General features: G+C 39.8%; 1 protein-coding gene across 3 annotated transcripts; it reads left to right on the top strand.

The window, feature by feature from the left end:
- The first annotated feature begins 36510 nt into the window (after positions 1 to 36510).
- On the top strand, positions 36511 to 126387 carry TNFRSF19 (TNF receptor superfamily member 19). 3 transcript variants are annotated; one of them, XM_025462706.3, is made up of 11 exons: positions 45484 to 45623; positions 55959 to 56213; positions 56800 to 56904; positions 58650 to 58760; positions 72090 to 72268; positions 81617 to 81702; positions 113530 to 113694; positions 114138 to 114263; positions 118461 to 118563; positions 119052 to 119451; positions 123476 to 126387. In XM_025462706.3, exons 3-11 carry the CDS (start codon positions 56836 to 56838, stop codon positions 123482 to 123484), a joined length of 1248 nt encoding a protein of 415 aa, XP_025318491.1. In that variant the 5' UTR covers positions 45484 to 45623; positions 55959 to 56213; positions 56800 to 56835; the 3' UTR covers positions 123485 to 126387. The 3 variants fall into 3 exon arrangements, with proteins under 3 accessions (XP_025318489.1, XP_025318491.1, XP_025318490.1); XM_025462704.3 differs by lacking the exons at positions 45484 to 45623; positions 55959 to 56213 and adding an exon at positions 36511 to 36986; XM_025462705.3 differs by lacking the exon at positions 55959 to 56213.
- The last annotated feature ends 17792 nt before the right edge of the window (positions 126388 to 144179 follow it).

The following is a 144179-nucleotide window of genomic DNA, read 5'->3' as shown; positions in this document are numbered from 1 at the left end:
GACATAATAAACATTCAATATATGTTAACTATTGTTATCAGCAAATCTTAGTAAGCTTTTCTGAAGTATTTTACTACCTCCTTATTTATTTTAAAATATCTTTTTAAGCATCTATTTTTGAAACACCTTGGCTTTCATATACTCCTGGCTTTTTGTCAAGTGCCAAGTGATTCATTCCTCCCATATCCCTGCCTTCCCAGCCTTCTGGGCTTCCTATCACTCTCTGCTTGCCTCCTGAGCACCCCCTCCTTCCTCTGTGAATCTTGTACCGGTCTTGTCACTGTGGAATGAGTTCACATTGCTTTCTCCAGTAGTACCCCTGATTTTGTGCGAAGGGCAAGAAGGTGTGTGTACATTTTAATAGTTTGTTTTAGGAAACAGATCTACTTCTTTGTTGTTTATCCTACTGCACAGCTCCAGGGGGCATTCACCCTATATCCTATATAACCCTGCAGAAGATGTCATCCTAAAGGACGTTTTTAGAACAAATAAGAAAAATGATTACCCAATGGCACTGAAAGTGGGATTCCTAGCCTCACTATGTTCACAAATCAATTTAAATAATAGAAAAGAGAACAGCAAGCTTCCTTCCAAAGAGTACAGAATAGGGAGAGGAAGGAGAGAGAATGCCCTTATAAGGAAGAAACCTGACAAGCACTACCTCAGCCAGGTGACCTAGGTCAACATCAACAACCACAAATCACGTTGATAGCACACACCCTTGATTATATAGCCTTGTATTTTAGATCCAACCTACACATCTACCTTTACTCCTTCTATTTTAACCTCATATATCAGCCAACATGAGTATAATTTTCTTAAGGTCAGGTTTTACTATGTTTATTCTCTGCACAGTCTTGTAAATAGGATATGCTTAATTCTTTGAGAAATTGACAGAAGGAAAGAGAGAAGAAAGGGAGAGAAATAACCTTTTGGAAAAATAAATGGATTTCTCAGAAGATACAATAGATAAAATTGAGGTCATAAAGTACATGTCAAGGAAAATTTCTACTTGAAGAAACATACAAAACAGACATGGTAATGAGGGAAAGTAGTGGTGTTTAATTTAATATTAAAAGATTTAGCAAATCAGTTGGACACATTGACTTTTAAATGCTCTACTTCAAGATATGCATACATTGTGAGTCCTAGTGCCAGTAAGTATTAAGCCAACTAGAACTCATCAGTGCAAGTAAAGCTTTATTTGGGGTTATCTGCAGAATGCTTTTCTATCGTATCCTTGGCTTATCTCTTTAAACAAACTCTGAAATACTCTAGAGTTTCATGGAGCTATTGCTATACACTCGATAATTATTCCATCACCTTTCTGCAAAGAATCCAACTTGTTCAGGTATCTCACAGAATGCTCTGGAAATGTGGGCTCCTCCCAGGCCCAGATGGTTAACCATGATCGCATAAGACATCATGGTAATCCTCTTCACCTTTGCCAGTGATGGTTTAAAGATAGGGAGGTTACTCAATTCTGTTCAACAATAGGAAAGAATTTTATGAGGGGGTTTATTGGAATGGGTTTATTTGCTCACTATGAAGAGTCGCATGGGTAGAAAGCCCCCTCCTTGGTTAAAGATTATCTGGTCTGTATGTGCTGCATGCAACTGGGTGTCCTTTGATGATGAAGCATCAGGCCAACAAATCCAACCACAGAGGAAAGATGGAGAGAATTTGAAAGCCCAAGAATACCACAGAGCTGCTAAATTAACCATTGAACTTCCTTATTTCTGTATTTCTTATTGTGTGAGAGGGAAATGAGGTTGTTGGTTGGTACTGTATTATTTGTAATTGAAATTGTCATGGGAAACCTGGGTGGCTCAGTGGTTGAGCGTCTGCCTTCAGCTCAAGGTGTGATCCTGGAGTCCTGGAACCAAGTCCCTTGTCAGGCTCCCTTCAGGGAGCCTGCTTCTTCAACTCTGCCTGTATTTCTGCCTCTCTCTTGGTGCCTCTCATGAATAAATAAATAAAATCTTTTTTTTTTTAAAGGAATTGTCTTAACTATCAGATACCCACTCATTGCCAATAACCTTGTTAGTCTCATAGGTGCCATTTTTTTTTTATCTCTACCAAGTAGAAAATTTATTTATTTTTATTTTTTTTAGAAAATTTATTTAAGCAGGGAAAATAATTACCACATATTTCTAGCTGTGATTATTTTTTCATAATTCAATGTTTCTGAAATCATGATACAATTTACAATCAATGCATGCATTTGATATGTAAAAGTTCTTTCTTTCCTTAAAATTATTATTGAATTGGTGGTGCAGATTACAACAGTTGTGTTTTAAACACTAACAAATCTGGTAACAGATCTTCAGCTTTATCCCAAAAGAGGGAAAGAATAGAGAAAACAGCTGAAGAACTTAGTTGGAATATGCTAAACTTGAAATAAAAGGTTTTAATCTAGAGTAGGATTAGGATATGCAGGGTCCTTACAATTATTTAATTTGATCCCCTTTATGGATCAAATTACACACACATACACACTCACACATGTTTATTCACCTGTAAATCTACATTAAAAAGTTGGCATAGAGCATAGAATCAGACTATAATACCAGAATTGTACAGCTAGAAGAGGCAAACAAGAACAAATTTAAGGCTATTTATGGTACAATAAGAGCATATATGTTAAATGATTTGATCTGATTTACACAGATCCATGTAGGAAGACAACCAATCTTTTTGCTTTCATTTTTTGCAAAAAGATCTTTCTAGTGATTTTTTAAAAAGATTTTATTTACATATTCCTGAGAGACACACAGAGAGAGGCAGAGACACAGGCAGAAGGAGAGCCCTCTGCCTCCTCCCGTGGGGAACCCAATGGGGGACTCAATCCCAGGACCCCGGGATCACAACCTGAGCCAAAGGCAGATGCTCAACCATTAAGCCACCCAGGTGCCCCACTAGTGATTTTTATAAAATAAGATATCTTATAATTTTTAAGTAAAATAATCATTGGGATGTATTTTTATTAATATAGTGCAGAGAAATCATGTTCTTTCAGGCCATTTACAATTATGAACTTTATGTAGGATATGACCTTTAGGATTCTGATACTAAAGGACGCACATAAAATAAGCCCTAAAATAGCAAGATAATATTATAAAATATATATTTTAATGACTTTGAAAATGAACACAAAGTACAAACTATTCTAGAAGATGATTATGATTGACTCAAAAATTGTGTAAACCTTAAACAAAACAAAGTCAAGCCAGTGGAGAAGAAACAAGAAAACAGGGAAACCATGACCAGAACACCAGGCTACCCTCAGATTATACTACAAACAGTTTCATTAAATTCAAGAAAAGATTGCCTCTTTAATCAACTGACTATATTTGAAATAAGAAGTGGAGAGCACATCAATTCATTTTGTGATGCTACTATAATCCTAAAAATAATCAGATATTAGCAGTGTCAAAAATAAAAATTGCAAGCCAATATCACTGGTTAACATGGATGTAAAAATTCTGAACATTAGCATATTGAACCCAACAATACAATGTTATATTTCTCCATTGCTTAAAACTGTTGTCTTTTTACATCAACTTTATGGAAGTATAAGTTCTATACTACATCATTTTCTACAATACTTTGAAGAACAGAAGTTTTTTAAATATTGTCCTCATAGTCTATTTTATTCTTAGTGTTTTGGTGATCTAACAAATGTTTGTTATCACAAAGTTACAAAAGATATTTCCCGTGTTTTCTTCTGAAAGTTTTACAGTTTTAAATTTATGTTTCAGTGTATGATCTATTTTGAGTTCATATAGTAAAGTAAGGGTCATTCAGAAGTGAAATCCATTTCACCATTTGCTGAAAAGATAATCCTTTCCCCATTGAATTGTCTTGGCACCTTTGTTGAAAATCAATTGACCATATATTTGTAGATCTATTTCTAGACTCTGTATTTGTCAATGTTAATTTTATGCATCAGCTTGACTGGGCTAAGGGATTTCCAGATAGCTGGTAAAACCTTATTTCTTGATGTGTCTGCAAAAGTGTTTCCAGAAGAGATAAGCAGCTTATTTGGAGACAAATTAGAGAAAAAAGGAAAAGGAAGGGTGAATTTATTCTCTTTGCTTGAACTGGACATCTCTCTTCTACCCTCTAATATCTGTGCTCCTGTTCTCCACCTTTGGGCTCAAAACTGAATCACACCACCAGCCTTCCTGTTCCTCAGCTTGCAAGTGGCAGGTCGTAGAACTTCTTGGCCTCTGTGATTATGTCAGCCAATTTCTATAATAGAGCTCTTTTTTATATATATCTGTACAAATCCTATTGGTCTGAACTCTGAATAATACAATATTCTGGAGAACTCTGAATAATGCAATATTCTATTCCACTGATTTCTACCTGTTCTTACATTAATTCCACACTGTTATAATTACTCTTTAATAAATCTTGAAAAAACAGGAAGGCAAGTTCTACAACTTTATCTCTTTGTGCTTAAAATTGTTTTGACTATTCTAAGTTATTCACATTTCTACAAAATTTTGGAATCAGCTTTTCAATTTCTATAAAAAAAAAAGCCTGCTGGGATTTTGATTGAACTTATATTAAATCTATAGATCAATTTCAAGAGAATCATCTTTAAAAAATGCTAGGAAGTTCTGACACAGGCTACAACATACATGACCTTCAAGGATATTATACTAAGTAAAATAAGCTAGTCACAAGAAGACAAATACTTATAGGAGGAATTTAGTCAAATTTATAGAAACAGAAAATAGAATGGTGGTTACTAGGAGCTGTGGGGGGAAGAGTATGAGGAATTATTAATGTATATGGAATTTCATTTTTGCAAGATGAAAAATGTTCTGGAGGCTGGTAGTACAACAATGTGAATATACTCAGCACTACTGAACTGTACACTTAAAAATGGTTAAGATGGTGAGTTACACCTGTACTTTAACCACAACTAAAACTTTAAAAACACATATATTGAGTCTTCAATCTATAAACACAATGTATCTATTTAGTTAGATATTCTTTCATTTCTCTCAATGAACAGATCTTACAATATTTTGTTAAATTTATCACTGGGTAATTTTATCACTTCACGTCTTTGATGCCATTGTAAAAGGTGTCATTTAAAGACAGTTTTACTACCTCCTTGACCATTTACATCCCTTCCTTCCTCCCTCCCTTTCTTTTTTCCTTGATTCCTTTTTTTTTCTTTTTTGGCAATGTGGAACTCAAGTGGGAAGAACACACATCCCTTTCTTCTTCCCTCGAGAGAAAATGTTCCATCTTTTTCCTTAAAATGTGTTGCTAACTCTGAGTTTTCACACTGAGGAAGTTACTTTTTATTCCTAGTTTGCTTAAATTATTTAATAATTGTGGATGTTGAATTTTTTCAAATACTTTTCCTTGCATGTTGAGATCCTGGTGGTTATGTATATTCTGTTAATATGGTGAAGTATTTTTGGTTAAATTTTTTTTTTTGGTTAATTTTTTAACGTTAAGCCAGTCTTATATTCCAAGGGCAAAACCCACTTGAACATGATGCATTGTCCTCTGTATATTTTGATGAGTTTGACGGACTAAAATTTTTTAAAGGTTTTATTTAAATTCCTGTTAGTTAACACAGAGTGATTGGCTCAAATTTTGATACGTAATTTTTTTGCCTCTATGTTCACAATACATAGATAAATATTTTTTCTTTCTTGTAATTTCTTTTTCTGGATTTGGTATCTGGTTAATGCCCACATCAAAAATAAGTTGAAAAGTGTTTTTATTTCTCTGTTTTTTCAAAGAATGATTAGAAGACTTGCTTAGAATTCACGAGTCTAAAACTACCAGGGTCTGGAAATTTCTTCACTTAGAAAGATTCCATCACACATTTAAATATATAGTAAATATCAACATGTTCATGTTTTCTATTTCTTCTTGAATCACATTGGTAATATGCTTTAATTAACATAAAGTTGTCATAATATCCTCTTATTATTCTTTAATATCTGTATGATCTATAGTGATGATCTGCTCTCATTCCAAATTGGTAATGTGCTTCTTTTCCTTTTTTTTTTTTAAGATTTTATTTTTTTTATTTGAGAGAGAGAGAGAGAACAAGCAGGGGAAGAGGCAGAGAAAGGAGAAGCAGACTCCCTAGCAAGCAGGGACCCTGACTTGAGGGCTCCATCCTAGGACTCCAGGATCACGACCTGAGCCAAAGGCAGATGTTTAACGAACTGAGACACCCAGGTGCCCCTGCCTCTTCTTTTCTTAGCCATTCTACTATACTTCTTTTCACTCTCCATCTCATTCTTTGAGCTACTGCTGTCATCTATTTGCTTCTACATTTATTATAAACTCCACAGTTAATTGTTATTACTACTTCTTTATTTTTTGTTTGCATATTTATTTTAATTTCAGTATAATTAATATACAATGTTATTTTCATTATTACTTCTTCAAACTGTTACGTTTACCTACACATTTACCATTTCTGTTGCTTATTTCTCCTTTTTAAGACCCGTGATCTTACTTCAAGTATGATTTTACTTCAACCTGAGGAATTTCTTTTAACATCACTTGTACAATAGTCCTATTGGGGGAAAAAAATCTTTCTAGATTTTGTTTTTATGAAAGTGAATATTTTGCCTTCATTTTTGAAGAGTATTTTCACTGGACATATACTTCCATACTCTCATTTTTTCTTTCAGAAATTTAAAGATGTCTTTCTGTTGTTTTCTGACTTCTGCTGGTTATGAGGAGAGATGTAGGACATTCTTAATCTTGTCCTTGTGAATATAATGTCTTTCCCCCTGCAGTGGTTACATATAAGATTTTTTCTGCATCATTGGTTTTTAGTAATTTGAGTATAATTTGCCTTGGTGTGTTTTGCTTTATGTTTTTTTCTGCTTGGAATTTATTGAGCTTCTTGGATCTATTGGTTTACAGTTTTTACCAAATTATTAAAAATATTAATTCCTATATTTCTTCAAAAATATTTTCTGCCTCTCCTCATTCAAATGACATGTTGAATCATTTGATATTTCCTCAAATGCCGCTAAAACAATGCTGTTTTGTTTAGTCTTTTTTTTTCTTTCTGTGCTTCAATTTGGATAGTTTGTAATGCTATATCTCAAGTTTTACTGATTTTTTTTCTTCTGCAGTGTTTAATCTGCTGTTAATCCCACTCAGTGAATTTTTCTTTTCAGGTATTATATTTTTCAACTCTACAAGTTGAAAAAAAATATATATATAACTTAATTTGATATCCTAAATATGTATAATATTATATTACTATATATTATATATAATTATATATACATCTTAAATTTCCCTCCTGATTATATACATGTCTTCCCTTAAATCCTGAATACAGTTTTAGGCTCTTCCAGGTCTAAAGCCAGGATGACAGTAGGTCTCACACTGTCTTTTCCCTTTCCTCAGGAATCACAGTCTTGTACACCTTGTGCTCCAATGTGTTTAAGTACTTGTTTCATTATCTTGTCCACTTTTCTAATTGTTATGGCAGAAGGGCAAGTCCAGTGACAATGATCACAACATGCCTGAAGTGGAAGTTATTTGTAAGCTTTTAACACACAATCTAACTTCATCCTTACCCCCCTGCCTCCTTTCATTCAGTTTCTCTCACTAGACTGTACGTTCTATCAGGTCAGGGACTTTGGTCTGCTTCCTTCCTGTTGTGCCTCCATTACCTAAAATATGCGATAAATCTTTGTTAAATCGTTGAACAATTATTTATTTTATCTGTAATTTAAAGTGCTTTAGCCGAGAAAGAGTGATAGTGTATTTGTTCCAGTGAATTCAAGTTTTGACAGGATACAATTTTTATAATCATGAGTCCATATTTACGGGTGTTTAGCCTGCACATGAGGCATTATTAATGAGCACAATGTGCGTGAAAAATGAGCTCTCATTGAGAAATTAAGTATAGCTAGAGAATGGGGATAGGTTAACATATTTCAGAGATATTCCTCACCCTTAAAGGACATAAGAATTTAATGAGCCTCTAGTCTGAACCCAGAGGGATGCTTTGTGGCTTAATCTTTAAACAAAAAACACTTGGAATTCAGCCATTTTCAGGGCAAATATCTTCTTGCTGACACCAACCATGGAATGTTGTCATGCATTTCACGCAAAGTGCTACTCAGACCACCCAAATGTACAGAGAGCTGGAATTCCATGTAGATAAGAGAACGGGGGGTATGAACAGTTTTATATCTACTTTCCAACCAATATTGGTTTAGTAAATGTTAGTATGTCTACAGAATTTTGTCTAAGATATGCTTTCACTTTACCTGGTAGGGAGATTGTGAGGCAGTAGCTAACCTTCTCTCACCTTAAACTTTTCACAGGTTACTGCTATTTGCCAAACAGTAACACTTATGCAGGACCAAATTTACTTAGATTAGTTTGTAATTGACCAAGTTGGGTTAATTCTCAAGAAAGCTAACTTAAGAAAATTCTATTACTGTGATTCATCTTAGTAATAGATAAAAGGAGGAAAATCTGACAATCATGTTAGAAGATACATCATAGTTCTGATGTACAATTTCAAGTAAATCCATAAATTTTTTAAAATTTAGCAAACAAGAGGTGCACCAGGGTGGCTCAGTCAGTTAAGCCACTGCCTTCGGCTCAGGTCATGATCTCAGGGTGCTGGGATCAAGCCCTGCATGGGGCTCCCTGCTCAGTGGGTAGCCTGCTTCTCCCTCTCTCTCTGTCCCTGCTCAGGTACTCGCTCACTCGCTTACTCTGTCTCTCAAATATATATATATAAAATCTTTAAAAAAATATTAGCAAACAAGAAATGGAAGAAAACTTCTTGAACTTGAAAAGTGTTGTACTCAAATCTAACATTAAATAGACCTATGGAACAAAATAAAAACCAAGGAACAGTTTATTTTATATATAATATGTATGCAGTACTCTAGAGGCAGCATTATGAGCTAGTGAGGAAAGTATGAACTGCTCAACGAATTGTGTTCCTTTTACTACCTCGGAGGAATTTGACCTTTGTTTTTTTCTGTGACAATCTAGAAGTCCTAGAAACCTTTGATAAAAAGTCTGAATTACTTTAATAGAAAGTGAAAATGACTAAATATCTAATCTCTTACTAATAATATTTCAAATATAATCTTATTGTGTGCAATTAGTTTTATTGCATATACTGGGACAATTACCTGTTCCCTGGTGGGGGAAGGATGCTTCATCTATTTGACTCCATACACAAAAATAAATTCCAAATGCATTTAAATATCTAAGTGTGAAAAGGAAAAGTTTGGAAACTAGGAGAAAAAATTATGGAATGTCTTCATGACCTTAGAATAGAGAAATATTACTTCAACAAGACAAAAAAGCAAATACCTGATAATTCATCAGAACAGATTAATGAATTTTATTATGTTAATATTATTTAACTTCAGCATAAAAAAGGTATCTTAGACAAAGATGAAAGGTGATCATTGCACCTACATCAGCCACAAATTAGTATCAAAATTTACATGTAACATTCAGCAATCTAATAAGTCAAAGACAAACCAAGGTGGAAATCGGACAACTATATGAATGTGTAGTTCAAAGAAGAAATACAATGGTTAACAAGCATATTAAAAGATTTTCAAACTCACTAGTAACAGAGAAATGAAGCTAGAAATAATAAAATATTTCATACTCATTAGCTAGCCAAAGTTTAAAACTAAGCATTGAGTGGGGCTTGTGGAGGAATGAGAACTCAGGGAGCGCACAGAATCAGAATAACCACTTGGGGAAGCAATTTGTCAACAGCTAGCGGATCCCTAAATGCTGTCTTCAGGTGTCTTTGTAAAGCCCTCACATATGTACACGTCGAAGGGTATGCAAGTACACTGGATGTTCATTGCAGCATTTTGTTTTAGTGAAGTGCTGGAAACAACCTAACTACTCATCATCAGGGCAGTGAACAAACATTAAATGTTAAGATCTGTGTGGCAGAGATGTTTGTCTCTTGTCCTTCCCTGAGGCTCGGCACCTAGAACAACACCTGGTTCTTAGTAGAAGCTTGACACATCCTTGAGACCTACATGAATAAATGAATTTTCACACCATATCACACAGCAGATAAAATAATCTACATGCATCGACACTGATGAATCTCAAAGAAAAATGACCTGGAAAAGAATTTGTGGAGTATAAATCTATAAATGTGTGTTGTCAAAACACACAGAACAATGTTATATGCTGTTGATGCAAATGTAGGCACTTAACACAAAATCAAAATCCAGCTGGAATTCAGCGGGTCCCACCCACATCGACACTAACTAGCAGGGCCAAACCATCACCAGCCCTGCACTGAAATTATTATGGCTTCCCCCTCTTAACTAGTCTCCCTGCCGTGCCCATGTTCCTGCCTGGAATCTATTCTCCAGACAATAGCCAGGATGGTTCTGTTAAACAATCATCAGGTCAATGCATTCCTCTGCTCAAAACGCTCAAATGGCTCCTGTCTCAAAAGCTCCTTATGGTGGGCTGCAAGGGAGCACCTCCTCGTCCCAGCCCCTGGCCCTCTAACCTCGTGCATTCTTCCAACCTACCCCAGCCTTGCCCCTTGAACAGAGGCTCCCTGGGCCTAGAATGTCTGCAGTCCTGATGTCTCGTGCTTTGCTCCTCTTCTTTCTTCAGATCTTCCTAAAATGTTACACTGTCACTGAGCAACCTTATCCAAAATTGAACACCCCTTCACCCCTCCCTGTTTTCTATTCCTGCTTTATCTTTTTCTTAGCACATCTTCTCACCTAATACACCATACATTTTACTTGTTTTTGCTCATTGTCTACCTCTACACTCTTTCAAACGTCAGCTCCAGGATTACAGGCACTTTTGTATGTTTGATTTGTGGCTAAATCTCCAGGAACTAGAACACTGCCTGCTGCAGAGTAGGCTCAGAATGAAACATAAAATCATTGTGGTCAGGATGCAGACTTCTTTCAGAATAGTGATAGACACTGGGGACTGAGGAATGTGTAGAATGTGGGGATGATTCCAAATATATTGTACTGTTTTATATTCTAATAAAAAAAGAAGCAAATATGGCAAATGCGAGCATCAAAAGAATTTAAGTAATGTATTTTTTGTCTATTTTTTATTTTTCATATTCTTACTTTAAATTGATGGATAATATCTATAGAATAAAGTACACTAACTTAACTGTACAAGTTTTTAAATTTTTAAAGAATTTTTTAGAGAGAGAGAGCATGTGAGTGGGCAGAGGGGCAAAGAGAGAGGAGAGAGAGAGAGAATTGCAAGCAGGTGCCACGCTCAGCATAGGGACAGACTGGGGACTCAGTCTCACCACCATGAGATCATGACCTAAGCTGAAACCAAGCGATGGAAGCTTGATGGACTGAGCCACCCAGATGCCCCAAGTGTACAACTTTTTATTTTTGTGCACATCCATGTGACCACCAGCTAAATTAATATCCCAAAAATATTTAGCACTCTGTAAACGTTGCTTGTGCTCCTTCCCAGTTTATACCACTCCTGCCCCAGATAATCACTATTCTGACTTCAATTATCAGTTACATTTTCCTGTTCTTGAAATTCATACAAATGGATTTACACAAATACACTCTTCTGTGTCTGGCTTCTTTTACTGAACTTAACGTCATTGAGATTTATCCACGTTGTTGCATGTACCAGTAGATCACTTTTTAAATATTATGGTATTCTACTGTACAAATATACACAATTTTTTCTCTAGCCTCCCATTGTGTGCATTTGATTTTTTTTCTCAGGTTTTGGCCATTGTACATAAAGCATCTATAAATTTCTCACACATATTTGTTTATAAACATATGCTTTTATTTCTTCTATGTGTATTTGAGAACTGGACTATCTTAATCTTAGGTTAGGTGCATGCTTAGATCTAGTAAAAATTGCCATAGTTTTCTAAAGCAGTTGTTCCATTAATGCGGGCACCAATCATATCTGAGTTTCAGTTGCTCCCATCCTCACCAACACTTGTTATTACCAGTCTTTTTAAATTGTAACCATTTTGGCGGGTGTGGGGCGGTATCTCATTTCAGATTCTAATTTGCATTTTCCTTACGAGCAATAATGTAAAACACCTTTATTCACTTGGCCATTTAGACTCTTTTGCGAGGCTCCCACTTTAAAAATCAGGTTGTTTGTCTTTGGTTATCATTTGCAACCGTTCACCTGTTCTGGAGAAGTTTTCTTCAGATACAAGTATTGTGAATCTATGGCTTGCTTTCATCTCCTTAATGGAGTTTATTGGTGAGGAGAAACGTAAAATCTTTATGAGACCCACCTTCATGCTTTTGGATATTTAAAATTGTGTGTAATTAAACATTTTTAGTTAAAAAAAGAGAAAAGAGGGTCTTTCCCCTTCCCTCGTGGTTAGATGCAACATATACCGTTGGAAGGAAACTTCTTTCCTTCCTTCTCTCCTTCCTTCCTTTTCCTCCTTCTTTCTTCTTTCCTTTTTATCTTCCCTTATTCCTTTGTCTTTTTGTCTTTTCTGCTTACCCTCTGTTCTCCATAGTTCTTAGTATTTTTTGGTTTATCTCTCTCTCTCTTTCCCTCTCTCTCTCTCTCTCTCTGTCTCTCCTTTATTGCTTCTTACTACTTTAAAAACAGGAACTGATTCCATTTGGAAGATGTTCCTTGTTCCAAGGATAGTGTAATGACATTGAAGGGTAAATAGGCTAGGATAGGAAGAAAACAAAATAGATCTCTAACTTCAAAACTTTCTCAAGTGTGAGTCTGTTAAAACTCCTATTGTTCATACCACCACAGCACTGGTCCCTTTGTAGTTTCCAGCAGGAACGTTTCTTTGAGAAATTTTCTGCATCTCAGACACAAACTTCAACAACTGCCTTAAGTAGCAATGTCTGCTTTGGAAAGCTAGTCATGAAGAATTCTGGATTCTCCGGCCTCTAACAGAAGGTTTCTATTTTACTTCTCAAGGTAACTCAAAGGGACTGGTTTTAATCTACAAAACTCTATTGTCTAGATCTCCTTAGAGATCTCTGTTTTCCCTTGCACACCTTTCATTGCTCGGCTGTGTTACTGCTCATGATGCAAAGATACAAATTTCAGGGAATGTGAGATTTGGTCTTGGAGAAGATAGTATTCTCTTAATAATCCTTTTATTAATTCACACTAGATTAAGCAAGCACAGTTCTGAATAACATGGAATCTGTCTTCTTCGGATAATAGAAAATAAAACTAGGTAGGATATTGAAATTTTCACAGGAAATTGAGGAATATCATAAAAAGTAAATAGCTTTGGAGAATAATGCTCAAGAACTTAGAGAGGAAAGAATAGAGATAACATATTACAAAATAAGGCAGAGCGTAGAAAAGATAATATGTGCTAATCCACCCATTGACAAAGTAACAGAATCGAGGAGATAACAGATAATTCCTAGCAGAAATTAGTCATGTATTTATTCAACCACTCTTTTTTTTTTTTTTGCCAACTGAGGTGCTAAGCATGGCTGCCAATTTACACAAGGCATTGATCCAGTCCCTAAAGGAGCCCTAAGGGCAGGCAGGAGTGGTCCTACGCCAAATTATGAGATCTACAACATAGCCTTTATCTTCAATTTTAAATCTCTTCTTTTTGCAAACTTCTCCCTGCCCCTTCCCCTTTCTGTGGTTAATTTTTTAATTTCACCAGAATTAAAAACATTCTAGGAAATATATATAGTTAGCATAGTTACAGCTTAGTGGGAACTGAAGTCAACATATCCTCTCACAGTGGAATTCGTATTTTAATGCTTATCTTTTTCAATTGAAATACTTGGCTGACTTCAGCAAAGTGAATCAGAGGAAGGTGGATCCAAATTCATCAGCAGAAAATGATAATAAAGAGCCCTTTCTGTAGTCCCACAGGTAAACCTATCACACATTTTATTATGGTAAGAAACTAAAGGTTAGCTTGTTTCACTGTAAGCTTGAAATAACTCTAGTTATAGTCAAAAAAGGAAATCTTGAGTTGGGTCAAATGCTTCAGGGATTTACATCATGGAACAGTAAAGGAATATTCTCTCTGCAATCTGCTTCTTCAAAGAAGACTGTAGTTGGACTGCTCAGAGCAATATTTGTTAACAGAAGTAAGTTGATATAGTTGAGAGGGTCCAGAGCAAGGCACCAAAATGATCAAAGGAGTGACTTGTGCATTAAGATCAAAAGACCTGGCGGTGTGTAGATTGGCCAAGTAACGGTGGAGAGGGGGTATCTCGGTACTTGATAAGCGTCTACAAATATTTAAAAGGTGTTAACACTAAAGAAGGCAAGTCCTTATTTTGCCTGCTTGGAGGTGAAACAGTAAAGGTAAAGCTAAGGAAAGAACAATGTACCTAGAATATCAGGAAATACCTCCAACAAATAACAATTGAGGTTTCTGCAAAGGTAGACTATGTCTAATTTCGGACTTAGATCCGCTATGTCCCTAGCAGAAACTGAGCCTGAATAACTTTCTTTGTGAATCATTATATTTCACTGTATTTCTTGTCTCTATTACCCATTATTTAATACTTACTAACTTATCTTCTGCCTGTTGCTCAAATTCTCTTAATGCAGCATCTTTGCAGTATCTTTGTTAACTATATGCAGCATCTTTGTTACACAGGAAATGCCTAGTTTAGAATGACAGAGTTTGAAGAGCCACAGCAAGCTTGAGGTAACCATTGTCATCAGAGAGGCTGAGTGACTTCTCCAAAATATACAAGCCTGATGACTCAAACAGGAGCTAAAACCAGGCCTTCACGCCAGTGGGACCTGATTCCCATCATATGGCATTTCATTTATCTTAAGATAATGTATATACACAATCCTATCTGACTCCATGTGACCATCTCAATTTAGTTTTTTCTTAAACCTATGATTAACAAATTTTAGGAATTTTTTTCCTCTGCCAGATTTCCAAATTCTCACATTTTTATTACTGCTTAGAAGAGATTCATTTAAAACTGCAAACTTGGGACACCTAGGTGGCTCAGCAGTTGAGCATCTGCCTTCGGTTCAGGGCGTGATCCCAGGATCCAGGATTGAGTCCCACATAGGGCTCCTTGCGGGGAGCCTGCTTATCCTTCTGCCTGTGTCTCTGTCTCTGTCTCTGTCTCTCTCTCTCTCTCTCTCTGTGTCTGTCTTAAATAAATAAAAATTAAAAAAATAAATAAAACTATAAACTAGGTTCATAAGCAGCGCTTATCCCTAATGGGAAAATGATCTCAGGGCAAACTGTCACTGAAGGTCAACCCACCTGTTGCCTTTGTCACAGCGAGATGCTTGAGCTGAGAGGGGAGGCCTTCTCCCTCACACACAAAATGAACAGTCCTTCTCACTGCAACATCTCTACCTAGGTCAAGCTTCACCCTTCACACTCAAGTTGGAAATTAAAAGACCTTGAGCGGTGAAGAGCCATGATAGCCTTCTTACCATAGTGGGGGACAAGCTTACCAAGTGAAAGTGGGGACTGTGTCATTTCTTTTTACCTAAAAACTTCAATAGTGTCAAGATGATTTTTTTGGGAAATAAGCCACATCATATGGTAATGACTGATGTTGCTCTCCTGGCGTCACTCTTCATTGACTGCCCGTTTGGTTCTTAGCTAGACTCAAGAGACATGAGACGAGTACAATGTGGGTCGTGCCTTCAAAGAGTTCCTGTCTGATGTGCAGAGTGGGAACAGAAACCACTTAGTCTTCCGTAGAAGACCATGGGAATTGCTATGGTGGAGACAGTAGGTGCTGGAATGGGTTATTTCAAGAGGGAGAGACAAGGGGCACCCATTCCTACTGACGTTAGGGAAAGCTTCCTGAAAAAGCAGTCAATTTTGGTTGTCAAGAAATCTTCTGTCCTACTTCTCTCTACACATACACAAATATATAATATTCATAAGGAGAGTTTTTAATGGGTTTATAACATAGACTGCTACGCAACTTGTTTTGAAAACAACCTCAACAAATATTATAGATGTCCTTCCATATATGCCCATATCATTTTTTCAAATAGTTAGCATGTTTACCCTTTATTTAACCATTTATTCAACCATCATTCTATTTTGGACAGTTGGGCTGTTTCTAATTTTCACTAACTACTAATGTAATCTGAATGACAGCCTCCTCTTCATTTCGGTCCCATAGAGTATATTCACTCCCTGGGGTGGGGATGGACCAGGGAGGGTATTCTTTAGCTTCTGGAGTTGAGGTCCCCTGCTAGCTGGCATTCCCGCCCCCCCCCACTCTACCACCCAGTGCACCACAGAAGGATGACTGCTGCTTTTCAGAAGGCTGTGGATGAGGGGCTGTGCTCTTTCAAAAAATCAATACAATCTCACAACTTTTTTAGATCAAATACGCATTGGCTTCCAAAAGCCCTATAAGTAACACTTCCCCTACGATATTTCAGCTTTGTGGGCAGGATAGGAAGAAGTTGAGGGAGGCAGTGGTCAGCAATTGCTCCTCTGTTCACCTCATTGCCTCTGTTGTTCCAACCAAGATGGGCAATGTGCCTCTGTTTAGTCCTTGAGAGGACTTTCCAGGTGCTTGTTCCCTGATTCCCAGTCCTCCTCAGTTCTGACATGAAGTCCTCCACCCACTGTCCCCATCCCTGACTCAAGAAAGTTGACTCCCACTGGAAGGTAACAGAGGGGGACTCAGCCAAACTTCAGTGGAGCTTCTATCTGTTAGGCTCTCATCTCCAGAAAGCTGGTCAAGCCGTTGTCCCCATGGACAGAGAATGGACAGAAATGGGCATCTCTTGATGTCTCTCCACAAGTAAAGCTGAGATTGATTAATCTCCTGCAGTACCTGAAGAAAACATAATTTACCATGAATATGTGAAGAATTTGTGATCAAGCCTATTTCTCCTATTACCTTGATTCTAACCCTATTCCTCACATAAAAAATGACCTTGGTCAAAGATGTATCAACCTCTCTCTACGCCTGATTACTTTTTATTTTTATTTTTTTTAACTTTTTTTTAAAAAGGTTTTATTCATTTATTTATTTAGAGTGAGCAAAGAGGGGGGAGAGAGAGAGGTAGAGAGAATCTCAAGCAGATTCCACGCTGAGTGTGAAGCCCAACATAGGGCTTGATCCCATGACCCAAGATCATGACCTGAGCTGAAATCAAGAGTCCAATGCTTAATGGACTTAGCCCCCCGGGTCCCTGTGGCCTGATTACTAGTTCTAATGCCTCCACATTAACCGAGGATGCCCCTGCATGAGCCATCATGGCCAATGGCACCATGAGCAATACTTTTTTTCTGGTCTCCAAGTTTCTCCACTGACAGCAGAGGTGCAACTATCATGTCATCAATTACACAAATAATGCAGGGATGCATACCTGTCTCAGTGATCCTTGCACACACGGGTGCATTTCCGGAACTAGAATGGATCAGTAAAGCCATATTGCCAAGTACAAATTAAAATCCTTCCATCAGGGTACTATGGTAAATATTCCTTTTCCTCTGCATCGTAATATTTTCCTCCTATGTAATAGACTATAAAAAAGGAAAATACTGATAAAATTCAAGGCGAAGCACAGTGAAAGTTGGAAAAACAGTTCATTTTCATATACTACTGGCAAAACTGTTAATTGGTACAACCTTTTTGAGAGTAATGTATCATTACCATAAAACCGTAAATGCATATCATTTGACTTAACAATCTTCTAAAAATCTTTCCTAAAGAAATATAAGCACATGCTGACCAAGATATTAACTATGGTATCATTTATAGTAACAAAATAATAGAAAATCATTTAATATCCACTAATAAGGGAATATTATGCTGGCATCCTGATATATTTAGTATACAAAAGTAAGTTTTAAAACAATACAGCAAGATACAGCAAGACCACCTTTTTGTTTAAAAAAATGTGTGTGGACACCTGAGTGGCTCAGTTGATTAAGCAGCTAACTCTTGGTTTCAGCTCATGTCGTGACCTCATGGGTGGTGATATCCAGCCCCACACTGGGCTCCATGCTGGAGAGTCTCTCTCTCCCTTCTGCCCCTTACCTCCACTCGTGCACAAGTGTGTGTATGTGTGCGCATGTGCACTCTCTCTCTCAAATAAAAAAAAATCCTTAAGATATTGTGTGTGTATGTGGTGTGTATGCATAGTGTGGAGTGTAGAGTTTATGTGTGGAGGGTGGTATGTGCGAGTGCATGGTGTTATGTGTATGTGACATACATATAGTGTGTGTGGTATATGACATATACACAATGTGTACAGTGTGTGTGTGTGCATGATGTATGTGTGTGGTGTATGAACAGTATACTGTGTTCATGCCTGCTGTGGTATGTAGAGTTTGGAGTAGGAGAGGTGTATGTGTAGTGTGTAAGTGTGTGTGCATGGTATGACGTGGATGTGGATGTGAGGCATATATGATATGTGTACATAGTGTGGTGTGTGTGTGTGTGTGTGTGTGGTATATGTGCAGCATATATGGTATGAGTGCATATGTGGGTGTCCACAGGAGACATGTGTGTGTTGGCCCCTGTATAATGGGATTAGATTGGAAATAAGGAGGGAAACAGCTCATTTCTACTGCACACATTTCAGTTTCCTTTGAGTTCTTCTTACAGACTCCTGTACCAATGGTCTAATCTCTGAGTCATGTTTCTCTTTTCATGCTAGACCTTTACAGAGGAAATGGTGCAATTTCTATTCAAATTCCAGCACAAACAACCTTTTTTTTTTTTTTTTTTTTTTTTTTTTTTTTTTTTTAGGAACCTCATCTGAGGACAGTGTCTTATTTTACAATCTTTTCCCCAGTGTCAGAGACATTCCCAATAAAGGGACTTATTGTCAGCGACATTTGTTTCATAACGCTTTGTGCGTAGATACAATTGTGGGATAAAGCAGAAGCAATGCATTTCCGGTATTAAATATCACACTGAAACAGTACTTAAGATACCAACTAGAAGGTTAAATAAATAGGAGAGAAGAACACCCTTGGCAGAAACCAGCGTGTTAGCTACCTTCTCTATTTGATATTTGCCAATAATGAAAAAGGCAGCCACACTAAAGGCAGCAATGGGAGTGTCCTCAAATCAAAAGAATATCTGCTAGAAGTATGTTCAATGAGCTGTTGACAGAGATTACTTTGGGGTCAGGACAAGACTTTTGCTTCTTGATTTAATTACCTAAAACTATATAATTTTTTAAAAGGACAAATCAGAATTATAGTTGATGAGTGGATTTCTTTACTTAGTTTTTCTTTAATTATTCTATTTTCTATAATTAATATATACTGTTTTTGTAATCAGAAAAAAATCCCAATACTTGAAATTTAACATTTTTCAGAGGTGGACACATAAGCCTCCTACTGGGGATTCCTGTGGCCCAAGAAGCTTAGGTTAATTTACAGAGGCTATTAACACTTAAGTTGGCAGGGCTCTCTACTTATGAAAACAAAAACAGCATTTTAGAAAAATATTTAATTAACAGAAAACAATAGTGAAATAGTGTGATCTTGTAAAAGAGTACAGCTTTAGAGTTATTCACTCTTGAGGTTGATTTTAGCCATGGGGTCTTGGAAAGTGACACAGCTCTTCTGATCCTTAGTCCCTTGGCCTTTGAACTGGGGGATCTGTTATGAATTTAGCCGAGTGCCAGGCTGAAGAGAGAGAGAGTTAACCAGGAGCTATTATTATCAATGCTGAAGAATGCATATGAAAACAGAGTTCCATCATATTCTCAACCTCTCAGAGACACCAAACAAGCTGTCAGATCATCATAGAGACATTTGAGGGAGGGCTGGACACTTTGTTGCCTCTAATTATAAAGCCTCTCCTGCCAAGTTCCATGTGCATGTAGCTCCAAAGTCCTTTACTTCTGGTCATTCTCCTGACTTTTTACCAGTTGGAATCTCTACCTTCTCCTGGCTGCGGTCCTCACTATTTATCCATGTCATGTGCAGTCCTGAAAGACCACACCTTTAGTCTTAGCACAAAAATTCTTGTTCCTTCCCAGAGGTTTCTGCCCCTCTCTGTAGGAGGCCCACATCCCACCAGGAGAGCAGAGTCACAAAATGCTACTCCCTCTCCAACCTCTGATATACACAGGCCACCTCTATTGTATTCCCAGTTATTCCTTCCTGTCTCCACGGAGACTCTTGCTCTCCACCATACCCTCAGCTTGGTACTTGTGAAGAACCAAATATCCTTCTCTGCTCTGGGGCACTCTGTCCCTCTGATAGTGGAAGACTCACTTACTATCGAGCTGTACCAGTATATGAAAGTCCTACCAATCATTGAAGTCTGGACACACTTCATTTATTGTTTTGAAAGAATATTATTTTTAATCTTATACATTCATCTAAAGGATGATGCATCCTTAACCTTGAACTCTAACATGAACAGAAATGAGGTATTCCCTTTAAAAACTATCATAATACATTAAACTTTTTGGTTATATAGGACTGAGAGGTCATAGTAGCAATTTCTAAAAATCAAAGTTGCCCATTTTCAAATGCTGTGAAACACATTGCAAGCCAAAATGTAAAATACCTTAAAAAAATGTAAAATACCTTTTGATTTCAAAACGAAAAATGTTTTTTTAAAAGGTTTTATTTATTTATTTATTCATGAGAGACACAGAGAGAGAGAGAAAGGCAGAGACACAAGCAGAGGGAGAAGCAGGCTCCATGCAGGGAGCCTGATGTGGGACTCGATCCCTGGGACTCCAGGATCACACCCTGGGCCAAAGGCAGGCGCTAAACTGCTGAGCAACCCAGGGATCCCTGAGTAATGCTTTTTAAAAGAGGAATATAGAGTGCCTTTCTCTTCCAAAGAGAAACAATTTTTACTCACCTGTTACAGTCAGAAATGACATGTCTTTTTTTCTAAGCTATGCTTTAAATAGTTAAGAATTAACATGTGTTCCATACTTACTCCCCAACAGTACTATTTTAATGTTAACAAGAACTAAGGAGCAGGGTACTCTTACTTTCCTCATCTTAGAGATAAGGAAAGAAGTTTGAAGTGACTTACTCATCTTCAGAAATTTATGTCAAAGTACTAGACCTCAAGCCAAGGCACCCTCATGTGAGAGACTATTTACCTAAGTTGAATGGTTCTAACCAGGACATTAAAAGGTAGAAATTTGGCTAGAACAGCTTCCTTTTCCAAACTCTTGTTTTTAAAGATTTTATTTATTTATTTATTTATTTATTTATTTATTTATTTATTTATTTATTTATTTATGGGAGACACACAGAAAGGTAGAGACATAGGCAGAGGGAGAAGCAGGCTCCCTGCAGGGAACCTGACACAGAACTTGACCCTGGGACCCCGGAATCATGCCTTGAGTCAAAGGTAGACACTCAACCACTGAGCCACCCAGGCATCCCTCCAAACTCTTTATATCTACTTCCAACAACATATGTATTTCTTACTTGCTTTCAATAATCTATGAAACTAGAAGATGAAAAAGAAAAACTAAATTTTGAGATTCATATAATCCATGGGCTTTGATCTTGAATAACATTAGAAAAGTACCATAATGTAGTTATTTCCCACAAATTATAAATAGCAACTGTGCCATTGTATATGCTTTATGAAAAGGTAATTTTATATCGACGGAAGAAATAATAGCCATTCTATACAAATTCTCCTATTAAATAGAAGATGAAGTAATTCATTCCGAGCTCATTTTATCAGACCAGCATTACCCTATACCTAAACCAAACAAAGACATTACAAGGAAAGAAAACTAGAGATCACTAACCATCATGAACACACATGCAAAAAAATCAACAAATCAAATCCAGCAATATTTTTAAAAACTCATGCATCACAATCAAATCCTTATAATACAAGATCAACCCAACATTCAAAAATCAATCAGTGTAATTCACTCTATAAACAAAATGAAGAAAACCATATAATCACATTAATAGATACAGAAAAAACATATCCTACGAATTATCATTTATGACTCATTTATAATAAAAACTCTCAGAACATTAGGAATAGAGAGGGCTTTCTTCAATTTGATAAAGAGCATCTACAAAAAACACTACAGCTACCATTATTCCTATTGGTGAAAACTGTATGCTTTTTCTTTGAGATAGGGAAAAAGGCAAAGGTATCCTCTCTTATCACTCAGACTCCACATCCTAATGGAAGTCCTCATTAGTGCAATAAGGCAAGAAAAATTAAGGCAAGACATACAAATTAGAGAAATAATAGAACAATCTCAACTTGCAAATAGCATTACTTAGGAAGAACATCCCAAAAAAGTTTAAATTAAAAAAAAAACTAAAGAAAAAAGCTACAGTAGTAAATACAGTGTAGTACTGACAAAATAATAGAGATATGGGTCAACAGAAGAGAATAGAGCTCAGAAATAGACTCATACAAAATATAATCAACCATTCTTTGGTGCTTTTTTGTTTGTTTGTTTGTTTTTTGTTTTCAAAGGTACAAAGGCAATTCAGTGGAGAAAAGATAGTCTTCAACAAATCATGCTGAAATAACTAGATGGTCAAAAGCAAAAAAAATTAACCTAAATCTGTACCTTATCACAAAATATTTAACAAAATATTTAACTCAAAACTGGTCACAGAGTTAAATGTAAAGTGTAAAGCTATAAAATTACTAAAAAAAAAATAAGAGAAAATCTGTGTAACCTTAGATTGGTCAAAGAGTTTTAAAGTAGGACATCAAAAGTATGATACTTTTTTTTTTTAATTGCTGCATTGGTCCTTATGTTTTTTTTTTAGACTTTATTTACTTATTCATGAGAGACATAGAGAAGAGAGGCAGAGACAGGCAGAAGGAGAAACAGGCTCCCTGTGGGGAGCGTGATGTGGGACTCAGTCCCAGGACCCTGGGATCATGACCTGAGCGGAAGGCAGATGCTCAACCACTGAGCCATCCAGGTGCCCCACATAGGTACTCATTAAATTTAAAATGTTTCCTTTGGAAAAGGCACTGATAAAGGAGTGAACGGATAAGCCGCAGACTGGGGGAAAATATTTTCTAATTATATTTTTGACAAAGAACTCTATAAACTGAACAATAAGAAAACAAAAGGTGATATGTAATGAATAAGTCATGAGGATGAAAGGTAAAGCATTGGGAGTATAATCAATGGTATTGTAACACCGTCATGTGGTGACAGATGGTAGCTACACTTGTGATGAGCATAGCACAACATAAAGACTTGCGGAATCACTATGTTGTACACTCAAAACTAATGTAACATTGTGTGTCAGTTACAATTCAATAAAAGAATATATAACGTGGGATCCCTGGGTGGCGCAGCGGTTTGGCGCCTGCCTTTGGCCCAGGGCGCGATCCTGGAGACCGGGATCGAATCCCATGTCGGGCTCCCGGTGCATGGAGCCTGCTTCTCCCTCTGCCTGTGTCTCTGCCTCTCTCTCTCTCTCTCTCTCTCTCTCTCTGTGTGACTATCATAAATAAATAAAAATTAAAAAATATATAATGAAATAGAATGCATAATATGCAAAAAATACAAATAACATTTAAAAAAGAAAACAAAACAAAATACTAACTTTAAAATGGGCAAAAGGTCTGAACAGACACTTTACAAAAAAAAATGAGTAACAGATAAATATAGAAAAGATACTCAGCATTATTAATCATTAAAGAATTTCAAGGTAAAACTAAAAGATACCACTGCATACTTATTAGTTTAGCTAAAATGTGTAAATGTGTAAATGGCAAATGCAAGTGAGATTATGGATCAACTAGAGCTCTAACATGTTATTGGAAGGAATACAAAATAGTACAACCATTTCAGAAAACAACTTGGATATTTCTTGTAAAACTAAACATATCTATCATATGACTCAGCAGTCCTGCACCTAGATATTTACTAAAGAGAAATGAAAATTTTGTTCAAGCAAGAACTTGTACATGTTTATATTTAACAACTTCATTCAAAATTACCAAAATTTGAATGTCAAACTGTAGTATATCCATTCAGTGGAATACTACTCAGCAATAAAAAAGAACAATCATTGATCCACACAACAACATAAATACATTTTGCTAGAGGATGCATTAAATGCAATTTGCTATAGTGGAAACAGACCAGACTACAAAGATAGCATATTGCATAATTCCATTTATGTGATACTGTAGAAAGGCCAAAAAAAAAAAAAGTGAGAGGAAAAGATTAGTGGTTTCTAGAGGTTGGTGAGTACAAGGGAAGAGTTGAATATAAAGGAGCAATACAAGGATATTTTGGGGGTGATAAAATTATTCTCTATGGAGCTGCAGTGGCGGATACATGGCTATTCATTTGCCAGAAACCTGTATACTGTAGAGTAAATTTCCTGAATAAATTCCATCATTTAGTTGATAGTATTGTATCAAGATTAATATTCTAATTTTGAGATGAAGAAGCTGGCTTCAGGATAAATGGGAACTCTCTGTACTATTTTTGCAATTCTGTAAATCTAAAATTATTCCAAAATAGCACTGTTGGGGCAGCCCTGGTGGCTCAGTGGTTTAGTGCCTCCTTCAGCTCAGGGCCTGATCCTGGAGACTCAGGATCGAGTCCCATGTCGGGCTCCCTGCATGGAGCCTGCTTCTCCCTCTGCCTATGTCTCTGCCTCTCTCTCTTTCTCTCTCTGTCTCATGAATAAATAAATAAAATCTTAAAAGAAAAACAAAACAAAACAAAAAAAACAAAATAGCACTGTTATAGAGATGCCTGGGTGGCTCAGTGGTTAAGCATCTCCCTTTGGCTCAGGTAGTGATCCTGGGGTCCTGGGATGAGTCCCGCATCAGGCTCCCTGCACAGAGCCTACTCCCTCTGCCTATGTCTCTCTCTCTCTGTGTCTCTCATGAATAAATAAAATCTTTAAAAATAACATAAAATAATCCCAAATAAAAAGGTTTTCAAAGATAATTTTATATTAAACTGGGTATGCTATGCTGAACAGGATCTCTCACATAATTAAACTCTCCCTTATTTTCTATTGAACATATTAGATAATCTGAAGATTAATCTGGAAATTTTGTTTTACCAATGGAGTACAAACTATATTCCTAAGTATGCTCTTAACATATTTCTATTGTTTGAAAATGAATCCTTCACCATCTACCACTTTATTTTGCAATTCTATTTAGCAGAGCTACTGTATTCTATTTTTCCCTCAAATTTTGTCTTTTTCTGATTTTACCAAGAATGATAACTGTTCTGTGTGTTTTATGTCCCCAGTTGTGTGGTAGATGCTCTTTCGATTTCACGAACAGTTGCGTCATTAAATTTTTGACTTTATTTTTTTATTTTTTTTCAAAAGATTTTATTTGTTTATTCATGAAAGACACACACACAGAGGAGGAGAGATATAGGCAGAAGAAGAAGGCTCCCTCTGGGGAACCCAATGCCAGACTTGATCCCAGGACCCTGGGATCACGCCCTGAGCTGAATGAAGGCAGACACTCAACCACTGAGCCACCCAGGCATCCCAAATATTTTGACTTTAGATCAGCATTTCTTAAAGTACACCTTAGGGCAGGCCTGTTTTCATCTAACATTGTACTTTCTGATGAAGCCAAAATATCACTCTTTTCCTTTCTCTCTCTCTCTCTCTCTCGTTCTCTTTTGCGGTGTTATTCTGAAGAAATTTCTTAGTGTGTCTTTCCCCAGTTTCTCATTGTTCCATTTGCATTTTTGTTAGTGTGGTCAAGCTCCTGGGAATCAAGATTCATAATTAGTCTGGTGTATTAATCAGCATAAATTCTGAACAGGCAGAAAATGAAATGGAAATCAGTTAATTAATTGGAAAATACAAGTTTGATAGCTGATCTGAAAACTAGCCAGAGCTCAGAGAAGTATTTGGACAGTAATATGTTATGGTGGATAAGAATGATATTGTAATCTCTTAAACTCTCAATCTCTTAAATTGAAGAACAGAAAGTAGCAAGGCTGCAATTGGGTAGTTGGAGGCAACTTCATTGTGAATGAAGTACCTTTTTGATCACTGATGGTGGGTGTGTCTGTATGTATCTGCTGAATTAATTTGTTTATTGCTGCTGTTGTTTTATTAGAACAGAACCACTCCATTGCAGATAGTTTTATCATATTCACCGTTGATGGGTCACTACTTTGGAGAAACTTGAATTTGACAGATTATTTAAATCACTAGCTATTCTATTGTCTTGTAGTTATGGATAAATATTTCTAATTTCCAATTTTATGTGAGGGACGTTTAAGAATTAAAACTGACAGTGCTATAGAACCCAATATAAAACAATGTAAGTCTTTGAAAATTCAATACTAGTATCAATGAAATTAATTTCATTGCTCTGATAACAGAGAATGCACCTCTTTAACTGACCTATAGTACAATGATATATTATTAAGGTCGCAAAGAAAATCACAAGAAATCAATAAAAGTGGAAACAACATAATTCATGTATCTAATCATACATTTCCAACATAAAGAGAATCAAAATAAGTATTAGCTACTTAGAGATGATGAAATTCATTTTTAAACCACAGATGGTTCAAAGAATAAACCCAAAACCAAAATTATGGAATTTTTTAAGTAATGTCTAACACCATTATGAGGCTTGAACTCATGACTCTGCAATCAAGAGCCACATGCTCTACCAACTGAATCAGCCAGGCCCCCAAAATATTTAGATGATAATGAGTACTATTAAACACTATAGAATTCAAAGGACTTCTGATTTTAGCTCCTACATGTAAAGAGATGAGAAATCATGACTCCTATCCTTATAACAAGAAAAAACTGAAAATCAGTGACTTTTCTAGATCCATCAGGGAACTGAAGTCACAGGGCAAACTGTAACCTTGAAATCTGGAGCGATGGGGAAATATAGAGAATTAAAATAGAGATCTGCTTACCTGAAGCAGAAGCCACAGGAGCCAGTTACAATCAGGAACACTTGAATAATAATTTTGATGAATTCTTAGAGCCTGAGTGTAGACTTGTGAGAAATTCTGGGCAGCCCAATCTTAGTGGAATCAGCACACTTTCTTAAATATTACCTCCAAAAACTCCATCATGTTCTTTCATTGATGATCAGAGAAAGAACCTTTGTATTTTGGTCAGAGGAAGGGGGAAGGGGACACCTTTTCCCAGAGGGATGTCTGGGTGGCTCAGCGGTTAAGCACCTGCCTTTGGCTCAGAGAGTGATTCTGGGTCCGAGGATTGAGTCCCATATCAGGCTCCCTGCATGGAGCCTGCTTCTCTCCCTGCCTATGTCTCTGCCTCTCTCTCTCATGAATAAATAAATAAATCTTTAAAATAAATAAATAAATTCCCAGAACATTTCCATAACAAAGCTTGCCCTCCAGAGGAAACTACTTTACCAGAGATTTATCTGGAGCAAGAGCAACAAGTCAACTTCAACCCCTCTGGAATTCCTGCCTTATATATATAAAGAATTTTTTTTTAAGGCTAAGAAATGTTTCTGAAGTCCACAACCCAGGAACTCAGGTCCACTAAAAAACTGAGATTTAATCAGAGGAGCATAGAAAGCTTTCCCTCCCCAACACTTTGCCACCACATCAAAAGGGCCTTGGTATTGACAGAATTTTAAGACACAGACTCTATTTAAGAAGAAGTTCTTAGGGAACTTAGGGAAAGCAATGGGAGAAAAACAAAACAAGGAAACTAGAAGAAACCAAAACCTCTGGCATCTGCAGCTACAGCAAACATTAAACGCAGCCTAGATCTGAGCCAGATTTACATAATTCTAACCTCACATAACATAAGAGATTAACCTCATACAAAAAGTCTAATTATCTCATATGGCATGTACAGGTCTCAACAACAAAAAAAAATGACAGGCATGCTAAAAGACAAGACAAAATCCAGTCTGAAGAGATAAAGCGAACATCCTAACGAGACTCATATATGATATAAATTTTAGAATTATCATATAGAGAATTTAAAACAGCTATGATTAACATAGTAAGGGCTCTGATTAAAAAAAAAAGTAGACTGTATGCAAGAACAAGTAGCTAATGTAAGCAGAGAGATCCAAATTCTAAGAAATAATAAAAGAGAAAAGCTAGAAATCAAAAACACTGTAACAGAAGTGAAGATTGTCTTTGGTGGTCCCATTGGTAAAATAGACACAGTGAAGTAAAGAATCAGTGAATTTGGAAAAAATATCAATAGAAACTTCCCAAACTAAAATGCAAAGAGAAAAAAAGAATTTTAAAAAGTCTATGGTCAATTACCAAAGGTGTAACATGCAAGTAATAGGAATGCCAATAGAAGAAGAAAGAGAGAAAGGAATACAAGAAATATTTAAAATGATAATAGCTTAGAATTCTCCAAAATTAATGACAAACATCAAACTATAGACCCAGGAAACTTTAGAGAACACCAACCAGAATAAACATCCAAACTTCTCCAGGGAAACACATCATATTTAAACTACAGAAAATCAAAGGCAAAAAGAAAATCTCAAAAGAAGGCTGAAGGGAAAGAAGAAAGAAGGGAAGAAAGAAAGGAGAAAAGAATTTGATCTATTTAAAAGTAAGGATAAAAATTATACCAGGAAAACAAAAAGAGAGTGGAGTGAAATATTTAAAGAGTGGAAAGAAATAAAAACCCTCACTAACTTAGAATTATGTATATGACAAAATTATCCTTCAAAAGGATATAAGAAATCCATTTTTGAAGAAGATATAAACTCTCTCAGACAAATAAAAACTCAAGGAATTTGTCACCCTGCAAGAAATGTTAAAAGAAGCTCTTCACAAAAAAGGAAAATTATATAGGTCAAAAACATAGATTTATAAAAAGAAAGACTGAGTAAATGAAAGTATAATAAAAAATTATTTTTCCTATTTCTTTTTGTTTAATAAATAACTGTTCTGAGCAATAATAGCAACAGTATGTTGGGTGATTGTGGTCTATGGATAAATGAAATAAATGACAACAATGTTATAAAAGATAGGAAAGAGGAATTGGGAATGCTGAGTTATAAGGTGCCTTATACTACGCATGAAACATTATAGTATTATATAAAAGTGGACCTAGATTTGTTGCAGTGGTTGTCATAGAGTTTGTGATATACTTTTACAAATAATAAACAGATTGAGAAGAAAGGAATTAAATTTTCTTTGTTCACAGATTACATGATCCCCAAGGAACTGACTAAAAAAAATTTAAAACTAATAAGTGATAACAGCAAGGTTGCAAGATATAGAGTTAATATATAAAGGTCAAATGCTTTCTTCTGTATGAGCATTGACAACTGAAATTTGAAATTATAAACACAATATCATTTATATTAATACCTACACCCCAAAAACCACCCTAAAATATTTAAGTATAAATCTTAAAATATACAAGATCTATATGAAGAAAACTACAAAATTCTGATGAAATAAGTGGAGAGCTGTCCCATGTTCTTGGGTAAGAAGGCTCACTATTACTAAGATGTCAATTTTTCCCACTATGATCTATAGATTCAATGAAATCTCGATTAAAATTCCACCAATTTATTTGGTGAATATCAGCAAACCATTTCTAAAGTTATATGGAAAGGCAAAAGACTGAGAATTGCCAACATAATACTGAAAAAGTCCGGGGACTGTTATTATCTGGATTCAAAATATACTATGAAGCGACAGTAATCAATATAATGTGATATTAGAAAAAGACAAGATGAAATGGATAGACAAAAGAGACAAAATGGAACAAACAAAAAGAGTCGAGAAATAAACCTACACATACATCAACATATCTTTGACAAAGGAACAAAAATAATTGAATGGAGAAAGGATAGGCTCTTCAACAAAAGGTGTTAGAACAACTGAACATTCATGTGCAAAATGAATCTAGACACAGACTTTATACCTTTCACAAAAATGAACTCAAAATGGGTCACAGACCTAAATGTAAAAAAACACAAAAGTACAAAATTTCCAGAGGGCAAAACAAGAAGTGACGATGGGTTTGGTGATGAGTTTTGGATATGATACTAAAAGCACAATCATGAAAGAAAAAATTGATCAGGTAAATTTTACTAAAACTAAAAATATCTGGTCTGCAAAGATATTGTTAAGAGAATAAAAAGGTAAGCCACAGACTGGGAGACTACTCACAAAACACATATCTGATATAGGATTTGTACTTAAAATATACAAAGAACTCTTAAAACTCAACAATAAAAAAATATGTTCCCCAATTTAAGATATGCAAAAGATGTGAATAGGCACCTTACCAGAGAAGATACATGGATAGGAAGTAAACATATGAAAAGATGTTCAACATCAAATGTCCTTAGGTAATTGCAAATTACAATGAAAGACCACTACACATAATGGCTAAAATCCAAAAACAAAAAAACAAACAAACAAAAAAACCTGACCATACCTTGACAAGGATGCACAGCAACCCAAAACCCTTATTCATTGTCAGTAAGAATGCAAAATGACACAGTAACTTTGGAAGACGGGCAATTTCTTAAAAATTGAACCATAGTTTCACCATGCGATCCAGCAACCACTCTCCTAGGCATTTATTTCCCGAAGTGAGTTGAAAATTGACACCCACATAAATACCTGCACAAAGATGTTTAGCAACGTTATTCACCATTGCCAAAACTTGGAAGATACCAAGATGTTCCTCCATATGTAAATAGATAAACAATGGCACAGCCAGAAAATGGAATATTATTCAGCAATAAAAAGAAATGAGCTTTGAAAAAGCTCATATTAAGCCATGAAAAGACAGGGAGGAACCTTAAATACATATTACCAAGTGCAAAAAGCCAATCTGAAAGGCTACTTACTATATGATTTCTACTGTATGAGAGTCTGAAAAAGAAAAAGCCACGGATATGTTCAGCAGTCCAGTGGATTCCAGGGGTTCAGGGCAGGGGGGATAAGTAGGTGGAGCACATAGGATTTTTAGGGCAGTGCAACTATTCTGTGTGAGGCTGTCCTGGCATATACAAGACATTATGCGTTTGTTCAAATCTATAGAATGGTACAGCACAAAGCGGGAACTATAGTGTAAACTGAGGACTTCAGCTAATGATATAAATATTGATTCATTAATTACAAATCACACTACTGCAAGATGTGAATAATAAGGATGCCTGGGTGGCTCAGCAGTTTAGTGTCTGCCTTCAGCTCAGGTCCTGATCCCAGGATCAGGGATCGAGTCCTGCATCGGGCTCCGAGTGAGGAGCCAGCTTCTCCCTCTGCCTATGTCTCTGCCTCTCTCTCTCTCTGTGTCTCATTAATAAATATTTTTTTAAAAGATGTGAATAATAGAGGGAACTTTGTATGAAGCATAGGGCTTATATGGGACATCTCTGTACTATTTTATTTTTCTGTTGGTCTAAAACTATTCCATAAAATGAAGTCTCTCTATATATATTAAAAAGTTAAGCACTGGCATCAGCAAATTGCAAACTAACACATTATGAGGCACCACTGAATTCCCTTTGGATGGGTAAAATTATAAAGACCGACAGTATCAAGTGTAGTCAAGGGTATAGAGCAAATGGGAATCTCCTACATCACTGGCAGGAATGTAAAATGATATAACCATTTGGGAAAACAAGTTGGCGGTTTCTTGTAATGTTAAATATATGCCATGTAACCCAGAATTTCTACTTCTAGGTATTTACCTAAGAGAAATAAAAAATATATACCCATTCAAAGACTTGCATACAAATGTTCATAAGCTTTATAAGTAATAGCCCAAATGTGTACTTTAATTCCTCTCTTTAATTACTTTCTGCAATATTCTGCTTCACTCAATAGTCCCCCTGAACTGACATTTTGAAGAGGAGAGAACTTTTTTTTTTCCCCCCACAGGAGAGGAAGCAGTCCAGCCAGAGCGGGGGGTGTCCACAGGAGCTGAGAGGGATTTTTAGGAAGCAGATTGGAGGCTTTCTGATGAGAATATAAGCCTTTTTTGAAATTTTGGGTGGGCTCTGTATTAGTTTCTTAGGGCTACTGTAATAAAGTACCTATTGTAGACTGAGGGGCTTAAACAACAGAAATTGACAGTCACAGCTCTGGAGGCAAGAAGTTTGAAATTAAGATGTTGGTTGGCAGGGCTAGTCCCTTCTGAAGGCTGTGAGGGAAAATCTGTTCAAGGCCTCTCTCCTTGGCTTGTAGATGGCCATCTTCTCTCTGGGTCTATTCGTCATCTTCCATCTGTGTGTCCCTGTGACCAAATTTAGGTCTTTTTGGGAAGAAACAAATCATAATGGATTATAGTCTACTCTAATGACCTCATTTTAAGTTGATTACTTCTATAAAGACCTACCTCCAAATGAGGTCACAATCTGAAGTACTAGGGGTTAGGATTCCAACATATGAATTCTGGGTTCACAACTCAACCCATTACAGGCTTGAAACATTCCTTTTTAAGGACCTGTAGAGGATAATCAGATAATGTAAGCATGGTCTCTGGCCTCTGAAGGACTTGAGGACATCTGGGTTACCTCGGACCCACATTAACTGGACCCAGGCCCTGTGTGATGTTTTGCCCTACTCTTTTGAAATATTAAGCCCAACTCAAATCTGGGTTTGATCTCCCAAATAAATGTTGGCGTCTCACTATTGTTCTCTAATTCTTACAGAGAAAGAAAATGAAACTTGGCTTTTCTGTTGAGAGTGTTTTCTGCTTGGTTCTCAATTTTTCTCCATCTTAAAAATTTTGGTAGAATACACATAACATTAATTTACTATCTTAACCATTTTTAAGTGTACACTTTAGTGGTACTAAATATATTTATATTTTTGTGCAGCCAGCACCACCAACTACTTCTTGATCTCTTTTCATCTTTGTGATCCTGAATATTTGTCCCCATTAAAAGACAACTTCTAATGACCCCTTTCCCCAAACTCCTGGTAACCAATACTCTTTGTTTTAATCTCTCACTTTCCCCCACACTCCAGGTTCTGGTAACTACCATTCTACCCTGTGTTACTAGGAGTTTGGTGAGGCTTTTTGTTTTTGTCTTTGTAGGGTTAAGATTCCACATATAAGTGAGATCATATAATATCTGTCTCTCTGTGTATGGCTTATTTCACTTATAGTATATCCTCCAGTTTCATCCACACTGTCAAAAATGCCAATATTTTCTTCTTTTTTAAAGGCTCGATAATATGCTATACTATAATATAATGGAATATGTATATTTCAGTAGGCTAATACTCCATTTTCTTTATCCAGTTATCTGTGGATGGACATTTAGCTTATTTCCCAAGCTTGGCTATAGTGAATAACGCTACAGTGAACATGCGAGCATGGAGCTGTTTACTCTTTGATTTCATTTCCTTTAGATACATACTCGAGTGGGATTGCTCGATCTGCTTTGCATAAGCTCATCTCAACAACATTGGGGAGGTAGATGCTGTCATCTTCTTGCAGTACAGGAAAATGAAGCTTTGTGTCTTACCCAGATTGTCCAAGCTGCTATTAAGTTCCAGATAAAAAAGACAGCCCTTCTGACTCCAGTACCCATGCTCTTCCCATAGCATTGAGCTACTTCACACATGTGAGCAAAGTATATAAATGGAACAAATTTTAAAGTTATTCCTCCCAGTTTATGTATATACAACTATGTTAGCCCATATAATCCAGGATGTATCTAAACAAAAAGTTGAGAAAAGAGGCATTAGAAAAAGAGTTCCAGGGAACTCCAAGAACCTTAAAACTTAATGGAAGAAAATGTATGTTACCTGAACCTGTATCTCACAGTTGTAGGAATGCATGCCATTCCCCCTGCGAGGTAGAGAACCAAAGGAGGCACGTTTCAGCTGTTGGAAAGAAGACAGCAGGCAGTGGCAACAGAGGGACACGGGAGGCGCCCTCTCAAGAATCTCAGGAAGCCCCGTCATTCTTTGATTTGACAAATGGAAGCTTCCTCAGTTTTAAGTGCAATGAAATGCAGCATCAGGCTCCTCACTGGGGATCAAATTGCTGTCCCAGCACCATTACACAGCCAGGTGGCGAAATGCAATTTGGCCAAGAGAGTAAAATAAGCCATTTATAGGTGATGTGGCACCAGGAGTCATCGATAAGATGTTGTAAGCCAGTGTTATTGAAACAGATCACTGAGCAGAGTGTAGTGACATACTTCCTATCACCATGGCATCAGACTTAATTTCACTAATCTAAGTTTCTTGGAGGGAGAGAGAAAAGCTTTGCAGTAGCTCCCCTTCATGGTGCCGTTCAGAAATAACAATGGTCCAGGCCACATCTCCACAATGAAGGGAGCTCCGTGGGCTGAAGCACAGCACTAATGAGCCCCGGGTCAAGAGGTCACTCCTCATTCGAGAAGGGCCTTTAGCCACACTCTGCTCCTGGCGACAGATGGGGCCCTAACCTCATTCCCCTTTCATCTCACACGTGGTGGGGGCGGGGGAGGGTTTTGGTCACAAGAGGACCAATTCATAGTCATTCTCAGTGAGTTAGTGAATAAACTCTTCCATTGGAGATGATGCTGCATTGAGAGACGTATTTTGAACAACAAATCTTGGTGAGATTCGTGTAAATCAAGGATCATTTGACTGGTTTTCATGGGAGTCCCTGCTGTAAGCTTCCAGGGAAACTGTAAGAATCCCTCACCTATTTTGGTGAGGGACTGTTGATGTCAAACTCTATCAAGACACTAGGATTACTTGCTGATGCAAAGACACTTACATAGCACTGAATTGTTATGACTTCATATGTCGGCACATGGGGAGACCTTACTCATGAGAGCAGGGTGATAGAATATGGATTTCATGCTAGTTGCAGGGCCGGATGACCTCCAGGAAGAAATGGGCATATGCCTACTTGGTAATATTTTGTACTGTTAAATATTCTCATTGTATTCCAAGAAGCCCTGGAAACGTCATACAGAGTCCAGGCATCACAGGATTTTTCCTGCTCCACTTTCAAGAAGTCATAAAGAATCACATCTGCACTTCAAATACTATCTGAGCTCTGTGCCTCTTTGAGAAATGATGCATGAGATCGAAAATTATAAAAGAAATGTTGAAAAGTAAATGTGACTATTTACACATTGCATATGCTGAGCTCATTAACTGTTCAAACCAGTATTTTGCTATTAAAATTTGTTTGGGATTCATAGAGCACGTTATAAACTACACTTTCAGGAAAATAATATTAGACAAAACAAATTAGGGAGGGAAGTTACATAAAGATGAAATTCTACTGTCTTCTCAGTTTTGCAAACATAATTTTAACTCTCCTTCCAGAAGTTGGCAAATCTCCATTATAAAATGGAAAATTTTCCTTCACTCTGTGAAAGAGTGGTCTCTAATTGAGAAATGCACCCTATCCTAGATTGTAATGAAAGTGAAATTTCTGGTTATCTGCTATTCCAATGAGTGCTAAAAATAAAATAATCTTATCGTATCTAATCTGCCAATGTTAAGGACCAGGTAAAAAAAAAAATCTAAATAATGTGCAACAGGTTTGATTTTAAATTATGGAGAATTAGACTAATGTAGTGATGCTTTATGAGTTACGAGTGCAAACTATGGATTTAGGAAAAACAGTCCTGAAGGTACATATGGCTTTGGGGTCAGCACAGGGCAAGTGCTTTCTCTACCTAACACTTTTTTTTGTGAATTTAAAAATGCTTAACAGGTGTTACTGAGTTATACCTATCAAAGGACTGCATATTGTTTTAAAACCTAGTTTTCAGAATCCCTGACGAAGACCAAGAGTAAGAGTTAAGTCTCTGGGGGATCCCTGGGTGGCGCAGCGGTTTGGCGCCTGCCTTTGGCCCGGGGCGCGGTCCTGGATATCCGGGATCGAATCCCACGTCAGGCTCCCGGTGCATGGAGCCTGCTTCTCCCTCTGCCTGTGTCTCTGCCTCTCTCTCTCACTGTGTGCCTATCATAAATAAATAAAAGTTAAAAAAAAAAAAAAAAGAGTTAAGTCTCTGTCCAAAGACTGCTCCACTTAAGTCTCTAGGACAGAGACTTAAGTGAAAGGGTGGCAGATATCAGCCACTGATGAATTGTTGGTTATCTGCTGAATAATTACCTTCATTGAAACACCACTGTTTAGTTGACAGTCAACTTCTAATAATTTAAGTTGCAAGGAAAAGACAGCTTACTTTAAGATCCTTAAAGAGATGTCACATTTAAAACAAAGACACATTTTCAAAACATTACCCCCTCCATGTGTCAGAGCCCCTGGGTGTTTTCCAGAATGGTCTTATATTGCCATTTAACTACTCTGAATATTTGACACCCAGTCTTTGTGAAAAAGTGTGATTCTTATCAACGAAAAGGCAATTAAATGCTGTCATTTGGAACCCAGATGGATCAGGGATCTTATCACTCTCCAGCAATCGCTGTCCTTTCCAACTGGGAAACAGATAACAGAAACTGCACTGCGTGAGGCACAATAGCCTAACGTGATTAGAAATCAGGCCGACTCTGGCTTCTCTGGAGCTGTACTCCCCCACAGGCTGAATTATAGCTCTCCTACCAGTCCCACGGCGCTGAATGATGTCATGGGATCTGCAGTTCAGCGAGATGAAAGGGATAAAGCAGAACCCGCTGGCACTAGGCAAAGCTTCCAACACACAATCCCCAACACAGCTTGGGAACCGAAAAAAGCTACAGATCCAGCCACTCAGCCCAAGCTTGGGGGAGCCACCGGTATTGCCTGGTTGCAGAGGGGAAGGGGAAAAAAAAAAAAAAAAAAGGAAAACAACGTGATCCATGTTAAACAAAAGAATTTGTGGACTAGGAGGCGGGAGGGTGACTACCTGCCGAAAGGGAACTTTCTGATATCCGTGCATATATATAAACTTAGTCGTGCCTTTCATGTTCTGCAACTGATCACCGATCAGATTACGGGCATTTCATCTCCCTGCTCGTCTGCCTTTGATCTGCATGGTTAATTTTATTTTCCTGGATTTGAAGTTTCGTCTGGGCTTGTGCTGACATACATTTTTGGGAAGGTAGAAGCATTTGGCATAGAAGTGCTGCCAAGGAGAAACTAAGTTGCCGAAAGGGTGAGTACTGGAAAGAGTTCAGCACGTTGCAGGTACAGCACTTTCTGTTTTGTGTAGCTTTCACTTGACTTTTCCTGTGTGTTCTAAGAAAAAGATGGCTTTAATCAATTAAAAGCAGGCATTTCTCTACTTGAATACTACATTATGTTATATGAATGTGTCCGAGCAAGGAGGATTCTCATTGCAAAAGGGTTTGCAATCTGTCATGCAAATTTTACTTGGAAGTGAGTTGTTCAAACAGGAAAAAACAGAACGCTAACTTTAGCATACAACCCGCCTTCAGAGCCTGAGATCTGTAAGCTGTAATTGCTCTAAGTATTTACAGGTTGCTTTATTTAGTAAACAGCCAGTGGAACTTTACTGGCTGCCAATGCTTTCCTTGTTTTCTTATATAAAAGAGTATAGTGCATCTCTGGCAATACTGTGCCTTTCATTTATTTATTCTCTCACCCCCAAGATGTAAACCTATCAAATACATTTCCTTGTGCAGTTTGCATCCTCAAGGGAATCACTGAAAAGGCATTCAAGTATGATTAAAGCCTTTTATGTGTAAAACTGAAGAATTTTAAAACAGGGAGGGTAAAGTTGTGCCAAGTTTGGTTAAAAAATTCTCTAGTGATTTTCAGTAACCTTTGGAAATAGCACAAGCCTTATTTACAGAAACATTCACGACATTAGTATTCCTAAATTAACATTTACTTTAAATTTATAGTGACAGCTGTTGTAAGTTAAAATTTGCCAGCTGTTTATGAAAACTGAGTAATCAATAGTTACTAGGCTGTATATAGTTTTTAGTCACATTTTCACTTTAGTTTACACTCAACTTGGCAAAGCCAAAATATATATCGTGGTGTCTAATTTGAAAGTTCAGTGGTTTGGGTTTTTTTTTTTTTTTTGTCAGTTCAATAATCTCACGCACACGCGCACGCGCACACACACACACACACAGAGAAATTTTTACACTGAAATGCAAGAATTTAAATACAGTGCAAAAGTAAGAGCTCCACATTCACATTAGTTCACTTTAGTTTCTAGTCCTAAGTTTATTTGGGTAGAATAATTATCATCACAATGGTCTGTTTTATGCTAGCTGAACCACAAAGAAATTATAAGTGATAAGACTAGTTATCCTTTAGTCTGAAATTCTGATGAAACAGGAAAGGTCTAATGAGCCTCATTTCGAATGTAATTAATTTTTCAGAGCCAATTAATTTAATCACTTTCTAAACTTTCCTCCAGATATTAGAAGGATGGTAATTAGCACTGTTTGCTTAATTTTAAAACTTTGGTAGCTGTTAAGTGGAGATTATTTAAAATCGTACAAGACGACTATATTTTAGAAATGTGTCAGTAAGAATTTAATCTGAAAGATGTAACTTGTTTTTAGTCATGCCAGGAGAGGCATTTAATTTTTTGTTCTACTGACAATGTGTAGCAAAGCATGTCCAAAATATCCTGGGGTATCTGTTTAGGTTGATTCTTATATTTGTTTGCTTAAAAAATCCTCTTTAAATCACAAAAGCAGTATTAATGTTCACATTCCAATAAAGAAAACTAAGCTTTTAAAGTAATGAGTGGAGAAGATGCCTGAAGAAATAACATGCTTAGGAACTTGATAATTTAGTTTAGCTTTGAGATTTATAAAAATGTTAAACCATTGTTTATTCTGCTACTAGGCTCATTTTAACAGCTACAAGTTCTCCTCGGCACAAAACAAAAGGGAGAATTAGCAATTATCTGATTAATTTAGGCTTTGTAGAAAACTAGCTTGGGCAAGTCAAGTCCTTGAAAATCCACTTCAGTGTCTGAATTAATTCAATTAATTGTTTACTTCTTGTGTCTTGGTTGAGAAATGAAGCAGATTGTGTTTGATTTTCAAAGAAAGGTGGCCCTTACCGAATGTACAGGTAGAGTCTCAAAAAGGCATTTCTTAATTAATTGCCACACAGTGATCTGGATGGTGACTTAAGAAGCTATACTCCATAATACTTCTATGAAGGAAACCCTTATGTCATATTTTTCAAAGCACTCTCCTATCTATTGCTTCAATGGCAGCTTTGTTACTGTAGAAGTTCCAAGTCTTCAAAAGACTTTTATTTCTGGTCCTGATTCTGTCACCGAGTCGCTATGCGACCTTAAGAGAGTCACTTCACTACTCAGTTTTCTCATGTGTGAAATGAGGGAGTCGACTCTATCATTGTGAAAGAAGCAGGGTGGAATTTTTAGAGCCATTTTACAGATGAGAAAACTGAGATTAGGGAAAGGTTGCCTTGACTACCCTAACCAAGGTCGCTTGGCTGGTTTTTCAAGTCCTAATCCAATGTTCTTTCTAGTTCACCATGCATAGTCTTGCATAGTCTGTTTTCTAACAACTGCACAACAGAACAAATGTACCATGTAGCTGAACAGAGAACAATGTTAGTTCAAAAGATAAAGATGGCTGCTTCCTATTGGAACACACACACACACACACACACACACACACACACACACACACATATTTTGTTTGTTTCCATGATAGATATGTCAATCAACTGGATTAGTCTGGTTGTCTTCCAGCTGTTCTCTTCACTTCTATATTTCTAAGCAGTCTAAACTCAATTATTGCTGCACATAATGTATCAGAAGGACTAAAATGGTTTATACCAAATATTAATGTATCAGCGCAATGTGGAGTTATACACGTTTGTGTGTGTCTGCCTGTGTATTTGTATCTATACAAGTGTGGCATTATATAGGCACATTTTTTGTGTTTTCAAGGAATTCATGTTATCTTAGAAGATGTCAGTGGGTCCCTGATAAGTTTAATAATTAATGAAAGGTTGTTATTCATCGAGGGAGATTCCCAGTGGGATTTTTATGAGATTTCACTTTATAAATTTCATATGATTCTCTCTTGAGATATGTTTCATACTACATTTGATTATGTTAAGAATCCTTGAATGTATTTCCATTAACTCTTTATGTTTCTTTTTTCCCTGAGGGGGGAAAAATGTTTCTTGTGAATAAATTTAATTTGTGGACTATAAATTTTGAACAGACAGTACTCTTAAAGCTAAATCGCTATCCCTCATGTCTTATCATCCTCATAAAGGTTTCATTTGAGGCTTTACAGATTATTATTCAGTAACAATCACTAATATTTATTAATTCACCAATTATTAATTCACTTATACTTATTGAATACTTGTATGTCAGGCACTCTCACAATGGTTTTTAAAAGACTATCTAATTTAAATTTACAATCACTGTCATCTGCATCATACAGATGAGGAAAGTGATTCTCAGAGAGGTTAAAAAACATACGTAAGATCACAAGGCTAATTAAGTGGCAGCTCTAGAATGTATCTGATTTCAAATCTTGGGTTCTTTTGTTCTAGGGCTAGGTAGTCAATTCTTTCCATTACAAGAATTACATAGAGCCCAACTTAACTGTTAGCAAACATTACAAACAAAATCTTGGCCAAAAAAAGCGTTCTGTACTTTTTCTTTCTTTTGATATATTTTATGAGAACTATTAGAAATTTTTGATAGAGTTTTCCATCAGTTAGCTATAAAGGAGTTTAAGACATAAAGCATTCTTCTTCTGCTTTGCAACTAGACAGAGATCAATAATTGGCCATTGGCTTGGTCAGATTTTCTTCTCTATGATGGCAGAGCCAGTCCAAGGAACCCTGGAAAAATTAATAATTTGGTGCCCTTTGAAAGAATGATTCTTTATAATTTTGTCAGCCCAATTTACAAAAACGGGCAATGAAAAAGGGGGCAGAAGGAAGCTACCTGATGGCTGTGCTTAATTTCCCCTCTATGTCACAAGCTTTGGCCTGTGGAGTTGTTTCTCAAACCCCTCCTCTTGCTGGAATGACAACTCAGAAGGTACCAAGTCTCCCATCCTTAGATGGAGAGGTGTTAAACCACTATCCAGGGTGAGTTCAATTTACTCTTTGCTGAAAAGGGGGAGGAGGAGGGAGAGATAAGGCTTTCCACTGACCTTATCAAGCCATTCCCTCCAGCATCAAGAACTCTCTGCAAGAGGAGTTCTGACAAGAACAGCTTTCTCCATGTTAAGCCACATGCAGAGGAGTCTGCCTTTAGATTTAGAGGAGTCAAGGGCTCATTTCTTCTCTCATTAGACATGTGAAGTCTAGCTAATGGGGGTGTCATGAATTCACAAAGATCAGTGCAGGTGCTACAACTTATAACAACTTTGCTCTATAAATGTCATGAGTTTGACATTACATAAACTAAATAACTTCCTTGGCCTTTCATGTATATTGGTCTATGCACTAATGGTATGGTGAAGATTATATTAAGATTCAGGGAGACTAGATTTTGATTCCAGCTTTATTATTAACTTGGTGTGTGACCTTGAGCAAGTCACTCAATGTCTGGCCCCAATCATACACTGATAGTCTAGAATTGGCTGCAATGGGTGTTGGGGTTTACTTAAATAGCTGTATCTTGGTTATTTTCTCCCTTATTTTCTTAAATGTATTTGACAAACTTGATTAATATTTGAGATCCTCATTCCCATTTATTAATTCACTCAACAAATTTTAATGAATACCTGCTATGCACCAGGCATTGTGGATTGACAGACAAAATTCAATACTCTCATATAGCATGCATTCTGTTATATTTTCCCAGAGAATAGAGATTTACACTAGAAATTATTAGAAAGCCAACCAATTTTTCTTAAATTTTGCTTCTAGTGAGCTGACTTATCACTGAAACTATTTTTTTTTCACAAGGGCCAATGTCCCACGTTTATTTACATATGAAGTGTTTATTTGTTTTTTATTTTTTATTTTTTTAAATTTTTATTTATTTATGATAGTCACACACACACACACACACAGAGAGAGAGAGAGAGAGAGAGAGAGAGGCGGAGACACAGGCAGAGGGAGAAGCAGGATCCATGCACCGGGAGCCCGACGTGGGATTCGATCCCGGGTCTCCAGGATCGTGCCCTGGGCCAAAGGCAGGCGCCAAACCGCTGCGCCACCCAGGGATCGCCACATATGAAGTGTTTAATACATGAAACTATTTTAAAAAGAAGTCCTATTACTTCATTAGTTCAATTTGCAGGGGGAAACATCCTAAACAAATGCACTTTGCATCAGCCTAGATATTGCTAAAACTAGCTTCAAGGAAACCAACCCTTAATATAATCTTAAAAACAGCAACTCTATGAAGATCCTCATGGCAATTTGGCCTTTCCTGTAAAAACTTCAATATATTAATGATATTCAGTGTTTGGAAGGGAGAAAAAAAATGCTTGCAGCTCTAAGCATCAGCCTCATTCTCAGTGAGCCTAGGAATCACATAATTCTTTTTGTACTTCCACTGACACTCAGTTGTGTGTCTGGGTTCTCATTCAGATACTGGAAGAGAGTATCTGAATGAGTGTGGTAAAGTGGGGAGTATTTATTTAACTTAACTGGCCTGTTCTTTAGAGAATAAGATGCATATACTAGCCAGAGTGCTGAGGTTCAATGCTATTTGTCCCCACTGTCAAGTATCATTTCAATGATCATTTATCTACTGACACTGGGCATTTGATGCCCTACAGAAGATGTCCTGCTACTAATAATGGCTGCCATTTAGTGAGCATTTACTATGAGTCAGACATGGTGCTAAGTGCTTTAAATACCTTATTTTATAATAACCACAAATGAATCAACACATTTTATGGATGACAAAAATGGAAATTGAAGGAGGTGAAGTTCCTTTTCCAAGGGTATCCAACTAGTGAATGGCAAATTGTCATCCAAGACCAGATAATCCAGTGCCAAGGCCCATGAGTGTTAAAAATAATGTCTCTCTCCGTAGTCAACTAATAGGTTAACTGGGCAGATCAATCAAATACACATGAAATGATGCAAGAACTAATGGACTAAATAATGTCTTACTGCCTCTAAGTACAAAAGGAGGCCAGGAAATAAAAGAGCACTTGGCTGAAGTCAAAGAGGTAGTTCCTGAGCTGGCATATTAAATTCCACTGAGAAAACATTTATTGAACATTTGCTTGGGTGTTTGATATTATCAGAGATACAAGTTTGAACAAAATATATCCCTTCTCTGAAAGCATTTTTAACTCCTTAGGGAAGAAAGCTAAGTCATAGACACTTAGGACTCGAGGGAGATGTGGCAAGTACTATTATGGTAGTAAGAAGTTCACAAATCTTGGATAGACTCATAAGAGTTGTGGCTTTTAGGCTGGTTCTTAAATAGGAGTAAGGTAAGTAGGTAAGGAGCCAGAGCAGTAAGGGAAGTAGGTGAGTATAAAGAAGAAGCTCAGCAAAGGGAAGGGGAAATTCAGGGCACATTTGAGGCAAGGCATGCAGACCAGTTTGGCCAGAATATAAAGTGTATGGCATCTTTGAATGTTAATTTAAGGAGTATGAAAGCCATTTTTTACAATGAGGAACCTCTTGTAAATCTTTTAATTGGACAGTGCCGGTGATGGAAGCCCAGAGAAAGCAGGTCTGCTGGACAGACCAGCAAGGACAAAGATTGACCAGCTGTGGCAATATTCAGATGACAGGTAGGGAGGGCCTGTACCATGGTGGAGGGAGTGAGACCAAGAGAAAAAGATGAAGAAAGGGTGAGTGTAGTTAAATCTCACAAAGGAAGAAGCAATAATTCAGGTGAACAAAGACACTGAGTGCTCCGTACTCTAGACTCTGAGATAGTAAGAAAATAAGATGTGTCCTCAGGTGATTGAAGTCTAAGGTAGGAAGGGAGCTCAGACGAACAGATAACCTCAATATAATGACAAGCATGTTAACTGCAGTACATGCAGCAGTACTAGTAACAGCACGGATAGGCTAGGGAAACTCTTTTCTTCTTTCCCTATAAATATGGCAGACTGCTCTGCATGTGGCTTAACAAAGGAACAGGCAGGCTGGGCAGCCACCCATGATGCCAGGCAAGGCTGTCCAAGTACTAGGGACAGTTAGGATGGAGAAAGCTGTTCTTGTCAGAACTCCCCTTGCAGAGAGTGGTTGCTGCTGGAGGGAATGGTTTGATAAAGTCATTGGAAAGCCCCACCTACCGACCTCACCTCTCCCTCCTTCTCCCTTTTCATTAAAGGGCAAATTGTACTCACCACAGATGGTGGTGAACTTGCTTTCAATCTAAGGTTGAGAGACTTGCCTTGAGGTTTAAATAAGATAGTGCGTATTATTTGTAAATTCTTTACAGAGAAGTTGTTACTGGGGTTTATGTTCTGGCTGTGTTAGATTTGAAGTAGATATCCTTGAGATATGACGCTTGGGAATCATATTTTTTAATGTATGTTCACAAGAACCTGGTCTAGAACTATGGCTTCTCAAGACCAAAGATGCGCTATCGGAAATTAACTAGAGCAACTCATTCATTTATTTATTCAACAAATATTTATTGAGGGACTACAATGGGGTTTGGGGTGTAGTAAGGAAACATAGGCTGTGGTTCCACCCAAAGAGTCGTGCAGTTGTGTCAGGAAAACAAAACCAACACACGAGAAATGGATGCCTCTTTGTACTGGAGTCATGCACAGCATCTTGAGTTTGAAGGAACTTTTGCCTTTTATTTACTTATTGGACAGATGAAATAATAATTGCTTACATTTCTATAGCATTCTACTGCTGCAAAGGTCATATATATATATATATATATATATATATATATATATATATATATATGATTCTTTTACTCCTTCCAGCAAATTTGCAAACTGGGTACCGCTAGCTCCGTTTCATAGATGCACCAACTAAAGTTCCTGAGTTTCAGCACCTTACACAAAGCAATAGTAAAGGTATGGAGCCTGGGCACTGTGCTCCCCCACAGGCCAGCGGCTTTGAGTTTATCCAGCGACCCTATGGGTTGGATTGGGTTAGCGCCGGCGTGCAGGAGGTGGACACAGGCGGATACCAGGATTCACGGGGTAAAACTGACCACTAGAGGTTTCTGTCCGCGGGTGGGGGGAGCGCGCCTTGAGTGAGTATCTGCTGGAAAAACGCGTCAATGAATGAATGAGACGGTTACTGATGAGCGAGGTCATCACGATTTGGATCCACCTGGGCAAACGTGCCGCATCGTTTTCTGGGTACACAGGGAACGGGCAAAAGCAGGTGCTGGGGAGAGGGTGAGCCGGCAAAGAAAGGCGCAAAGATCTCGGGGAAAGTACGTCCAGGGTAGCAACGAAGGCTGTCTCCCGTCGCCGAAGGAGTTCCCCTAACAGACGAGCTCTTCTGGTGTCGGCGTCCCGGTCTCCCCAGGCCCTGCGCAGTCACCGGCTCCCGCAGCCGCAGGGGGCGCGCCTCCCGCGCGTCGGACCGGAGCGGGGAGAGCCCGACCCGCCGAGCCGAGGCTGCCCGGCGCGGGGGGCGGGGCCGGGCCCCGGGGGGCGGGGCTCCGGTGGACGGCACCCCTACTGGGTGGGGCTACGGGTGGGCGGGGCCCGGGAGGCGGCACCGTTGCCGGGCTACGGGAGGGCGCTGAGCGCGCGGCGCGGGGAGCGCTCGGCCAGCGCGGTGAGAGGACCCGGTCCCTGCTGCGCACCCGGTGCGCGCCCGCGGCTCGTTCCACGCGGCCTGGCCCTGCGGGGAGCACGGGGAGCGGGGGCGGCGGAGCCTCCCGGTGGCCGGGCAGGTAGGTGCCCCGCTCCTCCGGGGCTACGCGGCCGTGCCTCACCCGCACCCTGGGTGGACCCCGAGGAAGGGCAGCGCGGAGGAGGCGGCTGCCCAACGGGGAGGGTCGCTTGGAGAAGGCTGCTCCCGTGCAGGGGGGCGGGGTGGGGGCGAGCGGGCCGTGCGGGACCAAGCGCCCCCCGGCAGGGGTGACAGCGGGAGAGGAGGGCTGCCGAGGGAGGAGGCGCCCGAGATGGAGCCGAGGCTGGAGGGACGCGGGAGGATGAACGCCTCCGGCCTCAGTCGGCGATGGCAGTGATGGGACTTAGTCTTCCAGGCCAGGATCTTGTAAATAGAAAACCTGCGTGTGCAGTAGACGTTTGTGAGTGTGTAAATAAACCCGTGTGAGGCGTGCCGCCGGCCGGGAAGGGCGGCGCTGCGAGGTCGGTGGGTCCGGGCACCTCGCGGCCTCGGCGCCCCTGTGGACTCCCGCTCCCCGGGGCAGGCGTGCGCAGGCCCAGGCTGCCCACCCGCGGGAGCTGCGGGGGTGCGGGGTGCCGGGGTGCTGGGCTGCGGGGCTGCTGGGCTGGGGGGCTGCGGGGGCTGCGGGGGTGTGGGGGTGCGGGGGGGGTGCTGGGCTGCGGGGCGGCGGGGGGTGCGGGGGGGGTGGGGGTGCGGGGGTGCTGGGCTGTGGGGGTTTGGGGCTGTGGGGGTTTGGGGCTGCAGGGGTGCTGGGCTGCGGGGGTGCTGGGCTGGGGGGCTGCGGGGGATGCGGGGGTGTGGGGGTGCGGGGGGGTGCTGGGCTGCGGGGCGGCGGGGGGTGCGGGGGGGGGTGGGGGTGCGGGGGTGCTGGGCTGTGGGGGTTCGGGGCTGTGGGGGTGCGGGGCTGCAGGGGTGCTGGGCTGCGGGGGTTCTGGGCTGCGGGGCGGCGGGGGGTGCGGGGGTGCTGGACTGCGGGGGTGCTGGGCTGGGGGGATGCGGGGGATGAGGGGGTGTGGGGGTGCTGGGCTGCTGGGCTGCGGGGGTGCTGGGCTGTGGGGCTGCGGGGCTGCAGGGGTACTGGGCTGCGGGGGTGCTGGGCTGCGGGGCGGCGGGGGGTGCGGGGCTGTGGGGGTGCGGGGCTGCAGGGGTGCTGGGCTGCGGGGCTGCTGGGCTGCAGGGGTGTGGAGCGGCGGGGGGTGCCGGAGTGTGGGTTACGGGGGCGGGGCACGAAACTGCGGGGGTGCGGGGCTGCGGAGGTACCAGTGTGCGGGAGGTGCGGGGGTGTGGGGCAGAGAGCACTGGCAGGGCTCAGAGGTGGTCCGGAAACACAGCATTCTGAGGAAAAGAACACTTGGCAAATAAAAGCACTGTTAGTACAATGATGGGTAGAGCGTGGTAGGTTAGGGAGAAAGGTCAGTGTTCTCAGGACTGGTCCAGGTTCTGATGCCATTTCGTGGAATAGAAATTTACTAATACACTCTTGAAGGTGAAATTTGGAAGGCTTAAAATTCAAGGATGATCTCTTTGGATGGCAGCCAACTATTCATCAAATGTACATTTAAGAAATCCATGTCACCTTTTGCATTTTCATTAAAGGACTCAATCTGCAAACAGAACCATAAGCCTCGGTCAGTGTTGTTTAATTGAAAGAATTGAACTCAAAATATCAATGAAGGCTTACTTTTTACTCCACTGACAGTTATTCTTTACTAGAAGACAATTTCTTCACATAAACAGGAAACAGTTATTGTTAAGCATGACTTATGCAAACAGAAAATTTTAATATGCTGTTATTTCATGATCAGATACTTCTCTTCAAAAGGGAGGATTATATTGCATTAGTTCAGGATTTACTCAGTATGTTTTCTGTTGTGCAGTTTCTCCTTAGGCATTTGTGCCAATGCTACTTTCATGTAGTTTACGTATGTATACATATATATATATATTTTTATTTCAAGCACTGCTTATTCTCTAATTTGAAGATCAGTAACTTAAAGGGGGTGAGAATTGAGTCCGACTGTAGAAGAAAGTGTTTGACATTAATTATTATTCACAGAGATATGGGTACTTAAAAAGAATTTATCTTTGAGTGATATTTATCAAGTTGCTCTGAAAATAATGCAAAACATAGAAATGCAATTTCATTGTGAAAATATTACTTGACATCAATATGTAAAACATTATTGTGAGCTGTGTAAGTTATTTTTTAACCTATGAAAATGTCTTATACCATCTACTTTATTACTGAGGCCACACGACCTTATTGACTTGAGAATTTTTCCATGGTAAGTGTTAGTATTTTCTAGGATGTTGATGGAAGTTATCTGTCCCTTTGATGAGACTGTCTTTTAAATGAGCCCCAGGCTGCATCTTGAATTTGAAGTTAAGGACATGTGAAGACTTTTTACACACTTGAAATTGCAGTGTTAAAGTACCTTTCCTGTCTAGAAACTTGAAAAAAGGAACACAGCTAATATATAAGTAGCCATAAGAAGCTTTTCAAAAGAACAGAAAATGACTTTTTTTTAATTTCAGATAATCATGAGCTTTCATTTATACCTACCTGCCACACATACGAATGGAAAATGAATGGAGACATGTAACTGTCACATGCTGTCCTTATTATGTTAGTTTAATTTACTAGTTATAGCTCTAGTACATAACTCTAGGGCATGTTGGGGACTTTTGAAACATAAGTGAGGAAGCCTGCTAACACTCATGATGAGAATTTGATTCTCCTTTTTCACCTATTTAGATCTTTGAAGCTTAATCCAATCCCCTGTGACTACTTCCATCATTCAAAAAATTAACACAACACAAAAAAACTGCAGGCGTCTTGAACATCTGAAAAATAGCAAGTCCTTTTAAATCTGATGAGTCAGTATTTAAAGTCAAAGATTTAAAATTCGGAAAAAGGCTAACATGCCCTATCTGTGTTGACTACAGGTTGAATGAGAAGGCCCACCTTGGATAATGTACACTCCAAATAAATAGACAGCTGCTTATGTGATAAGAGAGCCAGGAACAGTTCAACAGTGAAGTACATTTGTCTCGTGGCAGCTGATTATTAAACGTTCATAGCCTCTTTAAAGTAACTTTCTAGATGAAGAAAAAGAACAGTAAAGCAGTATGAACGCAATTTCTTTTCATGATTTACAGGTTAAGCAGTGAGTTCATTCATCCTATTTTATCCGTCTAAAATGTTTACATTTAAAAGTAAGATGTTTAAACAGTATTGAGCTATCTTTTAGTCCACACATCACAGAATATGTACCTTTTAAACTGAAGTTTAAAACCTGGGTTTTAAAAAGGGAACAAGCACCCATCAGCAATTAGATAAAACAAAGGAACTTGTATATCTAAAGATTAAATATTATGTAGCCACTCTTCAGTAGGCATGGAAAGGGCTAATAAGAGGAAATCTAAAAGAATGGACACTACTTAGACTGGGAAAGAGGACTTCAGATGTTTCAAAGAGAAGTTTTGGAATTGATCCAGACTTCTAAAATAAAAATTTAAACAGCTGTGTTTTAGAAATGGTTATGCACAGTTCTCTTAAGATACACTGTGTCGGTATTGGAGGTCCCCATGGTCCTTGATGCTACAGTTGTTCTACTTGTATTTTGAGATAGAGAAATATTTATGAATTGGGTGGGGGGTGGTGCCTGGGTTCAATATGCTATATTTTGAGAATACTGACAGTGATTTTCTGAAGGAACACAAGGATGGTAGAGAACCCAAGGTTGATAGAATCTACAATCCAGAGAAACAAAAAGAATTAGTATCCAAAAACGCTATGCTAGGTTAAGTTCTTAAAAAAAAAAAAATTATTCTAGAAGCTTGACAGTGGCCCCTAATGTTTTTGAACTTTGAGGGAATTGAAGATATTGTGTTTGGCAACAGAACATTGTAAAGCTTGTAGAGTTTTTTAGCAGAAAATATTTCATGATTTGAAAAAGGGAAATCTTTCTCATTCTGCAGCCAACAACAATATGTATGTGCTTATTACTGCATGCCTTTGTGAGCTTCCTAGGCTACAAAAGAGGCTGCCAACTCTATGATGTAGGAAGAATGATTTTCAGAACATAATGAAATTGAAGGCTAAGATAGAGGAAGGCTAGAGGGCAGGGGTTATTGTCCTGTTTGGAAATGGCAGTACCCTAAATTTCTAACTAGCTTTTTATTCTCTCAGCATAGGGAATGGACATTATTTCTAAGCCATTTATGATTATGTTCCACCATTAAAATGTAAAAGACTATATGTATAGCACTGGCTTTATTTCAATGCTGATTTTATAAATTGTAAGCCTGCCAGTTTACTTTAATGTTGATTTTTTAAAAAAAATATTTCAGTTTATTGCATATTGGAAAAATGTATGAATTGACTGTAGCTTTATTACATAGTGGTAATACAGTTTTAGGAGATGAAAACTGTTACCTATTGCATGCACTGTATGTTGGACAATAAATCAAGTAACTTTAAAAGGTTGAAAAAGTGAAGAAATTAATTTATTCTGAAAAAGTATCCAGATTATTTGAATTATTCTGAAATTCATGTATTTTGGTCATTTATAAGATAAAAAATAAAATTATTCTCAGAAAGTTTACTGAATTAAGGGGCGCCTGGGTGGCTCAGTTAGTTAACCATCCAACTCTTGATTGCAGCTCAGGTCTTGATCTCAGAGTTGTGAGTTCAAGCCCCACATTGGACTCCATGCTGGGTATGGAGCCTATTTAAAAAAAAAAAAAAAAAAGAAGAAGGAAAGAAAGGTTACTGAATTGTTAAAAGTTGAAAAACAAATACTAGATTCTTATTTAGTGATCTTTGTTATATTATAGCACTATATTCAAGAACTGGGATTCTGGGGATCCCTGGGTGGGCAGTGGTTTAGCGCCTGCCTTTGGCCCAGGGCGCGATCCTGGAGACCTGGGATCAAATCCCACTGTCAGGCTCCCGGTGCATGGAGCCTGCTTCTCCCTCTGCCTGTGTCTCTGCCTCTTTCTCTCTCTCTCTCTCTCTCTCTCTGTGTGACTATCATAAAAAAAAAAAAAAGAACTGGGATTCTGAACTGAATTGTGTTCTACCAAAGGATTTTATGTTTCAATCTCAAGTTACAGTTGCACATATTTTCCGAATATAGCTTTAGCCCTTATAACAATCCTAAGAACTAAAATGTCATCCGTAATTAGTCAGTTTCTTCATTCACTCAACAAGTATTGGGCACATATTGTGAGTGAGTTATAATTCTAGAGCAAAATCACAGTTCTTGTCATGAAGTCCTCAAACCATAATTGGTTTGGTTGGTGCCGGAGTGAAGGGAGGGGGCTCAGTGTGGCAATAGGAGATGGTGGAGTATGGGGCACTAGAAACCATATGTTCTTCTGTGTAAAGGATGACTGATGCTCAGCTCTACCTCACGTTGCCTTGGTGTGGGACTAGGTGTTTTAATTTTTCGAAAAAAAAAAAAAAACAACTTTTTTTTATATCGAAAACTTACTTTAAAAAATTAAGGGTACAGTGAGTAAAGAAAATAGTGCTGCTGGCCAGATGCAACACATGGCCTGCAGAGAGGCAAGTGTCCAGGTAATTACACCGCGAGGTAGAGATGAACCCAGGGTGCAATGGAAACAGAAGAGAAGTGCCATGCGAGATTTAGGAAGATCCCAGAAGAACTCTGACAGATTGTGGTGCAGGTATGGTAGATATAGTCAGAGTACATATAGGAAGGCCCCATGGCGAAAGAGGCAGGTGGCGGTTGGGCAAACTGCAGGTTAAAACAACCAGGGTGGGTTTGGGAGCTAGTGGTGTGCCCAGCCAGTAGGAGATGGAGCCCAGAGCCACTCCTCCTTAGCGGGCTCCTGCAGAGGGCTGCCAGGACCCTGCCTCTCCGCCTGTTCACACACCAGCGCAGGGTTTCACCAGATGAACAAGGAGGTAGAAGGGGCGTGCGTTTCAGCACCTGTTGGATTTATCCCGGTTACCATTCATTCAAATGAGCGGGCTGAGCAGTTTGATTTGAGAAGCAGCCACCTTCTGTGCAGCTGAACAGAATGTTTGCAGCCCTGGGCTTCAGGCTCCTGTCTCTTCTTTTTTGCTTGCCTGGGCCTCCCCAGACTGCCACTCTGTTTGATACTGTAGAACAGCAGTTGTCAAAGCAGAAGTTCCAAACTCCTAGAAAACAGTGAATCAGGCATCCTTAGTCTTTTCCTTTATTGCCTAGCTAGAGGCAGTTTCTCCACACACATTTTGCAAAAATGGTTGCTAGATTGTTAATAGATGATATCTAGTCTGGATTTTTTTTGGCAAACTATGAAAACCTGTAATCCCGATAATTCATATGTCTCATACTTGATAAGTCATCTCCAAATAAACAGGACACTAATATAAAGGCATCTTTCTCCCTGGCTTGGGCCCTGAATGCTCAGAAGTTAAAAGCAATTTCAATAAATACCTTTTTATTGCCTTATTTTTATTTTAAATATTATTGCTTACATGCTTGTTATTTCATTAAATTTTCCTTCTTTTTATGAATGCCAAAGCATTTCACAAGGTTATTTCATTTTTCTCCAGGAAATGCAAGGTCACACTTACAACACTTCACCAGCCAAATTGTTTGCTTCTAAATACCCCTTTGCCGGGTTATACTCAAATGTGTTTAGGAGATACCACCACCGCTGCTAGGCTGTGAGCTCCCTGGAAGTGTACTTTTGTAGTTCCTGCCCCAACTTGATATTGCCTTCTTTCAAGCACCTAATAACTACTTAACCAAAATGTGTTGAATAAATGGATAAATCATGAAATGTCTTATTTTGTTATGTGGTTTTGGTTTTGTTGATCATTTGTGTTCACATCATCCTACTGTGCCACGGGCCATTGGATACTACAGTATAGGATGATAAAACACTAGGTCAGCCTGGTGGAATAGCTGAGCACCCCATTTTGGAGTTACTAGGCATGGATTTGGTTTGTTTTTCACCATTTCTATGATGTGTCCTTTGACCTGCAGTTTTCCTCTTACATTGGATAAAAGTAAATATCTACTCTTTGTAAGATTTTATTTATTTATTCATGACAGACATAGAAAGAGAGAAAGAGAGAGGCAGAGACACAGGCAGAGGGAGAAGCAGGCTCCACGCAGGGAGCCCAATGTGGGACTCGATCCTGGGTCTCCAGGATCACGCCCTGGGCCAAAGGCAGGCGCCAAACCGCTCCGCTACCCAGGGATCTCCAAATATCTACTCTTTTTAAAGTGTGGGAGTATGGAAACAACTATACTTTTTATAAAGTATAGTCACAGTACTCAACATATAAATGCTTAGTTCAGACTTTGAATTGATTCTTAGTCTTTGAACGTTTTCTGCGCACCTGTAGGTCCAGAGATCTAAACCGTCACCTTCCACTGGATTGTGACCATCTGAATAATGTCTCCCGTTGGTCTAACAAGTCACAGACATTGGACCATTGGGTCTTCAATATGAATGTCATTAACTACAACAATAACCATCGCCAATGCTTATGTAGCATTTATTATGTGCCACAAACAGTTTGTATCAATTCACCGTCCTGGCAGTGCTTTATGAGTGCTATTCAACACACTTATTCCTCACAGCAGTTTCAGGAGGCAGGTATTATCACTAGGCCCAATGCAGAGATGAGGACACTGAGGCTTAGGTTAAGTAACCTGGCCAAGGTCACACACTAGTGGGTGGCATTGCCTAGCAACTGCCCCAGGAACCAGATCCACCCCCGTCCTCTGCTAAGTATGTGAGGCACTGGGCTAGGTAGGCACTTGATATACATTATCTCAGGTAATCCTCACAACAGCCTGTGATACAGGTTCTATTTTTATCTCTACCAATGTGTAGTTTCAAAGTGACATTGCTAAGAAATGGGCCTAAAAACCCAGGTGCTCTAGTGCTCTAGTTAACACTTTTCCCTGATAGTTTCCCCTAAAAGCCAGGTTCTTAAAAAACCCATATTGGGTTTACATGCAGAAAAATGTTTGAACTTGGACTTTATATCATCCCATCTGCTGTCAGGACAATTGGGCAAGCTACCCAGTCCTAATTACTTCCCAGCCTCTTGGTATAGAAAAAGCCAGGCTAAGCGAGAAGTCACAAAAGAGAGAAGTGATATATTCCAATGGTGCATTTTGCCTTCTAGCTCCCAGTGTAAGAAATCTGTTAAAAAAAAAAAAACCTGCTCACATTTTTAAAAAGCAAATTAGGATTTTTAAAAAATCACCATATTATTCAATCATCAGACTTAATGCCTTGTAGATATAATGACATGGTAATAAGATATATCTGAGATAGAATGTTTATTCTTATTCATCACAGAAAAGTTAAGTCCATTACATGCAACCAAATCCCACTTGTTTTCCATAATATATTCTTCATTGTTTTGTGCTGCTTTATTCTCTTCATTAATTCAAACATTTACGTGCCCACATGTGCCAGGTACTATGCTAAATACTGGGAATACAAAGAGTAATGAGGTGTGGTACCCCTTTTAAAGAAACACACAGTCTGGTGCCTAAAACTGGCATACAGATAAGCATAATTGCTATGTCATATGATCGATACTGTGCATGAATGTAGAAAGACCTTTAGGGCCATAGGGAACAAATAAATCTCTTTAGTGTGCTTGGTCTTGGCCAGCATCTCAGCAGGGTGACAGCTGAGCAGGTTCTTGGAGGGATTTAGGGAGAAAGGCTCTCCTAGGTTACAGCCTGAGTGAGAGGGCAAGACCACGGGGTTTCAGAAGAAACGTGGGCATCAGGCTATGGCAGAGCCAGATGGATGGGAGAGCAGTGACTAGTGATGACACCGGTGGGCTAGTGGGTAAGATTGTAAATGGCCCAGGTGCCAGGCTAAGGAGTTTAAAGGGTAATTTGCAAAGATCAACCCATTCAAAGTATTTAATTTAGCGTGGTGTGTGTGTGTGTGTTTTGGGAGAATGATATAAGTTAGCACGTAGGATATAGTTCCATTCAGTTTTTTCTGCCCTATCATCTAAAAAAAAAAATTCTCCTTCTGATGCAGAAATCATTGTACTTTATTTAATTTTTTTCTTTAATTGTGTTTATGCGATTTTTAATCTCATCACTTATTTTATAGACTTTTCAAGTACTATATAATTTACCTTTTTGCCCCAAGAACATAGCACATATTTTTTTCATTATTAATGAAATACCCTAGAAAGAACTTTTAGAAAAAAGAGGGAAAAAATTTCACCCAGGATGCCACAATATGAACCTAACCACTGATAGCATTCTGACTTACTTATTTTTGTACATAAAACAGGTGTATCTTCTGAAGTCAAAATCGTGTTGCCATGACTTCCAACCCAAAGTGTGTGGGTTGGAAGATACTACAGTATCTGTGTGCCTGCCGCAGTAGTTAGTACAGAATCCTAGTGTATTGTTCCGATCAAACTAGTTGCTTGATTGTGGTATGCACTAACTGTCGATCTTTTTTTTTTTCTTGTATTTGGGTAAATGCTTTGATATTTATACCCTCTCTTCCATATTAGCTTAATCCAAGAGATTTTGTGTTTTCCTTTAAAAAATCAGCACATTTTAAAAAATTAGGACCATGTCAAGAAAGAGATAACCCAAAGCATACATTTTGGGGAATGTGATTTTATCTTCTCTTCCCAATTCTGCGTCTGCACAGGCAGGAAGCTGCATGGTTGGATAACTGCTGGGTCATTTTGACATATGCAAGGAGGAAAAAGAAGCTATGGCCAAAAGCTGGAAAAGCAAAAACCAAAACCAAAAAACTTTGAATTCAGTCAAAATGAATCATTCATTCAACAAACATTAAATTTCATTGCACTGATAATTGGAGCCACTCAGGTGGCTGGAGTAACTTTCTGGGCTGTCTGTCTCAGACAGACAGGGTTGTGTTCAGGCTCACCCCAGGCTGGCTGCTTGGCCAGCAGGGAGACAGCAGCCCGCCAGCCCTGCTTCCTTTGTTGTTAATTGCTATTGTTTTTCTTAAGGTTTTTGGTCCAGGGTTCTGGTTCTCTGCTCTGGTTTCTTTCTAAGTGGTCACATTGTTTGCTCTGGGTCTCTGTTAGTTTTGGAAGATTCAACTTTGAAGAGAAACTGAGCCCTTGTTTCTCTACCTAATAGATGGAACCACCAGCTGAGTCTTCCCTATTTTTTTTTTTTTAAGATAGATCTCTTCTCTGGACATTGTATGGGTCTGAAAAAAAGGCAGCCATGTCTGTTTCTACCTTTTAGGTCATTTACCATAAAGATGAGGTGGTTTGGCTTTATCTTTTATCGAAAAGGGAGTGCCTCCAATTTCATCACTTGTAAATGATTTTTAGATGTTCTTAAATAAATGCTCATTTTTCTGCTCATAGATTACTTTCACTGTACTGGTTGGAGGAAGTACTCACACATGCCAAACATGAGCTGTATCTGCTTCTTTGTGGAGCTGCAGGCCCAAGACCCAAGCCTTGCAGGGTATATGCCACTCAGGAGCACTGGAGCCAACCCACCTGGGTGTACATCTTGCTATGCCTCTCATTGGCCTTGAGCAAGGGACTCAGTCCTCTCTGAGCCTGTTTCCCCACATCTCTAAAATTGGATATCTACCTTCTAGAGTCCTTGTGAAGGTAAATGAATTAATATGGTGGAGATAGTGCCTGGCACATAGTGCTTAGCACATGTTCATTGTTACTTTATCACTATAATTGCCCTCTTGGCACCAACTAAACCCATCTACATGGTGGGTTTATATAGTCACTGTTGTAATATAACTCTGTTGGGTGGAGCTGTTGGAACTATAGAGACTTGGGTAGAAAATAAAGGCATGCATAGGGGCACCAGGCTGGATCAGTCAGGAGAGCATGCCACTCTTGACCTCTGGGTTGTGAGTTTGAACCCCACACTGGGAGTAGAGATTACTTTAAAAGGTAAGATCTGTAAAAAAAAGAAGAAAATAAAAGCATGTATAGCCTAGGAATTCAGAGCCAGTAGGAGTTTTGCATATAATGTATAGGGAGACAAAGCTTCCACTCCCCTAACCTAAATTCTTAAAAGCTTACCTATTGTTTGTCTGTGTATTTTTTTATAAAGTGATTTCCTTTAAAACATAAATAGTATTACCTAGTAGAAATGTTAATGGTAAACATTGTACAGTAAATACAGAACACCAGCAACCAATGTCATCCTGGTTAACTAGATCTTCTTGTCTTTTAGAAAACTCCTCCACAATAAATACACGTAATAAGAGCCATGGCTTTAAAAGTGCTCCTGGAACAAGAAAAAGCATTTCGCACCATTGTACTTTTACTGGCCTATTTGGTAAGTCAAGTCTTTCCTAAGAACGTGGTGAGAGAGTCATCTAAGTAGTACCAAAATGATCTTCAATTTCCAATCCCATCTTTTGCATTTTTCTTTCAAATTGTATTTTATCATGTTGCATTTCATTAGTAAGCATAGATTGCTGCCAAGACAAAAGTCTTGACATTTGTAGCAATTGTTGAAATTATTTTGTTTACATTTAGATGAAGTAATAAAATCACAGCATTACTCATAGCTCTAGGACAATGGTACTCTGTTGTGTGTATAGGCTTATGTCTCTATAACACACCCTAGACCCTAACAAGACCAGATTCTCTTTGGAGCCCATGATTTACACAGTTTGTGAAGAAATTAGAATTGACTCTTAAAAGAAGTGTGATTTTTATATAGTTATTTAAACCCTTCTTGGTTCCAAAAAGCATTAAAGACAGAGGGAGAATTTTAATGTTTGAATGCTTGACATGAAAGATCTATGAAGGTGTTCAAAAAAGTTGAAATTTATTTCATCTGGAGATAGGATCATCATCTGCAAATGTAAAACGAATTATTCATGCTGAAGACAGTACCTGAAGTCTTCTTGAAAGACAAAGTAAGAGTGGGGTCACTTTGGAGCCTGAGATTCAGGTAGAGGAAGGAAAATTTTCCTTCCTTCCAGCTGACGCTGTTACACATTTGAATGAATGGTCTAGGAGGGAGGTAGTGGGATTTGTTTCTCTCTCTCCCTCCCCCCGCCCTTTTTTTAAAGATTTTATTTATTTATTCATGAGAGACACACAGAGAGGCAGAAACATAAGCAGAGGGAGAAGCAGACTCCCTGTGGGGAGCCCAGTGCGACTCAATCCCAGGACTCCAGGATCAGGACGTGGGCCAAAGGCAGATGCTCAACCACTGAGCCACCTGGGTGTCCCTGGAATTTGTTTCTCAGAGTGATTACAGTTTCTTTGTGGCTGAATGAATCTCCACCTTGAATTCTCCCTCCTGCCTGCTTGAGAGGTTCAGACTTTGATTTTATTTAATTGGTTTGCAGGACATCATTATAGATACTCCTGCTTCAAGGAGGCCATAGTTTGTGCTGATTAATTACTCATCATTACAATCATCAAGAACAATTTCCTGTGCCTTTTTGTATAATCGCCATTCTGCAGAACAATGTCTGTTCACCCAGTGCTTCTTAGAAAAGAGGACATGTCCTAAGTCATTTTGTCCTTTTCTACCTTAGGCACTCAGAAAAGTATCAGAGGAAGATAGCCGTTGATCCAAAAAAAAAAAAAAAAAGAGAGAGAGAGAGAGAGAGAGACATACACACACACACACACACACACACACACACACACACACACACACACAGACCTCATTCAGGGAATACAGAGAAAAATCAGGCTTATTGACTTATTTGTTCCACTGACTTATTCAGAAAGTGATTTTGTGGGGCACCTGGGTGGCTCAGTGGGTTAAGCATCTGCCTTCAGTTCAGGTCATGATCTCAGGGTCCTGGGATCGAGCCCCAAATCAGGCTCGCTGCTCAGTGGGGAGTCTGCTTCTCCCTGTCTCTCAAATAAATGAAATATTTATTTAAAAAGTGATTTTTCTTCCTAAATTGAAAATTAAATTGGCCTCTGAATTCATGTTTACATTCAGTGATTGTGTAAATAATACTGATGATGTTGTTCCTTTCTTACCAAAAATATATGTATATAATTTTAAACTTACTTTAAAATAACATTTTGCAAAACTTTTTTTTTCAGGCATGTGAAGTGATTTGTGAAACAGGAGACTGTAGACAACAAGAATTCAGGGATCGATCTGGAAATTGTGTTCTCTGCAAGCAATGTGGGCCAGGCATGGAATTGTCTAAGGTAAATATTGGATGCATGGTGAGGTTGTAAATTTGTGCTTTTAAAATACATTCTTTTGGGCTAAACTCTTTTAGCTAGTTACTGGTGAAGATTTGGACACGATGACAGAATTTGGTTACTTGAGCCAAAATTGGGTAAATTGAGAGCCAATTGAGAATTGGGTGATTACCCAATTCTCTCTCCAATACCTTTGATTCATATATCTTACTGAGATAAAAGGAGTAGGTTCTGTCTGATAATTAGAATCTAATTGTTGTTTTGTGAAATTTGTGCTTATCGTATGTCAGCGAAAGAATAGAATTATTAAGGTGTATTTGAGTTAGTTAAAAAGAACCAAATACTCTACTGAAGATTTTGAAATAAAATCATAAGAGAAAATACTAACGCTACTTTCTTTCACTGGGTCTTCTTTTTCTTAAGATGAATTATTACCATTGCTAGTCACAAAGTAGCGCCTACAGTAACCATGCTCCATAGAGGCAGCGCCTTTGCAAACTAGCATTCTGTACATTCTTTTGACAATGCAGGTGCTATTATTAATCTCCCCATGTTGGATGTACGTTATTCCCAGGAGCATTTTAAATATATTCATCTACCCGCTACTTGTTAAGAAGCGGTATGTCCCAGGAGGGCATATTTCAAAGTCTTGGGTATTCTCAGACCTTTTTTGCTTTATTTTCTAACCTTTTGAAGATGTTACTAGTTGTAGATAATTGATATATCATTTTGTTCTAAATAAAGCATCAAAGTCTTCCTGCTAGAAAACGAACAAAAAGATTTTTCTTTTTACTTAAAGTGACTTTTAAAAGAGGAGTCCTTTGCCCCTACAGACTGCCATTATTTCAAGTGGAGTCTTGTCATTCATAGATTTTTGATCAATGATCCACAAACAGCAGGAAACAAAGCATTCTGCATTCTGCAAGTGATTCCTGGTGGATGGCTTTTCTCTGCTGGTTGTGTTCAATAAGTGGTGCCATTTAATATCCTGGGCTTTACATTTGGATTGAAACTGGCTGATCTTCGAACCGTGTGTTCCATTGACTTCACTGTGGCATCTAAACTGGTATTTTTTAGTCCTTATTGATTGTAGAGAGGTGCATTTTCAGATCTAGGTTTTGTGGTGTTGGGTGTAAGAGGAGCAGACCTGTAGATCTAGGATCAGTGAACAAAGTAGTAAAAAATGTGACAGTGCCCAACAGAAAAATAGATGATGAAGTTGCTACCTCTCAAAAGTTCTTCTTTTCCCAAATCTCTGTGAAAATCTGAGTGAAATGTCATAGATTCTGAAAGATGAGTAAATCATTTTCAGAAGTTGCTCCCTCTCCTTCATCCTTTGAATCTAGAGAGTATAGCCTCAGAATAATTTCTGGAGAATCAGACCAGGGATGAAGGTCCCTATGACCTCTAGTGGTTTTTTTGTTTGTTTGTTTGTTTGTTTTTTAGTATTTTTATCTAAGCTTTTTTTATTAAAAAATTTTAATTAAAAAATCTAACTTTTTATTGAAAAAGTAGGCTGACGGTCCTATCACCCCTAACATTTTTTTATTTAAAAAAATCCATCTTCTGAGATTATCTGATAAGAGTTTTTCTATTTTACAATTTTCCAAATTTTCCATGGATTTTCAGAAGAAATATTTTTCTCTAGGTAGTAATTTTCCCCAAATGTGGAAACAGGTGTCTATCCCTATGACACTGGATGCAACCAAAGAGAGTAGGAATTCTGAATAATTCTGCCTTTACTACTTGATTAGTATTTGTTTCAATATTTATTATCATTTTATTCATTAGAAAAAGGACAAATTGGGTGAGAAAGACTCAAAGGAAAGGTAATGATATCACTGAAAAATTAGGGTAAGACCCACTTGGATGCACGAATGTCACAAATACGTGTATCATGCTCCTACATACCCTGAGGTATCTACCTTGAGTTGGACATAGTACAGCCACAGAGTACCTTTACTAAAGAACATCAGTCAACTTCAGATAGTTCTTAGGTCAAAAAAAGTGCCACTTAAATCTTGTCATATAAAAGTTAATGGATTTCTGTGTGTGTGTATATGTGTGTGTTATAAATTATTTTGCCAAGTCTTTTATCTTGGTTTTAGCTCCTAGCAAATAAAATTAGCAACTTAGCCTTGCTCATGCCCTAACAGAGCAAAGGAATCAAACATATCAATGGAATATATATTCATACTATGTTTCCTAGTATGTATATATTATAGTATATATATTATAGTATATAAAATTATATATATAATACATTTATACATATAAATATATATATACATATGTACATATACATTATACATATAATATTATACATATCTTATACAGTATGTATATATCAAGACAGCTCGAGGTTTTTTCATAAGTGATTACTTTGGGGCTGGGAAGTTTCTAAACTGTCCATTCATAATTTTACAGTTTCTTCTTTCTAGGCTGCCTTAATTAACTCTTTAGCAAGAACATGTATCTTTCAGAGGAGAAAAATATTAAGTTCTGAGTATATTAAAATCAGATAAATCACTTAAATTAGCAAACCTTTTCAACTGGTTAACTCTGACATCCAAGTTTTACAAATCAAAGAAAAGTTTACATCTTTGGCTAATACTAAGCTTTTTTAAAAAAACATAATCTGATATTTATAAATAATTGAATTCCTTTTTCACTTATTATGCCAAACTTATAATTTGGAGGGCGGAATGCCTGTTCATTTGTAATAACTGAGTTCTGTAGTACTTACCTCTTTAACTGAGGCTTAAGATTCTGGTTACCTGTGGTGCTTGAAATTTTGAATGCACAATGAACAGTAAGTATTTTAAAGTCAGTTATTAAAAAGTAGAAAAGCTGAATCAAATTACTGATCACAACCAGTTTTCTTTATATTAAGGGGAAAAAAAAGAAGTGCATTTTCACCAGACATGAGAGCTTTCAGATAACCTTTATCCTAACATTATTAAATTGCTTGTTTCACTATAGTAAACATAACTTAAAACTTATGTCCATTTTCTAATATTGTGTCTCTCAACCCAAAATAACAAATGCTGGGTCATAGGGTTCTTTGAATTACAAATGTGTTATCTGTGTCTTAAAACTAAAGCCTGGAAATACTTTGGGTAAGCAGGTAGCGTTAAAATTTCCATCTGTGGTTTTATTACTCCTAATGATTATTTTCTTTGGAAGGCGTTCAATTCTAGTTTTTTCTGAAGGTGTCGGGGCTTACTTTCCCATTGTTAGGTCTCTGCCATTTAAAACATGTAGTGTAGGGTTTGGGGGAGGTTACCAGAATAGCATTCCTGGAGACAGTCTACACTTTGGCACACCTGTCCTAGGTGGTCAGTGGTCCATCTGACCTCTTTCACTTCCTTTCAGTTGTCAGATAGTAAGTCTGCACAGAAGCTCCAAGCTCAGTAATAACCATTGTTGCTTGTTTAGATTGAGACTTTTCCTTTTGTTGGCCACTTTTTAAGTGATTACTTATTTTAACCTTTTACCCTAGATACTTTCGGTTATGTGTGTCTAAGGGATGTCTCTTAGCAAATATGTACTACCTCTCAAATATGTCTTCAGCTGTTATTCTGTAATATATATCATGCAACCAGAATAGATACTAGCTAACGTTTGTTATAATGAGCCAGATTCTATGTGATATTTGTATATTAAGTTATAGAGGCCCTTTAATGTATGTCTTAAATAGGGGGTATAACTCCTTCTGTTTTATAGATGGGGAAACAGACATGGAGATGGTCAGTTGCTCTGTCCATTGCCACCATTAGAAGTGCTGGGAGAAAGTGGTGGGGCCACATGGTGGTAATGATTTCTTTTCTCATTTTGCATAGTGCCCATGTACAGTGCTGTCCGACAGAACTTTCTGTGATGGTGGAATGGTCTGTATCTGCGCTGGCCAATATAGGAGTTACTAGCCACTTGAAGTGTGTTATTGAACACTTGAAGGGTGGCTCGTGTCACTGAAGCACTAGATTTTAAATTTTAGCAAATGAAATTTTAAGTTTTGCCACATGAAATTGTGGCTGTTATATTGGACAGTGTAGCTCTCTAGAATGATGAAATTCCCTCTAGAAATTCTGGCTCAGGACCAACTTCTAAAAAAGAGATCCAAATCACGCTGACCTGATGCTTGTACATTCTAGGAGCTGCTTTCCTGGTCAGCCTTCTTCCTTTCTTTCCTTGTCTGAGCTACCCGTGGCCTGGGCACTGGTTTCTGAACATCCCTCTGCTTCTGCTCTCCCACCACACTCCTTTCGGCTGAGCCACGCGGGAGCCATTGCTGTGGCTTCTCACACCATGTGGCACCCTCTGTGTCCCCATCTGAGCTGTCTGATGGCAGTAGCTAGTAGCTCTTTGGGCTCTTTCCCTGAAAGCCCCCAGTATCCTATCTTCTCAGTCAGCTTCTTTTTGGTAACTCAGTAATGGGTAGTTTTCCTGTGTCTTTGGGAAAATGTAGGATAGGCCACTGAGCCATCTGGGGTCTGTTTTGAGGATTTTCTTCCATTGAGCCATAGCTGGTCTTTCTCTCTTCCACATCAGGGTTTAGGTTCAGAAAGTTTAAGAGAAAGATCATTGATAATGTATTTTTCCTATTTCCAAGACAAAAAGTACAAACTGTTGCTTACGTAGCTCCATGAGTGGTTACATGCTGGCATCTGGAGCCTTAAACAGCCAGCTTTTTGGCTCACAGAAATAAACAGCATTGCGATACGTGGGAGAGGATGACTTTTGTTTTCCCGAAGTGACCACATTAGCCTTTTAATTCTTACTGTCTAGAATCTGCCCAGCCACAGCCCCTCCTCCTCACCGAGTATTAATGCCAACAATGTGCTTTTAACATGATCACCTCCCAGCAGTAAACCAGGAAACTAGTTTTTGCATGAACCACTTGAAACAGTCTTCAAGTCTCTGGCACGGTTTTCAAAGTAAACTTTTCTAACCAATTATTGGGATGACTTTAATGTAAAAAATTAAGTCTTGTAAACAACAACACACTTTCCTCCACAAATATGCACATTTTTAAAGATGTCTACTTTTTTGGAAAGCTGTTTTTGTCCCCATGAAGAAAGTCACACATGCACACAAAAAGATTAATATGATTTGCAAGCATGAAAAAGATTCATTTATGCCATCTAATTACAGTGTTGCTCACTTTATTTATGTTTAATTATACCTAATCGAGCCCAGTGATGTTTGGCAGATATTAGCAAGCTCTAGCTTGTAATTTTTCTTTAAAAAACTCAACTACAGATTTTCATAAACTGGAACTTGTGGGGCCGGGGCGGGGGGAGAACCTAGGTCTTTGGTGGTGTTTTATTAAAGGAAATTTAAAAAGCTGATTTCTAAACACCAGCTACATAAATCTAATTTGTCATTTCCATTTGCGTGCGCTAGATTTTCTCCACAAATAACTTCTTCTCTGTCCAAATTTGAGCGTTTCAAGTTCAAAGAACCAAAGTTAATAACTTATTGGCTGTACAAATAAATAGTGCTTTAGACCCAAGGCCCCCAAATGTATTTCCTGGACAATTGATGGTCTGTGAGGATCTCCCCTGTGGTCTGAAACTGCTCCTACAACATGTAGGTAAGATCCGCTTGTGTTTTTGCTAAGTGCTGAATTTGCAGAGGGAGAAAAGAGAGAAGGGGATTTGAGGACTGTTTACTTTGAGTCATTTTGCCACTGGAAAGCCACCAAATGTGGCTTAAAAATATTGGGCAGAGTGTCAGAGCTACTGCTGCCGCCAGCTTGGGTGGAAGCGGCCCAGCTGGATGCAGCCCTCTCTTGCCTTGGAACCAAGATAAGGAGGGTTGCTCAAAGCTTCCACCCCCACCCCACAGTGACCATCACCCTCATCTTCCATCCCCTGGCCCACCTCCACCAGCCCCAGAGAATTATCTGGACTTACCAATTAGGACACTGCTGTGACCTTTATAGGGTTTGTTCCCTGGAATAAAGTAATGATACTAGTAATAAAACAACATCAGGAAACACTGCCTTCAATGATATTTGTTCCTCCATTCATTTAGTCAGCAAACATTTATGTGTTACTCACCAGCCTGGTATGTACTGTTAAAGAAAAAAATATCCAGTGGCACTTGTTAATAAGGACGGCAAGGCAAGCTTTGTTCGATAGGTATGGAGGGGGATCACAGCAATGGGATTTTCTAGTGGGGGAAAACCACTGGGCTCCATCCCAACACAACATGGGCTTATGGGAATTTATAGCCATGGAGCAGGGGTCGGTGAGTTGAAAGTTACTGAGGGCAAACATCAAGGGTAGGAGGGGTCCTGGCTGAAGCCAACCTAACAGCTCTTTGCTGAAGACAAGCCAAGGTGATTGGACTTCAAGTCCCTATGAGACTTCAAGTATAGGATGAGGAACCCCAGCCGATATTGAGAATGGGTAGTTCTGGGTAAGCTGACTTAGCAGAGGACTTGCTAAAGCTGGATAGCACAAGGACGTGCACAGGTGCGCCTGGAAGAAGGTTAAGGAGCCTGGCTAAAGTTTGGTCAATCAAAGAATCTTTATAAGTACCAGGTGCCCTGATAGGCTTTGGGGAAAGAGTGATGGAGGGTGGTGTTAAGTATAGAGGATTCGGGATCCCTGGGTGGTGCAGCGGTTTAGCGCCGGTCTTTGGCCCAGGGCGCGATCCTGGAGACCCGGGATCGAATCCCACATCGGGCTCCCGGTGCATGGAGCCTGCTTCTCCCTCTGCCTGTGTCTCTGCCTCTCTCTCTCTCTCTCTGTGACTATCATAAATAAATAAAAATTTAAAAAAAAAAAAAAAAAGTATAGAGGATTGTTCACTTATTGTAGGATTTTGGGAAATCACTAGGAATCCTATGGCAATGCTTTTTTTTTAATTGGGTTATTTTATTCATGTGTACATTTTCACACTTTGATGCTTATTAAAAGGCCTCTTCAGGGATTCAGGAAAGTTGTAAGTTTTCCTTTTAAGCTTTTAAGATACGAGGTCATAATTTCAAAAACAAATACTCTAGGATTGTTTGAAAGCCTAAATGCATCTCTGCCATTGGTATTCACGGCCAACCATGCTCCATAAAAATAAAACACATATGTCTAATTCTGAGGGCCAGGCCAATGGCTGACTAATGCCCCCACTCCCGCCCTGGTGTCCTCCCATGTATCCTCCCTCACCGAACACAAGTACAGTCCTTCCAAGGAAATGGTGAGAGGGCGAGCTGTAATGTAACCTGAAAAGTGTCAGAGAACCAGAGCCGGACAGAGGGGAAAGCAGCAAAAACAGATTTCACTCAGGAACTATTGCAACAGGGGGAGAGAGGCCTCAGGATAGAACTAGGCTCAATTCCAAATGCAACATGGACAAGTGGGGATTTCAGCCAAGGACCAGGGTGGGAGGCAGTGGATGGAAAAGTCCTAGGAGGAAACATCAGGGCAGGGGGCATTCTGGCAAAAGCAGACCTAACAGGATTCTTGCTGAAGGCAGGCAGGATGATCCGAGGATTGGAGGGCCAGGAGGAAATTTGAGCAGGAATTGAGGGTGAGCGGATAGGAGGGTGGAAGATTCTGGCTTAACCAACCTCACAGGATTCTTGGACAACTGACCTCTTGAGGACAAAGCCAAGGCTAGGGCCTCATAGAGAAAGTAGCTCACAGGAGCCTGTGAAGTTTGGTGAAAAGTACGGTAAACCTCACCACCAGCATGGCTAGCTTAGCCTCTTCTTTAAGTACTCTTTGTTTTATGTCACCAAAAATCCATTCCTTCCATTTCTTTTATTCTCAACAGTAGTATACTAGCCTGCTCTGGGAAATCATATGCCGAGGGAAATTGTGCCCTTTATATTTAAAAGTAATGGGGGAAGCCACAAAAGATTTTTTAACTGTTTTCATTAAATGTACCATTAGACAGTGTGATCAATGCCACAGTGCTTCAGCAGACCTCTGTGGTTACCCCTCCATCCTGCACTTGGGATGCAGTGATGACTAGCCTCCGGTAGAATGAACTCAACTATTAGCCACACAATGGTATGCTCTCCATCTGCTGGTAGGGAACACTCTCCAAGATGTATTGAGTACAGAAAACTGAAAAACTAGTTACAGAGCAGTGTGTTAAGATACACACACACACACACACACACACACACACACACAGGATGTTAGGATATTTCTGGGAGCTTTTTCCCAAACCAGATAACAGCTGTTTGCCTGTGTGGACAGAATAGGAAATAAAGAGACCAGAGATGTCAAAGAAGGCATACTGTTTGATTTGTTTATAAAGATCTTGTGTGTAGTAGTAGTTTTTCAGTATAAAGAGTGATAAAAAGAAAAGGGACCAGAAATAGTCTCTGGCCCCAGGGGGGTGGACACGAGTTTATAGAGGCACAATTTCAATGTGCGCTCAGCAGTACTATCCTGGGCAGGAGGCTGTGAGCCACAAGCACTTCAAGCTGTTTGGCCTTTTCTCTTTTTCTCTTGGTAGTTATTTATTGAACTTAATGGGGAAGATTTCAGGGCATTTCAACCACCTAGTTTTACTGAATGAAATAAAAACATCAAAGTAGACATTTATATTGGGGATAATTTAATGTTTATATGCTGTTTACTTTATAGCCTGGATTTCAAATAATTGCAGCATCTCTGTGTTTATATGGTGCTTTAGAAATATGGCAGTCAGCTCTAAAAGCAGTTGCTGCCATGGACACGGTGCTATCACTTAATTCCTTGGGAATATCTTCTCTGAATTTCTCGTTAAGTCAAGGTTTCTAGTTAATTTAACATCTAGAATGATCACTTCATAAATTTCTTAGACCATCATGAACTGCAAGCATTTTTTAAAATCTTAAAAATAATGAGGTTGGAATTTTGATACTATCTTTGGGAAAATGACAAATACTTTAGATAAAAGGTATTTTAAACTAAATTCCCCCAAATAGTTATCAGTCTCTATAAAAGTTCTCAGGAGACTACATGATTCACAATACATTTTTAATACATTTAGGTATTATTTTGTGATTATAATGGACACACAGCTTTTTTTTTGTTTGGTTAGATTTTATTTATTTATTCATGAGAACACACAGAGAGAGGCAGAGACATAGGCAGAGGGAGAAGCAGGCTCCCTGCAGGGAGCCCAGTGCAGCACTCGATCCCAGGACCCTGGGATCACCCCTTGAGCGAAACGCAGATGCTCACCCATTGAGCCACCCAGGCTTTGTTGTTTTTTTCTTTCTTTTTTTCAAGATTTTTTTTAAAGATTTTATTTATTTATTCATGAGAGACAGAAAGAGGGAGGTAGAAACACAGGCAGAAGGAGAAGCAGGCTCTATCAGGAAGCCCGATGTGGGACTCGATCCCGGGACCCCGGGATCACACCTTAAGCCAAAGGCAGATGCTCAACTGCTGCGCCACCCAGGCATCCCAAGGTTTTTATTTATTTGAGAGAGAAAGAGAGAGAGAGAGAGAGCACGAGGAGTGTGAGTGAAGTGGAGAAGCAGAGAGAGAGGGAGAAGCAAACTCTCCACTGAACAGGGAGCCCACCTAAGGACTTGATTCCAGGACCCTGAGATCATGACCTGAGATGAAAGCAGACACTTAACCAGCTGAGCCACCCAGGCGCCCCTGTTGTTTTTTCTATACATGATTTGATCCAATATAGAATGGACCCCCCAAAAAAAGTTCCATGGAATCCTCAGTCTATGAAGTATAGTGATATGTAAGTGACACACAATGATAATGTGGCAGAAACACACTAGTCAAAATGGTCTTCACGTATGTGCAATGCAAACTCTAGAATACAGTCAGGAATCAAAAAATAAGGACAAATATCTTCCCAACACTTAAATACTCATTATTTTTCAAAAGAGATGAGCCTACCAAAACACCTATTTGTCTTTCTTTCAAGTCTATGTCTGCTTGGATATTCATTTAGTTTCTCAGGAATGGAGAGAGGAAGAGAATTGTCAGAGACAGTGATAACCCAACAGGACGAGGAGTGAGAGTTGACTGCCTGGCAAGGATATTAAACTGCCTACATACACACAGGGGCTTCCTAGTTTCTTGTATTACAACACAACGCAATAGTTGATTCAAGCAGGTATGGCTAAATTATATTTTGTGTACCATTTTTAAAAGACAGATAACTGCAATTCATTATAGACATATTTTTATTCTCTAAAAATAATTCAGATATAAATTTATGTTTTTTTAAAAAAAGATTTTATTCATTTATTCATGAGACACACACACACAGAGAGAGAGAGAGAGAGGCAGAGACATAGGCAGAGGGAGAAGCAGGCTCCATACAGGGAGCCCGATGTGGGGGACTCGATCCTGCAACTCTGGTCTGGGATCATGTCCTAAGCCAAAGGCAGACACTCAACCACTGAGCCACCCAGGCGTCCCTATATTTATGTTTCAAGTAACCCAGAAAAAATTGGAGTCTGAGGATCCTTTTGTTTCCCAGTGAGGCTTTATTATACTTGAATTGGGAAAGTTGGTTTGTTGAGTTGTAGAGAATCTAGAAAGGTATCATTTACCTGGTGAATGCCCACTCTGTGCTTGATTTATAGTTTACTTTTTAAAAAAGATTTTATTTATTTATTCATGAGAGCACAGAGAGAGACAGAAACACAGGCAGAGGGAGAAGCAGGCTCCCTGTGGGGAGCCGGATGTGTGACTCGATCCTAGGACCCTGGGATCATGACCTGAGCCAAAGGCAGATGCACAACCACTGAGCCACCCAGGCGCCTCTAGTTCTCATTTCTCTTAACCTTTATTTTCCTTTCTGCTCTCTTCCTTTTTCCTTCCTTTCTTTGTTGTGTTGCAACTTGTATATGACACCCTTACAATCCAAGCTGGCTGTATCAAAGTATAATTTTGAAACTTTGCTCTTGTGTGAACCTTTGACATGGAGATACTGAGCCTGTGGGCAACAAGTCCCCATCCCCCTATTCAAATGGCACAGGCACCACACTTTGATCCTGGAAGATTGTAAGAAGAGGCTCCTGTCACACTGAAAGAGAGTCTTAGGATGCATTCGGCTGTCTCTGCAACTACTTAGCAAAAACACACTTCTGCCCCAGTGCAGAGCCACATCACCCATGTACAAAGCACCAAAAACAGCAGGGACCTCCCCGCAAAGACCTACTCCATGGACCTAGTCCATGCCCAAGCAGTTCTTCTTGAATATGTATCTTTGGTATTTTCCTGATTGCCGGAGTAAGAGATGCTGTTTGGCAAAATTTAAATTATCGCAGAATTATAAAAAATTCAAATCACCTCATAATTTCACTCCCCACCCCTTAGATAATACCTGCTAACAGTTTCAAAGAAATTCTAAATGTGGAGCACCTGGGTGGCTCTGTGGTTGAGCATCTGCCTTCAGCTCAGGTTGTGATCCTGGGGTCCTGGGATCGAGTCCCACATTGAGCTCCCCAAAGGGAGCCTACTTTCCCCTCTGTCTTTGTCTCTGCCTCTCTCTCTATGTGTGTCTCTCATGAATAAATAAATAAAACCTTTAAAAAAAATTCTAATTGTGAATAGTTCTTCAAATCAATTTTTTTCCTTCTGCTGTCTGTGCCTTGGATTAGAACATCGTCTAGTTGGAACACTCAGGATTCAGAAGGTTGTTGACCTTTTTTTGCTCCCCTACTCTTTGATGTGGATGTTTAGAGTATGCATTTGAAAGGCTGGCTGAATAACTGAAGTGAGGAAGGAGGGTATGGCTCCTCCATGATATGAATGAGTTAATTAGTAAAAACTCTAAATTGAAGTTCTATTACGAATCTCTTTTATTCAGAAGTTTGTTGGGTATGGGGAATGTTATCTTTTGTGTTGGTTTTGATTTAATTTTTGACAGTAAGTACTACTTAGTTGACTGTGCCTATAAATACAAATGAAAGGCTTTAAGTATATAAGTTTTATAGGCCAGTGGGAATTTTGAACTGGCAGGGATTTGCATCCTGCATCTGAGGTTTACAGGTGAGGAAATGAAGAGATTTTGTCAGAGTCCTTCCCTCTGCTACTGAGCTGTTTATGTGGGCTCGCTCAGCGTGCTCTCCAAGTGCAGAGATAAGTATCCTATGGATCCTACGGTGTCGAGGTATAGAATCCAATTGCAGAATGAAACAGTGTAGGTTCAAATCCTGGTTCTGACATTAGCAATGTCACCTTGGTTAAGGTATGGACCTTCTGGGAAGCTCCACACCCCCATTCATGAAATGGGAGTCATGATAACACTTTTCTCATTTGAAAGAAGTCTAAAGTAATGAGATAATGTGTATGAAGTTCCAGGCACAGAGTAAGCACCCAGTAAACATTAGTACTAATTATGAATATTTTTGTAAGCGATGGGATCATATTTCCAAACCATGAACACATATCTACACATTCTTATTTTAAAAAAATAAGATTTTATTTATTTGAGAGAGAGAGAGCAAGAGAGAGCACAAGCAGGGAGGGAGAGGGAGAAGCAGACTCCCCCTTGAGCAGGGAACTGTCATGGGGCTTGATTCCAAGACCCTGGGATCATGACCCCAGCCAAAGGCAGACGCTTAACCAACTGAGCCCCCCAGGTGCCCCTACATCATTCTTCTTATGGTTGCATTGTATTTACATTATACGATAGGCTCTGATTTATTTGGTTCTCAACCTTGTAGAAATGATCATAATGTGGGTCAAAGCACCATCCATTTTGCCCATCCATGGGAAGCAGTACTGTGTTTTGATGTTCAAATCTATCCGGAGACCTTTAGCATCACACAGCTTAATCCAAACAAGAATTGAGTGTTCTTTAAAGAACTACATCAGAATCTTTCTATTATCACGCAATAACACACGGCTAAACCTGTCAAGATGCTCTCTACTGGATAGATTTCTAGGCTTATCAGCTTAGGAAATTTCTTTTGCAGCTAGCCTCACTTCTAAAATATCACTGTTGAGATCCAAATACGTGTTTTCTGCCTTGCTAAGTAAGTAAGTGTCTGGATACTTCCCTGACTGTAGTTTCTGCACATGCCCAAGACTGGCTTAATTAGGAAAGAAGAAAGTGCCATAATTCTGCCATAAGCTAGCAATAATGCAGCAGTGGGGGTCCCTGAGAACCTTTATTATTCAAATGCTCGTGGCTTCTTGAATAAAGTGGATGACTAAGTATACTCATCGTAGTAAGAGAGATTATTAGCAGTGGGAGACACATTTGAACTTGCTGAAAGGGCTGCCTTTGTATCCAAGAAGGCCCTGCTTGGTGATTATAAGACCAGGTCTTCCTTTTATCCCCGCAGTCTTTTTCACGCTTGCCACGTCTGAATAGCGTTCTGGTGCCTGTTAATCCCTGCAGGAATGCGGCTTTGGCTACGGGGAGGATGCCCAGTGCATGACGTGCCGGCCTCAGAGGTTCAAGGAGGACTGGGGCTTTCAGAAATGCAAGCCGTGCCTGGAGTGCGCGGCCGTGAACCGCTTCCAGAAGGCCAACTGCTCCGTCACCAGCGATACCGTCTGCGGGGACTGCTTGCCAGGGTACGTTGGGTGATTCCTGTCCCCCGTAATCATAGGATGATGATTAAACAAACATTTCCCTTGTTCCCCCTGAAGGTGATCACACCCCAACAGGAACCTGCACACATCTGGCGAGCGGTCGGGACATCCTCTGTGCCCACCATGTGCTGCGCCACATGACACGGGCTGGTTATGAATAAAACGCATAAGTAACGCTAACACAGGATTAGTGTCACGAGAATCTAAAGAGCTTCCTGTAAATTGATGAAAAAGAAAATGTGGACAGATGGACGGAAGAGTGATTGGGCAATTCACAAAAGAGGCAACACGTGTGCCCTGTGATCCTATGTCCACGTTCATCCTCGTTAGTGATCAGAGAAATGCAAATCACAGCCATTCACTCATTTCCACGGATATTTGTGAAGCAGCGTGGAGACATTGCTTTAGGAGAAGTGAGGCGTTGCTGAGGTAGAGAGGCCAAGAACCCTACCCGTGTGGAGTTTAGATCTTAGTAAGGGTTTTCAAAAGAGCTAAACAGTAAATAATACATAAATTCTGCAGAAAGGTAGCAGAGGATGATTTCTGTAGAAGAAAGAGAACCTAGAGCAGGTAAGGTGGATTAGGCATGCCCCGAGGGCAAGCAAATGGCAGTGTTCAGGTGGGTGACCAGGGTAGGTGAGCTCTGAGCAAGACTTGGAGGAGTTGAGGCAGTTTGCTGAGTAGGTGTGGGGGGAGAAAAGCACTGTGGACACAGGAATGCAGACAGGTCCTAACATGGACATGACCCTGGAGTTCAGGTGCTCTAGCAGTCTAACATGGGAATCTGGGCTCTCAGGCACTGCAGAGGCAGGGCTCTAACTGGACTTAGCCAGAATACGCCCACAGATCAGGGTAGCTCTGACCAAATGGCACAGTGCTAGTTCTGGGGCTCATGTGTGTGTGTGTGTGTGTGTGTGTGTGTGTGTTAAGATTTTATTTATTTTTTTTAATTTTTATTTATTTATAATAGTCATACAGAGAGAGAGAGAGAGGCAGAGACATAGGCAGAGGGAGAAGCAGGCCCCATGCACCGGGTCTCCAGGATCGCGCCCTGCGCCAAAGGCAGGCGCTAAACTGCTGCACCACCCAGGGTTCCCAAGATTTTATTTATTTATCTGAGGGTGAGAGGGAGAGAGGGAGGGAGGGAGGGCATGAGTGGGGGCAGAGCATGGTACAGAGGGAGGAGGAGAAGCAGGCTCCTTGCTGAGCAGGGAGCCTGATACAGGGCTGGATACCAGGGCCCTAAGATCATGACCCAAGCTGAAGGCTGATGCTTAACCGAGTCACCTAGATGCCCCTCTGGGGCTCTTGTTGAGGGCAGAGGGGAAGACAGACCTGTGGGCCTGAAGGACAGAAACAGGACAAGAAATAATCTGATGGGCCAAGTGTGACCCTATGCAATGACTCAGCACCTGAACAGGTGCAAAATGTAGTGGTCTGACACCAAAAGCACAAGCAATAAAAGAAAATAGCTCTTAGACTTCACCAAAATTAAAATCTTTTGTGTTTCAAAGGATATCATCAAGAAAATGAAAAGACAACCCACAGAATTAGAGCTATTTATAAATCATATATGTGATAAGGGATTGTCTTATCTAGAATATATAAAGAACTCTTACATTTCAATAATGAAAAGACCAATAACCAATTAAAATATGGACAAAGGATTTGAATAGACACTTCTCCAAAGATACACAGATAGCCAACAAGCCCATGAAAAGATGTTCAGTGTCAATTTGCATCAGGGAAATGCAAATTAAAACCACATACTTCAAGCCAACTAGGATGGGTGTGACCAGAAAGACAATGACAAGGGTTGATAAGGACATGGAGTAACTGGAACCATCATCCACCATTGGTGGGATTGGAAAATGATGGAGCTACTTTGGAAAACAGTCTGGCAGTTCCTCAAAAAGTTAAAATAGAGTTACCATGTGACCCAGCAATCCCGCTTTTAGGTATTATAACCAAGAGAATTGGAAACCTGTCCACACAAAAACGAGTACATAAATGTTCAGAGCAGCATGATGTGTAATGGTCAAAAAGTGGGAACAACCCCGATATCCATCAACTGATAAATGGTTTAACAAAATGGAGTATATTCAAACGATGGAATATTATTTGATGATAAAAGGGGGTGAATTACTCATAACATGCAACAAAATGGATGAACCTAGAAAACATGCTCGAAAGAAACCAATGACAAAAGATGTATTCTATGATTTCATTTGTATGCAGTGTCCAGAATGGGCAGATCTAGAGAGTAGAAAGAATATGAGTGGTTACCTGGGGTCGGGGGGTTTGGGGAAGACTGAGGGGTGACTGCTTAAGGGTACAGAGTTTCTTTTTTTGGTGCGATGAAGATGTCTAAAATTGTTGGTTCTGATGGTTGCTCAGCTCTGTGAGTACACTAAAGGCCATTTAGTTGTACACTTTAAGTGGATGGATTGCAATATATGTGAATTAGATTTCAATCTGCTACTTAAAGAAAAAAAAAGGAATGGTCTATAATCTCAGGTGATGCTGATACCAGTGAATATTATTATCCAGGATTTTGACCTCAAGCAGACTAATCGAGGAACACGAACCGAGCATCTGACTCATCTCTGCTGTTCCTATTTTCTGCTTCTGACAAAAGCATGTCAGTGCCCACCTGCTCTCTTCATCTATGGGGCAGGGAGAAGAGGAGGTCCATGGGAGATTCAGGGGTGAGAGAGTGGGGAAGAGCATAGGACCAAGGGATTTAGTTTTTACAAAGAGGGAACCCACAGGGTTTGTGACTGGAGTGTGAGAGAGGGTGCGTTCTCCCCAGGACCTGGCACCAAAGTGCTTCCTCGTGCTTCATTGTCACCTGAGCCCACGGCTTCAGCTTCAACAGTGTTTGCTCATTCCTTAAGTAAATCCTTAGATGTGGGAAAGTCATATATAAGTGAATAGACATTTGAATGATGTTTCATAGTTTATTTATATGATTAGTTTAAAATTACATCCTTTCTAAGCCAGCATGAATGTATGTGGCAGGCAATAATTACATAGTGACTTTGACCCAGGCCTTCCAGAGTGTTTTAAGGTGCTCACCCACCCTCACTATATGTGTGTGAAGAAGGTAAAGAGTTGAAACCCATTTTATAGAGAGGAAAATTAAGGCAGAAAGAAAATAAGCCATTTGCCTATTGCTCCCAGAAAAAGGATGCCAAAGTCAGGCAGAGGGTGGGCATTTTCATTCATAGTGCTGCTTCTGCCTTCTGAAGCCTCAACCTCACCCAGATAAGAATCTTCTGCTGCCCATAGGCTTAGCCCCAACAGGACAGTAGCGGCTTTTTCCCCAGTAACAGTACAGTGTGGGAATAGTCTGTCCTCGGTGCCCTCAATTTGAGTGATTGAAGACAGACAGTCCCCTTGTTCCCAAATATGACTTAAGACTAGTTCCTTAATTTTTCTGACACCCATTCTTCTCACCTACAAATGATCATCTAATAATACCAACCTGCAAAATTGCTGGAATGATTGAGAATATAATGCATGCGAAGTACCAAGCAGAGTGCCTAATCCATAGTAAGCACTAAATACATATTTGACCTCGTCACCAATTAATGTTACTGGAAACCAGTGGAAGCTTCACATGACTTGTTCTATTTTGTTTTGTTTACAATGGGCCTCCAACCTCCCCTTCTGGCTCCCATGTTCCCACTCTTTCTCTGCTAAAGGGACCTGGGGCCTGGCCTGAAAGAATTAACCTGGCCCCTGATGGTTCTTTGCTGTTCCTAGCAACCACGATAGCTAACATGTATTGAGCATTTACTATGTGCTGAGCAGTTTATTTAATCATCAAAACCATTCCATAAACCAGGGGTAATACCAAATACCCTTTACAAGCAGTTGATCCTTGGAGGGGATAAATGACTCGCTCAAGGTCGCCCAGCTTGTCATTTCACTGCTGAGCCCCCATACCTAACCCCGTGTCTGGTTTCACAGGGAGATTCCCCTGGAGCCTCTGTGACCGGTGACTAACCAGGGGGCTGCCACTGCCCTTCCGTGCCCTACCCTCACTGCACCCGCACACCCCATCAGCCCCCTGGCTCCTGAAAGTTGCTAGCATTGCCTTCGTGAGCTTTCTCATCTTGGTGCTTGGTCCTCCTTTGCCCATTCTCAGAGTTCACTCCATGAACCACTACACTGAGCTTGGCTTTGACCCTAGTGGTTCATCTCTTCATTAGTATTTGTTCAGTTTCAACAAGGGGCCATTGCTGTGGATTGCTGAGGACATAAATAGTAGGCTCTCCATCAATACGAAACTGGTACAAATAAGAATATGGGAGGGAAGAGCATGCCCAGTATCTAACATGCACTGCAGAAAATTTAACCATGGCTTGACCGTAAGACACAGGACACAGTCCCTGCCTTCCAGACTGCATTAAGCGATATCATTATAAAACCAGAGTTGGACTATGGTGTGTCGTCTCCCTGCAGCAGTGCTCTCAGTGAATGAAGAGTTGATGGTCTACAAACAGGCTTTCTTAAAATAGCACTTTTCAAACATGGTGTCCATTAGGCAAACTGGTGTTATTTGGATCCAGTCCAATTAAAAATTCCTCTCCAATTTCAGTGTTGGAGAAAAATTAGAAACCATGTATTTATATGCTGCCTTTCACCAAACCGTGATTAGATAAAAGCCAGTATGATTTCCTTTTTCTTTATTGCATTAGCTATCTGAACGCCCAGAGTAAAATCTGAAGTTTGACTATAGAAGCTAGTTTAGCCAGACACCTGTGTATGTCCTGGGTCCCTTTTATTTTATTTTCTTAAAATTTGTATCCTTTCTCATATGGGCAAAAAGCAGAGTTGCAAATGTTTCTGTGGCTCCAAACCATGACAGTCTAAGCAAAAGAATGTAAAATAATTTTTCAAAATTCTTACATGTATTTATTCACTGAATATTATCAATTACATGTTAAAACTCTAGTTTCTGTATCTTCATCTTCAAATTGGAGGATAAAATGGAAAATTTTGTTAAAAATTATCTCCTGAAAAAATTAGATTAAATTAATTAAAATTTAAAAATTAAAAATTCAGTCAAAAAAAAAAAAAACTTAGATTCTGCAATCCAGCCATTGGCATAAAGAAGCTGGCAGAGCAGATTCTGAATGCTTTTGTCAAATCTCTGTGCAGAGCTGTGGATAGCTGCTCTCAGAGTAACATCCAAGCATCATTTCTCCTAGTGAGCAGTGTTTACACACACGGGAGCCTCATGAATCACTGTGCACACTCAACCTCAGTTCTAGTTAGTATTTCAAGCTGTTTATACTTCGTATCTAGTGTTATTCTAAACGTGATGTAATTTGCCCACCTTCTAGCCTCATTTCCAATGATGGCTCAAACCCATATTTTAATCAATATATTTTTGGGAAATATATTTCATTCAATTGTCAGGGAAAGCTCAGACCTCAAAACTTGCCACTAGATTTCCTTATTTTAAGAATGTTAAATGTCTGTGTTTGTTTCCCAAGGAGTATGTATTTCTCTGTGAATTGTTGATCTAGAAAATGTTGGATAACATTTTTATTTCACTTGTTGTTCTGAATATTTATTTATGTAGAATGAGTATGTATAAAATGATTTGAGACTGTGTCAACGTTCAGTTACTTATATTTGTCAAATTTTCTGGCTGAAGGGATAAATAGTATTAGTTTGCATATATTAAAATGTTTAATAAGAAATTAATCTTTAATATCTTTAATAAGAAAGCTCTCATATAGCCTTATGGTTCTTTCTTACCTCATGTTAAAATTTTTTTATGTGTTTTTGTTGTAAAAAACACATAACATAAAATTTACCATCTTAACTCTTTTTAAGTATACAGTTCAGGAGTGTTAAGTACATTCACAATGCTGTAAGTGGCTCTCCAGAACATTTTCATCTTCCCAAACTGAAATTCTATATCCATTGAACAATAACTCACCTTTTCCTCCTCCCCTCAGCCCCTGGTAACCACCATTCTACTTTCTGTTTATATGAATTTGATTACATGCCTAATACAAATGGAACCATGTAATATTTGCCTTTTGTTACTGGTTTGTTTCATTTAACACATCCTCAAGGTTTATCCATGGTGTAGGGTGTGACAGGATATTTTTCCAAGGACCTTTGTGCTGCATTCACGTTCTGGCTATTGTGAATAGTGCTGCTAGGAACATGGATGTGCAAATATCCCTTACACGCCCTGCCTTCACTTCTTTTGGATACAGCCCAGGAGTGGAATTGCTGGATCATATAGTAGTTGTATTTTTAATTTTTTGAGGAACTGCTGTTCTCCCCAGCAGCTGCATCATTTTACAGTGGTTCCAATTTCTCTTCATATCCTCCCCAACACTTATTATTTTCCGATTGTGTTGTTTTGGTTTGGTTTTTAGTAGCCATCCTAATGGGCATAAGGTGATACTTCATTGTGGTTTTCATTTGCATTTTCCTGATGATGAGTGAGGTTGACTGTCAGGCATCTTTTCATGTGCTTATTGGCCATTTATATATCATCTTTGGAAAAATATCTATTCAAGTCCTTTGTCCATTTTCTAATCAGGTTATTTGATTTTTGTTGTTGAGTTATAGGTATTCTTTATATATTCTAGATATTAACTCCTTGTCAGACATATGGTTTGCAAATATTTTCTCCCCTACCATAGGTTTTTCACTCTGTTGATTGTATCCTGCTTTTAAAATCCTGAAAAAAATTATTATTTTATTATCAGTTAATACTTTTTTGATGTGACTTAACTTGTTTTAACTACTTTATTGAGGTATAATTGACATGTCAAAAGCTGTACATATTTACTTGATGAGTTTAGGGATAAGTATATATTGGTTTTATCCTTACTGCATAAAATTTTTAAGTTTCATGTAGTCCAATGTGTCTATTTTTCCTTTTGTTGTGTGTTTCACATATGCCTTTAGATTGCCTTTTATTGTCATATCCAAGAAATCATTGCCAAATTCAACATCATGAAGTTTTTCGCATTTTCTTTTAGAAATTTTATAGTTTTGGGGTCTTATGTTTAGGTCTTTAATTCATTTTGAGTTAGCTTTTTTGTATGGTGTTAGATAAGGTTCCAACTTCATTCTTTTGCATGTGGATATCCATTGTTTCCAGGACCATTTTTTAAGGAGACTGTCCCATCCCCAGTAAGTGGTCTTGGTACTCTTGTTGTATTTCAACAACAAGATCATTTGACCATATATGTGAGAGTTTATTTTTGGGCTCTCTATTTCATTCCATTGTTCTCCGTGTCTCTCTTTATGCCAGTATTGATTATTATAGCTATCACTGATTATTATACTGTTTTGTATGCTGTACACTTTATTGATACTGCATACTATATTGATTTTATAGCTTTGTGATATGTTTCAGTATCAGGAAGTGTGAAAAATGAAGACTAAGCAAATACTGAGTGTATCTGGGCATTTTAAATAATTTACCTAATTTTAAACACAAATTTTGCTTCAACCATAAATCATACAGATTTGCTACCACAATATCCAATTTCACAAAATAATTGCATCTATCTTGCCCTCTATAGACTTGGTTTATTCTCCATATCATTATTTTGTCATAGAAAGATGTATTTTCAAATATATTTAGAAATAATCACTGTTAAGTTAGGTATATAATATCTTACAATTTTTTTTTCAATACAAATATATGTATGTAAGTTATATTAGCTGCTTTGGTAAAAAATCTAAAAGGATATATAACAAAGTATGTGCTTGTACAAAACAAAATTATATTATTCACCTTTCCTTTTTTTAACTTATTGATATTCTGAGTTAGAAAAAATGTATAGGAGATCTACATCATTGTTTCTTTAAAGGCCACTTTGTATTCCATTGCCTTGGGACTACCATGGTTAGTCATATCTACTGTTGTATATTGAAATTGTGCCTAACTGGGTTTTTTCCTTCTATACACAATACTATGATGGCATTGTTATACATACAGCTTCACTCACTTGATTGTTTCTTTAGGATAAATTTCAAAAAAATGAAATTACTGATTAAAGGATATATAAACTATTTTATTGAGTTCTGATGGCATATTGCTACACTGCCCTTCTACAAGTAGCAATTTATAATGCCACTGGTACATAGGCATGTGCTTATTTTGTCAATACTCACACCAACACTTTCCAAGTTTTCTAAGTAAAAATGGAATATTGTCATTGCAACTTTCATTTACTTGATTAAATTAATGAAGTTAAACATTTCAATGTTAAATTTTTAAAAATTTAATCACATTGTGTTTCTAGTTTTAAGTTTTAAAATTCTGAAATATTCTTCTTTTGGGAATTAATGTTCTTTGCCTATCTTTCAACTGCAATATTCACCTTTACCAGTATGGTTTTTTAGGTTTCTATTACAGACTGGAATCAGATAATACTATGATTAGAACCATTTTTCATTTTTCTTTTGCCTGTTGACTATGTTGATGATGCTTTATTTATTTTTTGCTCTTTGGATGTCTTTAATATTTTGTATATGTGTATGTATGGGTCTGTGTGTATGCATGTGTGTATGTATGGGTGTGCATGGGTGTGTATGGGGGAGGTATGGGTGTCTAGGGGTGTGGTAAAAGCTGTCAATCTCTTTCATTCTGGCTCCTGGGTTTCTTGTCATGCCTAGAAAGGTAATCCTCATATGAAGGCTGTATAAGTATCTCCCGATTTTTTTCCATTGCTTTTATAGTTTGCTTGGCTTTTTTTGGTCTCTGAATTTCAAGTGTTTAAAAACTGGCCCTTGATTTACAAGGAATTTTGTCATTTAAACTACACAGAAATGCCAAAGACCACTGATTTCCTAATCCCTCACTAGCACCAGCACCTCAGTATAGTGGGGCTGAGAAGAATTTACAAAGTTATGTTTAGTGGAATTGATATTTCTTAAATGGTCACTGCATCTAAGGGTGTGTTTGTGGGGATTCCTGGGTGGCTCAGCAGTTTAGAGCCTGCCTTCCGCCCAGGGTGTGATCCTGGAGTCCCAGGATCGAGTCCCACATCAGGCTTCCTGCATGGAGCCTGCTTCTCCCTCTGCCTGTATCTCTGCCTCTCTCTCTCTCTCTCTCTCTCTGTGTCACTCATGAATGAATGAATAAAATCTTTAAAAAAAAATAAGGGTGTGTCTGTCTGAGAGAGTGTTGTATGTAAGCCTTTTTGTTGCTTTTTTTGAAAAAAGTAAAACTGATAATGGAGATGACTGATAATTTCTGAACATCGTGAATCTCTTTGCTGCAACTTTGAGCTCAGAAGAAAGAGCTAATGAGAATTCTTTTCTTTTCTCCTCTAGGTTTTATAGGAAGACAAAACTTGTCGGTTTTCAAGACATGGAGTGTGTACCTTGTGGAGATCCTCCTCCTCCTTACGAGCCACACTGTGAGTCAACTCGATACAAACACAGCAGAAGGGCTCTCGGCCTTTTTTTTTTCTTAAAAAGATTTTGTTTATTCATGACAGACACACACAGAGAGAGAGAGAGAGAGGGGCAGAGACACAGGCAGAGGGAGAAGCAGATGCAGGGAGCCCAATGTGGGACTCCATCCCAGGGCTCCAGGATCACACCCCGGGAGGAAGGTGGCACCAAACCACTGGGCCACCGGGGCTGCCCTGTCGGCCTTTTTAAGAAACTTTCCTGCAGTTAGCAAATGGGGCAAAATCTCTCTCCACTGTGGGGCTTAGAGTGTGCATTCTTTTGTCAAGCTTCCAGCAGGATATAAAGCCCTTTTGTTGTGTGCCTCAGTCAGCAAACTGTGTCCCTTGATTTGAATCTCAGAGCAAGATACAGACACTTTGCTGCTGCTTGTTTCATTCAAACTTCTATCTTGGGTTCTAGGTTTCTAACTGCAATTAAGTAGGTGATCCAATCCTAAGGCATACTGTCTTTGCCTCGGGCTCATGAATTTCGATGTTTTCCCATCTTTTAGGCCCCAGTACTGTCCTATGGTGGCTTCCCTACCTTTCCAGAGACTTTCGTCACAATGAATCATCTGCCCTAATTAATGTATTTAAATTAAATATTGGCTCATTTCATTCACTCCTTCGTTTTTCTCCTTTAACACATAAATAGGAAGAGAAAAGCCATTGCATGGTGGGAATACAGCTAAATGAGAAATTTTGCCTTTTCTTCTCTGTATTAACAGTAATCTTCTTGATTGTATTGTTTCCTTCAATATAAAAGGTATTTGTGACAGGGCTAGCGATTTGTGTTGATTTTGAATAGGAAGGAGAGTGGATCCTCACTTTTCTTATTCCTAAATACACATGTGGCCAGTGGAAGTTTACAGGTGATGGGCCAGGAAAGAAGGCAGCAGGTGGGCTCCCCCAGGGTGCTCAGGGCTTGTCTTTGCTAAGCAGGATGATCGTACAGAAGCACCAGCGAAGCCTGGGTAGGGGGGTGGGGGAAGGTGCTCCATTCCATGCATGGGTTGCTTATGCCTTTCTGGGGAGCATGGGTAATACTCTGAGGTCCTCTTGATTCTTTCTGTGACAGGAGCCCTCTTTGAACTAACTGAAAGTCATTGCATTATTGATAAGACCACACAGTACTTGTGTTTCCAAGAATGTCCCGGAATTTGCTGTCCATATTATTCTTTCCTTTACCAAAATACATTATTTCTTATTCTTCATTTGATATAGTATAGTAGAAAGGCCAGAAAAAAAAAGAAAGAAAGAAGGAAAGAAAGAAAGAAAGAAAGAAAGAAAGAAAGAAAGAAAGAAAGAAAGAAAGAAAAAGGGATTCTTCCTAAGTTTTACAAAAATATGTGGTGACTCTTTTTTATAATATACAAATATTTGCCAAATAATTGTATGTATGTATGTATGTATGTATGTATTTATTTATTTATGAGAGACACAGAGAGAGAGAGAGGCAGAGACACAGGCAAAGGGAGAAGCAGGGAAGCAGACTCCTGCTGGGAGCCCAATGTGGGACTTGATCCCAGGACCCTGGGATTACGTTCTGAGCAGAAGGTAGTTGCTCAACCACTGAGCCACCCAGGCACCCCTAATTCATTGTATTTAACAAATGCAGTATCAAATGTTACTTATCAGTCCTAGGAGGTAAAAATACTGTTTTACTTAGTTTTCTCACTGTCCCATCATCAGCCTACATTTGTCAACGAGGACACCAGGTCCAGAAAGGTTCATACCTTTCCATTGTTGCCTGGGGAATGGTGAAGACACCATTCAGACCCAGGTCTGTCTAACGCCGAACATTCTGCTTTTGTCACCACACTCTATTGTCTCCCTGAGAAAAACCAAAGTATCTAATCTGTCCTCTGTTGGTTGATGTAATCTACTACACTTGACTTTTTGTTTGCTTTAATATTTGTCATTTAAACAAAAACTCTAAAAATCTAACCTAGAGGAGATCTTTATGCTACACAGCCTGTAAAAGGACATGTCCTCTTGCCAATTAAAATGGGGCAGTGACCTGGGCTTGCAATCATTTTGTCCAGAAGGCAAATTAAGATCATGCCCTTCATCCCAAACTACCATTAAGTGATTTAGTAAAGTAACTGCTATTGCCCAGTTTAGAGTTGGAAAGTACTAGGATTTTTTTTCTCTTTAATTTATTCGGTTTAAATTTAATATCATCTGGTCATAAGTCTGAGGCATTGGAATTTTTTGCCTTTAGGGATCTGGCTAAGCTCGGACATCATAAATTAGACTTTAAACATAGTTTTCACATTTAACTTCCAATGTCTTGTAGAGCCCTGAGTAAGTTACAGTTTGAAAAGAAAATTAACTAATTTAATTTATTATGTATAGATATATCCCACCATATATGAAATTCTTTAGAAAGCAAAGAAAAACAAATGATTTCTGTAAGTCAGAAATGCAACATGCAAGGTAATAGCCTTTCAAATCATGAAACAACAGTCTGGGATCTTTAGTGAGTGTTAATCCTTATCTCTGTAGAAGAGAGTTTGCTGCCTTTGGCACAGTTCTTGGGAATATGTCCAGGGCACAACTAATCTCCTCAAAAGAGATCTTGAAATCTTTTGGGGGAATTATGTAAGGCGCCTTATGTTTTCATTTCTTCTACCCAGAGTATTTCAACTCATCCACAAAGAACTACTTCTCCAGTAATTTTTCCCTGCTGAGGGGTTCCTATTTTATTTAGACTCAGCTGTAAGAAAGTGATGCCACTCAAGCTGGCTCAAGTAATGGGGTTTGTTTTAAGGATATACATAGTAGTGAGAGACTGGAACTTCACTCAACCTGGGCGCAGTCCTTCCTTGGGACCAAGGGCAGCCCTGGAGTCTGGGGGCTGTAGCCCCCCCACAACAGGAGGCTCCGAGTCCTGCCCTGGCTCTGGTCAGCACCACTGATGCTTCCTCAGTCTGCAGAGTTCTGTTTACATCTCCTCCTTTCCTTTCATGCTTCCAAGAAGTTGGTCCATACTTCCTCAGTCATGCTTTTCAGGGAGAGAATCTCATTGGCCAAGGAAAATACCACCGTCCTATAAGACAGAGTCTTTTTGATTTAACTGTTGAACAAATCTTTGGGTGCCTTCTGGGGGCCAAGCGCAGAGTGATGGACAAATAGATCCCGATTCTTTTCTTCGTGAGCTTATGGTATAGTAGGGGAGTTGTCAAATAACCACTCCAAATTAAACAGTATTTAGATACTACCCACATAGATGCAGAAGTGTGGTTGGCCAGTCCTGTCCCTGAAGGGATCTGCAGTGCTCTAAGAATGTATAATGGATCATGATGTAGGAACATTATGGAAGATTTTCCAGAACTGTGACTTTTGAGCTATGATCTAAAGGATAAGTCGGACGAAGATGAACCAGAAAAGGTGACTAAACAGAGGACCAGGGAAGTCGGAGGAAGCCAGGAGCGTATGTAGAACATCCTCCCTTGTGCAAGTCAAGTCAGTTGACACTGGAAATGTCCTTTGTACTTAACATCTTGGAAGTCATGACACTGACAAGCACCACCTCACTGAGTAATGGAAATGAAGCCAGATGATAATGAAATGACAAGCTAACGTAAGGGGAGGAATAGAGATGATTATGGACAACTGTCTAGAAGTTTACCTGTGAAGGTAACATGGGAATATGCAGGCAACGGAAGGATTTCATTTTGTTTTATTTCGTTTCTGAGGTGAGAGACACATATGCTTGTTTGCAGGTTGAGGGAGACGGTCCAGTTGAGAGAGGTTGACTATTTTATATGAGAGAACAGTAGAATGATCAGTCATGTAAGGTTTGCTGGAAAAGGATCTCGAAGCTCGTTTGTTGGGTTGGCCTTCTCTGGAAGGAGCAAGTGCTCCCTGCGGTAACCAGCGAAGGTGGGGAGTGGGGCAATGAACATGGACCTCTGCATTCCGTGACAGGGGATGAGGGGCTCGTGGATTTGGCTTCTATGTGTGTGAAGTCAGAAGCATTGTGTTCTGCCCAGTGAGGCATGAGCCAAGGAACTCAGAGGCTGCAAAGGCATAGGTGTTTGAGAGTCTCATTACACAGTGGGGGAGGGAAGTTGATTTGAGAAGATAGCGGGTTTCCTGGTAGCACCAGGAAGGTGTCCAGATGAAGTTTGTGGTCATAGCAAAGCACCATTTGCTCCTCAAATGACATCTGTAGGTACTTATGCTGTAGGAATGACTCAGGCCACCTCTGAGGCTGCCCCAAAACATATATAGATTGAGCCCTAAATGTGCAGCTTATAGCAAGCTACAAACAAGCCTTGATAATATCGCCTGTCTTAATAACACAAGAATAATTTTAAATGGATGTAAATAAATTTTCTTGTATTTATACAATACCTGAAATAACCCAAGGTAATGACTTACATGAGAACTGAAAACTTCCCACATTTCTGTCAACTCTCCAAGGGACCACATATCACATTTCCTATATCTAGTCATCCATCGATGGACGGAGTTATTCCCTGTCATGGCTATCCTAAATAATGCTGCAATGAACATGGAATGCAGATATCTTTTTGAGTTAATGCTTTCATTTTCTTCAGGTAAATACCCAGAAGTGGAATTGCTGAGCTGTATGGTAGTCTTTTTTTTTTTTTTTTTTTTTTAGGAGTCTCCATACTGTTTTCCATAATGGCTGTACCAATTTACATTCCCACCAGCAGTGCACAAGGGTTCCCTTTTCTCCATATCCTCACTAGCATTTGTTATTATCTTGTCTTGTTGATAGGAGCCATCCCAATAGGGGTGAAGTGATAGCTTATGGTGGTTTTGATTTGCATTTCCCTGATGATCAGTGATATTGAGCATCTTTTCATGTGCCTGTTGGCCATCTGTATGTCTTCTTTGGAAAAATGTCTATTCAGACCCTCTGCCCATTTTTTAATCAGATTTCTTTTTGCTATAGAGTTGTATGAGTTTTTATATATTTTGGATATTAACCCCTTATCAGATGTCTGATTCATAAATATCTTCTCTCATTCAGTAGGTTGCTTCTTCACTTTGTTGATGATTTCCTTTGCTCTGGAGAAGCTTTTTAGTTTGATGTAGTCCTACCTTTTTATTTTTGCTTTTGTTGCCATTGCTTCTGGTGTCAGATCCAAAAAATCATCACCAAGAACCAATGTCAAGGCGTTTACCACCTATTTTTTTCTGAGTTTTATGGTTTTAGGTCTTACATTCAAGCCTTTAATCCATTTTGAGTTAGCTTTTGTATGTGGTGTAAGAAAGTAACCCAGTTTCATTTTTCTGCATGTGACTGTCTAGTTTTCCCAACACCATTTATTGAAGAGACTGTCTTTTTCTCATTGTATATTTTTGGCTCCTGTGTCATAAATTAGTTGACCCTCTATATGTGGGTTTATTTCTGGGCTCTCTGTTCTGTTCCATTGATCTATGTGTCTGTTTTTATGCCAACACCATACTGTTTTAATTTCTAGGGTTTTGCAATATAGTTTGAAATTAGGAAGCATGATACCTCCAGCTTTCTTTTTCTTTTCTCAAGGTTTCTTTGGCCATTCAGGGGCTGTTGTGGTTCCATACAAATTGTAGGAAAGTTTGATCCATTTCTGTGGGGAAAAAAAAGCCATTAGAACTTTGATAGGGATTGCATTGAATCTATACATTGCTTTGGGTAGTATAGACACTTTAACAATGTTAATCCTTCCAATCCGTGAGCGTGGAATATTATCTCATGCAGATTTTGAGTAGAACTAAATGAAATCGTAACCAGAAACCTATCATCCCTAGAGTTAGCCTAGTAATGACTACCTGCCTGCTGGCCTGCTTTCTTCTAATGGTGACTGCATCTACCCTGCATCTCCTGCAGTGCTACCCCCACCCATGTATGCTCTTTAGAGGTTATGGAGCTTGGGACTTGTCCCACGTGGGCAGGATGTCATGATGCAGCCGGCTTTGATCTTTGTCTTGCTGTCCTTCACCCCCACCAATGAAAGGGCTCCCCAGAAAGCGGCTGCAGTGGAATTTTTGTGTTTGATTACTTGAATGGCTAGAGTACCAGGCTGAAGAAACCCTATTAGGCTGGTATCTTTCCTCCTCATCCCACGACCTAAGGCCTCAGGCCACATGCCCAACCAGCATGAGCTTGAAGCTTCCCTCCCCTCAAAATAAGGATGGATGTGTGACTGTAATTGATTAGTCCATTCATAACCTCTTTGTCAGGTCACCAATAGCATTAATTTGTGAGAATGGCTGGTTGGGCCTGGAGCACAGAGTTGATGAATGATATCACTGTAAATTGCAGATCAATAAAAGGCACCTTTACATAAAAATCCCTGCTCTGGGCTCTGTTCCTCATCACCTGATCTTCACTTCCTCAAAATGTGCACCCATTTAGAACATTAAGGGGAAATCAAGAAAAATCCACAAGAAATTTTAGAAGAACTATATCCTGCCCCAGGCCAGATAAGAAATGCAGATTTTGTATGATTTCTTTTAGCAATGTTTACTTAATTTGGAACAAATACTGTGGTTGGAACAAATGGTTTTGAAAAAAATTCAAAGCGGTTTTTCATCCAAGTATAGCTTTATTTAAGTGTGTTTAACCTAGATGTTTGCTTTGTTCTTGGGGGCTTTGTAAAACAAGCCATGTGATTCTGAAGAGATAAGTGACCAGATAAGTCTCTGTGTGGGGGAAAGACAAAAGCAGGAGCTGTGTGGGACTGGAACTATTTAGGAATTTGACATGGCTTAATGGTCTCAAAGAACAGCAGGTCTCTGTACCAATAAGTGATAAATGACATTAAAAAAAATGATTATTTTCCCAAGGAAACTTAAAATACCTTCTAAGTAACAGATAAAGTAACATCAAAATAAACTGTTAACTGAAATATTTGCTCATTAAAGATAATTTTTAAAGTTTAGTAGAAACAAAGAAAGGGACACTGCCAATAAGCAAAGCATTGCCCACATTAGAACTTAGAAGACAAAAGCCAGCATCTTGGTGGTTTTCTTTCATCCCTTTTCCATCTCTACCACTGATTTATGAACAATGGATGTAACTATGCTGTACATGCCACTTTGTGTCCTTTTCTACCTGAGGTATAGTTTTTTTTTCATACACTATTGAAGCATTAATTTTAATGATATTACAGATTAAAGTAGCACGTCGGTATTAGGGCTACAGTTGGGTTTGAAGACTGCTCTGTTACACACGTTGTTGTTGTTTGTATCACTGTCTATACCCCAGTGGATGGGTGCTCACAGTTTATGTGTCCAAAGGTATCAATACTCAATGTGCAGTTATTGCGAGGTTATTTCAAAGTAAGGGTGCCTGGTAAACACCTCTTTTAAAGAAAATACAACAAATTTAGAAGGAAATACATTGGGAGTCTTTTGAAATCGGTACCAGTATGAGTCTTCAGGTTTTCTCTAAAAGAGGAGGAAGAGGAGGCAGAGGGAGAGACCTTGCCTTTGGCAGATTACAAGTGGATTTCAGCTTTTGCCTGAATGTTTTAGTGACTGGTGAGATTCAAAACCCAGTTCCTGGCATTCACGCAGCACCCAGGAGCCTGCATCGTGGGGTACTTTACACACTTACTGAGTCTTATCAGAGGAAATGGCCATGTGAGGGGATGCAGAAGGGAAGCATATAATCCAGGAGAATTTGGCATTTGCTTTGGAAACGTGATGTGATTTTTATTCCATCTCTGGGTGTTTATTGTTTCTGCAGCAGAGCTCTTGTGATGATGAGTGTGCTAATACTTAGTGGCCGGACTTCTCAGGGTACCCCTGGGATCCTCTGCAGGTTGGACCACAAAGCAACGATGTGCTAATGAAGGGTGCCCTTGACTGAGGGCTTTCAGGTAGTCTGTGGTCCTCGGGCCGAGACTCCTCAGTGTCAGGCTAGGGGGACACTTGTCGTGTGTTAGGTGGATGGAACCTGGCTTTGGGGATTGTTGCAGAAACAGACAATAGTGCCACCACGAGCCCTGATTAAGTCGCTAATGCAGCAGAGAAGGGGAGCTTCTTGCAGAGGAGCCTTACAAGGTTAGCTCTTTCCCATGGAACAGAACTTACAGGGTAGGGGACAGGAAGCAATGAGACCAACCTACGCTCTCCCTTTCTTCTTGTCAATATGATGCGATCTCATTATCTTATTGGAAGACGATCTAAAATAGTGGTTAAAGGTTGCTTCTGCAGAAACGGAGGAGGCAGGTAGCAGCGGGTGTCCCTGTAGAACCGCAGCCCGATTGCTTTGCAGCTGTCCCGCCGAATCCGTTTATGTTTGGTCACAGGCACTGCTATGCCAAGCGAAGGAGCCACAGCGGAGGGAAGGGTGGAGGGAAGGAGGCAGCGGCAGAGATGGAGAAGGCAGGAAGCAGAAGGGCAGCCTGCAGCCAGCGGGAGGAATCCCAACACACGTAGAGCAGCCCCAGGAGCTCCAAAGCCACTGGGATTTTGTGCCAGTTAGTGTAGGGGAGAGACCCATGCTCCAGTGACTGAGCCCTGAGGGTGTGTCTGGAATAGCACGGGGCCCGGGACTCATCGTTCTCATTATTCTTTCTGGACCCCAAGAAAGGGGTGGGGAGACAGTCCAATGATGTTTGTTGAAACCTAATTTTTTAGAAAATGGAAAACCATTGTAATTGTTTTAGACTGGTTTCTATGGAAAACGATTAATCTTTTTTCAGCTTATTTGCCTACCGAGAGGTGAACAATGGTTATGTACAAAGAGGTTAAAAATGTGTTATGACAAACACCTCCTTTTCCAAGGATGTGGGAAAAAGAGCTGGGCAGTTTAAATGTGTTGACCTCTTCAGAGGAAGTGTGCTATAAATGCTACCACTTTGTATGATTATGTAGCTATTTCAAATATTTGTCTTAGCCCTGGTTTCGCTCAAGTTCTAGAAACCAGAACTTCCTAAAAAAAAAATGTTCCTTAAACTCACGTGCTCTACCTTCATCCTTTTGTCCCAATATGTTATTGATAAATGCATGTAAGCTGTTAACTTTGTTTCAAGTGAAAGAAAAGGAAAGTTTGGATGCCTTGACCGAGTCAGGTGACCGTGTCCCTTGAAGGTGGAGATGCTTTGGAGAAGTTGTTTGCCTGTGACGTCAGGGAGGCAGGAGTGTCCTGAGCCCGAGGCACGGCAGTGGCCCACGGTAGCTGTTGATGATTACCCCGTCAGCTATAAATCTGACTTCTCTGCCCTTTATCTTAAGTCTCTTTGAAATGTTGAAAGTCAGTGCGCCGGTGTAAATATTTACTCATGGAGAAACAGGCTGTGGTTTGTTAAAGGCCATCACTAAATTAAATGAATGCTAGATTAAGTACAGTTTATTTAAAAAATCTAAAATCCAACAGGCCTGTTTCACTAAGGTATGGACTTTTGCAAATGGAACAGTGATTAGCGTGCGTGTCCATTGAACGCGTAGCACATACATAAATGTGGAGAAAGCATTCTCACAGTTTCTGCCAAACCTCCCCTTCCCACGGCAGGACATTTATTCTCCCGAGGTACTATATGAGGGCTCACATTGTGCCAGGAGACCAGCATTTGGTCCCCTGTGGGCTCACATTCCAAAGGGACTGGAATATGTCACCTTTACCAATGGATTGAGATCTTTTTGCTTTTAAACAAGGGTGAACGCCTGGCCACTTCCCACATCAACTACTTAAGGGAGGGGATTTAATTTAAGGCACATAATTTTGAGGAGGAAGAAGAGAGCACCAAGAGAGTTTAAAATAGCAAATCTTGAATTCTGCACAGGACCAGACGTTTCATCTGCATTTCTCAGTCTGAGCTTGCAGTAATTCTCTACTGTGCCTTCATGTCACAGTCAGGCAGCACAGAAAAGAGGAGACAGGATTCGAACCCAGGTCGGCCTGGCAGCGCAGACATGCCAAGTTCAATACTCACCTCTCCAAGTGAACTCGGGAGGAGCTCTCTTATTCCTATAAAAGAGTTTTAAAATAATTTTAAGATTAAGGAAAAAATTTGAAACTATAAATGAAATGTAATTGAGTCCTCCTACTTGAAGAAATAGTGTAAAAAGAACATAAAAGTTAGCAAAGGTGGTAAAAAATAAAAATTGAAAGCTTGAAGTCCTATGTTAAACAGGAATTAGGTATTTGTATTTATTTATTTATTTTTATTTTATTTTATTTTATTTTATTTTATTTTATTTTATTTTTGGAATTAGGTATTTTTAAAAGATTTTATTTATTTATTCATGAGAGACACACAGAGAGAAGCAGAGACACAGGCAGAGGGAGAAGCAGGCTCCCTGCGAGGAGATCCATGCGGGACTCCATCTCAGGACCTCAGGATCACGACCTGAGCCAAAGGTAGAGGTGCTCAACCACTGAGCCACCCAGGGGCCTCAGGAATTAAGTTTTTAAGGATAATATCTGACTTTGGGGATTTAAAACATTATTTTAACTGCTTTTTAAAATTATTTTGATCATCTCAGAGATATTATTTTAAGTATTCATGAAAATTTTGTCTATATTATGAATCATTTAGCGATTTTCTTAAATATCCAAAAAATATCTTTTCCTGACACTATTATAATTACAATTATAATTAAAGGGAGGTTAGGCTTTTTTTAACTGCTGCAAAATATTTTTTTTAATTTATAGATATACAAATATCATACAAGAAGGTGTGCATAATTCAGTGAGTTTTGATGGATCTGTACACCTGTGTAATCATCTTCCCAATAAAGATGTAAAACACTGCTGTCATTTCTCTAAGAAAAAAAGTTCTGTTAAGTGATGACTTTGGAGTAACCTCAGAAGGGTTCACTTTATCTTACTTACTAGCTGTCATGAAGATGTGGTTTGAGCATTTTTTCATTCTCTCACATTTTAAAAAATGTATGCATATATATATATATATATATATTAGTCTTTTCTGAACACGTTCATTTTCTGTCATGAGACCCAAGAGCTACAGTATGAAATGTCGAATTTTGTCTTGAAAGGAGCAAAATCTTCAGTATCAAACTTAAAACTGTCATTGAAAATTAATCATGTCTAGAAAGCTTTATAGTGGTTACAGGAGGCATGCTTTTCTTTAAAATGAGAAAAATTCCTTTTTGGTATTAAGCTGATGTGTAATTGGTGTAATTCAGGAGATATGCCAGGGAGGACTTTCTGAGTGCCTGATGCTCATCTTGACACAGTGGAATGATCGTAAAGACACCTCTGTGATGTTGTCATTTATCTGTGGGTCAGTCTGTCCACACGGTTGACTGACAAATATATTGAAGGCCTTCTCTGAACACTGATGTGGGTGCTGGCCCACAGCCAAATACACGGATGAAATTCTCAGTCCTCAAGGAGTTGGCATTCGAATGCTCCAGAGCTGGGGTATTATTTAAAATAAAGTGGTCAGGGAAGACCTCAATAAAGTGATCCTAGGGCAGGGCCCTGGAGGAGGGAAGGGAGTGAGTTGGACACAGCATGTTGGGACAGAGCCAGCAACATGCTTAGCAGAGCTGGAATCCAGTGGGGATGGGGATGGACTTGGGGTGAGGGTGTAGACCACTGTAAGAGCTGGGAAGCCACTGTAAGGACCCTGGTCTGGCTATAGGAATGACATCGCCTGACTTAACTTTTAAAAAGTGTGTCTGGCTGCTGTTCAGAATAGACTTCAGAGGAGCAAGGGAAGAAGCAAGGGAACTAGTTAAACCCAGTATTTTTAACCGGTACAATAAATATAGGCACTTTGAGGAATAGGTTTCCTACCCTTTTCTCCAGATTTAATTATTAGTTTAATTAATTTAATTTAATCAGTTTAATGTAAATACATTTAATGAATTTAATTGTTAGTTACATTAATAATAGAATATTTGTTATATTTTGCTTGCTCTGTGTGATGCCAAAGAAAATTACAGAGGAATAGCATTTGATTGAGGTTTTTTGTTTTTTTTTCCTAAACTCCTGGAAGCCACAAAGTTGGAAGAGGCTAATTGAAGATTTTACATCAGTGCCATAAGATTTTAGTTCATCACAACTGTTTTATATTACTTTAGGGCCTAGGGACACAGATGAAGATCTGAACATTAAAATTGGGAGAGCTTCTCTCTAACTTCCAATACTAATTGGCACTGAAAGGACACTGTCACATAACACCCACTTTTGTCATCCCTGGACAAATGGAGACCAGTATCCACTTGATGTTTCTCACCCTTTAGCTCATGTAACCTTCACCGTGAAGAAGACATGATTTTGAGTCCTGGTCGTAGCACTAACTCTTAAACTAGTTATTTAACTTTTCTGGGACCCTGGTTTTTCATGTACCAAATGAGGATTCTAATACTTTTAAAAGAGGAAACAAAGCATTGGTTGAATTCCTGAATCTGCTTCATATTCTAAGTCTCCAAAAAAAACTAGACTCCTTCCAGCTTCACCCAGAGTTTTATTCTTTAACATAAATTATATCAACTGTAAAATTATAAAGAAATTAGTAGCAGTATCAATTCTGCCAGAGTAGGAGATAGAAAGAGACACAATCTACATTCAGATTTCCTTTTCAGTGTAGACCTAGCTATATGAAGCTGTGCATCAACATATATGCCTTTTCTTAGTTGGAAGTTAATGGGCAGAAATAATTTTAAGTTTCATTACCTTAGAATAATTTCACAGGAGATTACCTCTTCAAATACAGCAGTGAGGTAAATAAAAATTATCCACTTTACTAATAACAGGGAACCTAACAATTATAGGATGCAGTGTACTTAGGTGAAAGCATGCCTAGCTTGACCCTGCCCTTCTCCACTTGAGGCAAAATGAACAAGGTCATGCTTTTACAAGGACATGGCATCCAGGAGCCTAAATGGAGCCTGGCGCTCAAAGGGTTAAGCAGTCTGCGTGGGGAAGAGCCAGGGCAGGGGCCCAATTTCATATCTTTGTTCTAGTTCCCAGATGGCAACCCTGTCTCTTAGTCCCAATTGAAGCAAAACTATTTTTGAGCTTGTGTATCCTTCAGCACAGATGTTCAAGGCCATAATAACGTGTTTCTTTTATGGTGTCCTTTCTGTTTCTTGTGTAGAAGTTTCAAAGCTTCATTGTTTCATCGGTCAAATAAACACAGCAAGACCTTATAGGACTGTGGGATAATAAAAAGAAGAAAAACATCCTTGAAAGCAGGAAAAAATTGCTTCACTTTATCATACTTGCAGAGAAATACTAGAGACAATCTGCTGCCATTTTTGCGGCCTATAATTTTTTCAGTGTTAATTATGGCATTTATCATAATTAAAGTACCAAACAGTTAGGCTTATAATCTACCCAGCACTGAAGAGAAATTTAAAATAATGAGCTCGCTTTTGGCATAACAGACTTTCTCTGAATAGCACGTGGCAGTGAAAGTCTCTAGTCAACCCCATGGATCAAAATGTGGCCAGCAAGGGCCTGTTGTTCACCTCCCTGACGGGTCAGCTGCTCTCCTGTGATGTCTTCTCTGCTCCTCTTCTTTCTTTCTTTTTTTTTCCCCTCAAAGACATGCATGATAATATTTGTCCTATACAGTCCTAATGGGAAACAGACCTCTAGGCCAAGTGATCTTAGAGGCAAGATTAAGACTAGAAACAGAGTCTAGTGAAGTCATTTGCTAAGTCTCAGCTACTGTGATGTCAGCCTCCTGGAACAGACTTGCTACCTGGGATTTTCTCCCTTCCAGGGATGTTCTTCGTGTCGTGATGGGGCCTTGGGATCCCCTCTGGCCTCCAGCCCTTCAGATCACTCTCTTTCTGCCTCCCAAGCCTTCACAGATGCCTGTGTATCTGCTGCCAGCCTGGATCCCTCACCCACCACTCCAGCACCTCTCTTAGTAATACTCTTAACCCTTCGTCTGCTTAAACCCTATCACACTTGCTTTAGTCCTCTCACTGGGCTGCTGAGGGCCTGTATATCCCAGGTCCCTTTATTTGTTTATTTTTTTAAAGATTTTATTTATTTATTCATGAGAGACACAGAGAGAGAGGCAGAGACATAGGCAGAGGGAGAAGCAGGCTCCCTGTGGACAGCCGGATGCAGGACTCGATCCCAGGACCCTGGGATTCTGCCCTGAGCTGAAGGCAGATACTCAACCACTGAACCACCCAGGTGCTCCAGGTCCCTTTAATTTCATTGCTGCATTTCAAATAGTGCGTTCCATGACATATGTATCTTAAAGAGTAGAAGCTCTGTCTTCATCTGTAATTCTCTTTTGTCTTGTTGAGAAAAAATACAGCTGTTCAGTTCAATACCTTATAAACATAGTTAATTTTCATTTTCAGATAGAAGTATTCACATTTTGCACTAATAAGTAAAATCCAAAGCCAAGGAGAGCCTGGGTGGTGCAGTCAGTTGAGTGACTGCCTTCAGCTCAGGTCAAGATCTCAGGGTCCTGGGATGGAGTCCTGCATCGGGCTCCCTGCTCAGCAGGGAGTCTGCTTCCCCCTGCACATTCTTTCTTTCTCCCTCTCCCTCTCTCTCTCCCAAACAGATAAATAAAATCTTTAAAAAAAAAAAAGTCAAATTAAAAAAAGCAAAATCTTTGCCTCACTGTCACTAACAGAGTCAACAGTGATGGAATAAGCCCTCAGCCACATCCGTACCCTGGATTAATCTGTCTTCCCCTTCCCCTGTTGTCTCCGCAATGGTTCTGGGGAGCAAACCATGAAATATTATGGCTCTGAGTCCACACTTGGTCTTCATTGCTTAGGCAGCTCCCCAGCCAGTACTGTGTGGTCCAAACAAAACAGGCTCCCGTGGCCTACCAGTGGCCTGCACGCCCTGGCCTGGCAGGACGTAGGCCAATTAGGAAGCTGTGGTGTGCTGCTGAGGAGAAGATAAGTGAGAACCAGAATAGTGGCTGAAGGGAGGAAGAGGAGAAAGATCCAAGCATTTGGAAAGACAGTTTGCAAAGCAGTATACAGTGCCGATGTGGAAGAATAATCTAAAGTCACTATTTTTCTAGCAACGTAAATGCAAAGTACTTATTAGAGCAGTCAGAATGAATGATGACACTGGGGTTTTGGCTTAGGATCAAAACAAAACGATATTGGCACAATAACGCTTTGTATTTGGGTTGTTAAGTACCATCAACTTCCTTTGCAGTGTGAGTCGCCATCGACGCCAGTCTAGTACAGCAGCGTGGTGATGCCTGGAGCAGTGGAGGGGGACTGGGTGCTGCTGCCAGAGAGAAAGGAGCTGGGCTGCCCAAAAGGCAGATAAAACATGCACTCGGGTATTTAGTTGGAAGAGGTTTGCAATGGAGAATGGTGGTCTCAGCTGAAAGGGGAACCAAGCCTCTGTCCAGGTACAGACTCGGTGACATCTGTCTTAGTTTTTAAAACCAGTTTTTGTAAACACACAGGTTAGCAGTTCAGGTCAGAAAACGCACCAGGCTGTGTTGATGAGAATTAGAAATTGCCAATTCTCTACCTAATTTCATACCATCAGGTTATTGCCAGATAAATGCTGTTGCAGACTTCCTTAACACCTACAACGTACCCAACTTTGAGTGAGAATTTGACTCTCCAGGTAAAAATAAAAAGGTAAATCAAGAGTTAAGAGGCATAGGATAAAATATCACCAACATAGGATATCCCGTGGGCCAGTGGAAGGAGGCATCTGTCTTAACCCTTTTTAAAGATTTAATCTATGATTAAATGTGCATCTGTTTGCTTGTGAATGCTCTGCTGGGCCAGGCGGCCTTCCAGGCGTCTTCCTCCTTCCCATCTCATTTCTTTACTCAAGTGCGAGTACTTCTCTGGCATGCTGGCAATCCAAAATGTCCAAGTGTCCATCTGAGTGTCACCAGACTCTGTCACAGACAGAGTCAAATTACCTTGTCCAACTAATTGGTCTTTTTTTTCTGCTATAATTTTGCAGTAAGGGAAGACCATTTATATATTTGAAGTAGAGGGGTGCCTGGATGGCTCAATCGGTTAAGCGTCTGCCTTTGGCTCAGGTCATGATCCCGGGGTCCTGGGATAGAGACCTGCATTGGGCTCCCTGCTCTATGGGGAGTCTGCTTCTCCCTCTCCCTCTGCCCCTACCACTCCCCTTGCTTATGCTCAATCTCTGTCTAATAAATAAATAAAATCTTTAAAAAACAATTGGCGGTAGAACCAGACAAATGTACATAAAAATGAGAAAACAGAGATTTCTTCTTCTCTGTCCCTTCCTTTTAGACATCATTTCTATTTGTCCTTTTTTCCTTCACTACCCTCTTTTTGCAAGTAATTTAAATACATACTGTTGTTTTTGCTTAGTGCTTTTTTGTTTCTGTTTATCTGTCACTATGTAGTTCATAAGTCCAGGGCACGGTCTTAGTGCCCAAGGATCTAGGAAGAAATACAATTCATATAGTTTTAGTTCATTCTCTCTAAATAGCTATGCCAGTAATACTTAATATAAGCCTTTTGAAAAAATGCAGAAATCTTGTACAAAAATTGGACTTGGTTGTAGAACTATCGGCTTGCATCTCATCCATGTAGAATTCTCTACAGGGGTATTTAAGGAAGAGTAAGTGCAGGTCCTGTACCTTGTCTTCTGTATGCCTTGAGTGAGAACATTAACCACGGGAGTTGCTTTAAACTCCTGTGCCTGAGCTCTGTGTTGTCAGGGCTACCACTGCTACTGATAGATATTCGAAATTTTTCTTGGGGCGCCTGGCTGGCTCAGTTGGTTAAGTGTCTGCCTTCAGCTCAGGTCACAATCTCAGGGCCTGGGATCAAGCCCTGCATTGGGCTCGATAGGGAGCCTGATTCTCACTTTGCCTCTGCTGCTAGCCCTGCTTGTGCTATTTCTTTCTTTCTCTCTGTCAAATAAATAAATAAATAAATAAATAAATAAATAAATAAATAAAATCTTTTAAAAAATTTTTTAAAAATTTTATTTGCTTATCAAAGTCACAATATTCCTTGAAGTTTAGGTATTTTGTTAATTTTTTATTGTTATATAACATTGCTTAATATTACCAGGTTAGACCATATTGGTAGGACTCTTCGAGATACTTACATAAAAGCAGTGATAACTTTACTCTTACAAAAAAAAAAAACAAAAAAAAAAAAACAACTTTACTCTTACAAGAAATGCATCTAAACTTCTGGAAGGAACTATTTTGGCTTGTTTTTATTGTTAATTTTCCTTCTGAACTTGACAGTGCTTTAGGGATGTGTTATGAGGACACATGCATGAACAAGTAACTCATTCCATCAATTTATTCAACAGCCTGTCTACTATGCAGATGGTTTCAACTGGGTTAAAATTCCAGATTCTGACATAATAATAATTACAATACAGTGTCTGATTCTGAATAATAATGGGAAAAAAGCATGGCTAACACTTATAGAAATTATACTATATATGAGGTACGATGCCAACCCTTTAAGTAGGTTACTTCATTCAGTTCTCACAAAAATCCCTTCAGGTTGGTATTGTTATATCCTGATTTTACCAATAAAGAAACTGAAGCAAACAGTTGTATTTGCTGGTCATATGACTGCTAGTAAATTGCAAACTGGGGATTTGAACCCAGATCGTTTACTACACAGGTCTTAACCATTAGAATGTGCAGTGTTTTACAGTAACTTTTAAAGCCAGAAAAAGACAAAAAAGGAAGAAAGGATGAAGATATGCTGACACATATGGACCAGAAAGAGACTTCTGACTTAGTCCTTTTTAAAGATTTAATCTATGATCCTTCAGAATCAAAGTGCTTAAATTGGTCAACAAGCAGTGCTTCCAGTTCTAGCAGTACCTGCCAGCAGAGCCCCAGTAAAAACAGCAGGTCAGAACTTTGGAGTACTGGAGTGTTTGCTATTTTAGTTCTCACTTAGTAAATTCAGGTTCATGTAAACACAACTCAAATATGCTCTACATGTATGAGCTGTTTACTGCTAGAATCTGCTCAGTTATTATGTATATTAATTTATCTGGACAATCATTGGTACCATTTTTTGCTTCAGCAATGGGTCTAATTAAAAGCAACTATTCTATATAACTAAAATATTGATGCTGCATTCTTATCTTTAACCCCTTGATTCATAACTGTTCTTTCAGTACCAAAGTATTAACAATCACTTGCCTTATTTTACTCTCTGAAAGATGATTTTAAACCACTGACTTTAGTGAAGATTTTGCAAGAACAGAGATAAAGTTGTAAATAAGAACTGATAACTGATGGACCTGTTATTTAAGGAACTTTATACTCTTCTAATTACACACCTGTTCTATTCTAAAAAACTTGGCACAGTATTTTGATGAAAACTTTCCAGAAGGCAATAAAAGGCTTCGATATTCATATAACTGATGTTTTAATTGCAATATTTGAACCTTTCTTTCTATAATTCAATGGAATTACTGGAATCATTTTTAATAATCTAAGGGAGATTACTATTTAAATGACTTCTTAGAAGAATAATAGAATAAATGTAAATGTGAAGGACATTCCTTAGTGCTTTAAATTTAAGAATGAATATATTTTCCTCTTCCCTCCCCACTCCCCCAAGAAGGGCATTTCACATTTTCTTCATGGTTTCCTTCCAACGAACATGGTAACAGGCTGACAATGGCAATAAAACAGTGATGGGCAGGCAGCCCAGAGGAAAACAGAGATCAATCAAGTCAGAGCTGGCAGATGGAGAGAAGGCTCAAAGATCCTTCATGGGAGCTCTCAGGGTCACCCGCTCTGCACTGCCCTAAATAACAGAGTAGTATCCATCCCATAATGCCACAGAGAGCCTGTCAGTGCCATTGCAATATACTAGATTTCATATAGATGGATTTATTTTGGGTTCCAAAGATATCCTTTCGGCTTTCCCATTCTACTTTGCTTACATTCAGTGGCCCTTCATACAGCCTGGCCAGGTGGGAAATAAAGGTGTAAAAGTTTACTTCTCACGGGTGGGTTCTCTTTATGGTACAGCCATATTTGTTGGTCATCTGGGTTAGTATTCAGAGCAAGCTTGAGGCCACTTTGGGATTCTGCCTTGATTCACTTGCATTTATTTTTTTTTAAAGAGGGATAAAAATTTTTAATTGTTGAAATATATTGGTAAATTGAGTAATCTACATTGTAGTACTAAGTGGCTACACATGGTCATCCTCAAATTAAGAACTTTCCTAATACCCCACTAACCATCAATCACAAGTCCTTGAAAATACTATAGGATTAACTTGATGAGATGCTGTGATCACACAAAGGAGAATGGGAGAATCAATGACTGCAAAGGATTCACAAAAGAACTGGTGATTCGTACAGTGCCTAGGCGTGAGCTTCGGAGAAGGAATCCAGCTCACCAGTGCTGATGTATCAGCAGATGTTCTTACAACATGGCTCCGCAGTGGAAGAGGGCTTGCAGGGCTGTGCTTTTGTGGATGCTCTCTCAGTTCAAAAAAGAAAATCAATTAAAAAAAAAAAAACCATATAGGGCATGACCTTGGAAACTCAGCACTCAGAGCATGGTGAAAAATTGGCCTGACATGATGAACTTTTGGTTCTACATGCACACAACTGGCTGTCCTAGTTACAGGTGTTAGAATATACTCCAGCCAGTGTTCACTTGTCACAGATGCTGATGAACAGAGATCTCAAGCTAAAAAACATATATATATATATATTTGGGTGATGCTTCAAAAGTAAAGTCAGAATGGTTCCTTAGGAAAAAGATGCAAATCCTAGTCTGATTCTCCTATTATTCATTTGAGAAATGTTACTTTTTAAAATCAAATAATCTTGTGTAAGTAATGGGATCTTGCTTACATCATTATTTCTATTTATTATAAACTTCCACTGAGCTTTGCTCCTATAATTTTACTTGGTGACATCATATTTGAAAATCACATTTTGGTTTCATCTTTATTCAAAGTTTCTCATTCAACAGTCAATTTGTAAGTAGTTACAATGGGCAAGTTCACAGAAATAGAAACTGACAATCAAGCAGTACTTCCCTGTTCTCCTTCCATCTCCACCCCCTTGTAATGTCTGATCTGCTTTCTGACTCTGTCACTTTGCCTATTCTAGATGTTTCATATAAGGAATGATATTAATATTTGTCCTTTTGTGTCTGGCTTATTTCACTTAGCATAATGTTTTCAAGATTTGCTTATGTCACACCATGTATTGAATTTTCCCGTTTTTTTAAGGCTTAAAAACATCATTTTATGTATATGCCACATGTGTGTTATCCAGTCATTTGTTGATAGATGATTGGGTTGTTTCCACCCTTCAGCCATTGTGAATAATATTGCTATGAACACTGGCATAGAAGTATCTATTTGAGTCCTTGTTTTCTGTTCTTTTGAGTATGGACCTAGGAGTAAAAGTGCTGGGTGGTACTGTAATTCCATGTTTAACTTTTGGAGGACTTTTGCCAGACTGTATCCTCCAGTAGCTGTATCACTTACATTCCCACCAGTAATGTACGCCTCTGTACCAATCCTTATTTTCTGTTTTATCATCATCATCATCATCCTAGTAGGTGTGAGGTGGTATCTCATTGTGGTTTTTATTTGCATTTCCCTAATGACTAATGATGTTGACTATCTTTTCTTGTGTGTATTGGGCATTTGTATACCTTCTTTGGAGAAATGTTTATTTAAGTGCTTTGCCCATTTTGGATTGCTTGCTTTTTGTTGTTGGATTGTAGGAGTTCTTTATATATTCTGAGTATTAAACACTACTCAGATACATAGTTTGTAAATATTTTCTCACATTTCACGAGTTGTCAGCATCCTTGATGATGTCCTTAGAAGCACAAAGTTTTTGATTTTGATAAAACCCAATTTATCTGTTTTGCTTTTGTCGCCTGTGCTTTTGGTATATATTTAAGGAACTATTGCCAAATCCAAGGTCATGAAGATTTTTTCCTCTATGTTTTCCCCTAGGAATTTTATAGCTTTTACTTTTAAATTTAGGTCTTTGGTTCATGTATTAATCTTTTAATACATGAGATAGGATCCAACTTCATTCTTTTGCATGTGGATATCCAGTTTTCCCACCACCATTTGTTGAAGAGACTGTTCTTTCTCCCATTGAACAGTTTTGGTACTCTTGTCAAAAATCAGTTGATCATTGTTGTATGGGTTTATTTCTGGGCTGTCAGTCATATCCCATTGGTCTGTATGTCTATCCTTATGTCAGTACCATACTTTCTGATTATTCTAGCATTTATGGTAAGTTTGGAATTTAGGAAGTGTGAATCCTCCAACATTGTTCTTTTTCAAGACTGTTTTGGCTATTTAGAATTCTTTGAAGTTCAGTATGAATTTTAGGATTTTTTTTTCATTTCTGCAAAAAAAAAAAAACCATTGGGATTTTGATAGAGGTTGCATTCAATTGCATGTATCACATTGTTATTTTTTAATGGAGTTTTTACTTAAATCTGTACTTTTTAAAAAGCAAGCTCTACACCCAGTGTGGGGCTTGAACTCACAACCCCGAGATCAAGAGTTGCATGCTCTACTGATTCAGCCAGCCAGGCACCTTATGTATGTCACTTTGGATTGTATTGTCATCTTAACAATATTGAATATTCCAATCTATCAACATGGGATGTCTCTCCATTTATTTGTAAATCCATTTATTCTGCCATTTCTTTCAGCAATGTGTTGTAATTCCCAGTGTCCAAGTTTTTACCTCCTTAAGTTTATTTTGTGGAGGGTTTGGTGTCTATCTTTATAAGGACTCTTGATCTGTGGTTTTCTTTCTCTGTAGTGCCTTCATCTACATAGGGTAATTCTGGCCCCCTAGAAAGTTTGAAGGTGTTCTCTCTTCTTCATTTTTTGGGAAGAGTTTGAGAAGGAGTGATGTGAATCCTTCTTTAAATATTTGGTAGAATTCATCAGTGGAGTCATCAGGTCCTGGGCTTTTCTTTCCTGGGAGGTTTTTGATGACTGATTCTGTCTCCTTACTTCTAATAGGTTTCTAATAGGTTCTGATTTTCTGTTTCTTCTGTCTCATTTTTGTTGGTTTGTATATTTCTAAGAATTGTTCATTTCATCTGGTTTATCCAGTATGTTGGTATGCAGTTGTTTGTAGTATTCTCTTATAATCCTTTTTATTTCTATAAAGTCAGTTGCAATGTTCTCTTTCATTTCTGATGTTAATAATTTATATCTACTCCCTTTTTAAAGTCAGTCTGAAGTTTTGTCAATTTTGTTGAACTTTTCAAAGATCAGCTCTTGGGCTTGTTGATTCTCTGTATTGTTTTTCTACTCTATTTCATTTATCTCTGCTCTAATTCTTATTATCTCCTCCCATCTGCTAGCTTTTGGGTTCATTTACTCTTCTTTTTCTAAATGTCTTTGAAAGCTGAAGTTTAAATTATTAACTTTAGATCTTCTTTTTCAATATAGACTTATACTGCTATAAATTTTCCTCTAAGATTCCCTTTTGCTGCATCCCATAGGTTTTGTTATGCTGTGGCTTTCAAACCTTTTCATTCATCTCAAAAGGTTTTCTAACTTCCCTTGCAATTTCTTCCTTCACTTATTATTTAAGAGCATATTGCTTAATTTCTTCATATTTGTAAGTTTTCCTGTTTTCCTTCTGTTAGTGATTTCTAGTTTCATTCCTTCGTGATTAGAAAAGGGACTTTGCCTGGTTCAATTTTTAAAACTTTATTGAAACTTGTTTTGTGACCTCACTTATGGTCTATCCTGAATAATATTCTATGTGCACTTGAGAAGAATGTGTATTCCACTGTTGTTGACTATATCCTGTTATTCTTAGAATAGAATCCAGACTCCACACTACAGTCTTTAAATCCCTCCATGAACTGACCCTGACCAGCTTCCCTGACATCACATCTCCCTCCACTTTCCTCTTAGTTCTTGCTCAGGAAATACTTTTATTTCCTGAGTTATTAATTAACTTTAACTTAATAATTTAGTGTAATAATAATGTGTCTTTTGATAGCATGTGAAACAATATATCTTTGTGAAAAGTTTTAAAATATATGGGAAACGCTTATATATGAAACTTAAAGCAGCATTATTACAATACCCAAAAGGCAGAGAGAACCCAAATGTCCATCATCTGATGAATGGATAAACAAAAGCAGTATATCCAAAGCATGGACTGGTATTCAGCCATAAAAGGAATGAAGTTCTTTTACATGCTACAGAATGGTTGAACCATGAAAACATTATGCTAAGTGATAGAAGCTAGACACAAAAGGCCACATAATATTGTATGATTCCATTTAGATGAAATATCCAGAATAGACAAATCATAGAGACAGAAAGGAGATTAGTGCTTACCAGGAAGTGGAAAGAAAGAAAAATGTAGATTGACTGCTTAATGGGTATAGAGTTTCCTTCTGAGGTGATGAAAATGTTCTAGAATTAGTGGTGATGGTTGCATAACATTATGAATATACCCAATGTCAAAAGTGGTAAATGTTATGTATATTTTACCACAATAAAAAAAATCAGTCCAGTATATATATATATATATATATCACATATATATACACATATATATATACATATATATGTATATACACACACACACAGAAAAAGCTAATTTTGGAATAATATTTCTATCAGTTACTAAAAAGCAAACCACATAGTTCTAAGACCAAAGTCCAAGATGAAAAGAAATAAATGAGGAAGGCTCACTCTTGACATTTATACAATGTCAGAATGCTTGATATAAAGTGGATTAAAAAAATCCAACTATTTTGTTTAGTGGCAGACTCTTTTGTGGTACATCTGGAATTCATATGTTGAGTGCTAACATAGATATTTTTGTTTATCCAGTTTCGATTAACAAGATAAAGCTTACACTCCATAACTGTACCCTCGCCTCAATTAACATTGCAAAGAGTTCTTTGTTAGTATTTTTTGTTGTTGTTAAAGAGCATTACTAGAAATGGATTCATCAGGTTTTAATTTTGTTAAACCTTTATTTGATACAGGATTTTTATCAGTGGTGATAGAAGAGTATAGACAACAATGGATTGAATTGTAGTTTACTTGAAACAAACATAAATGTCAAATATAAAATATTTCAGTGAAAATTATTAGGAAATGCCTAAATTGTATGTTTATGTTTCAGAACTAATTGTCAGTTGAATTACATGTGCCAGAATATGGTTATCAATGCTCACACTTCCAATTATGTTGGAGAGACATGTTATAGGGAAGGAAATCTGATGTATTATTTATTTGCATGTGCTAAACTCTCTGATGAAAACACAAGGTATTACTGAAATCTTGAAAACAGAAACTCAGAAAATACAGTTCATTTACAGCTTGTTTTTCCCTACTGTATTTATTTGCTTCTCATCTAATTATATCATAGAGATCTTAAAAATAACACTTAAAAAGATCATACATTATCTTTCCCTGCAAAAAAAAAATACAATAGCCTCTAATCTTGGGGATAAGACAGTTTGAATTTGTGAAGCTAGGTTTGTGTTTTAAATTAAGTCAAGTTATTTTGTATATGTTAGCTGATTAAGTAGAATTTACTGGTCTGTACAAAACTGGAGCCAAGAATCCTTCACACTATAGTAAATTTTTTGCTCTAAATGGTTGCAAAAAAGCATAGCAAAATTTACAAAAAAAAAAAAAGCATAAGTTTTGGAGCCAGAGACAAATTAGACTCACATCTAGATCCAACCACCCAATATTTGTTTGATATTAAAAAATATATAGGTATGTAGAGCCTTCTTCATGTACAAAACCCTAACTGTAAAGGATTATTATGACTTTTCAAAAGCAAGTAAGTAAGAGGCTGGCCCTCTGTAGGTGTTTGGCATACGGAAGCCAGGATGGTGTTTTGATAATCTGGGTAGCTGTCTCCAAAAAATAATTATGGGTTCCTGTCATTAACAGTTCTGTAGATGCCTATGTCATTTTCTGCATACTTCTGCATAGTTTTAGGGGGAGAGGCTCAGTAAAAAGATAAGATTAGTGTGCCTGATTTGATAAAATGAAAAGAATGCTTAATCATTCCCTTTTATCCAATTCAGCTAGTAATCAGTTTCCAAAATTAACACCAAGCGGCTTTCACTGGAAGATGTGCATGGCCTCCCAAAGGTCCTCCCTTTTCTAGCTTCTTTGGTAATTCATTATAAATTAGTCATCATGATGGATGTATTGTTAACTAAGGTTATATTTGACATATAATAACTAAAATAAGACCCCTTTGTGATGAGTCCTTGGAGTACTAATTAAAACTGACTAGAGAAGGTGAAGTTTCTGTCTCATATTCATTCTGCGGGGATAATCAATAATCTTCAAGTTTTGTGTGTTGATAAATCCAAGCAACCCTTGCTCTTTCACCTGTGGTCACATTAACATCACATAAAGAGCATGTAAGTGGAACTGTTATTTGCTGCCAGCTGTTTCCATCTGCACCGTCACCAGCTGGGGAGCCAAGGGTGGAAGCACGTGAGGCAAAGACACTGGTGGCATAATCTCACCTTATTAATTAGAGAGGTCCCTGTTAAATTAACTTTTGGCTCTTTAGAATCTTCCAGTTTCTTTCACAAGTGTTCATTCATCCCATCATTTATCAAAGACACATGGGCACCAGCTATGGTGGTGGATGGTATAGATATGGTAGTGGACAACACTGATGAAAATCCCTGCCCTTGTGGAAGCTGAATTTAAGTGGGAGGTGAAATTGATTCAGGTAGAAGCTAAGTTGCTATTACAAGGACACCCAAAAACATTGCCGCCTAGTTACATAAGATAGATGTTCCCCTTTCCATCTGGCAGTAGTGTGACCAGTCCAGCATGGAGGAGCAGGTCTGCTGCAGGTTGTCATTCAGAGGCCAGCTGCTGACTCCGCAGCACGTTCCCAGCCTTTGGATATCTTCCTCATCAGTAGGATCAAGACTGGGCATAATCTAGCCATATCCAGCTTGCAGTCCACAGAGAAGAGGATGTCTCGGGCAAGCAATCTGTCCCTAAATAGGAGATGACACATACTTTGTGCATCACTTCTGTTCATCCCTCCCATCCCCTGTTGCCTCTAACTTAGACATATCATCATGCCTAGCTGCAAAGGAGTCTGGAAAATATGGCCCTCTGGCCAGGCCCCACTTAAACACAAGCCCAATGGGTATGTTTGGGGACACAGGATGGGTTCCAGCGGAGAGAATGACAATGAACCAAACAAGTTAAACACATAAAGTGCCAGAGGGCAGTGAGGACTAGGAAGGTAAAGCAAGCAGGAAAGGGGGTAGGAAGCACTGGTGAGACGCTGTAGTTTTAAAGAGTTTGGTGGGGGGGGAGTCTTGCTAAGTGGGTGATGTTTGCAGAAGGACAGCTGAAGGAGTCATCTGTGCAGCCCGGGATGAGCCTAGCCCATAGGCCGTGAGCAGGAGAGGTCTGTGGGGACAGAGCGTTTGTGGAAGGAAGCGAGGAGGTCGGGACTATCAGAGGTTGTAAGAGGTCATCTTTTGGACTCATTATGGAGTTTAAGATGCATCTCCATTCCAAGTAGAGATCTTCAAATAAGTTATTAGATGAATCTAGAGTTCAGGGAAGCAGCCCAGACTGGAAATAAAAATTTTAGAGTAGTAAAATACAGCATCCTACTCAATCTTATTCTTTACCTATTCTTTAATGTGAAGGCCTTGGGTGTTTCTGTAGGAAGAAATCAGCCAGGCCACAGATCACAGGACTTTCTTTTTTTTTTTTTTTTTTTAAACACTCCCTTTTATTTATTATAGTCACAGAGAGAGAGAGGCGCAGAGACACAGACAGAGGGAGAAGCAGGCTCCATGCACTGGGAGCCCGACGTGGGATTCGATCCCAGGTCTCCAGGATCGCGCTCTGGGCCAAAGGCAGGCGCCAAACCGCTGCGCCACCCAGGGATCCCCACAGGACTTTCTTAATAGCCAACATGTCCAAGTGTGCATGGCCGCTCACTCCACAGGAGCTCATCTGGCCTGTGAGATGCTCAGCCTCCTTGATGGTGGATCTGGTATCTACTTGAGCCACTATTTAGTCTTCTCTATGAGGAAACCAAGCCTCAGAAGTCTTGTCCGTGGCCAGGGTGGAAAGCAGTGAGAGCTAAAACAGGGAGGCCAGTTTCCTTCCTCCCACGTCAGCCCTCCTTGAGGAGGGCTCTTGGTCAGGAGGATGCTCTGGGAAGAAGGATCTTCTGTTGAGCAGGTTTGTAAACAGCCTGCTAGGAAGTCAACATGGTTACACATGTAGGGAGATCGGGAGTAGCAGACCTATGGAATTACAAATGAAACCCCCCAGAGCACACATCGGAGCCTGATACTTCTGAACCTTCCCAGACTCATCATAAACATTCCTCTCCTCCTTGCCTCAGTGACACTCAGGCATTGCTCTGTGTGCCTGCTGTGGGCATGCAAGATGAGATCCACACTGAGGCCGAGTGGCCCTGAAATGCTTTCTCGGGGCAGATGCACTCATGCTGAACTGGCTTCATGCACAGCCGGACAGTCTGCCATTCAGAAAATCCCCTGATCTCTCCATGACCTGGCTGGTTTCTCCCAGCAGAAGTGGGCATGGCCTGCACATACACAGGAGCCACATTTTGCTAATCTTTTCCTGGCAAAATGTGTTACTCACTCAGAAGCTACATGCATCCATGGGCCAGCATGGCCCACTGGAGAGGATCCCAAAGTCTGGTTTCAGTTCTCGAGCCATCTTACTTTGTGGTCTAACCTTGAGCAAACTACCCTAAGTCTTGGTTTTCTCATCTTATACAATGAGGGCCATCAGTGCATTGTCACAGCTTTGCCTGGTTGTAAGGGGAATGAAATCCCTGGAGGTCTGTTAGCAGTGTCCAGGGCTAGAATAGCACCCAAAGCCTACAGAAGCTCATTCCGGTCAGGTCTGTGGCCTGCACATTGAGTTCCTAATCTTTTAAGACTTTTCCTTGACTGGTCAGGGTCCAGTAACACAGACCTCTCCATGATATGTGTCTCTCCAGCTACATTCTGAAGCTGTTTAGGGGGTAAGATGTAAGGAGACTATCTCTGCAACTTGGATATTTTGCACCTTGGTCACACTCCGAAGAAGGTAAAAGACTTGTATAAAAACGATTGCCAGACTTTGTTGGTGACCTCTGTTTCCTCTTCTTCTGTTCAGATTCTCATTCAACTTATTTAATGTCTTATAGGATGTCTAAGTCACAGTTAGGTACTCAGTATGTAATTGTTCCGCTAGGCCGAACTCCTAAGGAAATGTATAGTATAAAATTTGCACTTATCTAATGTAATATAAAATTTAAGTTAAGAAAACAGTTCTCACTCTGAAGTAACTTTGCCGGAGGGTATTGCTAAGATTATAGTGGAATTTAATAACTTAATTAGGGTAAGAGATGTCTTTGTATTCCAGAAAAGTTAAAACTTTCCAAAGACTGAACATTCCTGTTCTCTGTTCTTTAGAAGTACTATCAGAATCCTAATAAGGTACGGGTAAAATTCCTTGCAGGCATTCAATACGCTTGGTCAACTATGGACAGGGAATTTAGTCGAGGCATGTGAGTGGAAAGAATCTTTAACCTCAGTATCATTGTAGCGGTCACAGGTCAGCAAAACAATATTTTTTAGTTTGTAGTAGAGAAATCTTTTTCTGAGAAATCATCAGCAACACCTCAAATAACCAGAATTTAATAGAGTAGAAGCCACTTCATATAATTGATACTCACCTCCTCCTCCCTCTCTCCCCCTCCCCTCCTTTTATTTCTTTTCTACTCAAATCAAAAAGAGTTATAAGGAAATAGGCTTTTAGCAGAAATTTATGTGAATTAGTGGTTCTTAAATGATAGACAGCCCAGTCTTCCATAGTGTCCACATAAATGTCTGCATTTCTGTGTGATGATGGAGCCTAAAAATGATGAGCCCATTTTCTATAAAATAGATTGCTTGCTGTAACTGTTGTCGTAAACTTGTACATATAAACAAAAATCCAGAATGTGGTTTCCAGAGCCCTGCTTCCCATGGAGACCTCTCTGAGACCTTTTCTTATTAGGTGTCAAACGTTGAGAGGTAAAACTATTATGTTTTTCTTGTTCATCTTCAGATGCTACTTCCAGGGAGATGTAGAGAGAAGGGGCTTTACTGAGTGCACTCTTTAAAAAAAATCGATGTTATTATGGCAACTGGATATCATTGAGATTACGATATTAGTACCCTACCATGGAAAGATAGTTATTCCTAAGACTTTTATGATTCACTTGGGGAAAATAGATCTTGAATCACAAACCACCAGACTCAAAATCCCCATCAGAGGTATTTTAGCATGTTTATAAAGTTCCTTTCATATGAAGGTACATAAGTTGACTAATATACTTAAAAAGAAGTTAAACAAGAACTTAAAGAATGCTAATCATGATTCTACTTTAATGGGAAGTCCCAATTCTTAGTAGGGTTTTCCTAAATATCCAGTAGCATGTGAATGAATGAGCTGAATTCCATAGTTACAACAGAGTTAGGAACTTTGAGATCTTCACCTCAAATCATGTACTGTGTTGCATTCTGACAATAGCTCTTGCTAAAGCCCTGCATTGTGTGGAGCTGGTTTATTTGAGGAAGAATTTCAACTGATCTCGCTCTGAAGTCAACCACCTTTTTCACAAACATAAGCAAGGTGGCAGTTTTCCACAACTGCACCATTTGGTCCAAACAGATAAGAATTCCATTTCCCAAATCCCTTACCCTGTGGGGTAGCCTACTATTTCCCTTGCGCAGGATATGAATTCCTATTCGGTTATTGATTTGTCAGTGTTTGTACAGCTGTGCCTGTGTTCATATATCCTCCTGTGAATTTGTCCACTGATAGAGGCTGTTTCAGATTTAGATTTAATCTCTATCAGGTCAGGGATGTAATTTGTTTAACTTGCTGTATGATGCACTTCAGTTTGTGCTGTTTGATGATTATAGGATGTCTATATAGCTACAAGTGGTAAATATATTTTATGAATATGAAACATGTTTACGAACAAATATCTTTTAAAATGTATGATTGGATTGTGATTCTTAATCATCCAAGCCCAAGGCATATAGCTTAGGTGCCTTCTGGGTAGCAATAGAAGACTTTTATCAATGTGGCCCCAGAATTCTTGAGCCTAGAAATACCAAAATTTGATGTTCCTGGATGATCACTCCTGCTTTCCTATTTTTATCAGTCAATATTACTAGCTCAGAAATTTCTGATTCTAGCCTCAGGTGTCATATAGTGGAAATCAGTCTGATGGGATTGGAGAGATGTGTAGCCAGGGACGAGAAGAAAGGTACCAAATAATGAGTTGGCTTGCATCTAGGTGCCACGCTGCACAAATGGAGATATAAACCTTTAATGTCTAGGATTGTGATATCCATACAACTGCCATTAGCCGTATGTGGCCAGTGAGCACCTGAAATGTGCTTAGTCCAAAAGGAGATGGTGATGTCCATGTGAAATCACATTGGACTTTGAAAGTTTTGTACAAATAGAGAATGTAAACTATGTCATTAATAATTTGTACATTGACTACATGAAAACAATATATTTTAAGATATATTGGGTTAGGTAAAATAGATAAATTTTACCTGTTTGTTTTACTTTTTTTAACATGGCTTCTAGACAACTTCAAATTACACGAGGGACGCATGTTATGTTTCTCTCAGGCCACAGTGATCTGGAGTAACCCTCAGCCTTGCAGGAGGGCACTAAGGAAGTGAGAGCATCCGCAGGGAGCAGAAGGGCCCACCTCATCTTGCAGGGCAGGTACCCAGAGGAGGAAAAGGCATAACTGCCTGTCTGTTTAGGCTTCAAGCTCTCTCAGATTCTTCTCAGGTTAGTTAGTAGGTTATGAATTGACTGCACTTAATATAGATTTCTAATTTAAGTGAGTTCATGCTTCCCAGTACCCTAAGAAAGTTAAGTGCTAATTATATCATCATGATTAATAACAGCAATCAGTGGTTCTAGAGCACCGAGTACAGGGCCTGTTCTACATGCTTCACCTGATATAATGCATTTCACCCTTTCAACAGCCAGGTGAGACAGATCCTATTATTACCTCTATAGAACAGAGGTGCGAGTGATACTCTGTGAGATTGAATAATTGGCTCAGGGTTAGAAATCCAGAGGTTAAGCCAGGCAATGAGATTCCAGAACCTTAGCCCTTGACCATGATACAATACCTCCCTCTAAAATAGAATCTCTTTCTTGACACTTTCTTAATACATTACTGTGCTGCCCAGCCATAGTATAGAAATAGTATTTGTTTGTTTGTTTTTTTCTCTAAAATTTAGCTGTTGTTCAGTAATTCAATAGCCAGGCATTAAAAAATGTTCACTGTCTCAGAGATTGGGGGTCACAATTAGGTTGTGAATGATCCCACTCCTTATTTTCCCTAAAGTTGCCCCAAAAAGCATCCCTTAAGTCAGTGTGTTTGAAAATGTAGGCAGTCTAATTCCAATCAAATAGCAAATATTACACACCTACTATGTGCCAAATGCTGTGTCAAGCACTGGGAGATGGAAAAAGATGAGGAATTCCAGCTGGCAAACAGCTCTGGTCTAGTGGGCCTAAAAGAACATTCAGGCAATGCAATGTGTTGAGGATTGTGTGTCCGCGGTGCTGTGGGAAAGGAGGAGTGGCACATCCACACATTTGGGGTGCAGGGTGAAGGTGCAGTGCTAAAGAGATCTTCTAAGAAGAGGGAACACTGAGCCTTCTTAGAATACCTCCTCTTGTTTTCTGGGGTCTGACTTACCTTCCATGAAGGCCATTATTAAAGATGACCCTCAAGTCAAGTGTAAGCATCAGAGTCTCCGAGGTTGTTGAGAGCCTGCTGACCCCCTTCTTGTGGTTTCCAGGTACCAGTAAGGTCAACCTCGTGAAGATCCCATCCACGGCCTCCAGCCCGCGGGACACAGCCCTGGCGGCCGTTATCTGCAGCGCCCTGGCCACTGTCCTGCTGGCCCTGCTCATCCTCTGTGTCATCTATTGTAAGAGGCAATTTATGGAGAAAAAACCCAGCTGTGAGTTTGGAGCTCTTTCTGTTTGTTAGCATTTGGGTGAAATGTGTTTGTCATCATTGTCACCAGAGGGTCCACGAGGCCTTGACTGGGACAACAGTCAGGAGCTATAAAGGGACAGAGTGGATGTGGAAAGGGAGTCCATAGCCCCTTGGTCCCCCAGAGGCACCGCTTAATAAGGACATTGAAAAAGCAGCAGCATCCCCTGCCATCCGGCAAAAATGAAAGCCATTCCAAGTTGGCAACAGAAATGCTCTATAATTTGAGCTTTACCATATTAATTCCTATTTGTGCCTTCATGTAAGAAGAAATATTTTTAAATGTGAATGATGGTTGTCTTTCTCTTCAGAAATATAAGAGCTAGAGGGGTACCTGTCTGCATTAAGGTGTTCGTTGGTCTTTATAGAGGAGATGGTCTTCACTGACGGAATTCTCGCCCCCTGTAGGGTCTCTGAGAGCACAAGACATTCAGTACAACGGTTCTGAACTGTCATGTTTTGACAGACGTCGGCTCAACGAATCTGTTCCCAGAGCGTGTTGTCGGTGCCACCGGGACTCGGCCCAGACCTGTGGTAAGTGCAGCCAGTCAAGAGGCCATTCAGGGGAGCACAAGGGACATAGACCTTGCAAACACTTGTCCCTGTTCGTCCCACAGCTAGGTTGCTCTGCTTGGTTTTCTAGTTAAAGCTAATCTTGTTAAATTATTCTCTGTCCCCCAATGGTTTGGGTGTTTTGAGCCTCTTAAGTATCAAACAGAAGCATCTCATTAAAATTCTAGAATTGTTCAGCAACATTTTAAGGCAAGTTTACCTTTATTGTTTTGGGCCAACTGATTGAAAATAGTATCCTCCTTTTGTAGAGTAGGAGTGTATATCTTGTCTTGTCTGTTGGATTCAAGCTGAACTTGGATGTGTCTTATTAATGTCTTTTTGGACATTAATAAGAAGAGCAGGGAGAAAGATCTATGACAGGGGTTTACACATACCTCAGTTGCCCCTGGGACTACTGGCCAAAGGAAGTTTAGGGAAGTCATGCAAATGGAAATTGGTTTCTCACCAGGGCAAAAAAAATGGGCAAAGATAATACTTTCTCTGCCACTTACTTATATTCATCAGTATGAGGTTCAAACACTTACACTTCCCTCTTGGCCCCCACTGTGAAGACCCCTCACCTCCTCTACAGAGTAGAATTGGATGGCAGCAGCCTTCCTAGATGTCTGGCCCTTCCTGCCTGGCCTTATGTTCTCATAGCACCTTTAAAGCAATGCCGAGAGTGCCATTTTGTCTCTCAGAGCCGCTCTTGAAGCTGAGTGTTTCAATCCACTTAGATTGACTGATGCTCTTGGAACTGTCCAGTCGTTCTTACCAAGAAATTACAGGATTCCATTTTCTGATCTAACGTTCCATATGTGGAGTAAGAAGTTTTCAGCAGACTTATTTTGCTACTGCTCATTACTGCCTTCTGTTTTAGGAATGGGCTGGGAACAAAATATAAGTCTTTCTGTGGCGTGTGTGGCTCTATTTTTGCCTTTGCCTATGTAGGTAATAGACCTCTAGACAGTCTTGACAATACCTGAGTGATCCCCAAAACACCGCCAGTGCTGGGGTTCCCAGACACTGTGCTGGCACAGCGTGGCTGGGGTCTGAGAGGGCAGGAATAATTCCTGAGAGATGAACTCCAATGTAGTAAAATGCAGCTTTGGGCAAACTCTGTCTCCTCTTAACATCTATCCAAAAAGAAAGATTAAATAGGCAGATGGCGTTGGCGCACATCCTCCTAAAAGAACACCAAGCCTAGAAAGGTTCAGGATAGCTGACCACTTATATGTGGTTTCCTGCTTTATGGCAGTGCCTTTTTTCTTCTGTCTTTTTACTTTGACATAATTTAAGACTTAAACAAATGTTGAAAGAATGATACAAAGACTTCTGACGCTGTCTTCACCCAGATTCCCCAAATAACAACATTTTATCTCATTTCCACATCTGCTTTAACATTTTTCTAAGTAGCATAGAGATATATGTACTTATACACAATTTTTCCATCTCCGCTTAAAAATCAGTTGCAAATGATGATCTACTTTCCCCTCAATACTAATCATGTTTGTTTCCAAAGAACAAGAACATTTTCTTACAGAACAGCACAGTTTATGAAAATCAGGAAATTGACGTTAAATCAAAGCTATCGTATAATCTATAGAGCGTATTCAGATTTTCTTAATTGTTGCAAAAATGTCCTTTATAGTAAAAGAAAATCCCAAATGACATTGTTGCATTTAGTTGTCAAATCTCTTTACCTTATTTTAATCTGACATAGGTCCTTAATCTTTCATGACATTATTATTTTTGACAAGCACAGGCCAGTAATTTTGTAGAATGACCCTTAGTTTGGGTTTGCCTGATGTTTCTGTAAGACTATATTGAGAAATACTGCAGAGGTGATGCTGTGTCCTTCCCAGTGTCCCTCATCAAGAGTCACAGCATGTGTGGCTGTCCTGTTCTGGTCGGGGTAATTTGGGTCCCTTCGTTAAGGTGGCACCTGCCAGGTTTCTCTGCTGTAACGTTAGTGTTCTTCTCTTTGTAGTTCATCAGTACCTTGCAGGAGACTCTCTGAGACTATGTAAATATGTAAATACCCTGTTAACTCTCCAAACTTTCACCCAGGAGTTTAGCATCCACTGATGATTCTTACCTGAATCAGTCATTACGATGATGGTTACAAACGCTTGTGTTGTAATTCCATCATTCTCTCCACCTTTATTAGTTGGCTTCCTACAGCAAGAAAGAACTTCTTCCTCATTTATTTATTTGAATTAATGTGGACTTGTGGGCTCTATTCCACGGCGTATGCTCCTTTGCTATCATCATTTACGTTGTTACTCACATTTTCCTAGGTTTGGCCAGTGCATGTCCCTTCATGCCGCCTCATGTGTCATTTTGACGTGTCCTAGTTATTCTTTTAGCACTTTCTTAATTTCTGGGACACAAAATAAGTTCCAGGCTCATCTTGCACTTTTGCTGCTTGAGCCCTAGAAACAGTCATTTTGAAAAGGAAAAGCAGTGCCTTTTGCTTTTAAATAATTTTGAAATGTCTCACGGTGAGCGTGACATGGGCTTGCTGAGTTGACTGGCCATGGATCCAGGAAGTTCCCCATGCTCACAGCAGCACAGTGACATATACTCACTTAGCACAAGGTGGGGCCCACACTGAGAGAGATTTAGGCGAATGTGTGCAGTTATCCAGCCTACCTCACACTGGTTCACAAATGCATGTCAATGTTTAACATTCATTTTCAAAAAGAAAACTATTAATTCCACAATATTTTTTCCTTTTGATAAAAGAGAGAATTACTCATGAAAACTTGGGTTACACACATAAACATATAGATGTATATGTAAACATATAATTTCTCCACATCTTTTTCTCTCTTTCTGTATGTGTCTCTATATTTGTATGCTTTAGTATGTATATGGTTCTATGAAACCAGAATTATATATGTATGTGTATACAGAGAGAAAAGTTCACTAAATGTTGATAGTGTATATTTCCAGTTCATGAAGTTAGGTAATAGTTATTTTTAAATTTCTTATCTTAATCCCTCTCTTTAAAATCTTTTTTTTTTTTTAATTTCTTTTCTGGGACACCTGGGTGGCTCAGTGATTGAGTGTCTGCCTTTGGCTCAGATCGGGATCCCAGGATCCTGGGATGGAGTCCCATATCAGGCTCCCCACAGGGAGCTGCTGCTTCCTCTGCCTATGTCTCTGCCTCTTTCTGTGTCTGTCATTAATAAATAAATAAAATATTTAAGTTTAAAAAAATTAAAAAAAAATTTTTCCTTCAGTAGGCTTATATTATCTTTGTAATCAAACATCTATGCTGCCTCAGTGAACAAAATGGTTTGTAAAGATGTGTGTACACATCTAGTTGCTCCTTACATTACATTCCTAGAAGTAAAAAAAATAATAATAATTACTGTGTGTGAGTCTGTGTTTGTGTGTGTTAAGGGTTTGAATGTGTTTATGTTCTTGTTCTAACTGCTAGTCCACTCAGCAGAAATATGCTCTTGTTTCTACCATTTCTGTTCTACCATTGATGTAGGACAGTCTCATTTCACATTTGCTTTCACAGGCTGTGTCCTTACCTTTCAGTGTTATTTTTTATTGTGGTAAAATGTCAGATGAAATGTATCATTTTAACATCATTTAAGTGTGCAGTTCAGTGGCATTGAGTCCATTCCCACTGTTATACAGCCATCGCCACCAGTCATCAGCAGAGCCCCTTCATCTTTCCAAACTGAAGCTCCATCTCCAGTAAAGTGACCTGCCGCCCCCATGTCCCATTTTCCACCAGCCCCAGCACCACCATTCAGCCTGTCTGGGTTTGACTACCCGAGGTACTTCATACAAGCACTTTAGCATTTTTGTAAGATAACAAAAAAGAGAGATTTTTTTTTTAAGATTTTATTTATTCCTGAAAGACACAGAGAGAGGCAGAGACACAGACAGAGGGAGAAGCAGGCTCCCTGCTGCAGGGAGCCTGATATAGGACTTGATCCCAGGACCCCAGGATCATGACCTGAGCTGAAGGCAGATGCTCAACCACTGAGCCACCCAGGCTTCCCAAAAGAGAGAGAATTAAACCTCATATTTCCTTTCCCCAAAGAGTCACCCAAAGGGGAATAGCTGAATTTTCTCCAGCACTGTTGAGCCGGTATTAAAGAGAAAGTTCCCAGAAGACAGCCTTGTGCTTCACACCTCTGCTGGCTTCCCTAGGGCCTGTCCACTTGATTCCATCTCTGTGCTGTGATGAGGCCTGCAGCGGGGACCGGGTGACTCTTGGCTGTAGGGTGCATTCCAAGGCCACTCTTCAGGAGAGGTAACTCGGTATTTTTAATCCATATAATGCATGTCCCCTTGTGCAAATATGCATTCTACTAATCTAGCACTTTTCATGTCAAACTATGAGACATCATTTACAAAATATTATTAATGACATTCTGGACATCGGAGGGGGACAAAGCCTTGGCAAGAGGTAAATGAGTCTCTCAGGGTTACTGATATCCAGTGCGACTTTCTTTATACTCTACACTCCATTAATTTTGTTTTTGTCTCATATTCATGATTTGTGACACTTCTGTCATAACTATGTTGATTAGAAGTAGGTATAAACATTCAGCTTTAAAGTAAGTGGAGAAATTAAACTTTTTGTATGGAAGCAAGTTTATAGCAAAGGAAGCACTAGAATTCTGACGTAATCAGTTGTTGTTGCATCTAGAAAACTTGAAAGCAGAGCTGGCGTGTTGCTTTGTATTGGTGTTTTTCCTCCCCATAGGTGACTTAAAGATCTTTTGAATGTGTGTTTAGACACACAGGTCCAGCAGGGGAGACCATGCCCACGTTCTTCGGGTCCCTTTCAAGGTCCATCTGTGGTGAGTTTTCAGACGCCTGGCCTCTGATGCAGAATCCCATTTGTGGTGATGACATCTCTTTTTGTGACTCATATCCTGAACTCCCCGGAGAAGAAACTCATTCTCTCAGTCCAGAGAACGAAAGCTCATCATCTTTGGATTCAAACAGTAGCCAGGATTTGGTTGGTGGAGCTCTTCCAGAGCATTCTGAAAACTTTATGGAAACTACTGATTTCTCTAGACATAACAGCCCCCCGACAGAACCAGTGCTGACTCAGAATACACTGACTACCAGAAGCCAGCTACGGCAGGAGAGTGGTGACATCACTGACCTGACCACTCAGACATCCCTGCAGGTAAGGCAGTGACTGGCCTCAATGAAGACACAGCATTGACTCAGGACAGACCCAACGGGTTGGAACTCCTCTCACCATAGAAGGTGGGGGGACCTGATGAGAAAGTTTTTCCATCCTTCATAACTTCTTGGTCTTATATGGATGGAGAATATGTTTTAAATTAAATTACAAGTGGGTTTTGTTTTATTTTTTCAATGCATAGGCACTCTGGTCATAATGAGCTCCATCCTTTTACTCCTTGTAAATCCAGGTACTTAGCACAGCACCCCCAGCAACGTTCCTGGTTGAGAGACATGAGTTAGTCACAGGAGCATCTTGTAAACAGTTCCTCACCATCGCTTGATTCACCGTCGTTAATGGGAATTTTGATCTCCCCAAGCTTCTCCTTTCCCTCTTTTTCTGATGTTTTTGAGATTGCTCTGCTTTCACTGATCTTTTTGGTTAGAAATTGATTGTCAGTCATGATCTGGGTCCAAAGACTGCATAATAACCTTCTAGAAGAAAGGGCTTGAAATCAGATTTGCAAGGAGATAGAGATGGTGACTGAGGGGACATGGGGCTTTTGGGCAGGCTGCAGGGCAAGAGGCAGAGAAGCATCAGGGAAACCAATGCCTCTTCCGGTGAGGATATAGCCATTCCTGAATTTGACTTACTGTCTACAAGCATTTCCTTCATGTGAGCCCATATAATGTCGGAATATATTCTTTCTGAAAAGATGTCAACCTTTAGTGTAAGAAGAGCAGAGTGTCAGCAAGAGTGAGGCTCCCAGGCCCCACAAGGCCTACACGCATAGCCTTGCTCTCACTGCTTGTAAGCAACCAATTCAGTCTGAAGCCAAAGTGTGAGTGGAGGTGTGCTCCTTTGAAGAAGAGCCTGTAGGTTATGTGTTGATCTAAATCTATAGTACTTTTTTTCTCAACTACAAAAAAAAAAAAAAAAAATTCTATAGAGACTTCATAGAGAATTCTATGCAGAAAGCATTTGTTGACTTTGGAGAAAAATAATTTTGTTTTTCTCAAAATAAAGGAAATGAAGAGTTAAGGGAAGAAAAGCCAACAAATTAGGCATTTAAATGGTAAAATACATCTCTCTGTAGCAGAGAAAGAGCCTTTACTGACCTTGTTCTGTTGAACCATCCTGTAATTTTTGTAATTTCCATAATAATAGTAAGAAAAGACAACAATTAGCAGAGTTGTGAGCTGTGTGTGGGTCTCAAGAATGGACAGTGGCCCACAAGCCTTGGGGGCTGAGCATACCCAGCTGCCTAGAGGAGGACGTAACAGGCCCTAAGAGCAGGTGAGAGAGGCAAAAGACAGCTAACGCCAATTTCCCAGCCGGCTGCTTTGCCAAGTACTCTACAAGTCTTGAGAGACTCTTAAAATTAAATCAGTGACACAATTTCATTACATGCTGAAGTTTCTTTGCTATCAAGTCAATTGGTTTTGATCATAAACTTGCTTTTACTTTCACAAATGTCTGTAGTTACCTCTTCCCACACATCTGTTCTTAGGCACAAATTCTTAGGGACCTAGAATTGTGTTCCCAGGGACCATCTATGGTTTTTCAGACCATTGTCAGCAAATAGAATTACCACTCATCTTCATTGTGTAGCTTGTCCCCACTTTCATGATGTAAATTCTGAAACTAAGGAGTGAAACATCTTGATGCCAAGTCATATCAGAACCGACTCAATGTCTATCTTTTTCTATTTGTATCATTGGTGAGATGGGGGCAGGAGTAAGCAGTATTATTACAGTTATATGAATGTAAATCATTTAGTGTAGAAGATTGGTGTATATAATGGCATTAACTTCTTTTCAGAGACGGTTGTCAAGGTAATCATGATCTCCATAAAGATACTTTCAACTCAGATTATCATGAAAAGAAATGATAATTACATATAAAATGAATGAGAAAATGTAACATTCAAGTTATACAATGTCATTTATTAGTGAAAGGTTTATTAGCTTTCTAAGATATGTTATCTTAGAATTCTTACATAATGTGGTAAATATAAATGAGGCATTCTGAATTCTGGAAAGGAATTTTTAAAACATGAATCATTTCAGTTTTCCCCCTATAATTAAAAACAACACAATCTTTTGAGCCCATTTTAAGAGATAATCTTTTCCAGGTTCTGAAAAGCACTTTGCCTTTGGTTGCATTTATTGAATACTTAGTGAGTGAACTTTAATCTTCAAGAGCAAACAGGAGAGAGATATAACTTTACATCCTTGGGAGACTGACCCTCTTTGCTTTAAGGGTCAGCCGAGTATTTAGCTCAACAGTTCTGTTTTTGTCAATACATTAGATTCCAAAAGGAAATTCAGACTTCCTTTTAATAGGTTGATTCTCCAAGATAGAGAACATACTTACTTCTCATAAAGAATTTGTTTTCATCAACTTGGTATTATGGACCAAAAAACTTCCAGTTCCTTGAGTTTGTGTTTAGTTAGCTTGGTCCATGGGCTCATTCCTAATTCAGGACAGCATGGTATTTCTGTTTGAGAAATACAGAAAGGCTGCAAGAGTCATTATAGCATCCCTCCCCCCACTTTAGTGATTTATTTATCCTTATTTTCAAAGGACCTTTAAATTCCTACCTAAGTATTCACTCATATTTTCACAATTCCTTTCTTCTCTCCAGCTTTATTGAGATAGAATTGACACATCACATGGCAGTGTGATGATTTGATAAACATCTATATTGCAAAATTCACAATGGCTCTTTTGTCTTACAGGGTCAGATTGCTAATGCATGATGCATTTGTTTCCAAAAACTGTATTTTTACACAGTAGTTTTCTTGTGGGTGGTTTAAGACCACCCAGAATCAGATGTTGATAGTTTTATGGTGCAGGATAAAGCACATAGGTGTGAGAACCTTCTTTAGTCTGAATGACACAGTTCCAATCAAATTTTCCCTATACACACATCCCCAGAAAAGGGATAGAACTAAAATATTTGGGACATCATTTGCTAAAATCCTTGGGAGAATGAGGCCAACCTGTTTACTTACAGGAAAAGCTTTTTTGGTGATGTTTTTCACCATCATTGAAAATGTCAACATGAAATAATAGAAGGAATGGTAGAAAAGATATGAGATGACCTAGGTTCTAGTAGCTTGGTCTCTTAAAAGCCCTATTTTTTTTTCCATATCAGCAAAATGAGTACTATTTGTCTCCCATAGTAGCATTCATATGGGTATTACTATCATATCAATTGATCAATATATTTGATGAAACCATTTCAGATTTTTGAGAGTTCTTTCAGAAGCTTCTATTTCTAGAAGCTTCTTTCTCCTTCGACCTAGGGAATAAAGTATTTGTAAACTTACCTGATATGTCACCAATGCCCAATTAGTAGTAAAGAAGTGAATGAAAGGTTAACATAAAATGAAGATTCTTTTCATTTGCAGTAACGTGCAGTTGGCTGATGCCTCCAGAAGTTAGATCGCTGCCCTTCTGTGACAAAGGACAGCTCTAAGCATGCCCCTTTGCTGAGGATATTTGCCCTTGGAAGAGTGAGGAGAAGATGATTAGATGAGAACTCATTTCCAAACTATCTCTAAACTTTCTCCAGTGGTTTAGCAGAAGTTTTAAATGCAAAGAATGAGAATGTGACTATTCATTAATCATCTTTGTTCTGAAGGGACTAAAGGATCCTAACATCTTGCCTACAACTGCTTTAAGAGTGCAGCATTGAAACAAGCTTTAAATGTTTGAAAGGGGTCGAAAATGAGCAAAAGAATCATTGTTTAATACACTTGTTTCTGCGGGTCATATTATCAATTCTGCAGTGTTATTTGCAAATACTGAGTGACTGTGAGTTGTTATAAAAATCTTTATTTTATCCTCAGAGTATGTGCATACCTGGATATCCAAACACTGTTAATGAACTACCTGTCCATATGTTATTAAAATCACATGTACGACAAGTAAACGTTATGTATAATTGTCACAGACTATAGCTCAGCAGTTTTCACTTGTATTATTTTTCAAGCTTTCCTTTCTGTTGCTGTTTTAGGAAGCTTAAAGGAGTTGCTTCTTTCTGCCGTTGAAGCATATGGATGGAACCCACCGGGCACTCGCCCCTCCGCTTAGGCTTATGAACTGAGCACAGTCTGGACCCTGCGTGGCTTCTGGGGGAAAAGAAAATAAATCTGAACCAAACTGATGGCGTTTTAAGCCTTTCAACCAGTTGCTTCTGAGCCAGACCAGCTGTAAGCTGAAACCTCAAGCAATAACAAGGAAAGACTCCAGGCACTCACAATACTTTGCATCTTTCCTAAACAAGAAGCTTCTATGCCACAAGCGTGACTTCAAAGACTGATGGGTCGAGTTTGCAGCCTACGAGATTATGAGCATATAACAAGAAACAGAAATGCATTCATGCTTATTTTCACGGCGAATGTGGTTTTACCGGACTGAAGACCCAGACTCTATGTTTTTTCATTTATACTTTCTCTCCAGGAATAATTTCATATAGCCAATTATCCTACTAAAAGTCAGTGTCAGATTAGTTACCTGAGTTATTATGTCGAAGCGTTCAAAAATGAGTGTTTGTATGTGATGAAACTCACTTTTTCATCATCTGATTAGCTTAAGAGGTTATAATTGACTTCATATTGCCTGCCTAAATCATGGGTTTGTTAGAAGAAGGCAACTGGCCTGACTAGGAATCAGAGGAGGGCAAGCCTTCTCCAGAACGGAGAACCTGTAACCTTAGCTACTGACTTGTGAACCCCTGCCGGAGCTGGTAATGAGAGGAGCCTGAGCTGGGGAAGTGGTGGGGAAAGAGCTGCCCACCACCCTGTGTTAAAAACCACTTAGCACATGTATCCTAGAGACTTGGATACAATGATTAGCATATTTCTGTGAAAAGCAATTGATATGGAAGCATTTGTTACTTCTGACTCTGTGATTGAGCTTAGAAGATCCAGAATTTCTCTCTTATAGAAAAGTGATAATTTATAAAGATAATTTTCCTCCCCTCCCCTCCTTCTGCCTCCAAAGCCTACCAGCCTGTCCTCTATACCTATGAGTTTATTTTTGTTTTTGTTTTTGCGTCATATCTTATAACTAAGGGCTTTAGAAATTACCGCTTATCTGGTTCCCCTCCTGCTGGAATGTAACACCCAGCGAACCGTCTTAAGAGACTGCACGACATACTAGAATGGGAAGAAAAAGCAGGCAGCCTAGAGGAGAGCAGTTCATAACTGCCCTCATGGAGTCCGCCCAAGTGTTACAGTGGTCCCTCCGACTGTGCACATTTCGTTAGTACAGTCATCTGCCATAGGCAGTGATGCTGGATTTAAGTGTGGCGTCAGGCGCCCCATCCCTTACATCCTTGGTGTTTACACACTAGAATTTTCTCTACAGCTAAGAGAGGCAATGAACCCAGTTCAGCCACAAACCGGAAGATGGCTCATTTGCTCTTAATCTTTACACCCTGGAGAGGAATTACTTGAGCAGGATTTATCTGTTTCCTACTTGAACCTACATGATCAGCTCTGGCCTTTGTCTTTTCACATTTGCACTTAAAAAAGAAATCGAACATCACTGTGTTTGAGTGCACTAAAATACGTAGTTTCCCAATTGCCCCACCCAGATCACTCTTTTACCTAACATTAAATTGAACTAAAAAAGATCTGTCTTTCTTAGGACTTTTTATCTTCTCACTTATTAGACCATGCTTCTCTCTCTCTGTAGGAAGTTAGGAACATCTAATGAGCCTTCTTCTTGGTAGCTGGACCGGTTTCTCTCCCCATGGTTTTAGGCTCTAATATGTGTGGATTAGCTTGCCTGTGCTTGGTTCTTCTCGTGACCTCAGTTCCTTGAACCAAAATAAGAAATTAGAATCATCTCAGGGTGACCCACAATCTTTTGTGTCTCCCTAGTACCCTCTTTTCTTTTCCTTTTGGAGCATTCACCAATGGTTTTTAAATTTTGATAAGTCGCCAGCTCTTAGGAGAGTTGCCTTTAGGAAAGTCATGTAAAATATTTAGGATTTGACCACAAGATGTCTATGAAAATGCACACTAGAGTTTCCTCGAGTGGCTTCACTGTAATTCACATATGTATGCCATTGTTTGCAATCTGAGCGTTTTGTTTTGACAGAGGATGATCAAAGTAGGCCCGGGTTGTGCTGCTTCTGGTGACCTGAATATATTTTCCACATGTAGAAACCCTCCTCAACTTCAAAGACAAACACTTGCTGGAGAGAGCTAGATGGATGGGAATGAGACTGTGGCCCTAAACCCTGAAACATCACTTTGGATCAGTGAGGAAATACTTAGGGTTGAAAGCTGATTTCATTTGATACTAAATTTGAAAATTCCAGGGTTATTTTATCAAGATGAAGACATTTTACCACCACCTACTGCAGAAACATATAATAATGTTAGATTCTATACTCTGTGTAAACACTTGAGAGGAAAAGCCCAATCTGCATTTCCCATAGTTGGAATATCCTACAGCGATCACAGGAACTCAGTCTCTAGGATGTGGATGCCAGGAAATCATCATCAGGTAATAAAAGGGCTGGGAGTGAGAACTGGTGTGACTTCAAACATTACAGAGACCCACCAACAAGAATGAGACAAGGATTTGGTGACCGACCATGTAAAGGCAAGGGTTTCCTCATTTTGTGTATATGGAATATATTTTTCAAATATAGATTTTCTACTTTAGATAAAATGTTACTGTTGCTAATACCTAGTTAAGCTCTATTGTTCATGGTAGTAAAAAAAAAAATTGAAGAGAAAAGGAAAAAAAGTCCATCATTGCTTGAAGGTCACCAGCTTGAATCAATTTAGATTTCATCATTACTATTTTGCATACTGGAATTTATAAATTTGTAAATTTTCATTTTCTTATACAAATTGTTTTGTAATATCCTTTTTTATATGTGAATAAAATCGTTACCTGGTATTCGTATTGACATGTCCAGTAAGAAGATGATTGGCGATCAGAATGTGGATTTGTTTTCCATTCCTGCTCTCCACCTGGGGGGTCTCACTAAGTTGTGATCCTTCCACTATAACCCTCTCTGGCCCTCAACTCTTGTGAGGGGGATTTGAAATCCTTCATAGTGACCTGGTTGTATTTCTCAGGTATGTCAAGCTACTGAAGAATGCTCTGAGTTATTTGAGAAGTTTTTGGCATCAAGATTCTATTATCTCTTTTTCCTCCTTCATTTTATGACACAAAGATGAAAAGAACTAAAGGAGGAGAGGTTTTATATTCATTCTTTGTGGAGGTCAGTAGGATGTTTTCTGCGGAGGAGTGGACCCACTCCCACAGAGTGACACTGGTTACTGTAAGAGTTTCTTTTTTCCTTCCCAGCTTCTGACCTTCCTTCCCTTTGGTAAAGCTTTTAAAGCTATTATTAGATATTGAGAGAGGACTTTAAACTTCCTGGAAAAAATTGGGTTATTTTAAAGGGACGCCATATTCTCTCAGCGGGTTAGACTGTAGTGTTAAAATGACACTATGGGTTCCCTAAGGGAAAGACAATAGCTTCTTTTTTTTTTTTTAATTGTACTTATTTATTTGAGAGAGAGACAAAGCATGAGAAAGAGAGTATGAGCAGGGAGAAGGGTAGAGGGAGAAGCAGACTCCCCATTGAACAGGAGCCCAAGGTGGGACTGGATCCCAGGACCCCAAGATCATAACCAGAGCCAAAAGCAGACACTTAACCAACTAAACCACCCGTGCGCCCGGGACATTAGCTTCTCTTCCCCTTCTACACCTCCACCCACACACCGGCTCCTTGGCTCAAGTAGACTTTTCCCATGTGCATGCAATCCAGTTGGGCTTGTGAGTACCATCAACTCTCTGAGAAAAGTAAGTCAAAGCCTGTGAGGTTCTAACAAGAGGTACTCTCTAGTCACATAAACAACTTATTTTCATTATTACCACTATTATAAAGGTCTCTTTGCAGTTGGCTACTTGTCATTCTGAATTCGTCTATTAGTGCTATTTTAACTTGAGGAGGTATTGTCTAATTTCCTTAAAAGCACCCGATAAGCTACATAGATGCTAGCTTAAATTTATCAATCAGTCATCTTGAAACTAAACAACAGTCTGAGAATCTCCAAAGTCTTCTATAATATCTAAGAAATTTCAGTATGACCTGGTATGTGGTTGTAGTCATGTAATTAAATGGAATCAAGTCAACAGTGCACAGTAGCAGTGGCTGTGTCACCTTTCAGCCAGAGGAAGGTCACAAGGTTTCTCCTGTAGAGACCAGACCCGGTCCGTTCGCAAACCAGCAGTGGCACCTGAATTAGTGTGATTTATGGCTGCTTTCAAATCAGCCTCTCCAGAAGACCTGAATTTTTAAAACTACTTTCTCTTCAACCCTGGGTGGTCTGATGAAGCAGGTTTCAATTATTAGTCCATAAAGACAGGATTTTGTCTTTTTATCTTAATTTCTAATGGCATTAACTAGTCCTACTTAAGATGGAAATAGCTATGTTCTGTCTGTTTTGTTTGGTGTTGAACTGAGCCAGCAGAACTCTGCAGAGGGATTTTCTTTACCTGGATTGATTGTTTACAGTCAACAGGAGATCTGCACAACAGTCCGGTGGCAATCCTTTAATAGCGGGTTAGGGAGGCAGGCCCTTCTCAGCCAGGCGCACATCACCAGCTCAGTGTATCAGATATGAATTACTTCCCTTGAAGTTCTAAACACAAATTTAGTTCCTCTTGGAAGCTTCGTTCTGAGAAGAGCATGTTTCCTATATCAATCCTTCCTTCCTTCTTTCCTTCCTTCCTTCCTTCATTCATTCATTCATTTTACACATGTATACAGTAGTAGCATAGAGTATGTACTTGGTTGCCAATGCAATGCCAGGGTTAGAGCAAGCAAAGAGATATAAGGGGGATAAATCTTTTAAATATTTATAAGCTAGGTCTTTATTGTGACATCCCGGGGAAAGTCAGGAATGGCACAGCAGCTGGGGAGGCCCCGGTATGCCAGGAAGGACCGTGTGAGTTCCCCCTGCAGGGAACTTTACCCTTCTTGAACTTTACCCTGTAGGGAATTTACTTCCCTTCCAACAAATGAGTGACATGACATGACAACTGTATAATCTCTGGTCTTTCAGAAGCTTGGAAGTTATCAAAGTAGGCAAGGTAGGCCTCTTTCTAGACACAGAATAGCCCCAGTCAGTGAGAGGACATGGCCACCTGGATGGGGCAGGGTGGATAATCAGTCCCTGGTTAGGAAATACTGAGCCTGAGATCTTTCTCCTGTCATCGAGGTCGCCTTGGTCCTTCTGACTTCGAAGGGGACCGTGCTGCATGTGAGATCTATGTTTAGGACTTGGCTGAACCACCCGCTCACATCAAATCAATACTACACCTGAGTCCTTGAGAAGACGTAAGTTAGCGATGACAAATCCACCCTGTGGGTGCGGCCTCGCCCTCCCAGAGCCCAAGGACAGCATCACCCATCAACCATGGCCTTTCTGTCCTGAGCCTGGGGCTCAGACTCCTGGTCCTCCTTGACCCAGCGTTCCAGGCACCCCTGTCATCACATCTGAGTTCACTTCTAGAGGGAAATGTGTTTTGTCCCCATTTCTCAATCTTAGCCAGGCCTCTTCACCTGGGAACTGACATCTCACCTGATCATTTTTTTTCTTAGCCCATCGCCCTTGTCTTAGAAATACTGTGGCTTCACTGTCCATTTCTTGCGTGGCTGAGCAGCCTCCCCCCCAGGAAATCCCAAAAGAGGTTAGCCTCTTGTTTTGGATGGCAGCAATGGTTGGTGGTCTGAGCCCATTGCCTTTCCTGCCCCCTTCTCCTTCTGTCACTTCTGCTCACGAGGTGCCATGGTGTCTGTGGCTGCAGCCTGTCTGCTCCCCAGCACTTGGCATGCTTGCTGTGACACAAAGCTGCAGACCATATCTCTTTGGATACTTCAACCACAAGTAGGTGCACTGAGAGGTGAATAAATAGGCCAGCTGGAAATGGAACCTAAGCATAAATATGAGAGAGGAGCCACACAGAGAACCCCAGGTCCTCTCTGAATCCTGTTCTCACCCTTGAGGGGTTCGCCCATGTGTTCTTTAGGGGCCCAGGACTAACAGGCAGCAGCCGTTGCAATAACGTGATGAAGAGTTGGCATCTTTCTGTACAAGGAAGTGTTCATGCTAATGTCACCAAAGCCTAGCCTTGGATCTCGAGAGAGAAAATGGAATGTATGGTGTTAAGATTTCGGCAGTACATTGTTAATGTGGGCAGGGGACATGAGGATCAGCACTCGTAAAAAGAAACTTTCTCCTCCTTCAGCCACTATTTTCCTCTTTCCCTCACTTCCCTCACCACAGACCTAAAATCTTGGTCTCCAGCTTCCCAGCAAATGTGGAGGCTGCTGTCTGACAGCCTCTGGCTGGATGCATAGAGCAGCACACAAAGTGAAATGAGGAGAGATGGTCCTGTCTGTAGAATTTGTGTTCCCTTGGGGAATCACATTTACTAAATCTACCCAGGGGACACCTGAGCATGGCCATCAAACCTGATGACAAGGCACCTTCGCAGATGCCCTTTCTCGAAATCAAGGGTGATGAGGAAGTTACAGAAGGCCAGGTTCCAGCTGACGCTTCTCTGAATGTCTTCTTGCAGTTTATAAATCACTCAACTACCCATAACTCTGCAGATTCTAGGTTATTCTCTGAGTAGATCCCAGTTAGATATTGGGTAAGAGAGAGTGGTGGTTAATTTTATGTGCTAACTTGACTGGGTTATTATACCTAGATGTTTGTTCAAACGCCAGTCTAGATGTTGCCATGAAGGCATTTTTTAGATGAGCTTCAAATCAGTAGACTTTGAGTGGATCAGATTATTCCCCATGATGTGGTGGGCCTCATCCCATCAGTTGACAGTATTAAGAGACTAGACTGAGGCTCTCTAATGAAGAGGAAATTCTGCCTCCTTTCAGATTCAAGCTGAACAGCAACTCTCTTCGGGGTTTCCAGCCTTTGAGACCCTATGGATTTCAGATTTGTCAGACCCCACAATCTCCCGAGCTAATTCCTTAAAATAAATCTCTCTCTCTCCAGTCTCTCTCTCTCTCTCTCCCTCCCTACACACACACACACACACACACAAACACACACACACACACACACACACACACACCCTATTAGTTCTGTTTCTCTGGAAAACCCTAACACACTCAAACCACGCCCCCTGCCCTCCCATGCTAAATAGATACCAGTGACCAAACTGGTGGAGTGTCAATGTGAGTGAAGTGTTCTCTATTGGACAGACCAGTAGAGTCCCATAGGGCTCAAGGCTTTCTTTCTTTTCTTTTCTTTTCTTTTCTTTTCTTTTCTTTTCTTTTCTTTTCTTTTCTTTTCTTTTCTTTTTTTCTTTTCTTTTCTTTTTTCTTTTCTTTTCTTTTTTTCTTTTCTTCTTCTCTTCTTTCTTTCTTTCTTTTTCTTTCTTTTTTCTTTCTTTCTTTCTTTCTTTCTTTCTTTTTTCTAAGAGAGCAAAAGAGGAGGGGAAGCGGCAGAGAGAAAGGGAGAGAGTTTCAAGCAGACTCCTCACTGAGCACCTAGCCAGATGTGGTGCTCAGTCCCATGACCCGGAGATCATGACCTGAACTGAAATTAAGAGTCAGATTCTTAAGTGTCTGAGCCACCCAGGCGCCCCCCTCGTGGGGCACAAGACTTTCTTAAGAGCCCAAGGCAGGGGATCCCTGGGTGGCTCAGCGATTTATCATCTGCCTTTGGCCCAGGCCGCAATCCTGGAGTCCTGGGATCGAGTCCCACATCAGGCTCCCGGCATGGAGCCTGCTGCTTCCTCCTCCTGTGTCTCTGCCTCTCTCTCTGTCTATGTCTGTCATAAATAAATAAATAAATCTTAAAAAAATAAAATATTTTTTTAAAAAAAGCCCAAGGCACATAACCCAGAAGCCCTTGGTCTGTCAGATGAGAACTACGGTGACTTCTCGTCTTTCTCTTCAGGCACAGGTCCTTTTGTGCTCCTTCTCCCCTTTCCTCCCATCAGTAGCTCAGATTGAGGTCTCCACCCTCAACTCTCCATTCTTTCCTCTGCGGACTCACCCCTCACCACAATGGACAGCCCACATTAAGGGAAAAGCTTGGCTCTAGGTGGCTTTGATGTGATGACTAGATATTAGTTCAGGGAGAATAAGAGAAAAAAAGCTGTAGTTCAATGCTAGAAGAATAGCCAAGATGATTCTATCTGATGGGAGCCTTTGCACAAAAACTCATGACTGTCATTTGTTATGAGACATGCAAAATCGCCTGTAGTATGATTTCACCCTGCTGAGAGCTACAGAATCTTTTTAATTAGTCTGTCTCTTTAGTCCCACTTCTCTTTCCCAGGAAGTGGGAATTACTCTGCTGAAAAGAGTGATGCACAGAAAGAGCCTGAGGTCTTCGGTGACTCAGAGACAGTCAGAGCAACAGCCTCCGTCTTCTACACTTCTCAAGTGTCATTTTCATGAATCCAGTAGAAACTTGTTCCCCAAGACCCAAAGCACAGTCCTGCAAGTGAAGCCTCTCCCATCCCCAAAAGCCAACCCCACCTACATGATCTTATAAATCACTCCAGGGGGAACTCTGTCTTCATTCTAAAAACAGGTTCTGCATTGCTCTCTAGCATTGGGATTTGGGTTCCTAGGAATGGCATCTCCTGGACGCTTCTCTCATTGGCCCAAAGGTGCAGTGTGCCATTTCTTAAGCAAACAAACTCAGTTGCTGATGTCCCACGCATCTTTAAACAAATGATTGATTTTGTTAATGTAGACCAGGAGGCTGAATTTTAGAAAAATCATACATTAAAAAGTACAGTGGAATCTGCTACACAAGAAAACATACTCATGGCATAAAAGGTATTACTCATTTTTAAACACATTTTATCTAGCTTGATCTGCACCTATATTCACAAGCTATAGCTCTCTGGGTATAATCATTGGTTATTCACCAAAATTCAATCCAATGAATAAAGAGTTACCATCACCAAGGATATAGCAACTTTGGAGACAGCTTCAAAAGATACATTTCAAAGAAGTCTTAAGTAACAGTAATATTATTAGAAGAACAAATTGCCCAATAAAGAGACATCTTTGAAGTTAATGGATATTTAAGGCTTGTTTTTTTTTTTTAAATCCCAATACTTGACAGCTAGGCTTTGTACACTGGACACTTCTGTCAGAAGTGATGAATCAACTCAAAACCACATTCTTCATTTGAGGACCCACTGATTATAATGTGTAACATTCGAAAACAACTCCTCTCTTCCTGAGCACTTTTATACTATTATTTTATTGGATTCTCACATCTATCCTTTGAGAGGTATGATTAGCTTCATCTTACAGATGAGAAAATGAAGATTCAAGGAGACTAAATAACCAGCCCTAAGGTCAGTAAATGGTAGAACTCAGCCATAAAAAAAAAAAAAAAAAAAAAAAAAAAAACGGAAAAAAACACACAAACAAAAAAACAATGAAATCTTGCCATTTGCAATGACATGGATGGAACTAGAGGGTATTATGCTAAGTGAAATAAGTCAATCAGAGAAAGACAATTATCCTATGATCTCACTCATATGTGGAATTTAAGAAACAAAACAGAGGCTCATAAGAGATGAGAGGAAAAAATAAGAAAACGAAACCAGAAAAGGAGACAAACCATAAGAGACTCTTAACCATAAGAAACAAACTGAAGTTTGCTGGAAGGGAGGGGGTGGGGGGATGGGGTAACTGGGTGATGGGCATTAAGGAGGGCATGTGATGGAATGAGCACTGGGTGTTACATAAGACCGATGAATCCCTGAACTCTACCTTGGAAACTAATAATACACTATATGTTAATTAATTGAATTTAAATTAAAAAATGCATTATAAAAAAAGCAGTAGAAAGTGGTAGAAAGCATGTTAGAGAAGAGCTTTCAGCCAGTAAATCCCAGAGCTGGGATTTGAACTCTGAGTTTCTGATCTGTAAACAACAATCATTTGGCCATGCAGTGCAGTTCAAAGCTGACCATTCATACTGAAGCAAACCGAGAAAAGATGCCACACCGTGTGACCGTATTTGTGCAGAGTGAAGGCGTTAGATTGTAACAACAGGGCAGAGCCTCCTTGCTTCACCTGGCAACCCTAAGAGAGAGCTAGAAGGAACCTTAGCAGCTGTCTGGTCCAGCATGGTGATCCGTGGGTCCCCAGAGTTCCCAGGAGGCTGGCACGGAGTGACAGATGCCCGGCTGGAGAACATGGGACTTTTCACTTCTTCATTTGGAAATGGAGATACATGGGCCTGGAGAACCTCATCTTCATCCTTGTTGGCTCCAAATCCACTGATCCTCCTCCTACTCCAGGCTGAATTCCATCCTAAATTTCTCTCTTTTCAGTTAATAGATGGAATTTGAGGGCCGCCCAGGTACGGCCCACGGCCTTTCTAATGACTCTGATATGATTGCATCCCACCTTGCACAACCCTCCCGTGCTTCTCCAGCCTCGCAGTGTCAGGTCCTGACTCCCCAGCAGGACAAGCAAGACTCTTCGCGACCTGGCCCCAGATCATCAACTCAGCTTCACATCCCTCAGGCTCCCATTCCATCTCAGTCTCTCATCCTACCCCGTGCTTGAGATTAAGAGTTGCACACTCAGGACACCTGCGTGGCTCAGCAGTTGAGTGTCTGCCTTCAGCTCAGGACTGATCCCAGGGTCCTGGAATTGAGTCCCACATCGGGCTCCCCATAGGGGGCCTGCTTCTCCCTCTGCCTGTGTCTCTGCCTCTCTGTGTGTGTCTCTCATGAGTAAATAAATAAAATCTTAAAAAAATAAAATTAAATAATACATACATACATACATTTATTGCACGAGTTAATGACTCTCAAATGCCTGGAAACCGTATGGTTTTTAGAATAAATTACTGTCCCTTCAGTGCCCACCCCTGTCATTCACGCTGCTCTCCTGCTAGCCCCCTGCTTTCCTCCACCCAGGCCTCTGCACTTACTCTTCCCTTGAACTTCGATGCTGCTTCAGTCTTAATCTGAGGACTTCAGCTCAGGTGTACCACCCCCTCCACCAAGACCCTTTCCCTGGCCATGCTCCTCTAAAATGCATTCATCCCCATCACCTCCTCCACCTAGCTGACTTCCCTCTCAATGCTCAACATTTATCAATGCACGGCACTTGCTGATTTGTTCATAATCCACTTCCAGATAGAATGATCACGTCCCAAGTGGAGAACTCCATCTTCCTTATTCATCACTAAATCCCAAGGCTGGAGCCTTATGTGGCATATAGTAAATGCTTAAACATTTATTGAACAGTGATTCCATCTGTGTGATTGACGAAGTTGCTGGTTTCCTGTGAGCTCTCCTGACTCCTGCCATATTTACTCTGACCTTCCCTGTGTCCAACATGAGACTAGACAACATGTCATCTCTCATAGTTGAGGCTGAGGTAAGTAATGACCTACCAGACTCATGGGGCTTTTTTTCCCCAGAAGAGGAGATGAATTTCCACAGAGGCAACACAACATAGTGGGCTAAAAGCTTGGGCTCCGAAGGCAGAGGGGCTGAAGTGAATCCTACCCCCACATGTGACAGCTGGGGTGCCCTGTCAGCATCACCAGACCCTGAGAACCAGGTTCCTCCATTGTCAAAAAGAGACAATAACTGTCTCTACTTCACAAGACAGTTGTGAGAACTGAAAAAGAACTTAATGCACCCAAAGCCCATAGTTTACATTCAACAATCTATTATTATTATCATACATATTTTTCCAGGTCCCCAAGGACTACAACCCAAGTGTCCAAGAAGGGAGGCAGTGAATTGATGGAAATGGATGCTGACACAAAAACAAAGAGGGTAGATTCTAGTCTGAGTTTTGCCACCAAGCAGCTGAGTGACCCTGGGCACATCCCTTCTCTGGATCTCATTTTTCTTATTTTATAAAGTAAATAAATGCAATTTCATAAGTTCTTTCAGGCCCTTGGGTTCTGGGATCTGAGATCATGGCTTAAGGAGACTCTAACACACTGCATACACACAGGGGGAAGCTGTAACATGGCCCACTCCTCCCTGTTCTCACCATACCCGTAGTGTACCTTGGCTGGCAAGTTTCCAGCTCAAGCCCCAGGGCCCCATCCCCCTCTCACTGTCGTCTCAGGGAAAGAGCAGGACCTGGCTGTGACCACTCCCCTCCACCCCCTATTATTTCTGGATGCTGTTGGAGCAGAAACACTCCTCATTGAAAGTTTGCATGTTACAGAATGCTAGAACTGCTATGGGCCCCTGGGAGGTCATCAAATCCTTTTCGTTCTCTCTCTCTCTCTCTCTCTCAAAAAAAAAATCTATCTTATCCATCAGCAAATGAATGGATAAGCAAAATGTGGCAAGTACATTCAATGGAATATTATTCAGTCATAAAAAGGAAGGAAATTCTGACACAGGCTAAATATGGGTGAACCTTGAAGACATGACACTCAGTGAAATAAAGGATAAATATTGTATGATTCCATTTATGCGACGTATATCCAGAATAGGCAGATACACAGAGACAGAAGTAGAATAGAGGTTACAGGGGCAGTGGGGAAGGGAAATGGGGAATTAGTGTTTAATGGGTGTTGAGTTTCTCTTGGGGAAGATGGAAAAGTTTGGGGTATAGACGGTGGTGATGGTTACAACGTTGGGAATGTATTTAATACCACTGAATTATACACTTATGAATGGACAAAATGGTCAGTTTTATTTTATGTATATTTTCCCACAGCGAAATTTAAAAATGCAGTCTATTATCTAAATCAGGGTTTTCAGGGTCCCAGCCCAAACCACCTGAGATCTTCGAGATGGACCCCAGAAGCTGCAGGTGAAACAAGATTCCCAGGTGATTCTTATAAAACAGAAGTCCAAGGACGACTCATCCCTGGGGATGAGATGAGGAGTCTGAAGCCAGAGCCCTACCCTCCTCTCCTGAAACCTCACAGCTGGTAGGAAACAGAGTACCCACTCAGCCATACTGTGTTGCCTCTGGAGCAGGACACTTGTCACAACATGCATGGCTCTGGGGACACGCTCCAGCAAGGAGCAAGACCAGCAGGGAGGGCCTGTGGGACCACCAGGAGGTGGTGTGGGGCTGGCAGGTTAGTGCCCACAAGGCCTCCACTTAGGACACTGAGCGGAAAGCTCAGTTGACCTCGGCCAGTGAGAGCCACCTTGCAGCTTTCTTACCACTTAAACTTCATCCCAGGACAAGGAAAGGACAGTACCCACCGAGGTAGCCTCACCTTTGCAAGGTGAGTGCAGGGCAGGAGGCACCAGGGGGGCTGTCAGGTGGTTGCCGCCTCTGGCAGCACCTTCACTGGCCACCAGGGGGGCAGGAAAGGGCAGAGGGGAAGTAGCTCCCCCGCAGCTCTGATTGCGAATCCCCTTTGTTCCCTGCCTACTTCCAGCTGAGTTTTCCCTGGCCAAGCCCTGGAGATAAAAACAGACAACTTTTCTACTATGTTCATAGTCATCTTATATGTAGTCATTGCTTTATTTGTTTGACTAGTGTGCCAGGGTCTGTGCTGTGCTCTGAGGTCCAGAGTGAGTGAAAGGTGCCAGAATGGTAAGGGACAGTGGAAGTGGTAGATGGGTGGGTGCCAGGGAGGAGCCTGGCATGGGGTCAGGGAGAGCCAGAGTCCAGAGCAGGCTCAGCCGCTCACCTGATGCAGGGACTTGAGCAAGTCATTGAACTCTCTGTCTTTTTTTTTTTTTTTAATTGTGGCAAAATATACAGAACATACAATTTACCATTTAAACTATTTTACCTATATGGCTCTGTGGCATTAGGTACATTCACATTGTTGTGCAAACTTACCACCATCCACCTATGGATTTTCTTCTCTTTGCAAACTGAAACTCTGCACCCATTAAACAACAACACCCTGCTCCCCCTTTTTTCCAGACCTAGGCACCCACCGTTCCTCTGTCTCTATGAATGCCTCTAAGTACCTTATATACATGGAATCATGCAATATTAGTCCTTCTATGACTAGTTTCTTTCACTGATCATGATGTCCTCAAGTTTCATCCACGCTGTAGGCTGTGTTAGAATTTTATCTCAGGGCGTTTTAATTACTCCTGTACAGAATGGTGACGATTGATAATTCTCCAGAAAGAATATAGTAAGAATCAGAGATAAAACATGTAACATTGTATCACAGAGCAGCTGCTCAGTAAGCGGAAGATATAATCATTATAATTTCTACTTCTGTTGTCAGTGTGATCAAGAATGGAAAGAGTCTGCAAGTCTTACCATTGTAAGAGTCGAGGGTGCCTGGGTGGCTCAGTCAGTTAAGCCTCTGCTTTCAGATCAGATCATGATCCTGGGGTCCTGGGATCAAGTCCGTAGTTGGACTCCCTGCTCAGTGGTGAGTCTGCTTCTCCCTCTGGCTCTACCTCCCCCTCACTTGAGCTCTCTCTCAAGTAAATAAATAAAATCTTCAAAAATGGTAAGAGTCGAATCTGCCCCATCATCTGGGGCTGTGAGTTTTGGGGAGGAACTTCAGAAGGCACCCACGGTAATCTGCAGTAATCTGAAGGTGGGGGAAGTAATATGGAAACGGGAAGAAGAGTAAAGTGAGGCAGTGGTTTGGGAGCCTGGCCTCATTCACTCTAGGATGTGTGTGTAGAGGTGGAGTCCTGGTGGAAAGGAGGCAGGGAGCGCCTCATCCCCTGTCTGTGACGGTTTCCCATGGGTGCTGCTGTGAGAAACTCCTCTGAGCCAGCCTGGGGAGGAAAGGCCCCTCTGGCGCTGAATGCAGAAATGCAGAGTGTGAAAGAAAGATGTTGGGGTGAGAGACTGTGGGAGGAGTTGGGTGGAGCTTCCCAGGGGGCCCTCCAAGTACCTGGCATCCAGGAGGGAGGTCACAGCCACTGCCTTTGAGCGGGCTGCAGGCGCCAGGTCAGCAGGTGTGGGGGAAGCAGCAAGTGTCAGAGGCAGAGGCAGCAGAGGTAACAGCAGAAACAGGTATCAGCGTGTGGGCCAGGGTGTTTGCCACCATCCACATGTTCTGTGGGAGCTGGATTTCTACCAGTCACTGATAAAGCCAGTTCCCTATATTCCCTCAGGGAATGAAGGCTGGCTTGGGGAAAACCAATTACCAGGAAATGCCAGGAATGGGGGTGGCACCCACGTCACCCCAAGATAAGGATCTGCCCACGCCAATACCTACACATGTCTACTTGCAGGGACAGAGGAGCCCCTGAAGAAAGAGCTGAGGGGACAAGGGATGAAACAGGACAACCTATGAAAGACAAACACAAAGCCCTCCTGCCCTGTCTGCCACCAAAGTATCTCACAAGACGAAACCAGCCACCATGAACAAGAACCAGCAGACATGACAGGACGAAATGACATCGCCAAGAATTTGCTGCCATTGAGCCACAATCTAGAATAAGTTTTGTTATATGATTCAAGATATAAAACAAGAAAAGAGAATTGTGCAAATGAAAAATAGGCAGATTTGGAAAAATATAACTACAACTTCTAAAAATGCAAAATATAATTGAAATTTAAAACTCAATAGATGGCTTAAACAGATGTTTAAAAAACAGCTGTAAAGAAAATTAGTGGGCTGGAGCCTGGATCTGAGGAAATGGAAGAGATGTGATAGAATGCATGAAAAATAATATGAAGAAGTCTCATGTATATCTAATAGGAGTTCCAGAAAGAAAGAACATGGATGATGAAAGAGGATATTCAGACATCATTTTCCAGAACCAAGTGCAGATCCTTAGACCCAGGTGAGCAGGCGCCCTGCTATGATCCCTGCCCCTCAGGGAGCCTTGGTGCTTTGGAGTGCCTTCCTTGAGGTTTTCTAAATTCCCCTCCAAAGACAAGGACTGAGCAGAGTTGGCAGTGTTTAGGCATGGTGCCCTGAGCCCAGAGCAAGGCCCATGTGAACCATGGTCCTACCTCTACCCTGCAAGGCACTCTCTGACTCTATCTGGGTTAGGGTTCAAGCAGATGCTCCCACAGACCTCAGGTCTTGCCCCTGTGGGCTGTCCTGGAGTCCCCAGGGCCAGATCCTTGACCCAGGGTGGTAGCCTCATAAGTGGGATCTCTCTCATTTGTCACAGCAGAACATCACATGTGATTGAGCTGCTAAAATGATGTTGACATGTTGATTTTGTTGACACAAGTGATTTATATGGACAAGGACCCACAAAAAGTGTTTGCTCAGGGCCCTACACATCTTATCATTTATCAGCAATAGCCATGAGTCAAACCATTAGTGTGAGCCTGCATACCATAAAAGACAGGGAACATCTTTAAAGCCATGAGAGAGGAAAAAACATCTGACCACAAAGGCATGGCAGCAGCCTGAGCCCAAGTTCTCTACAAGAATAGAGGTCATGTGGCTTTGGGATAATATTTTTGAAACACTGAAGAAAATCCTCGGCCTAGAATTCTGTATCCAGATTAAAATTTCATTTAAATGCGAGGGTAGGGGCAGGGGCATCTGGGTGGCTCAGTTGTTAAGCATCTGCCTTTGGCTCAGGGCGTATTTCCAGGTCCGGGGATCAAGTTCCGAATCGGGCTCCCCATAGGGAGCTTGCTTCTCCCTCTGCCTGTGTCTCTGCCTCTCTCTGTCTCTCATGAATAAATAAATAAAATCTTATAATAAATAAATGTGAGTGTAAAATAAAGAAATTTTAAGACAAACAGAACATTTGCTACTCATGGAGTCTTGCTGAGGAGCCAAAGATTTTTATTCAAGAAGAAAGAAGAGGTGTCCAGCCGGCTCATTTGGTAGAATGTGCAACTCTTAATCTCAGGGCCGTGAGCTTGAGCCACATGTTGGGTGTAGAGCTTATTTTTTAAAAATTTTTTAAAAGAAAGAAAGAGAAAAGGAAAAGAAAAGAAAAAAAAAAGAAATGAACCTAGATGGAAAAAGTAAAGTAAAAGAAATAAGTGTGGACAAAGTAAAAAATAATAAAAATAAATATCTGGGTAAATGAATGATAAAATCACAATGATAGCTACAACTAGGAGAGAGGTTGAAAACAAAATGAGTTTATTCTCTTGAGTTTGGGGAGTGTGCAAACATGTTAAAATATATCAAATTTTACACTTTAAATATGACACTATTATTCTTGTCAATTATACCTCAATAAAGCTTTTGAATAAAGAAAGAGAAGAAGTGGAACTAAAATCCATAATGATAATAGTGTGAAGGATGGGAGAGGGAATCAGTTTCGACAGCTAAGATCTCTATGTTATTCAGAAGAAGGTTAAAGATATTCACACTAGACTCTGAGGCAAGTATGTAGTTTTAAAATTTAAGTGTAACCCACTTTTATTTTTTTTTTGTAACCCACTTTTAAAAAATGGAAAAGATTACATAACTTCCAAACCACTAGAGGAGGAAAAAAATAGGAATAAAGAAAACTGCAAAACTTCTTCTTTTGAAAAACCTGAGAGAAGGAAGGACAAAGAGATAAAGAAGAAAAAAGATGTTAAATAGGAGCACAAAATAACATTATTAATGTCTCAATGACCACAATTAGTGTAAATTGTTTAAACTCGGCAATAAAGTGCAAAGACTAGAAGATTGAATAAAAAACAAAATCCAGCTTTGTTTTTTTTTTATTTATAAAAAACATATACAGGGGGGTCTGGGTGGCTTAGTTGGTTAAGCATCTGACTCTAATCTCAGCTCAGGTGTTCATCTCAGGGTCGTGAGTTTGAACCCCACGTATGGCTCTATGCTGCACATGGAGCTTGCTAAAAAAAAGGAAGGAAGGAAGGAAGGAAGGAAGGAAGGAAGGAAGGAAGGAAGGAAAGAAAGAAAGAAAGAAAGAAAGAAAGAAAGAAAGAAAGAAAGAAAGAAAGAAAGAAAGAAAGAAAAGAAGAAGAAAGAAAGAAAGAAAAAAGAAAGAAAGAAAGAAAGAAAGAAAGAAAGAAAGAAAGAAAGAAAGAAAGAAAGAAAGAAAGAAATGAAAGACGAAGAATAAGCAGACAGGAAAAAATATCCAGGTAAATACCACCTGAAAAGAGCCAGGATTGTGATATCAACACAAGATCAAATGAACTTTGAGGCAAAAAAAAAAATAAATTTATTAGAGCTATAAAAGAGGACCATTGTATAATCAGAAAAAAGCAGCAGGAAACATAGCAATGTATGAACCTAATGGCATAGGCTCAAATATATAAGTGGACGATTAAAATACAGACAAGAAATATAATATGGACAGAACTACACAGTGAAATTGTTTAATCGACCTCTGCAAGTGGGAGATTTTAACACATTTCTCACAATAAATTCAATGAAGCTCCAATCAAAACACTGATAGTTTTTTAATTGAATTTGATTGTGCCAATTCTAAACCTTTTCTAGAATAGCAAAGGGTCAAGCATGGCCAAGACATTTCTGAAGACGAATACAGTGAAGGCACAATAAAGAGAAGGTAATTATGCCAGTGCAGTGAGCAGCAGAAATCAGACAATACTACATGAGGATGTGACACATGACAGGTGGCACTGCAGGTCAGGGGGTCGAGATGGGGGGGACAGCAGGGTTGGTTATCTGTAGGAAAATTTGCAATTAAGTTGGAGATCTAGCTCATGTCATGCATAAAAATAAGTCCCATTGTAAATTAAAGATCTAAACATTCAAAGCAAAACTCTAAATTTTTAGGCTAAAATCCATTTTGGCCTTGGGTAGGGAAATATTTCTTTAATAAGACATAAAAACACAAACTGTAAAGGAGAAGATAGACAAATTTGAATGTACAATTGGCCCTTGAACAAGGCAGGGGTTAGGGGCATTACCCCAAGCCCTGAGCCGTCGAAAATCCACATACAACTATGATCCTCTAATAGCGTAACTACTGATAGCCTACTATTGGCCAGAAGTCTTCCTGATTATGTTATATGTGTTATACACTGTATTCTTACCATAAAGAAAGCTAGAGAGAAGAAAATCATAAGGGAGAGAGAGTACCGTGTATAGTCCTGTGTGGATATTTGTTGAAAGAAATCCATGTATAAGAAGATCCATGCAGTTCAAACCCATGTTGCTCAAGGGCCAACTGTACATTCAAATTTAAGACTAGCCTATCACAAAAGTCACCAGATACAAATTGGTAAGCCAAACCACAGACAAGGAGAAGATAACTTGCAAGGCCTATAACCAATCAAGGATTGGTAGCCTCACCTATGAGAAAAAGAAAAAATAACCTCTCAAGCTGGCAGGTATATTTACCTCTCCAGAAGAAGAGAGGGAAAAGATTGGAGGTGGTGGTGGGGAATGGTGAGACTCTAATTTGTTTGTTAAAGACCCTTGAAGCAACTACAGAAAAGCCAGTGTGTCTGTAATCTCAAGTGTGGTTATATAGATGGATGGCTCTCCCTGTGTCTCCTGTACCTTCAGAGAGGGTATAGGAGGAATGCATGGTAGGGAAAATTAGTAAGAAGTGGGAAACTTTAGGGAGCCAAGACAGAAATTAGGTGTGGGCATCTTTCCTATTAAGCTGACCTTCTTAAAAGCTGACTGTCCACATACTCCCCTTTTCAATCATAATGTAATGCTCAAAATACATACCCAGACCCAAAGGTGGACTTATGTAAATGAGTACATGTAAATGAGTACACGTTATTGCATGATTGGAACAACACATGGAGCCCAGCTGGGCAAGAACACCTGCAGTGTTCCCACCCTGCGGGGGACACAGACCCCTCTCCTAATAGAAGGGTGTTAGACCATGGAGCACTGACTCAGACACAGTGACCAAACCAGGGGTACTTTGGTGATCACCCAAACTGCCTACAGGGGCCTTTGCCTAGTGACCTATCACTCCAGACACCTGGCCCCGTGGGGCTGCCTGGGTTCCTGAGGGCCTGGGAGCCTCTGGCCCCGGGGAAACTATTGAACTCACCGTTGCAGGGATTCTTTTCAGCAAGTAAGCTGGGCTATTCATCTGATACTAGTCATCTTGGCATGAAGTGTGTGTGGGGAGTTGGAATCTCCTCTTTGTTGTGGCTTCTTTGCGGGCCTGCGGCTCACGTTCCTGGGAAGGCCATCAGAGCAGCAGGCCACGTGTGTTCCGCTCACTCTTCCTCTCCCTGATTCTGCCGGCTGAGGTTTAGATTTCTACCTACCTGCAGCACATCCCACCTCAGATACCACTGTATTTTGGCATCCGAACAAAGGCCCCTTCTCAGAGGCCAGTGTGTCTGGGGGAGCCTCCTAGCGGGAGAAGGCAGGGAGCCGGGCCATGCACCTGTAACCTAGCCTCGAGTGGAACTCTGCATGCAGGAGACACCACTATCTACAGTGAGCCTGGGCCTGCGTGTTGATAAACCTGCCTTGGCCTCTTCTGGGCTATGCAGCTATTTTGATGATGTCCTGGACCAGGGCTGACATTAAGGTTGTACAACCCAGGAGTCATCTAGGATCCTGTGCTCAGATGGGCCCCTGTCTGGTTGCATGTTCCGCTTGCAGTCACCCTCTGAAAACCATCAGTCACTCTTTAACAAGGGCCCAACATGTTCTCATGTTGAATCTGCCCCCACCTTCCAAGGCCTGGACTGAATCGGAATGGCAGGGTTACAGGTATGACTAGATGAGGGGAGGTGGGAGGGATGATATGATGGAGGTGAAGTGAAGGGGGAGCTCTGCTGTGAGCTGAAACATCGCTTCCCTTTTTCACCTCTCCTTTCCCTGCATCTACCCTGCCTGAGCCTCTCATTTCAA

The sequence above is a fragment of the Canis lupus genome, chromosome 25, assembly GCF_003254725.2.
Source record: "Canis lupus dingo isolate Sandy chromosome 25, ASM325472v2, whole genome shotgun sequence".
Taxonomy (NCBI): domain Eukaryota; kingdom Metazoa; phylum Chordata; class Mammalia; order Carnivora; family Canidae; genus Canis; species Canis lupus.
Note: the sequence above shows the minus strand (reverse complement) of the source record. Positions and strands in the feature narration are given on the sequence as shown.

Coding starts and splice junctions, on each gene's coding strand:
- TNFRSF19 (XM_025462704.3), top strand. CDS start 56,836: ATGGCTTTAAAAGTGCTCCTGGAACAAGAAAAAGCATTTCGCACCATT. Junction 72,269..81,616: donor TGCGGGGACTGCTTGCCAGG/GTACGTTGGGTG, acceptor TTTCTCCTCTAG/GTTTTATAGGAAGACAAAAC. Junction 113,695..114,137: donor TATGGAGAAAAAACCCAGCT/GTGAGTTTGGAG, acceptor CGCCCCCTGTAG/GGTCTCTGAGAGCACAAGAC.